Source organism: Natator depressus, chromosome 1 (genome assembly GCF_965152275.1).
Source record: "Natator depressus isolate rNatDep1 chromosome 1, rNatDep2.hap1, whole genome shotgun sequence".
NCBI lineage: Eukaryota > Metazoa > Chordata > Testudines > Cheloniidae > Natator > Natator depressus.
This window is the reverse complement of record NC_134234.1, coordinates 248,221,024-248,365,202: the sequence shown is the minus strand read 5'-3', so window position 1 is coordinate 248,365,202 and position 144,179 is coordinate 248,221,024. Positions and strand designations below refer to the sequence as shown.

The window sequence follows — 144,179 nt, the reverse complement described above, 5'->3', positions numbered from 1 at the left end:
ATTTGCAAAGCTAATGTTGTCAGTACTGGTTTGGATGTCACATGGGTAGGAAATAACTAATAATTACAAATATCTACATTTGGTTCATATTACAATATCCCTCTGAAGCATTTTGTTTCAGAAAATATAGAGCTATCCAGCTCTGGATTTCTATCAGATAGGACACATTGTTGCAAATGCCCATTATGTCAACAGCATAACAGAAGAAATCCATTCTGTGCTGCCAACAGATTATAAACATGGGTATTGTATAAATCATACCCTTAAATAACTCAATAGTGGATCCCAGTCTGGCCAAACAGATCTATATTGGCAAGCAGTACCTAAAAGCCTCATCAGTATAAAATGAAACATACAAAGCCAAGAATATAAGTAATGAAAAGAACCTATTACTGGCCTGCCTCAAGAGATTGTTCAGACCTCCAGCAAGACCAACTTGATACACTGATGGCTGAACTACAGCTTATTGTACAGGTTATGCTGATAAATGCGATGAGAGCAAAGCTGCAGACAATGACGCAGAGTGATCCACAGAGACGCTTTCATTTAATTGCTTCAACAAGTTGCTCCACGAAACACTTCGGAAAGGATGCTGTGGAGATCATTTTTAAGTCAAGTCAGTGCTTTGTGAAAGGTGTCAGTTTGACAGCCCTGGAAAGCAAAGGTGAAATCCTGGCCCAACTGAAGTTTGTGGCAAAATTCACATTGACTTTAATTGGGCCAGGATTTCAGCCTTGAAGTTCTGTCTCCACAGAACAGATACAATAGGAGCAATGGAAATGCATGCTTCATTGCACCATCCCCCATCAACGTGCCTCAGCGCTGCACAGAAGGGACTATTTTAGGGAAGAGAAGGTCATTCAGTTTCCATGGCCTTGACCTCTCTGCTGTAATTGCTAATTAATGCTAATTGTAGAACTGTAGTACTTTTTATTATAAGGACACAAGTTCACCAAAAACTGGACTGAGACCACTAGTTCATTTCACATAGACCACTAAACGCCTCCAGTTAATAATGTCTTTTGGTTGCTACTACAGTAGGCTGGTGTTGAACCGATAACTTACAGCTGAAAGTATCCAATAAGAAAACCTCTGAGTTGACTCTAAGAAGCTGTCATACCCAGCTTTTACATCTCTAAGGAGTGAAAAACTAAATCCAGATTTGAAGCTTCGGTCTGTATTCTGCTTTGCCACATGGCAACTGAGCCACAGACTAGCCCAGAGTACTCTAATTATAAAAACATTTAATATCTAAAATATGTGAACTGATTTTTAATGTAAAATTCACCTGACAGCATCATTTGTAATACTTTACTAAAAGTTACTGTTGTTTAGAAAGAGCTACTGCAATACTGTGACATGTTTTACTGATCCATGAAACTAATGTATTCCACACATTCACTTTATTCTCATTTGCAAATACAAGAGGGGGAAAGACCATGCTTTAAAGCTTCTGAGACAGAGTTAAATTCTGCAGAATTTGCCAAGATGTTCTGCAGATTTTTGCTGGTGTTGCATTTGAACAGTTGAAGCAAAAAATTTTCAACAGTTTAGTGGAAAATCAATTATAAATTATATGAGGTACCTCTACAGTTTTCCACAGAAATGGGATCTTATCCATTCATTTTCTGTAAAACAAAATGGCACCGTTCCCTAAAAGTTTTTTTAATTTTTTCCCTCAATTTTTTCCCTGGACTCGATCATATCCTTGTTTCATTTGGGTTTGGGACACCCTTTTATGAGACACTTTTATTTGTTTTTCATGTGATGAAGTATTTTCCCCAATTTATTTCTGTGGTAATGCCGTAAGTAAGGTCCATTCAATCATTTTACTCTGGTCTTTTTGAGACTGGGTTAACCTCTACAGTGAACATCACGTGGAGATTCTTCATGTCTTGAGAGCTCAACTTATTTGAATATTCATTCACAAAGGAAAACAAATCAGAATCCATTCAGTTTCTTTATCACAGTGAATGCCAGAATACCTGCAATGGAAGCCAGTGCCTTCAAAACAAGTAAATGATAACTTATTCTTATTTGGAATGTACCACTAAAATAGGACCCAAGTCACCAAAGAGACAAGAAAAATAGCACTAACACAAATTATTCTGATGCTCCTTCTCTGCCAGAAAAGAATGCATCAAACCAAGTAATCTGGGTATCAGGTAGATATAAATATTCACCTTTTAATTAATGTTGACTTACTTTTAAGTGAAGCCTTCTGAAATTCAATATAAAATAAGATGCAATTATACATTCAAGGCTCGTACAGAGGGGACTAATGATCCACAAATGGAATACTCTGGTTCCTCCAGTCTATAATTACTTGTGCTTATCTTCATGGAGCCAATCCTGGAGTCATTACTCAGGCAACATTCCATTTGACTTCAGTGAGACTTTTGCCTCACAAAGGACTGTAGTACTCCTGCCAGGAAAAGAAAATAATCACCCACCAAAACTCATGAGCCCAATAAACTTCCAGAAGACCTTATGGAAGAATGCTACCCAATCACAGGATCAAGTTTCCAAAGAGTATTGTCTGCTAAAATATATATATTTAGATTTTGGTCATACAAATTTCATACATACAAAAAGATGACCACACAAAGCTCTAGGTACAGTTAACATACAACAACATAGGACAACTTTAAAAAAAAAACAAAAAAACAAAGCAGTATTACTTCCTCGCACCCTACCAGACAAAAGTTGGAGCCCAATTCAGCAAAGGGCTTAAGTAAATATTTAACTTTAAGGACACACTTACATGCTTTGCTGAATTGGGACCTTTATCAGTCATGTGACCAACACAGCTTAAAACCACCCGCAGACAAATTCCCTTCAATTCCCTCGACCCCCGCATCAATGCCCACTCAAATAGATGGGCTATACAGAAGGTCAACAAATTGACACATTGGCTCCTAAAGGCTACCTAACAAACTATGGCTCAAGGTACACTTGTATCCTGTGCCATAGGTATGAAAGAATCGGCAAAGAACCTCCTCTTTCACAGTAGCAGATGCAAAATTTTCCCTCAAGGAACTATCTGTGATAGTGAACTGTCTGCCTTCACTCATTCTCAGATGCTAGCACCAACTGATGCAAGGAATTCTCAATATACTTTGCAGAAAAGATTGACCAGATCCAGAAGGAGTTCTCCAGATCCTAGGAAAATAAGACTTCACACAAGGCAATGGATGCAACAGTCTGTTCACAGAATGTGGCCTCGTCACACAACTGGAAGTCTTTGAAGCACGGAAGGCAGTATGAGAGCCTCCACACTCAACTCATACCCACGCATTCACAATACCAAACAACTCGGGTTGCATATGACTCTGAGGATTCATTCACTGCACTTGTTCCCTGCCAATATAAGATCCTAGTCAAGATTCTGGCCTTAAGCTTCAAAGCTGCCAGTGGCTTGGACACTGGCACTCTGCGTCTGCCTCTCTCCAACAATGCTCCAAGACTCCTGACTTCATCCAGGGTTATGAAGTTGATTGTACCCAGGGGAAAGCTTCCACAGGCTGGGAGCTGGGAAATCCCAGAAGCAGACACACAAGCTGGGGAAAGCCTGTTCCAGAAAACAGGTTAACAATGGATCTTACCGCCTCAGAATAAAGGAGAAAACAAAGCTTTTGATGTAGACTTCTCACAATAACCCACAAGACTGCCCAGGAAAACATTTCCCTCATGATAAGAAATAACCCCAACATTAAAGCCCTTCAACAGAAACTTCCTTATACAGCCCAATCACTTATTACAGGGGGAGGAGGCTATGTATGTGTTTAGAGTACAATACTTATGACTGATTGTCGCTTATTGTAATTTTGTTGGCACCCAGAAAGCACGGGTGATGAATATAGTAGAAATAGGTAGAACAAATAGATTATGCAGACTGGGTCACAGTAAAGAAACTCCTGAAATTAGGAGCAGCAGCAAACGGATTTGCCCTTATCTTGCTAAGGAAAAAGCAGAGAAAGAACAATAACAGCCCTTCCATTACGTGGAGGGAGGATTGAAGCAGAACTGTGCTTTGAATTGTATTAATCGGCGAAGAGGGAAAAGAGAGCGTTGGCATTGCATGTCTTTTATTTCAAATCCAGAACGCAAATTTAAATGCAAAACAAAGCAAGGCAAATGAAACCAACCTACTTTTGCCTGGCTCCATCCAATTGATCCGTTCTCTCCCCCACCCCTAAATTGGTCCAGATTCCCTTGAAATTTGGCCTATGTTCAGCTAAATAGTCCTGAAACTCAGCTTAATCTAAATGTTATATGGATTTTATTATAAAAATGTCTTAACCATTCTAATTCCAGATTTTAAGTTTGTTCATTTCAAAGCATTAGGAGGGTTCTCTAAGATTCTGTTGTGTTCATGAGTTTGTTACTTTTTCATACTGGGATGAAAATTAATAGATACATTTACAAAATAAGATTATAAACAGGTCCCAGTTGAAGTATGTACACAGCACGCTGCACGTGTAGCTATAGCTGTAGGAAGAGTTATAGCATAACCTCTCTGTGGCCTCAATTCATCAAGGCATTCCGGTATAAGCTTGACTTTAAGCACAGGAGCAATCCCATTGGCTTCCACTGACTTCAGTAGGACTACTCAATCATGTATTTAAAGTTAAGCATTTTGCTGAAAAATGGATTCAAAGCTCAAATGCTTCATTATATTATTTTCATAAAAATCTTTGAAATTCTGTTAGGATATTATTAATTATTACTATTATTATTATATATAGTACTATTAATAACCAATACCCACAGTTACTCTTTCCCAGTTTCCATGTCTGTCCAATGCACAAGCATTTTTAAAACCTGGAAAATATGTTCATTACGCTTGCTGGAAAAATGCTCTGGTTCTATGCTAGGCAACAGCCTATGTGGTTTCCTTTGGTATCTTTATTTAATCATTGCCATTGGCAGATCACTAGTTCCCTACCATCCAAACTGGGTCATTAATTTATGAAAGGTCAACTGCAAAGTAAAAATCTTCAACTGAGTCAAGCACCATTCAGTGATCACATTTCATAAAATTTGTGAGACGTATTCAGCAAAGAAATAAGTTCTAATTAATCTTTGTTACATTTTTTTTTCCCTGAATTAAGTCCTCTTCCTATTTCCGGTTAACTAAGGATATCTCCGAATGCTTCACTCAATATGCCAAAGACCATGCACTGCATGGGGGCGATGACTGGTACTGGTGATGTCACATTCAAGATAATCTTCAGTGAAACTGTAAGTTCCCCAAAAAAATGCTATGGGAGAAAAATAGAATTTTAATAATTTTAGACAAATGGGAGTTTCCCTGCAGTATACTCATCAACTTTAATCTGCAGAGTTTACAATGTTTCAGAGAGTGCAGGGAACATACAGAGCCAGATCTGTGTGAGTTAAGTCTTTATTTTTGACTTGCCCAAACCCAGACGTGTATATACCAAGAACATGCTAGTCTCTGGTTGGAAAACAAGGCTTACCACAAACAAATTGTAGAAATTTTGAAACAACATCCTTAGATGAGTTAGAACATTCTTCAGTGTAATATCTAGCTACCATTTGCTACCACTGTAAATCTTCAAACTATCTTCGCTCAATTTTGGAATACACTGAAGACCACGAAATTTTTGTACAAAGGCTAGAGGATCTGGCCCTGCAATTTTTATTTTCAAAACTTATAAACCAGTTGGGTTTTTAAAAGATTAATGAACAAAAGACATGGTATTTGTCTAGTGTTGCATTAGGTTAACAAGGCTTAAATTTATTGATGTGTGAAAGACATCTTTTTTCCATTTGTATGCCACTGATAGTTGACTGATTGATTGATTGTCCAAAGCTTACAAAAAAAGTATTTTCCCTCTACATTCAAAAGGACAGGATTCCAGGACATCTCTGTGTTAGATCAGATACTTGGCACAATGCAAGTAACCTCAAGTGATACTCTATAAACTGTTTTTATAAGTACTTTCCTCACTTATGTGGAAGTGAACAGTACATAATATCAATTCTCCAAAATACCCCATCTTTCCAAGAACAAATCAAGCAGAGATAAAATGTAAGGATTGGCTTCTAGTGTTTACTTATACAACAGGACCAAATTCTACTCTCAAGCTGGTGCAACCACTTTCTCTTCAGTGGGGTTTTATTGGTGAAATTGGGAGAAGAATTTGGCCCACATTATGTTCTATAACCAGTGTGGGAGGATCATAAAATGAATATTTTAATAACTTTAAAAATCACGAAAGTCCCAAAGCAAACATTATTTGCATTTAATCAGTTTTTTAACAGCGTTGTAAAACTTTTCACTCATCTGCCAGGTATCTATTCCCAAATACCAAGACCTGCTGTCCTAACAAATCCTAATAAAATGTGAAATAAGCCCTCTCCATAAAATATTTAATAAATCTATAAAAGTAGAATAGCACATAATGAGCAACCCTATAAAATCTATGGACAGGCTTTAGTCATTAGATTTCATTAGTTCCTGGCTTAACCAAACCAAACAGATAATAAAGCCATTCTTCTAACAGTATCTATTGCATGTGATTTTTAAAAAATCAAGTTTCAAAGATGGGGAGGGGGATATCCTGTCAGGATAATACACCAATGGAATTTTGTTGGCATTTTTATTATATTGAAAAAAAATAAATCACCCCTGTCACTCTGGCAAAGTTACCCTGATATGAACATATGTCAGTCCTAACTGGAACCTCTTAAATGTCACTGTTTGATTAAAGAGAGTAGTAGAACTGCTTGGTATTGTGGTTATTAGGAGAAGTGCACTATTAAAACTATTAACAATTGTAAGGAAGACCATTCATACGGAGATAAGGATCACTAACAATGTGTCACATGATAGGACTTTTCTTGAAAGAATAATCTGGGAATATTTGTTTTTCAGGTCAAATCATATTTGCCTTAGTCACAGCAAAGGCAGTAAAAGGATCAATGTTCCATTATCCTCCGTGATACTACATGCATAAGTCAGACAAGATTTGGTCCTGTAAATCTAAATGATGTACTTCCCAAAGAAAGCCAAAGTACAGAAAATATACATCAAACAATAGTGAAGACTGTTCTCCATTTCAGAAGTCTAAGTTGGGAAGTGTGGACATTAGTGTGCCTCTCCACACAAACTTATGTTTTAATACAGTACAATCTGTGAGTTTCATATAAATACTTGTGTAACATACAAGAAAGGGCTGAGGGGGAAAAAATGAAATTCCTATGACTTGAAACTTAATAGATTGCAGTTGGTTGCTCCAAATTGTTTGTGGTTAAGAGCATTTATAAGTTTTAAAAGCACAGTATTAGACTATGAATAAGTCAGGATTTTGGGGTTTGGGGGTTTTGTTTTGTTTTGTTTTTTTTCCTGCAGTATAACTTTTCCAGGAAATGTCACCTTGAGCAAAAACTGTACATAAACCCAAATACCAGATGCTACATTTTTAAGTCCCTTTTGAGCGATTAGTTTTAATTCAAAGTGTCTTGAAGGTTAAGGGCCCAATTTTCAGAGGTACTGAGCACCCACAATTCCATTCAAAGTCAGTGGGGTCTGTGGATATTCAGCAGCTTTGAAAAATTAAGCATTAAAGTAATACTGTGGACATGTAGGAGCAAGCCCTGAAAGCTTTTTGCATGAAGATCACCCACTGATTCAAATGGTATTTCCACACGTGAAGAGTTTACAGGATTGGGCAATTGCTTTCTGCCACTTTTCTGCACCCAACTCCTAAGAGGAAGCTGGAACCTGGTTCAGCATCATGGCTGAGCCTTTAACAGAGCCTGTCTGTCAAACAGGCATAGACATTTCAAAAGAAGGGTTCCCCACCCCCCTCACCCCCAAGGGTTTATTTTCAGATAGTCAGCATAACAAACTCCAAGTCCAAGTCTTCAGCTCTTGGCTGTTTAGTTAGAACTCACAGCCCAAAAAGAATGAAAAACGAAAAGGAACTTATATTCTTGAAAGACCCGTATTAGTAGTGAAGAGTTGATCTCCTGAGAGGAGCAGCAGCAACCGTCGTTACCATGCTTTCTGCCTTATATAAACACTATCCATTTGGTGCAGCCTTTGAGCACCTGAGCACGTTCCTCCAGATTCAAGTGTCCCCCCTCTCAGTTGGCCATCACTTCTTTTTACTAGCAACCAGTGTCAGGGAGAAACCAAACCAAGCCAGATGCTTCCTTGGCACAAGGTAAAGCACTCTCAAGGCTATTCTAGCTTTCACCAATATCAGTGTTTCGCCAGAGACTATTTTGCCAGCCAGGATTGCCAGAGCCCAGCATGCTGTCTGGCCACACCCCTATATGGGGAAAGAGGGGGAGTTGAGAAAGCGGGCCAGGTGACAACCAGCCAGCTATGCTAGTTTTATACCACTTAAAGATTCCCCTATACAACCTACACAAGCTTTCCATCCCCTTTGCACTGACTGGGCAGCACAAAGAGGACATAGAAAGGCCCAGGCCCAGCACCTTAGCATATGTAAAAGAAACAAGTATGTGGTGAAATATAAGAGATAAAGGTTAACCCTTTGTCTGCCAAATGCCCAGTATTCTCATTCACAACTAAAAACTTTAAGGGAAACAAGGCAATGTTAAAATTGCCTCCTCACAGATGACCTGAAAAGTAAAAGCAAGAAAGTGTGTGTCCCTTTTATTTCTTTATAAAGTCCTGGGAGGTTTCTTAGAGTGCTCTCTCCAGCCTTTCTTAATTGAAGAGGGAGTGAGGAATTGATTTTAAAAAAAAAAGTATTTTCTTCCAACTGTTTGTTAGACATTTGAGTTAAAAAGGCATTCATGAAAACAAAGAGTAAAAGATGTAAACAGCCTGAATAAAAGTCACTTCCCTTTCTCAGTTAAAGCAAGTTCCTTGGTGGTTCTGCTGTGCCATAGTGCACCTCTGAGTCCCCCTGGTCATCCAGAGTCTGCCAAGAAAACAGGGTGGACAAGAACTGAACTTCTAATGTGAAAAACCAAAATCTCCCACCCACTTTTTTTTTTTTAAAGTTAACATCATTCCTCAGGCCTTTTTGTATAACACAAAGAAGAAGGTGAAAAAAGGGTACAACAACATTTTTGTTCCTTTGCTGGTTACTTTAACATTTAGCCGGCTGAAAGGCCAACAAGTGGAGTGTGGTATTGACGTAAGAGGTATCATTCTAATTAACATGCCACATAGAACTTTTATGGGAGAACAGCAGCAGTGCAAACCAAATCAGTGCAGAATGGTTGCTGTCTGTTTAAAATATTTGGACAACAGGCTCACACTGTGAGCCTGCTTCCAGTTTCCAGTGGTATTAGGGCTTAAGCCAGTGTAAATCCAGTTGTCACAAAATAACAAGTTATGGTATATATTAAACCACAAAGAAATACTTTCAAATAACATTAAGGGTATGATGTAAGCCCATAAAAGCTAGGAAATTCAGAGTTAGGACTGAAACTCTGTCCTTAACTCACCCCATTGTGTTGAGGTATTGTAGCATATACGAGCAGGGCTGTGTGAAACATGGTGGTTTTGGTTTACAAGGATTTGTGCAAAACTTGGGCCTTGTCTACACTAGAAAAGGTTTGCTGCTATAGCTATAGTGGAGCCTCTATTGGAGAAACAGGTTACACTTGTAAAAAAGTTCCCTTCCCTTATACCAGTTCCCTGAATGAAATAAGTTACACCAGCAAAAGAATATTTGTGCCAGTACAGCTGCGTCTACAGTAGGGCTTTTGCCAGCATAGCTATGTTAGCTAAGGATGTGATGTTTTTCAACTCCTGCCCAATACAGCTATTCTGGCAAAACTTTTAAGTGTAGGCCTTGCTCCGTTCTCAATCCTACTCCCACTAAAGTCAATGGAAGAACCCATTGGGTTGGTTTGGGCCCCTTATCTTTGGTTTTGATTCACAAGCATTTGCATTCCCTAAGTTTAGATTTTGCTATCATTTACACTAGTGACTTTAACTGAAAGAAAAGGAGGACTTGTGGCACCTTAGAGACTAACCAATTTATTTGAGCATGAGCTTTCGTGAGCTACAGCTCACTTCATCGGATGCATACTGTAGCTGTAGCTCACGAAAGCTTATGCTCAAATAAATTGGTTAGTCTCTAAGGTGCCACAAGTCCTCCTTTTCTTTTTGCGAATACAGACTAACACGACTGTTACTCTGAAACCTGACTTTAACTGAGTTATTCTAGAATTACATTAGTGTAACAGAGTAGAATCTGACCCAATAAAGGGAATGAACCCCAGAGCTTAGTTGGAACCACAATTTCCCTTGGTTTAGATGCAGAATCATTAATTGGTGCATGCTCTCTCAAAACCGAGTCTATGATTCACTTAAGATTTCTGAACCTTTCAGAAAAACTGGCCTGGATTTTGAGGTTCCAATGAAACAGTGGATTTTTGAATGATTCCAGGTTTCTTTTCAAAAGTGTTGCACAGCTTTCCATAAGACAGAGTAGAAAGTCACTCATGGCTCTGTGACTCCTTACAACAACTAAGTATAAGGAGTTGGATTAAAGATGGAGCAATAGCTGTCCACTTCTTGGGTTGAATTCAGAATTTTATTTTCAAAGGAAAAGCACAGAGATTTAGCAATATGACACTGTTTGATGTTAATAGGATTCACATGTTTTAAATCCCTCTGTACTGCTTTGGAAGTGTAGCGATTAGTATTATTTGAAAATACATTTGTAGGGCTTAATTTTCCTGCTTCTAAGGGAAACAGAGGACTTGTAAACACATATTCCCTTTAAAAACAAACTTATCTGACAGATTTAAAATGCACTTTATATCTATATCATCCGTGATTAAGGTGAGGATCAGGAGGTAACTTAAATCTACCACAGCCCTGTCAACCTCAGAGGCACTGCACTGAATCTCACCCTTAGGGCTGGTCAACACTAAAGCTGTAAGTCAACCTAAGTTGTGCTACTTCAGTTACATAAATTACATAACTGAAGTTGACATAACTTAGGTTGACTTACAGCGGTGTCTACACGGCGCTATGTCGACTGGAGATGCTTTCCCGCTGACTTACCTTATGCTTCTCAGGGAGGTGGAGTACAGAAGCCAACAGGAAAATGTTCTCCCATCGACTTAGCGTGTCTTCACTAAATCGACACCACTGCATTGATCGCTGCAGTGCCAGTTTAGCTGTAAGTGTAGACATGCCCTTAATATGAAGTCCAGTCTTATTTGGACTGTAGAGCTGGGTCTAGTTTGCAAGGCTGCCAAAGCTGCCTTTTTCTCATTTTCATTTTGCATAAAGGATTGCATCAAGTTTAAAAAAAAAACCCTAAATTGAAACAGCCAGGTTTTACTGTTTTCAGTTCAAAACAAAAATTGACCCAGACTTGCTTTTCACAGCTCTGATATATGGATAAAACAGGGCAGTTGCAATATAATATGGGTCTGTGATGTGGCTGGGAAAATTTGGCAGAAATCCCATGCTAAGGGAATCACCTGCATTTATGTCTGTCTAAGCCAGAACATTTTGAATCTGGTCAGAAAACACCGTGTTGTGTGACAATTGTCATCACATTGTGTTGCCTTTTCAGAAGACTGCTAACTCAAGGATGCAAACATATTCCCAGTATGCTAGCAGGAACCAGACATGCCAAACCCGTGAAAACAATACAGAAATTGGGCTTGTTTTTGGCTTAATTGGCTTGTGAGTTGCTTGTTGGTTAGTTTTTGGCTTGTAGGTTGTTTCTTGTTTGGCTTGTAGCTTGTTGCTTTTTTTTTTTAAATCGGCTCCTGGCAAGCAGGGTAGAGAGAGTCAGGGGTGCACAGCAGGGGGATCTAGTCACAGAGTGTTGGGGTTCTTAGGGATTGGCTTGTTTTGGCCTTGTTTTGAAATGGGATTAACTTGATTTTTGGCTTATTGTGAAAGTTGGGGTGCTTATTTACCGCATGAAAGTTGGCAACTGAGGCAGGAACATGGGTTCATTTTCACGTTCATCAAACTCTATTGTTAATACCCAGACTTGAATGGACTGCATTTGCCCCTCACTCCTATTCTATGTACTAAACACATTAGAAGAAAAACAAATTAGTTAAGCACCCATTGGCTTCAATAGGGCTACTTACCTGTGAAGGCAAGTAGGAGTTGGCCACTGGTAATCAATTTTCAAATATTAAAAGCTCAGCCATTTTAACTATAGTGAAGAAAAATGTTCACAAGTGAGTTCTGTAAGTCAGCTGATTTAAGACTTCCTTACAATCTCTAAATGCAATTGATGTTCCTTGAAATGATTGCAAATATTTTGAGAAAGCCATGACCCAATCTCGAGAAAAGTAAGTCCAAATGATTTTAGTCTTCAATGAAATGCACATTTTTCATCACTTCAAAATAAGGGTGAGGGTGGGGGAAAGGTTTGGGATGAGTTTCACTTTGTTTCTTGGAATACTCAAAACTTACAGCAAAATGAACAGGGCAAGTTAACATAACCACATGACCCAAAACCAAAAGAAAGGTTTGAATGGAATGCTATTACAGATATTATGTATATCTGTCTAGCTAGGTACTTATATGGTCCCTATCACAACAGTATTTGAGCAATGTATTTAGTAAGATATTTTAGGCTTCATTCTCAGTAGTGAGACCATTACTGGAAGACTGTGTTCAGTTGTGTTTTAAAAGGATAGTAAAATATTGGAAAGTGTTCAGAGAAGGGCTGCAAGAATGAGCCAAGGTCTGAAAAAAGTGAGAGATTAGAGATACTAAATGTGTGTAGTTTATCCAAGAGAAGGTAAGGAGGTGACTTCATCACCTACATGGGGAGAAGAGTTTTGATAGTAGATGGCTTAATAACCTAGCAGCCAAAGGCATGACAAGATCCAATGGCTAGAAGTTGAAACTATACGAATTCAGACTGAAAATAAGGTGAGGGTAATTACCAACAGAGGTGGTTGATTCTCCATCACTTGAAGTATTTTAATCAAGAGGAGATATCTTCCAAAAGATATGGTCTCTGACTAGGGCTCGTAGGTGCTATGGTAATAATAATAATTATTATTATTATTACCACCATAGTACTGTTCTAGCTCACACAGAAGCTAAGAGCTTGATGTAAAAAGTTACTACTTTAAAATCAAGGTGTGGTCACCGTAGTCACAATGAGTAGTATCTTACTCTTTATTTCAGTGAGGCTTCTTGTGGTGTAAAGTACTATCCAAAGTGAGTAAAAGTATCAGTCTGGCAACAAGGCCCTCATGCTATTCCTGTTGAAGTCTGTGGCAAAGCTCCCATTAACTTAAATGGAAAATCAGGGCTCAAACATAGACTTAGGCCAACAATAAGCACTTCTGAAAATCTGAACCGAACTCTGTTCCCACCGAAGTCAAAAGTTTTAGCATGTGCTTAAGTGATTTACAGCATAGGGATGGACAGCTGAATTGGGGTTCATGTGGTCTTAAATATCCACGTATTAAAAAAAAATCATTTTATGATGTTTACATCATCTACTAATTGGGCCAACGTGTAAGGCCCTGATCCTTCAAACAAGGATATGCATAGCTTTACTTATGTAAGTAGTTGCATAAGCCAGCTAACTCCGAATATAAAATATATGCACACTACTGTATCCTGCAAGTTATTTGAATTTGTCAACAAACAGAAACACAATTTCATGACCATTATTAAAAAATTTGAAGTTGTTTCTGTTTTACAGCGTTTGAAATGGAAAAAAAATGATGTTCCATTTTACCTGCATTCTGCCGTAGATTTCATGTTATAGCAATCTCAAATGATGACCTAGCACATGTTGTTCGTTTTAAGAACACTTTCACTGCAGATTTGACAAAACACAAAGAAGGTACCAATGTGAGATTTCTAAAGGTAGCTACAGCACTTGACCCAAGGTTTAAGAATCTGAAGTGCCTTCCAAAATCTGAGAGGAACAAGATGTGGAACATGCTTTCAGAAACTCTGATGCAGAAACTACAGAATCTGAACCTCCAGAAAAGAAAATCAGTCCTCTGCTGGTGGCATCTGACTCTGATGATGATGAACATGCAGCGGTCCATACTGATTTGGATCATTATCAAGCAGAACCTATCATCAGCGTGGACACATGTCCCCTGGAATGGTGGTTGAAGCAAGAAGGGACATATGAATCTTTAGCGCATCTGGCACATGAATATCTTGTGACGACGGCTACAACAGTGCCAAGCGAATGCCTGTTCTGACTTTAAGGTGACACTGTAAACAAGAAGTGGGCAGCATTATCTCCCGCAAATGTGAAGACACTTGTTTGTCTGAGCAATTGGCTGAACAAGAAGTAGGACGGAGTGGACTTGTAGGCTCTACAGTTTTATATTGTTTTTAATGCAGTTATTTTTGTACATAAGTCTACATTTGTAAGTTCAACTTTCATGATAAAGAGGTTGCACTACAGTACTTGTAATGGGGGAATGGAAAAATACTATTTTTATAGTGCAAATACTTTTAATCAAAAATAAATATAAAGTGAGCACTGTACACTTTGTAGTCTGTGTTGTAATTGAAATCAATGTTTGAAAATGTAGAAAACATCCAAAAATATTTAAATAAATGGTATTCTATTATTGCTTAACAGTGTGATTAATTGCATGATTAATTGCAATGAATATTTTTAATCGCTTGACAGCCCTACTTACAATTAATACTGTTTTCAATATACCACAGTTCACAACTGTACAAAGAGTATGTGCACTAAGGATCAGGTTAAAGTGTAGTGGCTCCAGGTCTAGGGAACCACAAAGATGGCTCAAAGCCAGCTTGGTCATTCTGCCATCCTCCAGATTTGTGCTGTGTGCTTCTTGGCCAGCCTGGAGAAGTTTAGCCCGCTTTGCACAGATTTAAATGATTACACAAGGTGCAAGATGAGAGCAAATCAAGCCCACAAAGTGTTATATAAGTACTATCATTAATGCTTCATTTGTGTGGAGTCACCCAACTAGAATGATCCTTGTCCACATAAATTGTCTTTCAAAATTAGTAGTGTATGCCTAGCTGGTGACTCTACTGAGTTTGTAGGGTACCGATTCAATAATGTATGCCAAGGTCTCCATCCTCAAGATCCCTCATTGACTCTCCCTTATCCACTACATCCTGTTTCAATTTAATTTCCCTCACTTTACATACCCTGAGCAACTCTGCCACAGTCTACATCTCAGACATGGTCTCTTATTGCATCTGCAAACCTACTCGATTGTGAAAATGAACCTGAGCCAAAACCTAGCCTAAATACCCACTTTGTTTCCTTCTCCCATTCCTTTTGCCATGCTGTCCCTTATGCTTGGAGCAACATCCCTATCTTCATTCAACAGACCACTATTCTCTCCTCTTCCCTTCCTCTCTAACAGCTCAGAACTGCACTGCCCACAAAAAGGGAGCTTAAGAGAGTAATGAAATCATCATGTCAGTGCCCGCCCTTGCTTCTCTACTTTTGTCATTTCTTTCCTATGCCTATCTATTACATTGTAAGCTCTTCAGGGCAGGGACTGTCCTTTGCTTTATTTTGTACCACACCATGTATACTGTCAAGGCTTTATAATAACATGAGCCTGAAAATGATGTTGCAGTATTAATTGATGTGTTTAGCATTACAGCAGGCATGCAGTCATTTGAATGGTAAAGGAAAAATATTGTCTTTCAAATTAACCAAGCTGTCTTGTTTTCTGCACAAGATACACCATGAATTATACCAATGCAACATCCTATTCCTTTTATTGGGTATGTTCACTATAGGCCCTATTCTGAACCTGGTAATGCAAGTGCACAAGAATCAAAAGTTGGATCATTGCTGATAATGCACAACTAGGGGAACCAGTAGGAAAAAACATACATGTAAAATACAGGTTACTAAAACTACGTTTATGTCACAAAAAGAAAAGGAGGACTTGTGGCACCTTAGAAACTAACCAATTTATTGGAGCCTAAGCTTTCGTGAGCTACAGCTCACTTCATGGGTGCATCGGAGGTCACAGAAGTCAGGGAATCCACAACTTCCAGAGACCAGACTGACATTCTCTGCTGTAGGGCCCTGACAGGGTTCTAGCGACAGGCGACAAGGGGCCCCCTGCAAGGTTCCAGCAACAGGTGCCAGACTCCTGAGGGGGCCCTCCTCAGGGTTCCAGCGACAGGCGACAGCCTCATGCCGAGGGGAGGGGGGGACGCCTCAGATGAGTGGCTGGAGGTGTCCCATTTTCTTTTTGGGAAATATGGTCACTCTGCAGCTCCCAGCTGCCCTGGGCAGAGGGCCCCTCCCCGCATCTTCCAGCTGCCACGGGCAGAGGGGGATCCACACAGCTCCCAGCTACCATGGTGCTGGGCGAAACCATGGAGCTGCAGCAGCAAAAGTCACAGACAGGTCATGGCTTCTGTGAATTTTTGTTTATTGCCCATGACCTGGCCATGACTTTTAGTAAAAATAATCATGACAAAATCTTAGCTTTGCTGATTACCATGCACACTGCAAACTGGGAGTGAGCTTCACTGGAGTGCAAGGATCCATGGAAGAGGTAAATGGGGTGTTGCTTCACAAACTAAGGACCATGGTCAGGACCTCTGCCTCGGCATAAATCCTGAGGACCTTCTTGTGACCATTCCGCTAGCCATGTTCTTTACACCAGGCCAGCCAAAGAAGGAAGTGGCTATGAGATTGATTGCACAGATTTGTGAAGACACTGTGTCTGTACTGAGTTTCTTTCCTCCCCATTGCTTTAACAGTTTGCAGTGCAGTTTCCAGGACATTTTTCTTAGCTTCCTTACTTAGGTGGAGATTGATGCTTTGTCCCTAGGGGCTAGATTTTTACATTCCTTACTGGGCCACATAGGGGAGTAAGGCCTCCGCTCAGACTGTAACTCCATCTGGGGAAGGAGGAGAGAGCAATGGTTACTCACTTGATACTCCCACAGGTAAGCAAGTTGTGGGCGGGGGGGGAAGACAGAAGGGAGTGGGAGGAGCATTCCCACTAGACAGAGAGATAAAATGGCTGGGCACACAAGGCAGGAAGTAAGCTGCTCCACAAAAAGGGGTATTGTAATTTATTCTTTCCCCAGAGCTGGGGGAAGGAGGTAGGCAATTGTGAGTCAGAGCTGTGTCTCAGAGTCACAGTGCCTGCCAGGGCTACTCATGGCTACACCTAAAGTCATAATCTCACCCTATGTGAATATGTAAATGTCTTGATATGAAAATATTAAGAAGGAAAAGGAATACATAATACTAATCAAAATTCTATAATGTTAATTGCTGTTCTACAAGAGATCAGGTTTAAATATTTTTCTTCTATATTAGACTTACATAATGTGTGACAATAACAGGCTGCCATCTTAAACTAGTTAGTAACAGCATAATATTATGATGAAAATTATATATTATTATTTTTATTTATAGCAACTACTGCTGGAGTTGTTAGGTTAAAGAGGTAGCCCAACTACAGAGGAATAGTTGGTTAACCGATTATCGCATTTTCTTAGAAATGAATGCATAAACCTCAAGACACACCACAGCTAAAAGCTATTTCCGTCACTGGCAAACAATTGAAAGACATCTAGAAACCTTTAGAAATCAATTTAAAAAAAAATCTTTGATGCAAGTCACAAGAAAGTTATTATCCCTGTTAGGTCACTGACAAGAGATGTCATTAATGATCCCATCTAAATTATTAAAGCATTTACCAATCACATTTGCAAACTTTAATAGTGTATCCTGGGAGAATACTGAATCATGCTGGTTACTTGGCTAAAGATCAAATAAGCTAAGGATGAAAAGAGCAGACTCTGAGAAGGTCTATAATACTTTATGATTAATAACCATTAAATGCTATCCCATGGGATAGCATTGTTAGATCCCATGGGAAGCAAGTCTAAGGGGAAAAACAGTTCAAGAGAGATGGCAGTTTTTCAAAGCGACATTATTAAGGGCACAAGAGCAAACTATCCCACTGCGTAGGAAAGATTGGAAGTATGGCAAGAGACCACCCTGGCTTAACCAGGAGATCCTCAATGATCTGAAACTCAAAAAAAGAGGCCTACAAAAAATGGAAACTAGGTGAAATTGCAAAGGATGAATATAAACAAACAACACAAGTATGTAGGCACAGAATTAGAAGGGCCAAGGCACAAAATAAGATTAAACTAGCTAGAGACATAAAGGGTAAAATGAAAAAAGAACTAGATAAGTTCATGGAGGACAGGTCAATCAATGGCTATTAGCCAGGACTGGCAGGGATGGTGTCTCTAGCCTCTGTTTGCCAGAAGCTGAAGGGATGGATCACTTGATGATTACTTCTTCTGTTCATTCCCTCTGGGGCACCTGGCATTGGCCACTGTCAGAAGACAGGATACTGGGCTAGATGGACCTTTGATTTGACTCAATATGGCTGTGCTTATGTTCTTAAAACATTCTAAAAATACATTAGAAGCAAGAGGAAGACCAAGGACAAAGTAGACCTATTACTCAATGGGGGGGGGGGGGAGGACAATAACAGAAAATGTCAAAATGGCAGAAGTGCTAAATGACTTTTTTCAGTTTTCACCATCTAATACAGTGAATGCCTGTGAAAATGAGGTAGGATCTAGAAAACATGGCCAATGAGGGAAGATTGAAAAAATTGGGTTTGTTTAGTCTGGAGAAGAGAAGACTGAGGGGGGACATAATAATAGTTTTCAAGTATACAAAAGGCTGTTACAAGGAGGTAGAAAGATTGTTGCTGTTAACTTCTGAGGATAGGTCAAGAACAGATGGATTTAAATTGCAGCAAAGGCAGTTTAGGTTGGACATTAAGATTAAGCTGCCTTGTCCCCCAAGGGCCCGCGCGTGTGGACCTGCATGCTGGAGAGCAGGTGGCCCACAGGAGAACCAGCCCAAGAGCGAACCGGGTGGGGAACAAGGGGCTTTCTGCACAATCACACTCCTAGGTCCTGCTCGCATTGCGCTCCTTAGGACCCCCCGCCACCTGCCACCGTTCAGCTCCCCTATTCTCCGAGGTCAACTCTAATTCCCTCTCCAACTACGCTTAGGGGTGGTCAGTTTGCTTGCAGAGAGGGATGTTTGCTGCAATACATTCTGCCTTCATGGATTTCACAAAACTAGGCCCCTTCCAGCAACATTTCCGCTCCGATGACTCGTTCCCTCTTAGCGAAGGCTGAATTATGCAGTGTGTGATTCTGCAATCAACTACATTTAGTTGTTCCAACGGAGGGGACAGTCACACCGGGTGCTTTCTACTGTAAATTGCGCACCTTACACAACAGACTTGACCAATAAGAAGCAAGTGGTTACCATGATGGCACTCAAAAGCTAACGTTCCGAACCACATGTATGTCTTCCACCTGACAAGAAGTAAAATCTGAAAACTGAAGAGGAGCATTTTGTTTCTAGAGAATGTAAAATATATTTAATTCAAGCTATAAATCTGATTTTTGTTATTACTACAGTTAAACCTAGCCTATTTTACTCATTTGTACTGGTACGCCATACCGGCCTGTACCAGCTTACTTTCACCACTGCCTATAAGGGGAGATAAGCAGTGGAAAAATTACTTAGGGAGGTTGTAGAATCTGCACCTTTGGAGGCTTCTATGAACAGGTTAGACAAACGCCTGTTGGGGTGGGTTAGATAATACTTAGTCCTGCCTCAGTGCAGGGGGCTGGACTAGATGACCTATCAAGGTCCCTTCCAATTCTACATTTCTATGATTCTGTGAAAACTAGAGCTGCTCTGCCAATGAACTCAGAGTCATGATATCAACCCAGAAAGTTAGAGATGCATGGTCTCTGAACAAGAGACCATACAGTAATCTGTGCAAGGAAAAGGGCACAGAAAGTTTAAGGTGCTGATCTTGTAACCACACAGCAGCCCTTTTCTTGACATCAAACCAGAGTTGCTGGGTCAGTGACCGCACCGAGGCCTGCCCCTTGACATCACACCAACATGATAAAAGATGCTCAGTTAGTGACTTGTGGATTGTCCTCTTACAACAATGCAGAAGTTCTCATCCATAGATGTCATAGACATCTAAACCTTCATACACAGCCAGCAAGCATGGGAGGTTTTTCCTTGGTTTTTGCTCAGGTTGCAATTTGACATAAGCCCAGGAAAAAAAGGATTCGCTAGCTTGACATCTTTGGCATCTGTCCAGCAAGCTAGAGATTCTGGGCTGGGTCTTAAAGAAAGAGGAGTATTTGGGAACTTAGCTCCACTTCTTCTGCTAAGTGAAGAGGCAGGGTTCTTCTTCCTATCCTCTCCTGAGCTTGAGGAAGGTCAGCCCACCTCTTTCTGTCTGTTCGCTGGCTGGTGAAACAAGGACACATCAGGCAGGAGAAACTGAACTGGGAGCAGCAGGAGAAACTGACCCATGACTGAGGAGTTTATAAAGTTCCAAGCTTTTCCTGCCTGTCAATGTTTAGGCACTGGCACTTGAGAGGAGAAGAAGAATCGCTCAAGCTGGGAATCCCCTACCTGCTTCCTTTCTCCAACATGCAGCTCTGTCTCTTTAGCTCTGCGCCACTGGAGAGGGATAGGAACCACCATGAGGGACCAGATGCTCAGAACACAGCTGTCAAATTTCTCTCCCTCCTGCCACTCCAAATGGGGCTGTGTGGGTGAGGTAGGGATTGGGAGAGAGCCTGGGAGCACAAGGGTTATTCCCCAATCTAGCTCCATACTCTTCACATGTACACACCTTTTGGTGGTGGTAGGTCTTCAGGAGTTGGATAGATTCTGTCCAGACACCTTCATTCCACTGCCTCCATTTTCTCCTCCAAGCCAGTTCCCAGGATACCAAACGATACAACATGACCTCAACCTGCATAATGACATGCAACCACTTTCAGATTGTAAGCATTTGGGGGATATCCTAGACAGCACCAAGAACATCACAGCCCACCCTGGTTGGCCTCGCAGTGATACCACGATATAAATATTAAGCAATAATAATTAAGCTGATCGCCATATTTGGGGTCGGGAAGGAATTTTCCTCCAGGGCAGATTGGAAGAGGCCCTGGAGGTTTTTCGCCTTCCTCTGTAGCATGGGGCACGGGTTACTTGCTGGAGGATTCTCTGCTCCCTGAAGTCTTTAAACTACGATTTGAGGACTTCAATAGCTCAGATATAGGTGTGAGGTTTTTTGCAGGAGTGGTGGGTGAAATTCTGTGGCCTGCGTTGTGCAGGAGGTCAGACTAGATGATCATAATGGTCCTTTCTGACCTAAATATCTATGAATCTATGAATAATCATTACCACCATGGAAATTGGTGAGTTCCCTCCCCTGTTTGGATATACTGTAACTAAAGCTCATGATAATGGTGTTCCATTCATTTCTAGGTCACTGGTTCAAACCCATTCTAGCTCAGTGATGAGGAAAATTATTACTAACCTGATTTACGCAGTATTGTTGTAGCTGTGTCAGTTCCAGGATATTAGAGAGGTGGGTGAGGTAATATTAGGGTGACCAGATGTCCCGATTTTATAGGGAGAGTCCCGATTTTTGGTCTTTTTCTTATATAAGCTCCTATTACCCTCCACCCCCTGTCCCGATTTTTCACACTTGCTGTCTGGTCACCTGAGGTAATATCTTTTATTGGACCAATTTTTGTAGGTGAGAGAGAGAAGCTTTCAAGCTTACACAGAGCTCTAGATATTACCTCAGCCACCTTGTCTTATTAACCTGATAGCAGTTTGGTTCCCTCTGTGAAATGAGGCTGGCGGTCTCTGTCCGGTTCCACAATTGATACTCTTGTTGACACTCTCAACAGGAATTCTGGTGACTGACTAGGCCATGGAGACTTAACTGTCCTCTTCCTCCTAGAGGCTGTCCTTCCAGTAAGGGCTTAAGGTACATTGGCAGGGAAGAGGGAGAGAATCTTGCACTGCTGTTGCCTGTGCTGTACCTATTTTGTGGCTAAATAGATTATTTCAGTCTCCTGAAATAAGAGGATTGCATAAGGAATGGTGTCCCTACCCTCTGTTTGTCAGAGGGTGGTGATGTATGGCAGGAGAGAGATCACTAGATCATTACCTGTTAGGTTCACTCCCTCTGGGGCATCTGGCATTGGCCATTGTCGGTAAACAGGATACTGGGCTGGATGGACCTTTGGTTTGACCCAGTATGGCCATTCTTATGTTCTTATCCTACTATCTTCATATGTAGAGGTTCTCTATCATTATATGGATATGATAATTATCCATGATAATTCATTCATTATAATTTAAGAACTGATAATGAGTAGGCAGAAAAAGTTGATATTTATGAAATGCTAGTTTATTTTTGAAACTTCTGCCTGGAAATTCAATTCCCATCGCTGGAACTTTTCATTGCAACTCTGAAGTAGATGAATTACGAACAGAATTTCTAGCTGGTCATTAAAATTTGAAAAATGAATTTCCTTCGATTAATCCAACTCCATGCCTCGATCAGCTACTGTGTAGAGTGCTCTGTATTTTCATTTATTTTTTCTGTCTCCTATTTCAGTCAGAGAAATTAAAACTGGGAAGCCAGGATTTGGATGCAAAACAAAATGAAACAGGGATGGGGGAATGGGTGTGTGAAATGTTAGGGAGATTGAATAGCAAAAGAGTCAGATTACAGCGCATGAAGAGGCCAGGGGAATATTAAAAAAATATGAAGTTTATAATACTGGACAGAGGATTAAAAAAACTAGAAATACAACACAAGAATAGATGGATGACAGCTGTGGGACAGTGACGAGAGAAAGAATAGGAAGGGGCTGATTTTGTTCCCACGGAAGTCAATAGCAAAACCCCTTTGACTCCAGTGGGAGTTGGATCAGGCCTATAGTAAATGAAAACTCACCACTGGGGGGGGTGGGCGGCGAATCTAGAATGAATGGAAAGGGAATAAAATGAACAGGGTTAAGAAAAATAATAGAATACAATAATCAAAGCCTGAGGTGACACAGTCAGAGTAGTATACATGGCCAAGATAATTAGGGATTTGAGGGTCTTCAGTGTATCACAGGACTGAGCCCTGACTGAGGGTCCAGTCCTGGAGATCTAACTCTCGGTGTGCTGTGAATGAAGCAGGGGATTGCAGGAAGAGAAAGGACAGTCTTGTGGCTACAGCAGTTGAATGCTTCCATGGAGAGCTGGTGTCTATCCCTTCCTCTTCCATAGAGTTCCTATGTGATGCCAGGCAAGCCACTTAAACCAATCTTTTCACAAGTGGTCACTAATTGTGTATTCCTTATTTTCTGGGTGCACAACTTGAGACATCTGATGTGCAGAAGTGCTGAGCAATCACAACGGCAACTGAGGTCAATGGAAGCTCAGTAGGAGCTGTGTACGTACAAGGTCTAGATAATGCTAAGTACTCTGAAAAATCAGACCCTAAGCGTGTCAAACTATGCACCTAAAAGGACTTGACACTTGTGGCACGTTTGGCTTTAATCTCTGTGCCTCAGTTCCCCATGTGTAAAATACTGCCTCACCTCACCGGGGTGATGCAAAGAAAATTTCATTATTGTTTGTAAAAAAGCTAAGACACTAAAATGAGAGCCATAGAAACACTTAGGAGGAAATAATAATTCTGTATTTGGGGCAGGGTTTGGATGGTATGCAGTAAATGATGCATGGGGCCTTACACTGAATGATGAGGATAAATAGAATGATTGAATAGCTACCATTCCTCCTGTGGACTTCAGAAGGCAGGGGTCCTGTGGAAAAAAAGTATATGATCATGTAATTAAAAACTATCAAAATGTACACACATGAGGGGGCCAAATTAAGGTTGCACAGACAACCTTAATTCTGGCAATTTCTGAATGCTTGACTTTGCCACCTTAATTTTCTTTTAAAATACTTTTGTTTTGAAATAATTAGAGATAAAGACAGAGAAAGAGTTTAATACAGCTATGTGTGTGTGTGTGTGAGAGAGAGAGTCTACTGCCTGAGACAGAGAACATAATGTACTGTTTGTAGGTCTTTTGGGGCTGACTTGGCTTCACTCCCCCCCCCTTCAAAATTACACACAGATGACCCATTAATTACAAGTATCCTATCTGGAAAAGGACATCAACAATATTCCCAATCTCACAGGGCTGTTGTAAGGCTTAATTAATTTATTGGGCCAATCCTACTTTCCTTACACCCTCAAAATGTATATTAGTTCAAGTGGGACTTGTGGAAGGTGCAAGGAAAATAGGCTCTAGGCCAACATATGTAATCAGATTTGAGATCCTCAGATGAAAGGGCCTGTGGAAGTGCAAAACACAAGACTGTATATACTGTACTTCTAACAAAAACCTCATATTCTCCTCATCCTTGTTATTTGGCATTGCTTGTGCTGTCACTCTCCAATCTGTCATGTTAAAATCAAATGTCAGTGAACCCTGATGGTCTTTATTCACTCTTTTTTGTTGAAAGACCAAAGATTAAAGCTAAGCCCATCGGGTATTATCACATGGTAAATATTAATTTAGTCCAGCATCTGAACATTTGGAGTAAATTTGAAAACAGAACCATCTGTTATATAAACTAATCCAATAGACGCCACACTTTGTATGACCAGCCGCTGTCAAGTAACAGATTATGAAACCAAGTCATAAATCTTAATTCAAAAAATGTTTCCCCATCTGAAAGTTTTGAGAATTCATTTCTCCTTTCCTTGTTTTAATGTAAACTTGATGCAAGTTGGCAGAGCTCTCTGACCTAAAGGGGGTCTGGTATTCACTCAGATCCCTATGGGAGGCTGTGGATGAAGTCTCATTGAGGTCAGTTGCAAGGCAAGCCTTGTGATACCGGCCCTCTTTTTGTGCATCAACCATTTGCTCTGATACACAGAAGGTGCTTATAAGTCATTGTTGAAACAGAATTCAAAGAGGCCAACGGTTTTCTCTTTTCCCAAAGAAGGACCCGGCGCCTCGTGCCAGCCACCTAACTTTCCCTCGCAGCATGCTGGGGAATTACTCAGTTCATGACAGCTGGCCCAACCCTGCTATCCTGACAATCCCTGACAATTGCATATAGCTGTGCTCTTTCCTCTACTCAGGGAGAGAGAGAAACCACATCCAAAGACAAGCAGGGAGAAGGGGTATCCCTTCTGCCCACATCACACCAGTTTACAAAAACCTGTCTGAACATATTTTTGCTGCCTCTGTTTATATTAGTCTGACATTCGTGTGTCAATGCGACACACAGAGAAGAAAACATTTTTTAGGGGCTATAACAAGAAAACATACAAATGAAGCTGAGGAAGGATCCAAAACTGTAGCTTATTTTCAGTGCAAAAGGAATTTTAATTTTTGTTTTTTCAGATCCCAATCCCAAGTCATCATGGCACTAGGTTTTATCACATCCCAGCAAGAATCACATTTGTGGGAGATGCCATGAGAAATGTAATGAGTTTTGCTACCACATAGCTACAAGTTTGGATACAGTTAATCCTTGACAAGCCACTGGAAAAATTCTTAAGAACACTAAGCATATGGAAAACTGCAAAGATTAGCCACCTTTAGTTTGGGTTTGCTCCCAGTTACGTATGGTGGTGAAAGCAGAAGAACAGGATGTGTCTGGAATAAAATCTTTGGAAGCAGGATGATATTATGCTGGGACTTCGTTTGCCTGCCATGGGGAAATAAAGAAAGGATGAAGGAGTAGCTTTAATATCTTACTCAATAAGGGTCAGATTCTCTCAACCTTATGATGAGTAATATGTTATTTCTCAAGCAGTCCCACCATTTCAATGGGACTAGTAGAGAAGTAAAGCACTAATCTGCATGAGTAAGGGTGGAAGAATCTAGTCCTAACAGTTGTATCTCATTATAAATATACAGTTGGCTAAAATCTTCCAAACTCTTTAATGGAAGCTCTGTGCCGCTGGAGCACATGTGACCCAATTTATATCTTCCATTTCCTTCTCTACCACCACTACCCTCAACCCTCCACCCATGGTTGATTAATCCATTTAGTACAAACTATATCTATTAATCATGCAGCCTATTTAAATTCACCATCAGAGGTGCTCATTTGGGAACTACAATGGGCAATCCTTATTCACATGAGTGAGCACTTCATAAGTAGCACCACTAGTACCCAACTGGACTGCTCTGGTGAGTAAGGCCTGAATCCACAAAGGGACATAGGCATTGTGATGCTCAGCATCACAAAGCCTAACTTTTAGGTGCCTAGAAAAATCACACGAACAACACTGAGATCCACAAAGCCTCATTTAGGTGCCTAGGGTCCCTGTATGGATAGGCAGCCTTAAAATGTGATTCATAAAGCCATCAAGCTAGGCAGAGAGCTATCTAAACTAGCCAATGGGATATGCTGATGAGAGGGATGTGTCCTAAGCCCTGCCCCTCTTGCAGAGATCAGAACGTAAGTCCAGGCTGCAGGGAGGCACCTATCTCTGCTAGTGATCCACAAACCAGGCCAAGATAGGTGTTCCTCTGCTGAACTCACATGCAGGGCCCAGTCCAATAGGTGTGCACAGAGGCCACCTAGATCTACACAAAGCAGCTGGGGTGGAGGGAAGACCTGTAAAACCTTCAGCTCAGTGGTTACAGTATTCACCTGGAATAAGGAGACCTCCAGCTCAAGTCCCCTCCCCCTTATGAAGAGAAGGGATTTGAATAGGGATCTGCTGCCATTCAGGGGAGTGCCATAACCACTGGACTATAGAGTCAGTCACACTCTTGCTGGCCCAATTAATATTTAATTATTTAATTAAAGTGGAAGAACCTCAATAGAAGAGACTGAGGGAAATCCACATCACACTATTCTATAGCGTAGTGGTTTGAGCACTCTCCTGAGCGGTGGTATAGCCCTGTTCAAATCCTTTAGACAGATGGAAGAAACTGAACAGGGGTCTCCACCATCCTGGGTGAGTACCCTAACTACTGAGCTAAAGGTTAGAAGAGAGTTTGTCATCATCATCATCCTCCCCCAACCCCTACGTGTTTTGGGTAGATCTGGCAGCCTATGAGCACACCTACTGGATCGTGGCCCACACACAAATTAAGTGGAGGAGCACTTATTTCCCCCAATTTGTGGATTGTTCTGGGGCTTAGGTGGGATGTTGGTGTTCAGTTAAGCAGCAGTGCATGTGCCCAGAGCCAGAAACATAGGTGCCTGGGGAACTTTTACTGCAAAAATGTAAGTACCGAGTGAGTTAAGGTGCCTATAGGGAAGGCAGTAGCTGCATGCAAGTTTTGTGGATTGCAGTAGTACCTAAAATTGGGGCTTAAGCACCTAAGTAACTTTCTGGATCCAAGCCTAAAAGCTCAACAAAGTGATTACGAGTTACACAGTCTAGTCCTTCACCTGTGAGATACATTCCAACTTTTGGGTACTTGCACTGCATAAATTATCTGTATTCTCTCTGGACTTTTCCAGTTCTAAAAATGGTAAGTCGGTGAAAAACTACTCAGAGACATCTGTTCTCCCACCGATTTGCTAAACTATTTCCCATTAGCATGTACACAGAAAGGAGAATAGGCTCTGCAGAATGCAATAAAAATATGTTTCCCTAACTAAATAAATTCCTTTATATATTATGGCAAGAAAAAATAAACAAACCCTGAGATTTACAGACAGCCACCTTGGCTGACATTTCACAGAGTTGGATCCTTCAGCAAAACTCTTTGCTTAACTCTGTCCTTTCAAAGCCCTTCTACTGCTCCCAAAATCTCATTTTTCCATCTCTCCCCCACATCTTTCTTTCAGCCCTATTTCCTGGTCTCTCTGTTTCCCTCTCCCTCTGTCCAATGTGTGATTCCTCTCTCTCTCTCTGGTCCCCAAATCCTCTTTCATTGTTTTGTTCTGCTCTAAGAGTCCAAGACTTCTCTCTACTCCAAAAATTAATTTGCCCTTTTTATTATTTCCAGGCCCATCTTTCTCCTCCAAACGTTCTTCCTTTTTCTGTTTTGTCTGTTCTTTCAGACTCTTTCCTTCAACTCTATTTCCCCTCTGCCTTTCTCGTCTCTCTTTATCCCTTTTGTAGCCAAGTCTTTCTGCAGTTAGAGCACCAATAATATAAATTCCATAGTACCAAAAATGCCACTATTCTTTGTTTTGAACAGTGACAGCTGAAAATGCAGAGAGCTCAGGTTCACAGAAGCAGTAAAATAGAAAACATTTGGACAGTTTTCATCATGAGAATCTACACATAGGAACAGGAAAGATGGAGGTACATGTTCATTTCTGAAGGTACTTGAAAGCTGAGTTCTGCAAACCAGCCCAAAAGCCTAAAAACCAGTGGAGACTTTCAGAACCATCTGTGGTCCTCCTATCCTTTGTCTGAATTTCCCATGTAAAAAGACACCATTTGAATTCGAACTGACAATCTCTGTTCCAAAGATGAACACTCAAGACCAATTTAAGACCTGATGTGATGTAATTGCGCCCACCTACACCAGGTTGGATTTTTCGGCTCTGTATCTTCACTTACCAGGACTAAAAGGAACAAACATTACCCAAGTGAAGTTACCAAAATCTCATGCTGCGTACTTATTATGCATTTTGTTTTCATGTATATTGTGACATGCAATATAAAATAAATGCAGATAAATCTAACACTGCCTCTCAAATGAATTGCTTTCTCCTGTTTGGTCTTTTATTGGCACAACCATAGGGGATGGTAAAATTCATTACTGAAATGACATACATGGAAGCTTTTTATACTGCGGGGGCCTTAAAATTAATATTAGACTGATTATTTGCAATTTATCTAAGGTTTCACTTTGGCACCAACAAAATACTTTATTTTTATCTAGGTGTTTACTCCTGTTCCCATTAATGTTAATGAACATTTTCCCATGTACTTCATCCAGAGTGGGATCAGAAGGCGAGCCAATGCAATTCACTCTTCTTATTTAACTTCAGAAATTTGATGGTGCTCTGTGCTGCATTTCTTATACAAGCAAAACTCCCACTGACTTCCTGTACAGTATTTGGAATGCAGGATCAGGTGCATCACTATTATATAGCAGATTGACAGAACCCAAGTGGTACCATCTTTTAGTACTGGCACACAACATTTGAATTCATCTTCCCCTTATTCACAGGATGACTCATGCTGTCTTGTACATACTTCACTTTTGATTTATGTAAGTTGTACATCTCAACATCCTTTTTGAGATTCGCAATTATTCCATCTATTTTTGTCATTCTATTCATTGGCTTTTGCAAATCATTCTGACTCATTATTTAGTATTTGGTGATATAATGGAGTATGTACCAATTAATCAGACTTCTGGACGGGTGACACATTTCTGCTACAAGTTAAAACATAAAACTTCAGGCAGCAAAAAGGCAACATATTTCTAAAACTACTGTCTGGTTCGGAAGATCATGAGAGTGACCTGAGACAAGTAAGTAACAATAGTGCTCTCTTCCCAGCTTTCCAAGGGTTGACATGGGAGGGAGGCAACTATGAAACATCCCTTAGGGAAGGATTTATTAAAGGGGACACTCTATATCATCATGGAATCTTAGAATCGTAGGACTGGAAGGAACCTCAAGAGATTATCTAGTCCAGTCCCCTGCACTCATGGCAGGGCTAAGTATTATCTAGCCCATCTATGACAGGTGTTTGTCTAACCTGCTCTTAAAAATCTCCAGTGATGGAGATTCCACAACTTCCCTAGGCAATTTATTCCAGTGCTTAACTACCCTGATAGTTAGGAAGTTTTTCCTAATGTCCAACCTAAACTGCCCTTGCTGCAATTTAAGACCATTGCTTCTTGTCCGATTCTCAGAGGTTAAGGAGAACAATTTTTCCCTCCTCCTGGTAATAACCTTTTATGTACTTCAAAACCGTTATATTCCCCCCCTCAGTCTTCTTTTCTCCAGACTAAACAAACCCAATTTTTTCAATCTTCCGTCATAGGTCATGTTTTCTAGACCTTTAATAATTTTTGTTGCTCTTCTCTCAACTGTCTTCAATTTGTCCACATCCTTCCTGAAATGTGGCACCCAGAACTGTACACAATACTCCAGTTAAGGTCTAATCAGCGCGGAGTAGAGCCAAAGAATTATTTCTTGTGTCTTGCTTACAACACTCCTGCTAATGCATCTCAGAATGTTGTTTGCTTTTTTCACAACAGTGTTACACTGTTGACTCATATTTAGCTTGTGATCCACTATGACCCCCAGATCCCTTTTTCCTAGGCAGTCATTTCCAATTTTATATGTATGCAACTGATTGTTTCTTCCTAAGTGGAGTACTTTGCATTTGTCCTTATTGAATTTCATCCTATTTACTTCAGACCATTTCTCCAGTTGTAGTAAAGAGGAGAGAATAGAAATGTATAAAGTACAAGTAGGAACTGAAGAGAAACAGTCAAACAAAAAAACTGTCCCATTCAATTACTTCACATGAAGGCAGACAACTAAATATTGACAAATTTTATAAGTGCGTATATAAGAATGCTAGAAGTCTTAATATTAAGATGGATGAACTTGAGTGCCTGGTATCAAATGAGGATATTGACATAATAGGCATCACAGAAACTTGATTGAATTATGATCATCAATGGGACATGTTAATAGCAAGGTGCAAAATATATAGGAATGACAGAGTAGTTCTTGCTGGTGGGGGCATGGCACTATATGTGAAAGAAAGCATACAGTCAAATGCAGTAAAAATCTTAAATGAATCACACTATACCATATATAGCAGTAGGAATATACTACCAACCGCCTGACTGGGGGGGTAACTGTGATTGTGAAATGCTCAGGAAGTTTAGAGAGGCTACAAAAACAGAAAACCCAGTAATAATGAGGGATTTGAACTATCTCCATATTGACTTGGCATATGCCACCTCAGGGTGGGCTGCAGCAATAAAATTTCTAGACACTATTAATGACGGCTCCTTGGAGCACCTACTCCCAATCCACAAGGGGAGAGGCAATTCTTGATTTAGACCTAAGTGGAGCAAAAGATCTGGTCCAAGAGGTTAATATAGCTGAACTGCTCAGTAATAGCAACCATAACATAATTAAATTTAACATCCTTGTAGAAGGGGAAAATACCAAAGAAACCCACAACAATATCATTTAGCTTCAGAGGTGAAATACACAAAAGTGAGGAAGCTAGATAAATGGAAATTAAAAGGAAAAGTCACAAGAGTGATATGCCTGCAAGCTGCATGGAAATTATTTAAAAATACCATAATTGAGCCTCAAACTAAATGTATATGCCAAATTAAAAAAAACAGTAAGAGGACCAAAAAATGCCACCATGGCTAATCAACAGAGTAAAAGAGGCAATTAGAGGAGAAAAGGCTTCCATTCAAAATTGGAAGTCAAATCCTGCTGAGGAAGGTAAAAAGGAGCATAAAATCTAGCAAGTATTGGAAATCTAGTTTTTCCTGTGTTTTGCACACACCTAATCACATCATATTGAAAAGTTATTTGAATAGAGGCTTTATTTATGGAAAGATTTATAAATAAATGCAAGAAAATTGATGTTCATCATGTCATTTATTTGTTTAATCTACATGCTTGACATACTGAGTCTGTGGGCAGAATGACCAGCCAGGGAAAATGAATAATGTTCTCACCAGCAGCTGAGTTTCAGTGCCTTACCTCAGGGTCTTCTTTTATTGAGTCATAAATGAAGGATCCAAGACCAAAACAAGTCACTCAGAACAGTGAGTGCCAGCTGCAAGAGACCTTTCCAGTTTCTCAACAGCTAGGAGAGGAAACAACACATCCTTCCCTCGAATTAACCATCACCACGACCGCTTCCCCTCCAACTTTATATGTACAACCCTGATCACCCAGGGGATAGGCAGGGTTAACTCTCCATGCACTGGGGCTTGTGGAACACCTTTCTACCTTGTCATAAGTCAAATTTTCATGACCTTTTGCAAAGACATATGATTGACCTTGGTGTGAACTAGGGAACTGGATTTGTGTGAAATTTGTAGTTCTAAGATACAATTTCCCCACTATACTGTAATCTTCATTATTCAGGAAACACTATCAGAGAACTCCTGTAGCTAGCACATGGACATGGATAACATAGCCTGAGTAGCATGATGGATGTAGCATCTGGTTTATATCACACAGGTAGTGAATTCAAATTTAGCTGTACATATTCTTTTAATAATTTTTATTATCAATGCCATTAATTAGTTATTCTTACTATTTTCCCAAAGAATAAGAGTGAAAACAGATATAATAGTTCAGACAAAATATATCATCTCTGAAAGAAGTCAAGATAGGAGAAAGTTCAGCCCTATAAAGATGTGTCATCTATTTTAAAATGACCAAGCCAGACAAGGACTAGACATTTAAATGGTTGAGGTAAACAAGATACAAGTAGGACTAAATTGGCACCTATAAGTCAAATGTTAAGTAGTCAGATATAGATTATTGAGCAGCATGTTAGCAAATCTTCAGCTTTTCATCCAGATCCTAATGAGTTGTGGTTGGAAAGAATCACTACCCACAGTTCTGCACTCCTCATTATAGCAATGTTCACCAAGACTGGAGGATGACATATGGCATCAGTAAGACAATTCTCCCATAAAATATCTATCACAAGGTGTCAGTTACCCCTAAATAAAACAATACCATTCTTCTTTGGCACAAACCCTTACCAATTAGCTACTGATAAGAGGTTGATCAAATCTTCATCATCTGGCTAACCATAGACATCTCAAAGATATATATGCTGTGAGAAGAGCCAGGATATTTTGCTAAGATATTAACAGTAATATTTCTAGCATCACTGACTTCCACATCCTGCATATTCAGACCATGTCACTGTTTCCTATACCTCTACATCTGTTCATTCTCTGGCTCCTTCCACAACTGGAATTCAGAAACGATCAATCACTCTCATGGCACAGGTTGAACCAACAGCAATACATGATATTTTCTTCACTTAATTGCTGGTGTTATGAAGAGAGAGAGAGAACTCTAGGACTGTCCGGATGTGATATAGCTCAGTGATCACATACTGAAGGCCCCACCAGAACACAGAAAGACTAACTCCAGCTCACAGTCTCTTCTCTCAGCCTGTGTACAAACTCTATACGCTGGATGGTAATGACATACAGAGTTGCATGTAACTCCACAATAGCATTTCCAAATGATAGGACGTGATTCAGCACTAGCTATAGAATTTTCTTTCCACCCCTGAACAGAACTTGTCAGCCACAAGGCCAGCCTCCAAACCTGCCCGAGATAGATCAACTGAACAAAGCTGAAACTTAGAATGCTGGACCTACAGTAGCTTTTCTTTTATTTCCTTTGGTTCTCTGTTTTTTCATTCTTTCTTGGGGAGAAAGCAATGTCACTCTTACAGATAAAGCGGGGATTTGTTGTTGCTGTTTAGGGACAGAATGTGATATAGGTATAGAACAAGAGACTAGGTGTCTGGCTTCTAGGCCTTCTGTCACTGACTCTTTATGCAGCCTTCTTGGGCAACTTGATAAATCTACATAAATAAAACAGCATATGCTTTCCCCTCTGCAAAATGTGGATTATAATTAGAGATGTATAAGAAATTCAAAATGAAATTTTGCTCTAACAAATACTTAAAAGGGAGTGGTGAAGCTGTATTAATCAAGGTTTGTAAAACACTTTGAGATCTTTCATGAAAAGTCCTATAGAAGTATAAATTACATTTTTCTGTCACTCCCTTCACAAAGGTACTTCCTTATCAACACAATAGAACATTTACTTGTGCATTTTAGATTAACAGATTATAAAGCCAGAAGAGTCCATTGTAATCTGACCTCCTGCAGAACACAAGCCACAGGATTTCCCTAAATTAATTCCCATTTGACCTAGAGCATATATTTTAGAACAAAACACAACCTTGATTTTAAAATTTCCAGTGATGGAGAATTCACCAAAGCCCTTCGTAAATTGTTCCATATATACCTATGTATTACCTGAAAGGACAGCCAATATTGGTGTTTATGTATGTTTCATCACGAAGTATGTAATAAGACTGTATTATTGTTAACTGTATTATTGTTAACCTATCCAACAATACTCTTAGCCCAACAGAAGCAGCTGTCCTATCTCGGGGCCTCTCCTTCTGCCCCTCCACCCCCACGAACATGATACAGTTCTGTGGTGACCTAGAATCCTATTTTCGACGTCTCCGACTCAAGGAATATTTCCAACATACCTCTGAACAACATACTAATCCACAGAGACCTCCCTACCAACACTACAAAAAGAAGGATTCTCGGTGGACTCCTCCTGAAGGTCGAGACAGCAGACTGGACTTCTACATAGAGTGCTTCCGCCGACATGCACGGGAAGAAATTGTGGAAAAGCAGCATCACTTGCCCCATAACCTCAGCCATGCGGAACACAATGCCATCCACAGCCTCAGAAACAACTCTGACATCATAATCAAAAAGGCTGACAAAGGAGATGCTGTTGTCATCACGAATATGTCGGAATATGAACAAGAGGCTGCTCGGCAGCTCTCCAACACCACTTTCTACAAGCCATTACCCTCTGATCCCACTGAGAGTTACCAAAAGAAACTACAGCATTTGCTCAAGAAACTCCCTGAAAAAGCACAAGATCAAATCCGCACAGACGCACCCCTGGAACCTCGACCTGGGGTATTCTATCTACTACCCAAGATCCATAAACCTGGAAATCCTGGGCACCCTATCATCTCAGGCATTGGCACCCTGACAGCAGGATTGTCTGGCTATGTAGACTCCCTCCTCAGGCCCTACACTACCAGCACTCCCAGCTACCTTCGAGACACCACTGACTTCCTGAGGAAACTACAATCCATCGGTGATCTTCCTGATAACACCATCCTGGCCACTATGGATGTAGAAGCCCTCTACACCAACATTCCACACAAAGATGGACTACAAGCCGTCAAGAACACTATCCCCGATAATGTCACGGCTAACCTGGTGGCTGAACTTTGTGACTGTGTCCTTACCCATAACTATTTTACATTTGGGGACAATGTATACCTTCAAATCAGCGGCACTGCTATGGGTACCCGCATGGCCCCACAGTATGCAAAAATTTTTATGGCTGACTTAGAACAACGCTTCCTCAGCTCTCGTCCCCTAACGCCCCTACTCTACTTGCGCTATATTGATGACATCTTCATCATCTGGACCCATGGAAAAGAAGCCCTTGAGGAATTCCACCATGATTTCAACAATTTCCATCCCACCATCAACCTCAGCCTGGTCCAGTCGACACAAGAGATCCACTTCCTGGACACTACAGTGCTAATAAACGATGGTCACATAAACACCACCCTATACTGGAAACCTACTGACCGCTATTCCTACCTACATGCCTCCAGCTTTCACCCTGACCACACCACACAATCCATTGTCTACAGCCAAGCTCTGCGATACAACCGCATTTGCTCCAACCCCTCAGACAGAGGCAAACACCTACAAGATCTCTATCAAGCATTCTTACAACTACAATACCCCTGCGGAAGTGAAGAAACAGATTGATAGAGCCAGAAGAGTTCCCAGAAGTCACCTACTACAGGACAGGCCTAACTAAGAAAATAACAGAACGCCACTAGCCGTCACCTTCAGCCCCCAACTAAAACCCCTCCAACGCATTATTAAGGATCTACAACCTATCCTGAAGGATGACCCAACACTCTCACAAATCTTGAGAGACAGGCCAGTCCTTGCCTTCAGACAGCCCGCCAACCTGAAGCAAATACTCACCAGCAACCACATACCACCCAACAGAACCACTAACCCAGGAACCTATCCTTGCAACAAAGCCCGTTGCCAACTGTGCCCACATATCTATTCAGGGGACACCATCACAGGGCCTAATAACATCAGCCACACTATCAGAGGCTCGTTCACCTGCACATCCACCAATGTGATATATGCCATCATGTGCCAGCAATGCCCCTCTGCCATGTAAATTGGTCAAACTGGACAGTCTCTACGTAAAAGAATAAATGGACACAAATCAGATGTCAAGAATTATAACATTCATAAACCAGTCGGAGAACACCTCAATCTCTCTGGTCACGCGATTACAGACATGAAAGTTGCGATATTACAACAAAAAAACTTCAAATCCAGACTCCAGCGAGAAACTGCTGAATTGGAATTGATTTGCAAATTGGATACAATTAACTTAGGTTACCTTGCATAATGACTTAGCCACTCCCAGTCTCTATTCAAGCCTATTTCCCCTTGTTTTTTCCTACCCCCTCCCCACCCTCAGACATTCTTGTTAAACCCTGGATTTGTGCTGGAAATGGCCCACCTTGATGATCATACACATTGTAAGGAGAGTGATCACTTTAGATAAGCTATTACCAGCAGGAGAGTGGGGTGGGGGGAGGTATTTTTTCATGCTTTGTGTGTATAAAAAGATCTTCTACACTTTCCACAGTATTCATCCGATGAAGTGAGCTGTAGCTCACGAAAGCTTATGCTCAAATAAATTGGTTAGTCTCTAAGGTGCCACAAGTACTCCTTTTCTTTTTGTATTCACAATGTGTCATGAATGGAAAAGTTGGATGACAATTTCATTGATCATTCCTCTTTTTGACACTGAAGTTATAAACACCCTTTATCTGGATAGTCTACTTCTCTCCCTCAGCTTACCACAACAGTCCAGTTGTAAATAAGAAAAAATGAGAACTTTCTCCTTTATTTCATTCCTTCAGGAAGCTATCAATCCACTTGCGTGCTCTCTCTCTTTATAATTCAGCAGTCCTAGTGACCTAACAAAATGCTTTGTCATTCATGGTGACTATACTGTTTTGTGAATGAGTGTATCTGCATAGAAATTAACTTTAATGATAGGTTGTATTAGTCCCAATGCTGTCAAAAGTGTAGAGGGCATCTTCAGCTAAGTAACCAGTGAATGGTGGGGTAGCACTAATGGTACTGGAGCTGAAGGTGAGCCAAAGGCGTACAGATTTTTTTTCCTGTTATATTCCCCTTTATTTTTTAATTACATTTTTTCTGTCACTCCAGAAGACTAATTATATAAGAACAAGTAACTGAGCACAACGGCATTGATTGGTCATTCTGTCAGAGCACAGAGCTGCAGCTGCAGGGAGTCAGTTTGGATGTAATTGATGTGTAATCATCTCAGGAAGAGTATTTGTGTGCAACTTTTACAGAACATCTGTACCATGCACTAATCGGGATCATGGAGCCCTGGGTTCTCCACCTACCCCAACTCTCCTACACATTCCCTCTCTCCTCCTCACATCTTCTTTTCTTTAACACCCTCACAAAGTCTTAATCTTGAGGTCCTGCTTTACTGACAGATATCACTATGCTGTTTCCTGACAACAGTGCAAGTCCATAGGTCACTGCTCTATAGCTACATTTCACCATGAGGATACTGCACACTAATATGCTCCAAGCACTGCCACTAGCTGGATGATGCTAGTATAACATAAACTAGCAAAAATTTAGAATTGTAACATTCACCAAGTCAGATCTTTTCAAAATGGCTTAAGACCATGGATACATTTTTGACTCAATGCATCTTGCATCATTCTCCCATCCCTGGCTTTAACCTAAAATTTCTTATCCCAAAGAAATCTTTTTAATTCAGATAATTTTGAATGCCCCTTTACGGATCTGAGGGATACTAAAGGCACTATGATCCTCAGCTCTGGTTTGGCTAAAATTTTATACACTTGTGGGTTAATCTTTTCTAATAGGCTAAGGACTAACCCTAGCTATAAGTGCTCATACAGGGAAAAATTATATTATTCTTTCCTCTCCAATCTTATTTTCTTTAGGATTAAGAGTTAATGCATCTGGAACAACAGTCGTTCATCCAGGTTTGTGGTTTATCTGAAAGTCCAAATTCCTGCAATCTCAAATGACATCTGGCTAAACATGCACTTGGATCAAGTTTAGACATCAACCACTATAAAGGACTGTGGTTAGATATCACACTAAACTTGACACCCCCAAAATAGGAGGACATGGTCTTCACACACCAGATGAAAAAGTTTCTTTTTCCTGTGGCTCAACATTTTCTTTCAGCAGCCTGCAAGATTTATTGGCAAAAACATTTGTAGTATTTATATGGTAACTTTCATGAAAACCTGTGTTGAACAAATGCCCAAACCCACAGTTGATGCCGTTCAAATAGAGATACAGTTATGCTGTTCAGATTACAAATCAAAATTCAGAAGTTTTATCCCTTAGTGTCAGAAGACAGCCTTTTTGCACAGTTTGGACTAGCATTCACATTGAGATTTATGGACAAATCAAGTTGGGGACTGGATGTGATGACCCAAGAGGTCCCTTCCAAGCCTATGTTCAAGTTCAAAGAAGTTCAATAGGATTGAACACATTTTAACATGGTACTTTAGACTGTTTATAAACCCAAAACTAATCAGAAGTTCAGTCAAGCTTCATTGAAACTCAGGAGTTAGTCTTGACCTGGTTCAGACTGTGTGCCAACAGATCCAGCCAAGAACCTCTTGTGACAGGCCCCAATCTCTTTCTTATCTTAAGCCATCTTCTGGTTTGGATGATCAATGGCCTTCTCTTGTCCCTCTCATCTTTAGAGGATGGCTGGTAGACCCACTTTCCACACACAGATCTTGAGGGAGCAGCTAATTGGCCTGCTCCCCCTTCTGTTTTTAAGGGATAACACCAGAAACCCATTTTTTTTCTACAGGAGGAGCAAGATTGGAAAGGATCTTCTTGCACTCACTACTGCCCTTTCACTAGTTCTTTACATCATTTTGGGGTTGAGACACTATGAACTATGAGGTTCAGTGAAGCAGCAGAAGCATGAAGTTTTCAGCATTTTCAGTTCCACAGTCATACCACCTTGAGCTGAGATTGCAAGAGATGTAAAGAGGGTCAGGTCTAGTCACTATTTGGATATTAGACTTCTGGTGAACACCCAAGATGCTGTTGGATGTGGTGTGATTGTAACAAGGGGCCCCGTTGTCTGGCTGAGCCGCCCCCATTGGCCCAGTGTGGGGTTGGTACACCCCGTCATCCAGTTGTTGGGATTCCCTGTTAGATCAGGTAATTGCAATATCTCTGGACACCTGGTGGGGCTGAGCAAGCAAACAGCCAGTAGCCCCTGAGACTCCGGGCTGGGGCCAACAACAACAGTTGGAGTTCTGGCCCTCTGGGTGGGGTGGAACAAAGGTCAGCCTATAGCCCCGAAGCAGGGCTGGGCAAACAAAAAGTCTATGGTCCCCAAGCCTCCTGTCTGAGGCAGGAAGTAGTAACTGGGGTTCTTGCCATCAGGGTGAGACCAAACAGTTATCATTCTATAGCCCCCGGCCAGGGCAGGGCAAACAAATAGTTTATAGCCCCTGAGCCTCCTGGCTGGAGCAGACAGTTGCAATTGGGGAATCAGCCTCTGGGGTGGGGCAGAACAAACAAACAGTCTATTGTCCCTGAGCCTCCAGGCTGGGACCGAGAGCAAACGGCAGCCATGCCTACTGGTCTGTGGGGTGTGGTAGGGGAACCTGGCTCCTCCGACTCCACCAGGTTCGACCCAGGGCCCTATGAAGCCGGGGACTTCCCCACTAAGGTTTGAGGCATCGTCTTCTACTACATCCCCTGGGTCACTTCATTATGCTGTTGGAAACGCAATCTTTTGAATTAGACATAAAAATATGGTCCTTACTTCTTGTGTTCATTAAAGATCCCTTGGATCTTTCTCCAAGAGTAGGGGAATTTTCCTGATCTTACCATTTTGACTATACTCTGACTTAGGTAGTATTACAACTGCACTGCAGTTTCAAATGGATACGGAGGTCTGCATCTGGGGCCTGATTCTTATTTCCATGAAGGCCCCTTTATAGTGCTCTGTAAATTATAACTACGTTCGCATAAAGAGCCCTCTACAGTGCCAGGGTGGTATACAGAGACATTAATGTAAGGGAAAATCAGGCTCTTCAGTCCTAAACTACTATCTGGTATTGCTGCAGGCTGCTAAACAGCTGGTGCCTTTCAGTGGTTCCTGAATATACAGTTACAGTTATATGGAATAATGTCTAATACCTTGTGGAATAAAAAAATAGTGTATTACATATTGTACATGTCAGATGTCATGATCATGATCTTGAAGTTTACGGGAATATTTTATTCTGAAATGGAAATGGGGAGGGGGGGACCATTGTTTATTTTGTTTTGCTTCCTTTTGGTTTAAAAGCAGTAGGTGGCACAGAGTTAAATCCCAGGGGCCCAACATTAAGGCTATAAGCACATTCTTCAGCTCGAATACATTCTCGATCTTTTCTTGTCAGTTTGATTAAAGGCTCATGTTCAATATAACTGATGTCCAAGAGCGTTAATTTTCCTTTGATAAACTGACAAAGAAGACATTTCTTTAATGTTAATCCAAAGGGCATAATGTTTCAATGGACTCTTTGTAATGCACTAAAACATATTTTAACCTGTTCTTATCTCCAGAACCCCTTGATAGCAGCCAATACAATATCCTGCCAGTCTGATGTGCACATTCAGTGGATTAGTCTGGAGCAATTAGTTATCAACCTTAGGTAGTTGTTCCTTTAGTGGGGACAGGGGTATATTTAATCTCCCCTGGGACCTGGAAGGGCAGTAACTGGCTCCAAATCAATCCAGCTGAAATACAGACTGCACTAGTCAAAGGAAACAATGGTGACCCAACTCAATGAGGACACATGCCCCTCACAGGGGTCAGTGTTTTGTCTAGTCTCTGGATCCTACCAGAGTCATCACCCCCACCGGAGGCCAACAAATGGCTTCTTTCATATTCACCTGTGTATGCAGACTAGACACGCCCATAAACTAGAGTAGAGAAGTGTTATTGTAACCAGTTTTACAGACTGAACTGAAACACAGCAGGATTAAGAGACACAAAGTCTATGGAAGAAGTGTGAAGATAAAGCTTCTATTCCCAGTCTAGTCCAGCGCTTTAGCCATAGGGCCATCTTTCTACCTAATTGGCATATGTACTAGAAAGAGGATGACTAACACACTGTCCTGTTGTGCACATGGCACAGTTAACATTTGTCTGTTTTAAATAAAGTACCATCTGTTGTCTTACCCTGAAACTGTGTGTCTTGCTTCATTCAAGTAGAACCTTGACATGACAGGAGTTCAGCTCAAAGGAATTCATCATGTCAGCATCATCACGGGAATGAAATTTTTCCCCCTCTCTGTTTCCATTTTCATTCAAATGGAAGGAAGGAAGCAGCCCTAGCAGAATCAGTTTGTCAGCTGTATTGCTGGTAAAAATCTGTTTAGAAACCAGATTCCTCCACATGAAAATCAGTGTGTTAATTAGCCCCTTTTGTGTCAGGCTGTTTCTGAGCCAAGTCTGGAGAGTGATCTGAGGGCACTGAATGTCTGTTCCAAAGAGAGGCTTATATGACTGAGAGTGTCATGACCACTTGAAAAACTTTCTTCAAGGATGAGAACTTTTCTGTTGGCAACATATTATCAAGAACATCTAGTCCAATAACAGCAAGGGTTTTTCTGTTTATTTTAAAAACATCCAGCCACTACAACTTCTTTTGGTTGCAGTGATACAAGGAAATGAGAGCAACAGAAAAAAGTTTCAGGAAGATTTAATTAATGAATGATGCAGACTTTGCCATTAATACAAGCCTGTATATCGAGGCTACAAGTTGCAGTATTATCTAATGCTTTATCGGTAACTCCTGTAGGACAGGCCCAAACCAGGAAATGTAAATATTGATTTTGAACCTCAATTTCAGTTACAATGCATGGGGATGCTTGGCTTCAAGGCTTTGACTTATTATCAGGATAGGGCCCAACGTTCAGGAAAGCTGGGATCCACATGAGCCTATCTTTGCTACCATATAGGATTGCCATATCTGCTACTTTTGGTTTATCCTGTTTGGGCCAACAAAAACTGTCCAGTTTGACTTGTCTAAGTTATAGGCAACACTTCGTCCTCCAACCCATCTCTTCTCCCCAGGGATGATTGAATCCCAAATCCTTTGGATGAAACTGGTACAAACAGAGCAAGTCACCAACTTTCTAATGAAATCTGCATGTTTCTTTTTCCTTTTTCCCACTAATAGGCCCCTGTACTCACTATGTCCCTCCATCAGATACCTTTCCACCCCCTCCCAGAACAAGCCTGAGGAGCCTCCTTCCCTTTTCCATTTAGCCATTCCCACTGTCCTAAGAGCATCTCTATCACTCATTTTCAGGCATCTTCTGGGAAGGCCAGTGTTCCCCCAAAAGAAGTTTTTATAGGCAGCCAGCTATTAATAAAAGAATATGTACAGCTAGATTTGAATTCACTACCTGTGTGATGTAAACCTGACACTGCATCCATCACACGACTCAGGCTTTGTTAACAATGTACGTTTGCTAGCTATAGGAGCTCTCTGGTAGTATTTCCTGAATAATGAGGATTACAAGTATAGTGGGGAAATTGTATTTTAGAACTACACATTTCACACACATTCAGTTCCCCAATTCACACCAGGGTCAATCATATGTCTTTGCAAAATGTCATAAACCTTCACATAAATCATTGGGAAACACAACAAGTAGTTTAAGTGCTAACTCTAAGTGAACAATGAGACAATACTGATCAGCACAAAACACTGGGGTCCCCGCATATCAACAGCTTAACTACTGTCAAGTTTTTTCTAGGCATGCTAGTGAGACTCTGGCAGGCCAGGTGCCAGTTCTTGCCCAGGCTGCAGGAATTAACTAAGAACAGCTGGGGACCAGACCAGGTCACCTGTGTTAGTTTTGTTCAAAAAGGTATTACTCTTATAAGTATGTATTTAGTGTTTAGACTCTATGAAATGCTTGTATGTTGCTCCATGCATTAATCTCACTTATAATATCTATAGCCCATGGTCTAAGTCAGTGGTTTTCAACCTGTCGGCTGCGGACCTTTGAGGCTCCACAGACTACGTCAAAGGGGTCCGAGAATGGTTGTTGTAACCACAGAACAGTGGTATTCAACCCATGGTCCACAGACCCCTGGGGGTTCCGCAAACTATGTCTAAGATTTCTAAAGGGTTCCACACTTCCAATCAAAAATTTTTAGGGGTCCGCAAATGAGAAAAGATTGAAAACCATTGTTATAAGGTAATATTTGTGTGTTTGCTCTGTAACTATAAAAGTGTTTGCTCTGAAACTGTAACGCCCCACCCCCATACAGACTAACACGGCTGCTACTCTGAAATCTGTCATTACCAAGTGTGAAATACTAGTTTTCCACAGAAAGTGTTCTCTCTTGAACAACAAAAGAAGGCCCATAGACACCAGACAAACCATTGTGGAATATCATAGGACAAAACACTTTGTTGATTTCCCCTCCACACACACACACAAACATGAAGAGGAGACCTGCACGTGAACTAAACCCATCATTTTGAACTCTGGGGGAAGGGAATAAAAATCCCTGACAGGAAGAAACTGCATCTTTTTGGCTGTTTGAACTCTGAAGGGCCAGATTCTCGAGACTGAAGCCAGATCCTCCTGGGTCTGTCCTAAAAGACACTTTGATTAGACAAAAAGAAAAGGAGTACTTGTGGCACTTTAGAGACTAACAAATTTATTTGAGCATAAGCTTTCGTGAGCTACAGCTCACTGCCACAAGTACTCCTTTTCCTTTTGCGAATACAGACTAACACGGCTGCTACTCTGAAACCTTTGATTAGACAGAGCACTACAATTCTGTCACTCTTAGGATTTAGATAATAACTCATTTGTGTGTATATGTTTGCTTGCTTTAACCTGTAAATAACTCTCTTATTTCTTTTTCCTAGTTAATAATCCTTTAGATAGTTTATTTCAGGATTAGCTACAGGCATTGTCTTTGATGTAAGATCTAGGGAACCAGCTGACCAAAGGGTAAGTGACTGGTCTCTTGGGACTGGAAGGAATCTGAATGTGGTGTGATTTTTGGTGTAAGTGACCATTTATCACAAAGTCCAGTTTGTCTGGATCGCAAGATAGACTGGAGTGCCCAAGGGGAGTGTCTGTGACTCCATGGTAAGACAGTTATAGCAATCCAGGAGTTCACATTTGTTATTGGCTTGGTGAAATCTAATTCTAGAACACACCACCATCTGGGAGTGTCTGACCTGTCTTTGACAGTCTGCCCTCAGGTAGGCACTCACAGTCGTGAGCCACTCCAGAGAGCGTAACATTCAGCAAAGGAGAGTTTTGAGGAGAGAGTTGAAGGTGGATAATAAGGATTTGAAGGTGAATAATGATATATGGATTACTTGAAATTGACTATACAACTGGACAAATCTTTCTGCCCTTAGCAAAGAAAGGAGACATAACAGAATGCAGTAATAATAGTATTATCTCCATGATATCATACACAAGAAAGTTCTGCTCTACATAATCTAGAATCAGATGAAGAAAATAATGGAAGCAGAACTACGACCCCAACAAGCTGGTTTCAGAGAGGGATGAAGTATATGTGATCAAAGGGTGAACATCCTTCACATCATTGAAAAATTCAGGGAGCACAGTCACACATTGATCATATGTTTCACTGACTACTCAGTACCATCCAACATGACCATCTTTGGAGGATATTGGCAGACATGGGGATTCCAAAGTACCTCATTTAACTCATCATGAGTCTCTATTGTCAACAAGAGACCATGGTGCAAACAGCAGCAGGCAACAGCAACTGGTTTTGTACTGGGCAGGGTGTGACCCACGGCTGTATTCTGTCCCCAGACCTTTCCAACATGCACACAGAATTTATTATGAGACACCCTAGAAAGTTTTGACAAAGTGGAAGGAACTGGGACTTCAATTGGTGGACACCTCTTAACTGACCTAAGATTGATGAGGATATGATTCTCTTGACTATAACCACTCTTGTAGGGCAATGTAAGTCTGTAAAAACAGTTAGTGAGGAATATGGATTGTTCCTGAATATGGCAAAAATGAAATGCCTGCATATTGACATGATTAACAAAAATAAGATGCAATCAAACAACACAATTAATAGTCAAGTTGTAAAAGTAGTATATGAATTAAATTATCTCGGATTATATATATTATATAACCAAGAAGGCAGTTCAAAAGAAATCAGAAAAAGACTAGGATTGTCTCGCTCAGCCATGGCCTCATTTACAAAAGTTTGGAAAAAATGTGGCAGCTGGAAATGTATGAAGGTTCAACTGGTTAAAAGCTTAACTTTTTTCCTTAGTGACTTTTGGATGTGAATCATGGGAAATTAATGCTGCTAACAAGACAAAAACTGAAGTCTTCAAGATGTGGTGCTGGCAAAGACTCTTGCATATCTCCTGGACAGAAAAGAAGACAAATGGTTATGTTAGAAATAATATTGGAGAGAAGCATACCATACTGTTAGAAATCAACAGGCGCAAATTTATGTACTTTGGTTGCATCAGGTGTAGAGATGGAAATAACCTCAAGAAATTTATCATGGAAGGAATGTTGGCAGGTCATCTCAGTTGGAGCCAACTAGCGAATAGATGGATAGAAGGTGCTTGCAGATCACTTTGATGTTAGCTGCTGAATCTTCAGAGATGGATCAAGAAGGCTTCCAAAAATTTTGCTCTGGTGTCACCAATATTCAGAGTCAATGGATTTTACTTTCTTAATGAGGTAGCTTTATGGACGTTTATGCCTCAGATTTTCCTGGATGTGATAGCTGACAGATTTCTTCACCAAATAGTTGCTGAACCAACAAGAGGTGATGCCATTTTAGATTTGGCATTGGAGAGTAGTGAGGACCTCGTAGAAAAACTGGCTGTAGAGGACAACCTTGGTTCAAGTGATCATGAGCTAATTCAGTTTAAACTAAATGGAAGGATAAACAAATCTGCAACAAGGGTCCTTGATTTCAAAAGAGCTAACTTTAAAAAATAAAGGGAATTAGTTAGGGAAGTGGACTGGACTGAAGAACTCAAGGATGTGAATGTGGAGGAGGCTTGGAATTACTTTAAGTCAAAGTTGCAGAAGCTATCTGAAGCCTGCATCCCAAGCAAGGGAAAAAATGTGTAGGAAGGATTGCAGACAAAGTTGGATGAGCAAGTATCTCAAACAGGTTAAGAGAAAGCAGACAGCCTACATGGAATGGAAGATGGGAAAGATCAGTAAGGAAAATTACCTCTTGGAGGTCAGAAAGTGTAGGGACAAAAGCCAGGCAGAGCTGGACCTTGCAAAGGGAATTGAAACCAGTAGTAAAAGGTTCTATAGCTATATAAACAAAAAGAAAACAAGGAAAGAAAAAAGGGGGACCGCTAAGCACTGAGGATGGGGTGGAGATTAAAGATTATCTAGGCATGGCCCAACGCCTAAACAAATACTTTGCCTCAGTTTTTAATGAGGCTAATGAAAAGCTTAGAGGTCGTGACAGGGTGGCTAATGGCAACGAAGATATGGAGGTAAAAATTACCACATCCGAGGTGGAAAAAACATCTTAATAGGACTAAATCGCGGGGGAGGGGGACAGCTAGATAATCTCCATCCAAGAATATTAAAGGAACTGGCACATGAAATTGCAAGTCCAATAACAAGGATTTTCAATGAATCTGTAAACTCAGGGGTCATACCCTATGACTGGAGAATTACTATTATAGTTCCTATTTTAAAGAAAGGGGGGAAAATTGATCCAGGAAACTACAGGCCTGTTAGTTTTACCTCAATTGTATGCAAGGTCTTGTAACAAATTTTGAAAGAGAAAGTAGTTAAGGACACAGAGGTGAACGGTAATTGGGATAAAATGCAACATGGTTTTACAAAAGGTAGATCATGCTAGACCAACTTGATCTCCTTCATTGAGAAGATAACTGATTTTTTTTAGACAAAGGAAATGCAGTTGATCCAATCTACCTGGATTTCAGTAAGGCATTTGATATGGTTCCACATGGGGAATTATTAGCCAAATTGGTAAAGATGGGGATCAATATGAAAATTGAAAGGTGGATAAGGAACTGGTTAAAGGGGAGACTACAGCGAGTCACACTGAAAGGTGAACTGTCAGACTGTGGGGAGGTTACTAGTGGAGTTCCTCAGGGATTGGTCTTGGGACCAATCTTACTTAACATCGGCACAAGAAGTGAGTGTGCGCTAATAAAATTTGCAGCTGACACAAAGTTGGGAGGGATTGCCAATACTGTGGAGGATTGGAATATCATACAAGACTATCTAGATGATTTTGCAAACTGGAGTAATAGAAATGGGATGAAATGTAATTGTGCAAACTGCAAGGTCATGCATTTAGGACTAACAACAAGATTTTTTTCTATAAGCCGGGGACTTATCAGTTGGCAGTGACAGAGGAAGAGAAAGACCTGGGTGTATTGGTTGATCACAAGATGATGCTGAGCCACCAATGTGAAGCAGCTGTGAAAAAAAGGCTAGTGCAGTCCTAGGATGCCTCAGGCGAGGTATTTCCAGTAGAGACAGGAAAGTGTTAGTACTATTATACAAAGGACGGGTGAGAACTCATCCAGAATACTGTGTGCACTTCTGGTCTCCCATGTTTAAGAAAGATTAATTCAAACTGGAACAGGTGCAGAGAAGGGGTACAAGGATGATCCAGAAAACCTACCTTATGAGAGGAGATTCAAAGGGCTTGGCTTGTTTAGCCTAACCACAAGAAGGCTGAGGGGAGATATGATTGCTGTCTATAAATACATCACAGGGATAAATACCAGGGAGGGAGAGGAGTTATTTAAATTAAGCACCAATGTAAACACAAGAACAAATGGATATAAACTGGCCATCAACAAGTTTAGGCTTGAAATGAGGTGAAGGTTTCTAACCATCAGAGGAGTGAAGTTCTGGAACAGTCTTCCAAGGGGAACAGTGGGGGCAAAAAACCTAACTGGCTTCAAGACTGAGCTTGATAAGTTTATGGAGGGGATGGTATGATGAGACTGCCTTCAATGGCATGTGGCCCATCGGTGACTGCCAGTAGCAAAAATTTTCAAGGGCCAGAGACGGGACACTAGATGGGGAGGACTCTGTGTTACTACAGAGAATTCTTTCCCAGGTATCTGCCTGGCGGGTCTTGCCCAGATGCTCAGGGTCTAAGTGATCGCCATATTTGGGGTAGGGAAGGAATTTTCTCCCCAGGTCAGATTGGCAGAGATCCTGGTCATTTTTACCTTCCTCTGTGGCATGGGGAACAGGTCACTTGCAGGTTTAAACTAGTGTAAATGGTGAATTCTCTGTAACTTATAGTCTTTAAACCATGATTTGAGGATTTCAGTAACTCAGCCAGAGGTTACAGGAGTGGGTGGGTGAGGTTTTGTGGCCTGGAATGTGCAGGAGATCAGACTTGATGATCACAATGGTCCCTTCTGACCTTAAAGTCTATGAGAGCAGAGGTTAAGGAGAAGAGTAAGGGAAGGGATAAGAGTGTGCATGAGAGAGATCAGGGGATGGGATGGGGTAACTGGGGAAAGTGGATTTAAAACAGTCATGCCAAGGCTGTGGTCAGAGCCAGTGCAGCTTGAGAATCAAGGAGCCATAATTAGTTCCCTGACTGCACCCTTCCCTATTTCCCTTGAGCAGATCTAGGTGCAGAAGAGCATTTGGGCCATACTAATTCCTCCTAATTCATGTAGGATAGAGAGAGGCAAAAAGGTAGGCCTAGAAATAGAAATTTATTCTAACCTATTCCCACAACTGGAGACATTTGACAGCTACTACTGTGGAATGGATATACAGAAAATGTTCCACCACCTCCCAGAGCCCTAGTTTATTTATTTTTTTAAGTTATAACCTTAAATAGAATGTTTATTTAACATTTTGAACAAGTTTAGACATATCTGTCTACTGTACGTCTAATAAGACACATCTATCTTGTTGATTAGATATTGAATGTCAAATTTTCCTTGGAAGAGTTTTTGAAATTTAAACAACAAATAAGTAAATGCCATGTTTTCTGTTAATATAGGTCATCTAATTTCATGGTTTACTCAAAATCAGTTATTTAATGGTATGTTTGAATCTGCGTGTGGCTCGCTTTCTTTTCTCTACTTTTTGGTGTTAGCTAAATTTTCATAGTTCTTATAAATTTACCTTAAAGGGCTAGTTTGACAATGAGAGCCGAGTCTGCCAGTCATTCTAATTGTAGTGGTTTTGTGGGCCTGGACTATAGTCTGCTGGGGACTAAAGGTCCCAAACCAAAAGAAGAAAATGCTTTTCTAGATCTCTCTCTTTCTTTCACTATTATTTTCACACACACAATTCAAACTCTGGCTTATTAGTATAGTCTATAAAGAAACATAACAACTTTACTCATGCACAGGTTCCAGTCACTGAAAGTGAACATGGACATGGCAGAAACACCTCTTTTTGCCAGTGAAAAAGATTACATACTCAACATCTGGAACATATGGAGTTTTCTTTAAATGATTACCATTAAACACAATTTTGTTCTGTTCTCACAGAGCTATAAAAAAGTGTTAACATGGTTACATCATGAACTTCAGCTGTTTTTTATAACACATGAATTTACCCAGAGATGAGATGTTCACCTCACATTTGTTTGAAAAAATGTATTGCAAGATATAATGCATTTCAGTGGATTTCTTGCAAGTTTCCTCTACTTAACTTGGGTCCAGATTTTGCCACCCTTTACATGCACACTGAATAATACTTAAAAACGCATGTAGTCTCATTGATTGGGAATACTAATGTAATAAGGTACAACTGAGTTTGAGTCAAGGTGGCAGAACCTGGTCCGTAAGTAACTGACCCTTTGTTATTGAACCTCTCTCTCCAGTCTATAGCTCAAACATTACCTTAATTATGATGTTGTGCACAAAGTGCTAGGTGATCGTGTTTTAAATATAGATTGCATTGGCCATGAAACACAATAAATTAGTATATAATAGTGTGTATCTTGAAGAATCTTAAAGTGCGTTGCAAAAAAAGTCGCACTTCATGCAGCAGTAGGGTGGCACACTGCACCAATTTTCATGGCAAAGGACTGCACACCAGAACATCCAGAATACCATAGCCAACTGAAATTGCAGGGGAATGTAGGAAGTCTATACAGAACCATATTGGGATCTGTCTGGATGCCCCTCATTCCTGCAATAAAGTTAAAAAGAAATAAAAGGCAGCTTTTCCAGCAGCACAGTGCCCACTCGTACCATGCTGGCGATGTGTAAGGGCCCAGGAACATAGGGCAACTGATATTCCCACAGTGCCACCAGGAGGCCAAGAGGAGGCACAGCCAGGAAGCAGTGTGGAGCACAGGTGCCACAGGAAATACAGCCCAAGAGACCTAGAGTGAAAGTACCCCACAGCCCTGTGGTTGGCCAAATGCCACTACTTAAACCCAGGGGTTGCCCCAGGAAGGAAGTTGTCTGGGCAATCACACAGACTTTGGCCTGCTGCAATGCCAGACTTTGCCTCATCTCCTGATCTCTGACTCCGGCCTGACATGGACTCTGACTCCTGCCTCTTAATTCTAACCTGGTACTACCACTGGTCTCTGACTCTGGCTCTTGTTTATGGGACCCAGCCTTGCAATTCCTTCAATTCCTGCCTGGCAACTCCTGTCCCTAGTAGGCAGACCTCAGGCTAGCTGTGACTGCTAGGCCAGACAGTCTACACACCTTACTGGAAGAGGGCCACTTGACAAAACAATTTTTGCAGTGGATAGCGTTTTTCTCTGAGGCAGGTTTTCATTCAAATACTTACCTTATTAAACCTTTATTAGAGTGTGAGACATGACAAGATCACAACACAAGATTGTATGGTTGCTGACAAACTAAGGCCCTGATCCTGCAAACCTGTACAGATGTGCTTAACATGTATGAGTCGTCTCACTGAAACCAATGAGACTAGTCACGTGTATGTTTGCAGAAATGGAAAATGGATTAGGAAATGCCAAATGTATCATTATCCATGCAACCTGGATTCAGCCCCCTTATTATGATCTTTAATTATGTTATCACAACTGCCTCATTCAGTGCACAGGCTAGATACATAAGGAGGCTGAATTAAGGTTGCAGAGGCAGCCGTAAATCTGACATTTCCTAATTTTTGAGTGCTTCGCTTTGCAACCTAAATAACATTTTTAACTTTGTACATAGACATATAAAAACTATGTCATAGGTACCATAAATGAGGTGCCATAAATGCTCAACCGGCAAAGCAGCTGGGTATGAAGAAATGTCCCAGATCACCTGGAAAAGGACTGAACAAAAGGATTTGCACAGACATGTTGTAGCGGGGCGGTCACCCCGCTCTGGCTCAAAAGGGTTAAAGCCAGCCTTTGGAGAGGGCTGGGACGGAGGGAAAAGCCTAGGCTGATTGGGAAGGCAGCCACAGCTGGGGCCATGCCCCAATCAGGCCACAGCTGGCCTTATAAAAGACTGTGAGCCAGGTACTCAGGCAGTCTCTCTCTAGCTGTAGAGAGAGACTGGTCTGGTTGCCTAGGAGCTCACCAGGGTGCCTAGAATGAAGCAGAGCTGGGGCAAGACCAGCGGAGCTGGGGCGCTCCAGGCTGGAAAACCCCCAGCCTGCAGGCCTTGTTGAAGGCCTAAAGCAGGTACTGGGGTTGCAGAGGGGCAGCCCAAGGTTAGACAAAGGCAGCAGATCCAAACCCTCCTTGACGATGATGAGTGGTACAGACTGCAGTCTGCTCCAGTGTGCAGGGGCTAGATGAGGACTGGTGGTAGCTGTTGAGTCAAGGTGGAGATAGAGGGTGGGGATTCCTGCAGGCGGGGAGACCCAGAGACTGTAGGGAGTAGTACAGGTGGCAGAACCCTGATGTAGAGGGGCATCAGGGTCCAGGAGGGACACGGTGGGCCTTAAGCAAGCTGGACACCGGCCTGCAGAGGGCGCTCCAGAGGCTGGAGAGCTAATTCCCAAGACAACCAGCAGGAGGTGCCACGCCGGTGAGTCATCGCCTTGCTATGCATGTATTTTGGCATGGTTAGAACTGAATACATAAATGATGACAAAATCTTGACAGCACATTTTTGTAACATAATAAAATAAAAAAATAACGACAGCAGTAAACAACAGGTAAGACAACCTTACAATTTTTTTCAGAAGGCAATAATTTACAGTAATGTAGATACAATTTTAAAAAACTGTTCATGGAAGTGGCTCTAGAACTTTCTAATGAAGCCAGAGTATGTTTTGTGTCTTGGTAATGAGATCATCATATCCAGAGAGGGAGAATTATTAACAGTATTAGAAATCAGATATTGCTCTAGATTCTCAGCTGCCATAAAGTGGCATATCCTCTCATGGCCTTGACTTCACTGGAGCCATGCCCATTTATATCAGCTGAGTATCTGGTTTATTGTGTTTTGCAGCAGGTTGAATCATTCTGCCAAAGATGTAAAAGTAAAAATATGCTACTAGAAAATGGGGAGAAAAACATTGGATTGTTGCACAAATACCTGCTTAAGCCATAGATCTTGTGCATGTGCTTTCCCTTGTGTTAAATGCCATATAAATAGAAGTAGAAATACTCATTTCTGTAAATAAAGAGAACCCCTTTTTAATCCATTCACAAGGAGAGATTTTTGACCCATTCATAAAACCCAATGCATTTACAGTCTAATCAGAATTGTTGTTCGGATGAACACCCCCTCCACCCCCCCCCGCACACACACAAATTGCAGAAGTGTTCAGTTCTCTTACGATCATGATGCCCTTTTTCACAAAAGAAAAGATCACAAACTGTCAGAGTTTAAAGGCAGCACTTCTCTAAAGAAGCAGCAGTATTACCTGATCCAGAAAATTTCCTGTGCATTGAAGCCAAGCTTTTTTTAAAAAAAAAATTTCAGCAAAATAAATGTGCTAGCTATGAAAACAGCCCCATCAGAAAGGAGTGTATTGTTTCAGGCACAATTTGCATAAGCTGTCTCCTCCCTCCCTCAATCAAAACTTCTGTGTATAGGTTTAAAAACCCTAAGCAAAGACCAATTTAGCCCTAAATGTACCTTGTTTCACCTCACCATTTTAACAGCTAACCCTTTAATAAAATATTTTTATAAATCTCTTTTTACAGCTGAATTGTCCTTTTTCTTACTTGTCATAAAACTTTTCGGCTCAGTTATTTATTTTGAAAGCAGTGGCAAAAATTCGTCTCCAATCTCATGGAAGGAGAAAGGGCAATAGAATCACTAAGGATGACAAACAACTGTCAAATAGGGCCTGACACTCAGAAGGGTGGAGCACCCACAACTTCAAATGCTTAGCACCTCTCAAAAATAGGCCCATGGTTCTGTTTGCCAACGGATCTCAATTTGTTCAAATGTAGACCCTGACAATCCCCTGGGGCAAACGCATGTGTGGAGCCAGCAACTTGCAATGGGACTTTGCACAAGCAAGGGATTCCATGCTAGTGGATCCTATTGTAGGATCACAGTCTTATTCTCTAATCAGAATTTTTGATGGACAAATCATTTATGGGAACAAATTTCAGTCTATGGGTTATTTGTAACTGTTCACTTCACCTATACATCACAAATGATGAACAGCAAGCAGCTGGTCCCCTAAGTCTCATGGGCCCTGATTCTCCTATCGCGCTGGTTTATGCTCATGTAATTCCACTGACTTCAGCTGAGCAACTCTGGCTTTACTTTCTCTTATGAGAGAGAAGAATCGGGCCATGATATTGTGTGGGTTTTTTCTGCCTGATTGAACAACTGGAGCTTCTTAACCAGGAGAATAATGAACCATGCATATTTATTATGCACTAATATTAGCATTGGAACAAAGAACAGCCATCCTCCCAAACAACTGGGTGACAAACTTGTTCACAAGAATTTTTGTGAATAGTGTATAAAAAGGGGGATGTGAATAGTCAAAGCAAACAGCTGTTGGAGATTCATCCAGCTATGATCAACACCTGGGAAAAATGATTGACAGTTACCACTAGGGTTACATCTACACTATGAGCTAGGCATGTGATTCTCCTACTCGCGCACAGCTACTTGCACTAGCTCTCATCGAGCTAGCTCTGGTAGCATAGGTCACAGCAGCAGAGGCATGGCTGAGCTGTGCCGAGTTCGTACCCCCAGGTTTCAAGTGGGTTTGTATTCAGCATGGCTCAGCCATGCCTCTCTGCTGACACTACCAGTGCTGCTGCAGCTACACTGCTATTTATAGCCTCACTAGCTCAATGAGGGCTACAGCAAAAATGTGTACATGAGCAGGGGAATCGCACTCCTAGCTTGTAGTGTAGATGTAACCTAGGTTACGTGGTAACTTCTTACCTATGAGAATGCAGAGATGTCACTTTGGCCACCAGGGTGCTCCCATGTTTTCCAATAAATAGGGTGACCAAATGTCCCGATTGTATAGGGACTGTCCCGATATTCAGGGCTTTTTCTTATATGGGCACCTATTATCTCCCCCCCCACACACACACACACTCTGTCCCAATTTTTTCATACATGCTGTCTGGTCACCCTACCAATAAATAATTTATGCTTTTCATCCATAGATCTGAGTGCTTTACAAAGGAGAGCAAGTGGCATTTTCCCCATCTGGAAAGAAGGGGTAATGAAGCACAGAGAGAAGAATTGATTTGCCCGAGGTCACCCAGCAATTCAGAGGGAGAGGTGGGACTAGGAGCCACTTTCAACAGAAACATATTTGAGAAAAATTACAAATGTCTAAAGATGTGCTTTTATTTTATTATTTCTGTAGCACCCACATGCTCTGAAATGTGAAACTGTGGGTTAACACAACTAGTTTCCATGAACCAGGCAGCCAGCACCATTTAGGAAACCTAACATTATGGACAAAGAAATAATCCCAAAAAGAAGAGCTGCTGGGGATAAAAGAGATTGATGGTGAATAATAAACTGGCTTGACAGGCAAGCTCTTGCTCAGCGATGTGAAGAGAGCCACCAAAGGATTTAGGCAAACACATTCAGGGAAAACGGTTCCATACTGGTAGATACTGTCCCTAATGCAAGAAGTACCTACCAGCCCAATCTAGTTTGTACCTCAGGGTGAAAAGCAAATATAATTTGGCCAGTCAAAACTGTTTGGGGTGGAGGGAAATGGGGAGAGATGGTTGCTAGATCATTAAGTATCCAATATCTACTGAAGTCAATGGAAAGCCTCCCCACTGATTTCAATGGGCTTTGGGTAGACCCTTATATCATATGTTGAAGTGCTTACAATATTAATAATAGATTATTACAAATAAGTTGTATTATTAATCTTTTATCATCGCATAGGCCTTGCATGGGATGTGGCTGGAGGGTGAGTACAAGAAAATGGACTGTTTGGCTTGCCTTTTTCCATTTGGAACCATCTCCCTCAACCCCATTAACGTTTGTTTCTAGGAAATTTATAGAACTGCAGACATTGGTAAATAAATTCCTTATCAAACCTCACACAAGATCACTTCTGTCTATGATAAGATAAAAACAGGTTTTCCTGCCATGTCCTCACACTGTCTGATTTGTGTGGAAATGTGTAACCTGGCTATAATATACTTTCTAATTTTTGTTCCTTTGTAAGTCAGCAAAATAAACAACCAATGAACCTGCTGAATAGAAATCCTACATTTCCACAAAAATAAGTTATAACTTCATGGAAAAAACCCTAAGTCAGGAGCCCCTGCAGGAACCACTTTTTAAAGCAGCCCTTTTAGTTGCTACCACTTCTGCTAGGCAAATAAATAAGATGACTTCTCTCATTATTACTCCCCACTACTTGCAGCATGATGATCATGGTCTTTCATTGTCCACCTGACTTCATCCCTTACTGGAACACAGAATTTCATAAAACTGTTGTTCTCCCCCCATCATCTCTCCAAGCCCAGTTTCCTCCCAGGATTTAAAAACTACATTTGTCCAGGGTTAATGTGACATTTTACACCTCATTCACAAGAGTTTAGAAAAGCCAAACCATCATGGTGTACTTCAGGAGATAGTACCTGTAATTTTACAGCATCTAAAAGCGTGCAAGGTGACTGACAGAATGTATGAAAAGAGATGGTCCCCACTTTACAAAGCTGAGGCTGGGATTTTCAAAGGCAATTAGGCATTGATTTTCAATGGGAGTTGGGTGCCTCTCATCCCTTTGGAAATCTCAGCATTAACATCTAATTTAGCAAATAAGGATACAAAGGAAAAGCTGCCACAAAAATGACAATTGCCAGATAGGCCAAAGACTTTAATTTAGTAGCAAGCTAGTCAATCATATTTATTTGGGCATCACTCCGGAGGGGTCTCTACTTCTTGGGGAACGAGAGCTGAAGGAATCTTACCACAGATATTCAAGACAACATGATATCGCCTCACATTCCTAAGGCACTACCATCTTGATCTCACTGCTTCTCTGAATGTTTCTTTCAGTATCATTGTCTTTCAAGCAACACAATAAGATGACTGCCCTGTCTCTGTGATAGAGTGGGAGAAGAGAAATGTACAATGAGGCAAAATTACTCACTACTATTTCTGTTTATGGTTTTCTGCCGTCCTACATCCCACCTTCTTCCCTGCTCAAGAATGGTGACACTGTATTTCTCATCGTCCCTCACACCATCTTGGTCTCTGCCCCCAAAGACTTTACAATCTATGTATAAGACCAGAGATAACCAACAGATGATGGAACACAAAGTAACAGTGATATGGTTATGATTTGTGTATTAAGCAGAAGTCACAGCACCTCAATTGCCTACCCATTGTCAAGTGTTTTGCAGGCATCACACCATTAGTGGTTTTAAGGAGAGATTTAAATAAGGCTATTGTAATAGCCTTGCAGATTTTTACCAAGAGCTCCTCCCATGTATAAGTAGGGATGAAGAGAGAAGGTGTAATTGTGCCTGTTGGAAAATTTGACAAACAGCCATTACAGCACGTAATTGATATAATTCAGGTCTTAAAAGTGCAAAAGGTGACACTGATAATATATAAATCTCCAAAAGTCCAATTATCTCATATGTTTTCAGTTATCTGTATGGGTATTATATAATTTCAGGATCTAGTTAAGATGAACTGTCACAAACAAATCACCACCCATGCAATCATTCTGTAATTTTAGATTGATTACATACATTCAAATTAAATCCTTGTTTGTGACCTAAACATTTCTTGGTGATCATTTTTATGACTACAATGTAATCTGTAGTTTATAGATGTGCTTAATTTTATGGGGCACAAGTAACCGTGTAAGCACTCAGTCATTAAATAGTAATCATATGGCACATTCTTCCCTGTGGTTTATATAGTCAAGGCTATTAGAATTAGCAAGGAAAGAATGGATACTTTTCTAGTAGTTAGCAGTGACAGTTAATAGACAGTCCTGCATGATAATAAAAAACATTCCCCAAATTGAAATCTATATACCTTCAAGTCAGTAGTACAGCTATGGGTACCTGCATGGCCGCACAGTATGCCAACATTTTTATGGCTGACTCAGAACAACGCTTCCTTAGCTCTTGTCCTACTCTACTTGCACTACACTGATGACATCTTCATCATCTGGACCCATGGAAGAGAAGCCCTTGAGGAATTCCACCATGTTTCAACAATTTCCATCCCACTGTCAACCTCAGCCTAGACCAATCCACACAAGCGGTACATTTCCTGGACACTACTGTGTTAATAAGCGATGGTCACATAGACACCACCCTATACTGGAAACCTACTGACTGCTATACTTTCCTACATGCCTCCAGCTTCCATCCAGGACACACCACACGATCCATTGTCTACAGCCAAGCTCTAAGATACAACTGCATTTGCTCCAATCCCTCAGACAGAGACAAACACCTACAAAATCTCTATCAAGGATTCTTAAAACTACAATATCCACCTGCTGAAGTAAAAAAACAGATTGACAGAGCCAGAAGAGTACCCAGAAGTCACCTACTACAGGACAGGCCCAACAAAGAAAATAACAGAATGCCACTAGCTGTCACCTTCAGCCCCCAACTAAAACCTCTCCAGCACATCATCAAAGATCTACAACCTATCCTGAAAAATGATCCCTCACCCTCACAGATCTTGGGAGACAGAACAGTCCTTTCTTACAGACAGCCCCCCAGTCTGAAGCAAATACTCTCCAGAAACCACACAATAAAAACACTAACCCAGGAACCTATCCTTGCAACAAAGTCCGATGCCAACTCTGTCCACATATCTATTCAAGGGACACCATCATAGGACCTAATAACATCAGCCACACCATCAGGGGCTTGTTCACCTGCACATCTACCAATGTGATATATGCCATCATGTGCCAGCAATGCCCCTCTGCCATTGACATTGGCCAAACCGGACAGTCTCTATGCAAAAGAATAAATGGACACAAATCTGACATCAGGAATCATAACATTCAAAAACAGATAGGAGACCACTTCAACCTCTCTGGCCACTCAGTAACAGACTTAAAGGTAGCAATTTTGCAACAGAAAAGCTTCAAAAACAGACTCCAGTGAGAAACTGCTGAGCTTGAACTAATATGCAAACTAGATACCATTAACTTGGGTTTGAATAGAGACTGGGAGTGGCTGTTTCATTACAGATATTGAATCTATTTCCCCATGTTAAGTATCCTCACACCTTCTGGTCAACTGTCTAAACGGGCCATCTTGATTATCACTACAAAACTTTTTTTCTCCTGCTGATAATAGCTCGTCTTAATTAATTAGCCTCTTACTCCACTTTTTCACATTCTCTGTATGTGTGTGTGTATATATATATATATATATATATATATATCTTCTTACTATATGTTCCATTCTATGCATCCAATGAAGTGGGCTGTAGCCCAAGAAAGCTTATGCTCAAATAAATTTGTTAGTCTCTAAGGTGCCACAAGTACTCCTGTTCTTTTTGCGGATACAGACTAACACAGCTGCTACTCTGAAACCTGTCATTTAAAGTTAGAATGTTTCCAAATGGGCAGCTGATGAGGATGATTACAACTCACCAAAAAATCAGTTTTATTTGTTTTATGCCCAATAGCTAGGCCACACATTTAAACAAATACTGTCTTCAAGATAGGGCTAGAAAGAGGTTACTGGAATGTGGCCACCAGAAAAAGGAGCTGTGACTCTGTACCTTACATCTTCAGGAACTAGCAAAACCAAAGGTAGATGTCACCTATGGAATGGTTAATTTTCTAGAGGAAGTAAGTGGGAGTCTGATAAGGGGTTTTGTAAGAGGGATGGTTTGTGGATGATGGGAAGAGAGATCAGGTTAAGAGTCTTACTAGCAGTAAGTGTAAATGGGCCACTGTCAGGAACATCACCTTAACATGGTCTGCTCTCTCTCTGAGGCTCCCCCTGGTTGCCTGTTCAAGACCTTACTCTTAGGCCAAGAACTGGAAGAAAGAAGTGAAGTGCATCAGAAAGTTAGGCTGGGTGAGGAATGTGGAGTTGTAGTGGGTTTAGCGGTCATCTTTCCCTCTCTGGGTAGAGAGAGGCCACTTCACCTCACTGTGTCACTGTGGGTCAGCCCAGTTGCAGGGGGAATTAGAGACTCAAGGGTATGATCTTTGAAGCCCTGTCCCTCAAGCAGCGCAGAGCCGCAAACGGTTAGGGGGCTCTGGCCCTCAAGTAGGGCAGGGCAGCAAACAGTCCAGTGAGCTCTGGCCCTCAGGCAGGGAAGAGCAGCAAACAAACTGTTTGGCCTAAGGTGGGGAGGCTGCCACCCCAGAAGTGGGATTGGCAGCAGGGGGTAAGGGGACCAGGGCCCACCCTACTCCACTGGGTCCCAGCCCAGGACCTGACATTGGTGGAGGACTCTGCCACTGGGTCAGTGGAGATCCTACCGAAACATGCCAGTTCCAGCACTGACAGCAAAATGGACTAAAGTCTGGTTTCCCTGGTCCACTTCCTAGCACAATCTGGGGACGGTCTCCGAGCTCCACAGGTCCTCCATCTCCTCGCAGTATTAGGCCACCAGCAATCCCAGATGCTCCTCTTTGGGCTTGGTCTTCTCTGGGAGCAGGCTGCAGCCCAGTTTGGCTACAAGGCTGGAGGCCTGCAGCAAACAAGAGGCATCTGTCTCCTTCCCTGGCTCCTCTTCCACTGAGCTGTGGTCCCCGCTTCTTATACTTCCTGTTCTACCTCTCAGCTTCCAGTGGGAGGACGGAGCTCAGCCTGACTTCACCCACCCAGGCACAGAGAGAAGCCCCTCACCCTCTGGCTCGGAGGGAAGCCACTCCGCCTCACTACAGGAGTTCAGAGTGGATCCATGTATGGAGGGAGAATTAGCAGTGATGTGAAGTGACCAGAGACCACAAATCTTTCCAACCACCATAGGAGCTATATTAGTGCCATCTTCCAATATAATTGTATCCACCTTGCTAGGAGTACAACCAAGGAAGATCTAGTGAGGTGGGAGGGAGGAAGGAAGGACTGAGGGAGGGAGTAAGAGAGGGCTTGTGTTTGGAGTTTCTACTGGTTAGGGGAGAGTGTGGAGGAAGGATCAAGCATACTCATCTTCGTTGCTATAAGGGTTACTTCTATAGGAGATCAGTGCTTTGATCACCTCTTTTCCAAAACAATCCTATTAAATTGATGAAGTAAGGTGATACATGCATTCTTAGTTACAGCAGGACATGTCTGACTCTCTGCATGACCATGTGATTATTCAATGGACTCTCTGAAATATATTGACAAGGTTAAAATACATTGAAGCCGCTCTGGAGAGTAAAAATAATAAAATACAGTACCTGTACCACACATGAATATGAGGATCCCTTTAATATTGGGTGTTATCTGAGCAGCCAATATTTAATTTAGCTCAGAAGTACAAATGATTCAGCCTTACTACCCATGATTAGGAGAGAGAAGTCCCTACCAAGGAGTATTCAGTTTGGTCAGTTGTATGCCACCTAGAACGGTATACAGAGAATATAATCAAAGGGGTATTAACCAGTGACAGAGTGTTGGAATAACCAAATGTTGTTTGATTAATCATTGTCATGTATCTTTTCTGCCTGACTGATATGATGTACTCCAAGGTGGACCTGAAAACTGGACTTGAACCATTACACATGTAATGATATGAACTAACGTGATTTTTAATAACATCCAACTAGCTCCTCATTATATGGAGGAGTGGAAAGAGATAACGACAAAATGCAATGTAAATAAACAGTTTTTATAGAAATAATGCACTGCCTATGGCATGTGTTTGGTCCCTGGCCATGCAATGTTGTTTAATAATCTTCTTGTATAGGCCACCTCTCAAACCCAAAGGATAACAAGCAAAAATTGCATCTATGAAATATCATCACATCTTTATTCTCAATGGCAAAAATTGAAATGCAATATACATTATAAACAGAAAAACAGCTGGCTTGGATTGTGTTGCAAGCCACTAACAGTTGAGGGATTTGAATGACATCATAACCCGTGAGAGCATGTTGCTGGCCAGCTGGTGTTATTTGTAATATACACATAACTGAGGAAAAATAAAAAGGCAAAAGTTATGTATTATAAAACTAACAAAGTAAAATTATCTCCTGCCTCTTGGCATTTAACTTGTTACCAAGACTAATTATGAAGAATACTAGTGAAAGGGTAAATTTCACTTTATTTTTACTGCACAAAAAAAGAGCAAAGTCATGAGACAGTGACCCATACTAGGCCAATAGCACTGCTATATTCTGACTCCAGGAGGTTCTAGGAAATGCTATCACTTCTCCCATGAGGTTGTTAAAGGTATTTTGTCTTATTTAGCACAAGTAAGTAAGTGCTCACCGAGCCTCATATTTATATCAAATTGCTAACTGCTATTTTAGGGTTAATATCACTACAAGCTGGAGGTTTCAATTATTACTCACTGTATAGGCTACCAAATTTCCAACCCTAACAATGCAAAGGTGTATAAGCTGTTAGATAGATACCCAGCTGAAAGTTAACCATAATACACTTTCTTGTTTTCCATGGCAGCATAAGTTTTTTCATGTGCTAACACTTTTGTCACTAATGCACATTCTTTTAAGGGGAAAAAAATATGCTTCTGTGCTCTAGTTTTAAAATACAAAGGTATGATGTTATTTGTCACCATGCCCAAAAAAGTCCTTACTCGGTAACTTTGCCAGAAGAGGGAGAGAGAGAGAAGGCAAATGCTCCCCCAGCTGTTTCCTGTCTACAGTGTCTGTGTAATGTAGATAAATGTGAGGATTTTCTCTAAATCCCTCTTCTGTTTGCTAAATCTCACTGTCACTGCTAAAATCAGAGCAAATAGAGCCTGTGCAATGGAATAAAGTCCTCAAAATTGAAATGTGACATTGCTCTCAACATCCACATCTCTCTGGATTTCTTTTTTCTCATTATTTCTGCTAACAAATTCATTTCCAGACTTTGCACTTTTAAGAAGCAATGGAAAAAATCAAGAGTCTTTCAACACAATTATTAAAGTGCTGCTTTTGTGATTTCTTGAAGGTAAATCTTTATTACTATTTGAAATCATTTTGGAGTTTTATTTTATTGTGTATTATCTGCTTCTGGCTAAGAGAGTGTTATGCACTTTTTAGTAACATTATTTCTGAACTGGAAATTATTTATAAATTGCTGAATATGCAGTTTTATATGATCTGAAAAATGGCTGTATGTGATAGTTGCAATTACATACCGATAACAACTGTAAAGGTAGAACTATTGCAGGTAATTATTTTAAATTCTGCTTCTGTTAGGAAAACTTTACAATATTTCTGTTATGTCAATATTAAAGCTTCCAGTTACATTATTATCTATAGTTAATTAATGTTGTTCAACATAGAATAAGAACTTTTAGATATTTTCTGCAGGTGCAGAGGTTTATATTGATATATGCATTATACACATTGTAAATGTTAAAGTACTGTACTATTATTCTATGCACACAACATATAAAACGTTCATACTTTATGGTGTTCAAACTTATAGGTGATGGTAGCACTGCAGCAATGTTTTGCCACTATATTACATTTACTTATTTTTGTGCTTTCATATATTAAAAGTAAAAATGAAGTTCGGTTTGCCTTTTATATTAGAAACCAGTTACAACTCTTGCTGACCTTGCATATTCATATAGTTTAAACAATTGTACATAAGGAAAGTGGAAATATTCCCCCATCATCTTGTCCAACTTTTCCCTTTGTAGGGAGGGTTTTTTCAGGCAAAGTTTCATGTGATAATACTATCATTTCTATTCAGGAGTGTCAATTCTCTTTAGGTAAATTGGACTGCAATAGATGCACCGACCTCCATTTCTATCAACTGGCCCACATTCAAGTTTCCATTCTCAGCAAAATCATATCTTTCAAGAATTATGTTGGGATTTTTTTTTCCAATTTGCAAGCACAGTTTTAAGAAGCTGACACAGACTCCACAGCTATAATTACCCGAGGGCCCAATTCATTAAAAAAAAGTGCCTGTCACAAGCAGAATTCATCCACTTTCCTTACTATAATTCATAATAGCTTTTCTAAGTAAAATATGTGAATTGCAATTGAACAATTTTTTGGTGTCCAGATAGGCACCTCATTCCAACATACCTGAAAGATGAACAAATAAAAAAAGAGCTGAGCAATGCTAAAAGTTAAGAGACCTAAAAGTAATGGGCTAGTTCTTCAGTCAGTATAAATTGGCATAGCTCCATTGAAGTCAATGGAACGACACTGATTTACACCAGCTGAGGATCTGGTCCAAATGTATACTTTACTTACATGATAATTACTAGTGAATACTATGTTATTACATTGTAATTACATGTTTCTTCAGATATTCTGGTTTGGTAATTCGGTCCAGCAGTTTCATATGCAACCTGTCCTTCAGAAGATACATATAATTCTATTTTCTATATATATATAAATATATACATATAATTCCTATATTCTATTTTACGCTGTAATACATGCTACTTATGTCATTACTGGTATTTATACATAGTATTTATTATAACTGCAAATGTAATTAAATGGACAACTGTTTTCATGAATGTAAAGATTATTTACATACAATTTGTGCCAACTGATTTAAAGTTTTTGCAATGGGTGGAGATTAGAAAACATGAAAGGTGTAAAAGAGTTCTGGAGTGTTCAGCCTCTGTCAGTTCATTTATGTGCCACTATTTTGCACTGTTGGAACAGAACTGCAGTCATAGCTGGTTATGTTACTGAAGAAAGATCCATGGAAATTCCAGCTGTGAAAATATGATCAATCATTTGATGCAATTAACAGAAGTGTTTACCCAGGCTCATCCTGTACCTGTATTTGGTGTCCAAATGTAATTAAATGCTTCAGTAAACCCCACCCACCAACCAGTGCATTTTTTTAAATACCTCGGTTTTCTATTCAGATTGGACTCACAATAAACATCCTAACCTGTTGTAAAAAACCTGTGACCAATTGTGGTGTTACATTTCTGTAAGTATTTTTCTTATATTCCCCTGAGATGTAAATGGGAACTTTAATCTTATCACAAACATCTTGAATCAACTAATGGCACCTTTAATTAAAATGATAAAGAAAATAAATCCTGTTCTGGAATAAGTTTGGAGGGAACAGTACTTAACTTTTTTTTTTTTTAAATCCATCAATTGAGCCCTATGAACAAGTGAATCCATTTCTTTTTTCAACATTTTAACTTGTCTGCAAGTTCTTGATTGTTTTATATTTTGGGATAAACTGCAGAAATTCTCTGTGGTTGGACTGTGCAGCTTTCTTGGCCTGCACTAAAGGAAAAACACCGGAGAATCTGTCTTGTCCTAGCTACATGCTGATATTTATCTTACCATGTAACCCAGCTGAAAACTCTTGAAAAGCATAAAATTGTTAAATTCTTAGGATTTATGTTTATTGCAGTCCCAAATGTTATTCAAGAACAAACTGTTAAATACATAATGTTCTTATATATACAAAGCCTTTCAGTCTACTGAGGCTATGTGTTTAACAGCTTTCTGATTTATCTCCTCTGAAGTAAGAGCTATGTTAAATTGCAGGTGTATCCCTGTCTTATTTGAAATTCAAGAGTATGGAAGGGGAAAGAAGAAACTGGTGGTGTTAAAATATGGAATCCTTACAAGAAATAATGCCCGATATTGTCAGTCATTTATAATCTGATCTTCTTGCATCTACCATTGAAGTCATTTTAATGCAATAACATTTTGTTGGTTTTTCCATGGCAAAATTGGCTAAAGACTCTTGTAAATGGGAATATAATTATTCTCATACTTTGTATGACATACTAAGGGATTTGGATTTGTTGGTTATTTTCACAGCAGAAATGCCATCTAGAAAAAAGGGAAACCATTCCAAATTATTTATATATTTTCTTCTTTTGAACTCTGCAACATGGTAAGCATGGGGCATGAATTTGGCTCATTGTTTGTCTCACTCACTGCCCCTACTACTAAACATAAATGGGATTTCCTACTATTTTAACAATGGTATTTTCTAAAACTGCTATGTCATTTCTACAGCATAAGGGTTCTGTAGCACTACACACAATGGATTAGATCCTTGGCTGCTGTAAATCAATACAGAAATGGAGACAAATGTGGCTCTGTCAATTTACATCAGCTGAGAATTTGGACCTTTAATATTTTTTCTAGGAAAGAAAAAACTGAGTCTGTACCAGAACTACAAGAGAGAGAAAGTAATTATAATCTCTTCTGAATATGGTCAAATTCAGATCTGAGCTAAATGGGTATAACTCTAACTTCAATGAAGATACACCTGCTGGCACTAAACTGAATTTGGCCCATAAACCATGACTAATTTTCATCTTAATTTCTTGAACATTTCCTGTTTCCTGCTTTTTCTCTCCCACCCTAGTTATTTTGGCCTCTCTCAGTTCCCTTGCCTTCCTTCTACCGCTTCCACATGCAGCTGCAACAAGTCAAAGTCCATTCTTAGAAGGTTCTTTACCTCTGTGTAAACATGAACCATGAATGTTCACCAGGAAGAAAAAAACAGGTTATAAAATGCATACAATGGAAAATGTAAAGACTTACAGTATTATCATGAGAGCTTTCTTAATATGTGGTTACTTTTATTTAACAAATTACACTGCGTATGCATTCCCAACTCACTGGGGTGCAGTATTTCATTCTCTTTAGGACTCTACTGGGAAACTCTGACGCAGTGCTTTTGCTTCTTTGGCAGGTGAAGATGCACACTGTGTCCTACATTCATCTCTTCTACCTTGGCCTGTGTTTGCTTACCTTAACCAATTCTGCCACCGCTGGCCCAGAGACACTCTGTGGTGCTGAGCTGGTTGATGCTCTTCAGTTCGTATGTGGAGACAGAGGCTTTTATTTCAGTAAGTCAACCCCTTCTATCATTCAGCTTCAAAAATTTTCCACATAATCCTTTGGGTTTTGCAACCACTACAAGCATGCACAAGAATAATCAAACCAGACTGTGAAGTATGGCTACTATCCTAAATCTTGGAGTTATCCAAATCTGAAGTGAACATGAAGTTTCAATAAAGCATAGAGCACAGTCTGAGTTCAGCTTATCTGAGGTTTTAATGGGTTTTCTTTTTCAACTATGTTATTCCTTTTAACCACTTCCCAGCTGCTTCTATTCCACCTGCTGTTCTGCTACCTTCTGCTGGCCTTCCATTGAAATCAATGGAATGACAGGACATGCTAGACCTGATAGGTTCATGTGGCAGCATAGTAGGTGCAGTGATACTTGAATGTACCAATTTGTATATTATTGGATGTTCTATGTACTAAGATATCAAGCAATAGAAAACAAGTTAAGTACATACCACATCATGTTAAAAACACACTACGCTCCAAGATCTGGTTTGAGAGAGGAAATCTGGAAGGCAGAAAGTTACAACATTTGAATATCCATACACTACATCAATTCAGTTCAAGCGAAGACAAAATTAATTTGCATTGGGATAATAAAAAACAATAATCACAAATGCAGCCAACATTTCAAATGAATGAACTATAAGGCTGAACATAAGTTAACGCATGAATTCCTGATCTGAGCAATATCCCAAAAATTGGCCTTGATAGACCACTACAATATTTCACTGACTTAGCTTCTTTTGTATGAAACCGGAATAATGCAGTGGTAATTCAAACCCATTATACCTTCCTAAACAATTACAAAAACAACGAGGAGTTCAGTGGCACCTTAAAGATTAACAGATTTATTTGGGCACAAGCTTTCTGTTAGTCTTTAAGGTGCCACCAGACTCCTCATTGTTTTTGTGGATACAGACTAACACAGCTACCCCTCTGATACTAAACAATTATAAGTGGTCTGCAATTCAAAAAGAGTAAAGCTATGAAACAGAGGGAATTTCAGTGTCACTTCCTACCTGAAAGGTGGCTTATTCTAAGATTCCAGTGCATCGATATCAAGCATATTCTGGCTGTACCACTGATACGCTTCAAAATATCAAAGTTTGCACATTTACTCATGTTGAGTGCATCTCAGTCTGGTAACTACTCAGATTGCAGCTTTTGAGTCCACGGAAAGGCATGTGGCCTCTAATGAAACTTTCAGTGATTTGCTAAAGAAAAGCCATTCAGTGTCTGGTGAGGTTACTCTAGTTGGTATGAGGCTCACTCTGTGCCTCTACTAGCCCTCATTTTGGGAAAACCACAAAAGATTCAGATCAAGTGCCTCAATTCTGGGCACTTACCTGAAGCTTATCCAAATCTTTGGACGCTTTCTCCATCCTTTCAGTCTATTCAGATCCTTCCTTTTCTTTCCAGCCATCCCCAACCTCACTTCAGTAATGAAGTCACTTCCTCTTTTTCTTCCCAATTCCCACAAGCACAATCAGTTTTCTGACACGGTTATCTCTATCTCCTTCACGCTTTTACTGTGAACTCCAACACCAAATATCCTCCTCCCTGGTCTCCTACAGGCTTTTCATTGCTTTGGCGATATCACACCAAGTACGTTAGGTCTCTACTTATGTACAACCACTGTCCTCAAAATTCATACGTTCTAGAGCTGCACAGGTCATAAGAACAACTCCCAGATGTATAGATATTATATATTACCATAATAGAAGGTGTACTGGACAAAGATACGTTACATGTATTAAATATGCAACATTCTTCTTTGCACAATGTCTGCATAGTTTAATAATTATAAAATATCGATATTCTGATAGAAAGTTTGTGTTCAATAGACCTTGGAATGTGTTGTTTCTGTATTTTGGTGCAAGGGATTATAGTTACTGTAGATCTGTTAGTGCTTTATCTTTGAACACTGTTATTTAAATCTTTATAACTATCTTTCTATAATTAAAAAATTGAAGTGCTATGTTTTTTTAAAGCTATGTCCTGGGGTCAGAGTTGAGGCTGTAATTGTAAAGTTTAATGTTAATTTTTACATGTTTACATTTTTGTGGAAGTATCATGGAATCATAGAAATATAGGGCTCAAAGGGACCTCGAGAGGTCATGTAGACCAGCCCCCTGCACTGAAGCAGGATTAACTATACCTAGACCATCCCTGTCAGGTGTTTGTCTAACCTGTTCTTAAAAACCTTCAATGACAGGAATTCCACAACCTCCCTTTGTAACCTTTCCAGTACTTAATATCCTTATAGTTAGAAAGTTTTTCCTACTATCTAACCTAAATCTCCCTTGCTGTAGATTAATCCCATTACTTCTTGTCCAACCTTCAGTGGACATGGAGAACAATTAATCAGTCTTCTTTATAACAGTCCTTAACATATTTGAAGACTGTTATCAGGTTCCTACTCAGTCATCTTTTCTCAAGACTAAACATGCCCAGTTTTTTAATCTTTCCAGACAAGTTTTGTAAATCTTTTACCATTTTTGTTGCTCTCCTCTGTACTCTCTCCAATTTGTCCACATCTTTCTTAATGCCCAAAATCAGACACAGTGCTCCAGCTGAGGTCTCATCACTGCTGAGTACAGTGGAACAATTACCTTCTGTGTCTTACATATGACATTCCTAATAATACATCCCAGAATGATATCAGCCTTTTTTGCAACTGCATCACATTGTTGTCTTATATTCAATTTGTGATCCACTATAACCCCAGATCATTTTCAGCAGTTCTACTGCCTACCCAGTTATTCCCCATATTGTTTTGTGCATTTGATTTTTCCTCACTAAGAGTAAACTTTGCACTTGTTGTTATGGCATTTTATCTTGTTGATTTCAGTCCAATTTTCCAGTTAATTCCAATCCTGTCCTCCAAAATGCTTGTAACCTCTCCCATCTTGGTGCCATCTGTAATTTTTATACATACACTCTCCACTCCCTTATCCAAGACATTAATGAAAACATTGAATAGTACTGGACACAGGACAGACCTCTGCAAGACCCCAGGAGATGCATCTTCCCAGTTGGACAGTGAACCATTGATAACTATACTCTTGAAGTAGTTCAAATGCTTGAATTATATGAGTAATTAAATCTATATATAAAACTTTCCCTATTATTTCTATTTTTTAAGTGTAACATTCTTGATATTTATTGTTCTGATGTTTATTACTTACTTTAACAATGAAGATTTGTCTGGGATTTTTCCCCCTAAGGAATATTAAGAATATACTATATACTATACCTTGGGCTCCTATGAGATCTTCAAGAGCTCCTGAAAATGTTGACCCTCAGTACTTAAAACTCTGTGGGTTGACACCTCCCAGCTTGCCTTTTGCTCCAAGTTACCATGCCTCCAGAGCTTGTAAGATTATTATTTTCTCCTGTGGAAAAATAAAACAAAAGTTTTTGGTTTTCCTGTTTTTGGTTTTTCAACAAAAAGTTGAAATTTCCCACAGGAAGCAGGCACTTCCCATGAAAATGTTCTATTGAAAAACAGTTTAGATCAATTTTTTTTTCAACCAGCCCAACACTGCTCTCCCCAGACTAAAATAAGTAAGGTGTCTCTTATACACACACTATCCCTCAACACTTCCCTGCCTCTTCCACTCAGCAAACCTGTTGGGGCTGGTCACAGGGGACTGCTGCTGCCACAGAGGACCACAGCCATGATTCAAAGCCAACTGAAGTCAATAGAAGAATTTACATTGATTTCAATGGGCTTTGGGTCAGGTCCCAAAGGAAGACCTCAGTAGGTGCAAGGAAGGAGTAGCTTGAGGGAAGAGCAAAGAGGTCATTCCCCCTTTTCCTGCGAATCTTCATAGGTCTGTACAAGTGCAAAATCCCATGAGCCTGAGGAGGCTCAAAGCCCATAATGCACCATTTTGGAAAAAATTATCTTTTATTTCACCAAGCCTCATTTGGGAATAGGTTACATGTTTAGGTCTATGTATGCAATAAAAGGGGCTAGATGCTTACTAAGAGCTGTACTAAGTTCACCAAAGCCAACGTTCCAGAGCAACATCTCAACTGAAAAGTTGGCAACTTCTCAAATTGACTTTCATCATATGAATTCTGATGCTGTGCACTAGCGGTCCAATGAAATACACGCTGAAGTCAGTGAAAAGACTCCCAGCTATTTTAATTTATGTTGGACTAGGCCCCAAATATCAGCTAGGAAATCAAATAAATTAAGTTTCATTTCTTTTCTGCTTTCTTTTTGTTTATTTGGTGCCAAAAAAACCCCATCCTCGGAAGACTTCTGGAATTCTGGTGAACGCTTCTATATTTAGGGTGTCATAGTTCAATAACACATTGTTCAAGTCATTTCAAATTTTGTAGAAAAATCATATGTCAACCCTAGATCTAAGCCACAAATTTTGAGGCCAGTACATGGCTGTTGTGGGTTTTTTTGTTTTTGTTTTGTTTTGTCTCTTAAGAGGTAGGGGCTAGGTTCAAAATCAGGCTTATGTAATTGAAACTCAGTTGCAACTGCTGTCATTCAATAATACTCAGTATTTTTAATATAGATATTAAATTATATATTATACTGGTTATAGACAATAGTGTGTGGGGTGGGAATCTTGGCCCCATTGAAGTCAATAGGAGTTTTACAAAATAGTATCGATGAGACTGGTACATTGCCTATTATTAAGGTTGCTTGACACTTCCCATTATAATGTATTGTCTCCAAGAAGGAGACAAGGGGAAAAATACATTATTTTGCCCATTTTTAAATTTTCTGGTGATCTTGTCTTTGAGAAGCTGTAGCACCCCATACTTTGCAGCAAGATCTTGGAATTTAGTCTTTGTCCTGGGATGTGCTTTTTCCCATCCCCATGAAAATGCATCCAATTTGGCCAATCTCTGAGTCTTTGAAAAAAATCATAGTTTGCACATATTCAGTAAAGACTTGAGAGAGCCTCTCAGCTAAATTTCCCAGAGATCCCATCCACACTGGGCATTCGCAAGCCCAGGGCTGAGCGGGATTTTCCCTGCAATTGCTGCTCTCGTATGCTGCAGGCCATGATGAGGCTAGGCATCAGACCCAAAATCTCTTGCACTCTCAATGAACCCCCACTGGGCCCAGGCAGTAAATGAAACTGCCCAAATTGAATGCAGAAGGGACAAAAGCCAGACCCTTGATGGGACAGAGGAAGTAGATTTGGACAAGAAGCTTGAGAGTGGGATCCTGGGATTGGAGGCAGGGGGAGGCAGAGAGGAAAAGTGAAACTGAGAGTTCATTGGGAAGCCTGGGACTGAGAGCTGAGGTAAGCGAGACTTGGATTGGCTAGACAAGGAGACTGAGATTGAGATGAGAACCAGTGTGGCAGAAGAGTGAGGTGAGAGGAAAGTACACAAATCTAACTATGAGCCAGGGTTTGGGGGGAGAACTGGGAATAGTTGGGCAAAGAGAATGAGACAAGGAGCTTGAGGGCACTAGGGGGGAGACACTGAGCTTGGACAAGGAGCCTGGGAAGGAAGACTGGTGGGCGTGGGTTGGGGGAGAGAGACAGATTGGACAAAGAACTGGAAGGGGGAACTGGGACAGGGATACTGGAGAGGTCAGGTTAGTGTATGCTAGGCAATGTGACTGGGACTGGGATGAGAAGCCTGAGGCGTTGAGACTGGGACTAGCTAGGTGAGGAGAATGGGACTGGGATGAGGAGCCAGGGTGGGGAAGAGACAGGACTGGGATAGGGACAGGGCAGAAGCATTCAAGCTTGGGCGGAAATAGGCAGAACAGTCTGAACCCACTAGAGTACAGGGTTTCTCACAGTGAGCACTGTCCATCCTATTCATTGAAAGAGGCAGGAGTCCTGTGGCAAAAACAGTATGTGACTATGTAATTAAAAACTGTCTCATAATGCATATGCAAAGGGCATAGGTAACTTAATGCTGGCACTTTTGAGTGCTCGATTTTGCAACCTTCATAATGTTCTTTTAATGTGGGGTGGAGGGTTGTGTGTGTAATTATATGTACAGTTAAATTTCCATTTACTAGCACAGCCAAGTATTTAGTTACAGCACATGCTATCTTCATTACCACTGAGGAGAAGCAAACTTAACTAATGCTTAAGTATTAAACACCATGGAATTTTAGGTGAATGCAGTGCTCCTAATAGGCTTTGTACTGATAGCTTGGCAGACTGAAGTCTTCTGCTTATTCACAGAACAAACACAAAATGGGCAGCCGCAGTGCAAGTTTCCCCACACTATTCTGCCAGTGTGCCTCAACCCTGATCCGGAGGGACCATCTCTAGGGCTGAGAGGGTAGTTCATTCTACACACTGCTTTTATATTCGGAGTTCTCTCCTGAGAATGCTGTCAAGAGTGCTAAATAGTACTTACTATGATGGCAGTTTTATGATGTGAGCACCTGTCTATTAGCTACAAGACTGAATCCCTCAATTCAACCACATCTCTTTCTGTTGCTACCTTGTTAGAACTAGTGTACTAATTGGGGTTGGGCCTGGTTGGTATTTGGAAGGGAGAGCCCCAAGGAAAACAACAAGCTGCTGCAGGAGATGCATATTCAGTAAGTGGTATTCTTCCCTGGGAGTCAGTATTGAGCCAGTGACAAAGTATTCTATTAGGAAGGTGCCATCCTTTGGATGAGACTAAGAGAAGTCCTAACCACGGAAAAGATCCTAGCTCATGTTTTACAAGGGAAGAAAAATTAGCCCCAGTGGGCTAGTTTGGGAAGTCAGTCTACCTCCCTGCATGCATGTAATTGAATCCTTCTTTATTGTGTTTCACATCTGCCTATCACTATCTATTTATCAGAATTTCTAAAATGCCTATCAACATGGCATCCAGCTGCTGCACATGCAAAACACTGGGCTCTGCCCTGAAGGGACAGTCAATTCTCCATCCTATGACACATGATGCTTTAAACACTGAATCCAGTAATGTTCAACAGCTGGTACATTCCATGAAGTGGTAGATTAATAAAAGCCCATATTCTGGCTTCTCTTGCATGGTTTCTGACATGGGCAGAGGAAGTATAGGGAGATTTGCATGTCCTTCTGTTCCTGCACTAATAGACAACCTGAATCCCACACCCCGAGTTCACTAAGTAGGAATTTGAGGACGGCCATAATGCCACTGCAGGTTATGACCATGTACCATTCCCCGTCCATACTGGTTGGCAGCTGAGGACAATACCGTGAGAAGCATGTGCTGGCCCCTATGATGGTGTGAGAGTCCTGTGCGTACTCCCTAGCAGTCTTTTCTCCACATGCAGAATTTCTGTTGCTTGTGCAAAGGACCACTGCATCTGTTTACTGCAACTGTGGCAACTAATGCCACACAATGTGACCCAGTGTACGTAGAGCTCTTTAGGTTTCTTAGGGGTAAACATAAAAGTAAGATATTAGTCAGCAGTGATCACACATTTCACTTTCAGCCCTAGTGATCTTGAGTTTAAGGATTCTGTTTCAAATTATTATACTCCCTGAACCACCCTCCCTTTCATTTAAGATATTACCATAAGTAAGCAGAAAGTTAAAAGGATAAATATTGCTACACTGAGGTGGAATTCTGCAGTTTTGGTTTGCCATCAGTGTGCACCTTTCCCCTTGTTTCCCTAAATATGGGGTCAGATATCTATGATTCACTCAGAGTTTCAGGTTAGAATGAACACAAACAACTCAACTGACACCTTCAAGGGTCACCTGCTTTGGACTGAAACCAAACTAGTTAAGTGACTGCCTGAGGAAACTCAGGAAGTCTGTAACGAAGCCAGGTATAGAACACAGATCTCGTCCTGACGGAGTGGGGTGGGAGGAGGTATTGTTTCATGGTCTCTGTGTATATAATGTCTTCTGCAGTTTCCACAGTATGCATCCGATGAAGTGAGCTGTAGCTCACGAAAGCTCATGCTCAAATAAATTGGTTAGTCTCTAAGGTGCCACAAGTACTCCTTTTCTTTTTGCGAATACAGACTAACACGGCTGTTACTCTGAAACCAGTCTTGTGTGTGAAACTCAAGATCATCCTTCCTTGTCATAGCTTTCTAGGCAATGTAGACATTGTATTCTCACATCCTGTTATTTCAGGTTCATACATTGTAGACCCCGTGCTTATTTCGCCTGGCAAACTGATAAATCTGTGTGTAACTTGCTCAGGAAAATAGTGTTATAAGAAGATTATTCTTCCATCATTCACATTTCACTAGACACTTCAGAGGTAAAGAATAGAAGCAGAACATCCTCCGGAGAGCTACAGCACAGATCAGAGGGGTAGAATTTTGCTGTAAGTGTTCTACTCTTCCTGTAATAGTTATTCTGTCGATTTCTCTAAAAGGATATTATTTCTTTGTTTCTTTATATAATTCAAAGAGAATAACAGAATACAGTTTACTCTAGCTCACACTTCTATGTTATGAATAAATTGAACTAGCTTGGGAGAGGAGACCATGTGCATTTTGCTCTAGGAAACAAGTCATATTGTTTTCAATTCAGTTCCTTCTTCTTTAAGAAATATGCATTGCCACATTCCCAAACAGGGATGGTTAATTTAGTTAAAGATGCATATAAGTGTTAAAAAATAAATGGCCTTTCAGATGCTCACATAATTTAATGAGTCATTCTAATTTCTCAGGCCCAAAGGCTTAGATGTAATATGTATCTGGGGCCATGTATAAAAATGGAAGCTAAAGTTAGGGACCTAGCATTATGAAGCTCTTCCAACATTCTTCAAAGAATGATCTGACACATGCTTCCTTACAGAGAAGAAAGAATTTCTGAACAGGAATGTATTCAGTGTTGTAGCTGTGACAGCCCCAGGATATTAGGGAGACAAGGGGGTTGAGATAATATTTTTTATTGGACCAACTTCTGTTGGTGAGAGAGACAAGCTTTTGAGCTACACGGACCTGAAGAAGAGCTTGAAAGCTTGTCTCTCTCACTAATCGAAATTGGTCAAATATTACCTCAAAGATATTACCTCACCCACCTTGTCTCTCTAATAACTGGGATGGGCAAATTTAGGTTTTCCCAGTATCCAGCCTTCCCATTGCTTTTGACAACTACTGTGTGGACTATTATGGCATATTTTTACTATTGATTTTCTTCCACTGAGACCACAAAACCAATACAGTGTCCCTGGGAATGCTCAGAGATATTCCCCCTCCCTTGTACATGTCATGAGAATACTGGATTATTCTTCCAAACTCCCAGTTCACCAGGAAGTCAGGAAGAGTTAATGGGCAGGAATCCCTAAAATGAGACCTGTCATCACACCTCCCATGCTGTGTAGGAAGGAGGTATAAATGAAGGAGTCAGTATCCTGCAGAGAAGGAAATCAGTGGCCCAGTAATAGGTAGTTATGTGACCAGCACCGTGCTTCTGCTAAGTACCAGGACAATGATTCCCCTCCCTATTAATCAATAGCTGCTCAAAGTCTGCTTTTAAAATGGCTTTAGGATTTTTAGGCCTGACAGCAGAATTCATCAATGTAATTACAACAGATGGAATTGCATTGCATTGCATTCCATACCTCTCCCATACCTGGGGGGGGGGCCATGACAACCATATAGATGCTCACTCCTCTAAATGTCCCAAGCTGAAAGCAATGATCTATTCCAAGTCCTGAAAAGAAACGTTGAAAAGTTGCAATTACTGTACTATGTTCAACTGTATTAGGGAAATTTTTAATAGACATTTCAAAAATATATCCTGGTGAAATAGATGAGCCCGTGTAGTAACAATATGGAAACCATGCAGTTTTGGATTGAAACAACTGTGGAATCAAATCGGATCTGACACGTACCTCTTTTGTGTCTATATAACCCACTACTGAGTGTGCGCTATGGATCCCTGCTCCGTGCCAATCCACAGAGGGTATGAGTTGTTCCAACCTCCACCTATAGAGTCTTGGCTGTTTAGCTCAAGATGCAGCAGCTCCTGCTTTTTATCTCTGCAGTTCCCAATTCAATCCCTGGTGTTATGACCTACATTTTACTGCCATTCATAAGAAACATGGAGGAGTGCCTTAAAAAGAAGCAGGGCCTATGAGAGAGAGTCTGCAATTTTTGCCACATTGGAAAGGGTTGTGGGGCTCATGCCACTGTGTTCTCCTAGAGAGTGTCCCAACCACAATACAAATAAATTTGCTTTTCATTCAATGGCACTACACTGAGCACAGTGATCAGCTGACTGGCTGCTCTGAAGCCGAAGCAGTGGGCAAACTTTCACACATGTACTCTTTGTGAAATGTCCCTATACTATTAAATCCAAATGAGAGTGCAGTAGGTTTCCTAAAAATTCAAATTATGTGTGCCCTCATCAGTGGTTAGACAAAAGAGATGACAAAGCTTGTCATGATGTCTGTCTTTATCAATGTGCTAGCTCAACTTTAACATTTAGCAAAAGCTGCTACTTGACGTTTGATTCCTTAACTGCAGTTAGTTGTATGTGTATTTAATGCATTGTTTAGTCTCATATTGGCTAAAGTCACTTAAAGAAGCAATTGGCAAGCTCAGTGTTAATTCTTGGCATTGCTGCCCCTCTTACTTTTTCACTGAACCTTAAATACCAAGAAAAACCCTTGACTCATTTTACTTCTGGCATATTCCTTTATGCAATTGGCCAAAACCTTTGCACATGGTCCTCTGCATTTGTCCTGATATTATTAATGGCTTTGCAATATTTGATCACAGCTGTTAGAGTCAAAAAGACAAATCATACAATTTTGACCAAGCCCACACAGTTTCTTAATTCAAACCTTTTGCATTAAATGCTTGAGCGTCTGAGGCAATCCATATTGTAAGTGTTTCAGGACAGGGAATTCATACGGCAGCCTCTCTAGTGACTCAATTCAGCAGTCTATGTCTATTCAGCAAAGCATGTGCTTAAGTCCCACTGATTTCAATGGAATGTAAGCGTGTGCTTAGATGTAAGCATGGGCTTAAGTGCTTGGCAGAATAAGGATGGATTTAAGCATATGTTCTAATGCTTTGCAAAACATCTGGGATAAGTTTCTCATTTAACCAAACCTAATATCAACATTCATACTTAAAATGAGCCCATTTGTTCAAAACTATGACTACAAATGAAAGTAATTATGCGCAGCTAAGTTATATTTCAATGTAACTAATAAAAAACAAATTAAAAAGTGATATCAAATTCTTTCATGCTACTCCTACCAAAGATATTGGGCCAAATTAATGCCTGGAGTAACTCTAGGGCCCCTTATGTCAAATGGAAAAAATATTAGAAATTCATAACTATTTTACAATTTGGTTTAGTGCAAATATGACAGTCACCATCTAAACTGCTGCATCAGAGATTAAAGAGCTAAAAACCAGAGCTCAAAACATATATCTCCACAGTTTTGAGCTAAGGAGCCAGGTTCTCAAAGGGAGAGCATGAACAGATCCATATCTTCTGTGCATCAGGCACAGAAGGGAACATGTGACATACACTGATGAGTGGGCTGCACACAACAATCTAGAGTTTAACAGTGTCATTATAAGCACAAGTTTAGACAAGTGGATCTAGTTAAAATGTCTCTCACTGCCTTCCTGATCCAAAACAGCTCATCATAGTCACTTGTTAACCAATAGTTCTTAGCATAGGGTGACAAATTGCTTTACTTCTATCAAGGGCAGTAAAATTAAATGATATCCCTTCCCAAAACTTCACCGCTGATTTGAAACAATTCTAGAGATGGGTTTATTTTGTCAGTGTTATGGCAGCAATCTAATTTAAAATTCTGGTTTTTAAATCTCTATCATGTAAACCTTTTTTTATGAAAAGTGAAGAATGGAAGTGACTCATTCCAATCACCCTGGCCAAGTAGTTTTATTACTGAAGATAAATAAAGGGTGAACACCTGTTGACCAGTTCTACCTCCAAATGAGGTAAGCAACAAAATAGCACAACCAGAAATATTGCAAACTAACCAAAATGATAAACACTACAGCAAATTATTTAATCTTAAACAATTCTCTCCAACAGTCATCCAACACTAGTTACTGAATCATGAGATAAAAATCTAAACCCTACACACTTGCCATCTCTTTCAAAGCAACACCAATTCTACATTCCAAACAACTGACAAAACATCCATTTTTAACGACTCTACATGGTCAGATTTAAATGCTGTGTGTTTTATGTGGTTGTGGAGGGAGAAGGTGTGTATGTTGTGGATGGGGGATGTGGATGAGAATGTGTGGAGAAGGTGAAATGATGGATGCAGGTTGAAAAAGATGAGGAAATCCTAATTTGGAATTCCCTGGTGCTTTTGATGGATGTGTTGGTGTTGTATACACTTCAGCAACCTTGACTGGTTTATAACAGAGTTTTTGTTTGGGATGCATATACACACACAACATACTGATGTTTTCTATTATGTCAGTCAGCTCTGTCAATTAACAGACAAGTGCTTGTACTATTACTGAGAGCTTTTTTAAAACATCTTTTTGTAACTTTTCATCAGCCACAATAGCTTTTGGGGAGTTAATCTGGACATCTATTTTAGTTTAATATGCATGTTCACATTCAGCAACACTTCAAAACTCCTGTAGATTAGAAGGTTGTAATGTCGCGCCTCTGCATCCCCTAAATTCCTGAATTACTAGCCAATAGGTCATCCAAGAAGCTTAAATTTTCCTACGTATTTTAAGTTTTATGTTTCTTTCCATTAAAGTTTCCAGCCTTTCAGAGACATATTTAGTTTGGCAGAGTGACTCTGGTGACTCATGGAATGAAGAGATTTTAGAGCAAGCTACTGAAAATGTATCCAATTTCTCCTTGTGTAATTTGGGAGCAAGCTACTAATAATACATGTAATTTTTCTTGGTTTAAACAGATGCATTATTGCCAAATATTTATCCTGTATAGAAGTCTTGTTATTCCTGAAATATATAACAAAGATCAAATGCAAATATACCTGTGCATTGCTTTATAAGATATTCCTGGCTCCTTTTCTAATTGTTTTTGGCACTGTCCCCTAAATCAATGGGCACTGAACAAAAACACGGATCCTAGGGAAACCTTTTCCAGTTTGATCCTAACTATACGTTGGAATTCAGCAAACAAACATTCCTTATTAGAGTAATTATTTTCTTTCTACCAGGTTCTGATCAATTACATTGATGTTACTTTCCCATCATTTTTGCATGAAGAGGTGTGTTGTTAGAATAATTCCATCTTCCATGCTATATTGAATATTCCATTGATTCTTTTGTCAAATTAAGATAAGATGTTTTTCTCTTCACTCAGTCCTTTCTCAGACTGATGATCAGTGACAAGCTTGTGTCATTTTTCATTTATATGAGTACATGCACCTGAAAGATATAAGGCTAGAAATATTGCATAATGTAATAGTGCTAGCGGTTCCTCTCTGTAGTTTCCTTTTATGACAATTTACTTCTAATTTTACAAACCTCATTAAGGCCTGGATCCTCCTATCTGATCCAAACAAGCTGTCTCCTGTGCCTTTCAGACTCGCACTTGACTCCAGTAGACTCCACCGTGGGCATAGCTCACACAGATCACTACAAAAGGTTCCCCCTCTCCCCCCACTCTCCTGCTGGTAATAGCTCACCTTAAGTGATCACTCTCTTGTTACAGTGTGTATGGTAACACCCATTGTTTCATGTTCTCTATGTATATAAATCTTCCCACTATATTTTCCACAGTATGCATCCGATGAAGTGAGCTGTAGCTCACGAAAGCTTATGCTCAAATAAATTGGTTAGTCTCTAAGGTGCCACAAGTACTCCTTTTCTTTTTGAGAATACAGACTAACACGGCTGCTACTCTGAAACAGATCAGATTGCAGACCTACATTTGCAAACTCGAGCTTGTGTTAGTTGGGTCTGACTTCAGTGGAACTCTGCATGGACACAGGGATCTGCTCATGTGGATCATGGTAGCTGAGCCTCCTCCTGCTCTTTTACTCAAGCAGAACATCTGATGACTTCAGTGGGAGTTTCGTAAGAGTGCGAACTCAACACTGGTACAGCAAAAGTGGAAAGAGAAGGCAATCACTGTATATACAGATTAGACCAGGTACAAAGGAAAATGAACAGCTTCTTAAAATACAATACATGGTGTGTATTGCTGGGTATCATGAGAAGTCAGTTGTTGTATTTGAATGCCAGTGAAAATGAGGGAGGCTCGGAAGAGGCTAAAATAGGGAAAGAACCAGTTAAAAATTACTCAGACAAGTTAGATGCCTTCAAGTCACCAGGGCCTGATGAAATGCATCCTGGAATACTCCAGGAGCTGACTAAGGAGATATCTGAGCCATTAACAATTATCTTTGAAAAGTCATGTAAGATGGGAGAGATTCCAGAAGACTGGAAAAAGGCAATTATAGTGCCAATCTATAAAAAAGGGAAATAAGGACAACCCAGGGAATTACAGAGCGGTCAACTTAACTTCTGTACCTGGAAAGATACTGGAGCAAATAATTAAGCAATCAATTTGGAAACATCTAGAAGATAATACAGGTGATAAGTAACAGTCAGCATGGATTTGTCAAGAACAAATCATGTCAAATCAACCTGATAGCTTTCTTTGACAGGGTAACAAACCTTGTGGATGGGGGAAGCAATAGATGTGGTTATTTCATTACTTCAGTAAAGCTTTTGATATTGTCTCGCATGACCTTCTCATAAACAAACTAGGGAAATGCAACCTAGATGGAGCTACTATAAGGTGGGTACAAAACTAGTTGGAAAACTGTTCCCAGAAAGTAGTTATTAGTGGTTCACAGTCATGCTGGAAGGGCATAACAAGTGGGGTCCCGCAGGGATTAGTTCTGGGTCTGGTTCTGTTCAATATCTTCATCAATGATTTTGGTAATGGCTTAGAGAGTACACTTATAAAATTTGTGGAGGATACCAAGCTGGGAGGGGTTGCAAGTGCTTTGGAGGGTAGGATTAAACTTCAAACTTATGTGGACAAACTGGAGAAATGGTCTGAAGTAAATAGGATGAAATTCAATAAGGACAAATGCAAAATACTCCATTTAGGAAGGAACAATCAGTTGCAAACATACAAAATGGGAAATGACTGCCTAGGAAGGAGTACTGCAGAAAGGGATCTGGGGGTCATAGTGGACCACAAGCTAAATATGAGTCAACAAGGTAACACTGTTGCAAAAAAAGCGAACATCATTCTGGGATGTATTAGCAGGAGCGTTGTAAGCAAGACACAAGAAGTAATTCTTCTGCTCTACTCCATGCTGATACAGCCTCAACTGGAGTATTGTGTCCAGTTCTGGGCACCACATTTCAGGAAGGATGTGGACAAATTGGAGAGAGTCCAGAGAAGAGCAACAAAAATGATTAAAGGTCTAGAAAACATAACCTCTAAGGGAAGATTGAAAAAATTGGGTTTGTTTAGTCTGGAAAAGAGAAGACTGAGAGGGGACATGATAACAGTTTTCAAGTATGTAAAAGGTTGTTACAAGGAGGAGTGAGAAAAATTGTTCTTCATAACCTCTGAGGATAGGACAAGACGCAATGGGCTTAAATTGCAGAAAGGGAGGTTTAGGTTGGACATTAGGAAAAACTGCCTCTCAGGGTGGTTAAGCACTGGAATAAATTGCCTAGGGAGGTTGTGGAATCTCCATCATTGGAGATTTTTAAGAGCAGGTTAGACAAACAGCTGTCAGGAATCGTCTAGATAATACTTAGTCCTGCCATGAGTGCAGGGGACTAGACTAGATGACCTCTCGAGGTCCCTTCCAGTTCTATGATTCATCCATGTGCAAATACAGGGACAGGTTTGATACCTTTTCTCATATTTAGTGTCTTGCTCCGTGAGTATACATAGAAGAAATTGACTCAATGAAATTTTTTTTAGAGACGGAGGAGACAATTTTACCAGAAGCCAAGATTGAGCTCTGAATCTGGAAAGCGTTTTTGTTGTTTTTGTAAAAGGATTATCTCTGAACCCATTGGACAGTTCAATTTGACAATGAAAGAAACAGCATCTGTACTATAATGCTGTGCCCCAAAGTACATGGGGAAAGGGACCATATTTCAAAAAGCAAGTGAACACTGAATGACACTAAGCTGAACTGTTTGGAGGACCCATAGGTTCTATATGCATTTGGGGGGATTGAATAAAGTAACAGATAGTGTAGCTCTACTTAGCTCAGCAGTGGATATGTATGTGGTAGAACAATTGATTGAAGAAAACAAGACAAAACTCTGCTTGAGGACATTACCAATTCATGCGCTGACTCAACAATGCAAAATCCCTTTAACTCCATCCCTTCAGTTTTTCTTTTCCTCCAAGGTAATATAACTGCTCCAAAGATAACCCCATTGCCTGACCTTCTGTGAACTGGAAATTGGAAATGCTAATTGCTGTGGTTGCAATTTCCAAACCAATTGCTGAGGCCAGGACTGTACTTCAGTTATTTGGATCTTGCCAATTTTTTTCAATAGTTACGTTCTTCAAGGAGAGCCAGAGAATAGCACTAAAAAAAACAAAGAGGATGATTTATATTTGCTATGAATAGATAAATGTGTAGTTTACTTGAATCGTGTTGTTTTCTTTGTCATTTTCAACCCTATCTTAATATTTTGGCTTGTACCAATTTGACTTGGTTTGGAAAAAAAATTAGTCTGTCTCATAGTGTGAGCGGAAAATTAGGTTTGAGAAGCTGTAATAATGTGTTGGGGTCAGCAATTTAAAACCTGAAGGGTGTGCTCTAGAAATACATGCTCACAACACTGATTCTTTAGAAACACTGCTAAATAGCCCCTCTGGTCAAGTAATAGATGTATTAAATACAATGTTAGCTTCACAAGCTGTGGTCAAAATAATTTAGTCTCCTCAAAAGAAATAATAGCACGTTATCAGATTATGTGACTGCACGTAACTCTTAATCACTGCACTAGGTCAATTCCTTTAATTTGATATTTATTGTCCACACCACGGAATGTTTTTTAGGTTTTTTTTAAGAAAATATTTTGTGGATCATGAATTACTCTTTCAGGAACTACAAAATGCAACATTTACAGAGACAACAGAATTTGACCCTTAGCCTTTTCGTTTTTCCAAACACTGTAGTTTACTTCTGTTATTGTAGCTCTGTTTTAAGTTGAGCATATCTGTTGCAAAAGCATCTTATATTATTTTTCAAAACCTACAGGGGTTGATGCTGTAGCCCTAATTATTATCACAAAGAGTAAGACTCATAAAGAGAAGACAATTGATGGTGGTGGTGGTATCCTATTTTTCTATGACTCTTTTCAAATGTGAGTTCTAGTCTGGATCACCTGATTTCAAACAGATCAACCTGAACTGAGTGGAAATAGATTGAAACTTTTTTAATAAATCAGATTTGATACCACCAAAAAGAATCAACTAATAGATAACAGATTCTGAATTTAAAGTGATTATTTTTGAATTATTAAACAAGTAGGACTCCACCCAGCTTTAATAAATACTTAGCACCCTAACGGGAAAAAATATGCACAGAGCAGAAGTGAGGCAGAAATTACAGAGCTAAGACTAGTGCAGACTATCCTAAAGGAGGGAGAACCAGATTGGATAACAGAAGAACCTACTCAGTTCTTTGTCCAAAATTCTAATTGTGCCAAATCTCAGCCATTTTTAGGTTCAGAAAAATTTGATCTAAACAAACAAAAACAAACTTAAAGAACCAATCAGCTGAATTCTTTCAGGTAATGAATAGTCCAACCAACCCAGACCACCATGCCCCATCAGATCAGGCCTGATCACAAGTCCATAGAAGTCAATGAAAAGACTCCCGTTCATCTCTGTGGCTGGTTTCTTTGGGCCTTTTGACTGCAGGTGCCATGAGCTTCAGATAGATTGTTTCTCTTGGTTGGGTTCAATCTGGTTTCTGAGTACCTCACCCACCTTGTCTCTCTGTATGTCCACTGTCATTTGGGTTCCCTAAGAACCACTGCCTGCACGACTGATACTTGTGCATCCTGGTTGTTTAAAAGCAGGGTGGCTGTGGGACTATTGACAGATACTATCAACACTTGGCTTGGATAGGGCAAATGAGCTTCAGACAAACACTCATTTGGGGGGCTTATATAAGCAACCTGTGTACTGCTTGAGGTTCACCTATCACTTGCTCATAGAGAGTGAATTTTCAAAATCTCCTAGAGTGACTTAGAAGCCTCAGTCATATTGGCCAAAGTTATTTAGGCCATGTCTACATTAGCACTTCTGCAAGCAAAACTTTTGTCGCTCAGCAGTGTGAAAAAATACACAGCCCAAGCAACATGAGTTTTGCCGAGATAAGCACTTGGCATGCACAGCACTATGTCATTGGGAGAAGCTTTCCTGCTAACACAGCTTCCACTGCTCATTGAGCTGGTTTTAATATTTCAACAGGAGAGCTCTCTCCCATCAGCATAACACGGCTACATGAGCGCTTTTACAGTGGCACAGCTGTATCAGTACAGCTGTGCCGCTGTAAGCTTGTAAATGTAGACATGGTCTAAGATTAGGAGCTTAAGGCTATGTCTACATAGCCCTGCAGTCCTGAACTGTAACAGGCATTAGTGTGCTGTGCTGTAAATCCCCTGTGTGGAAGCTGCAGGTATGAACTAAAAGGTATCTTGTCTGCATTAAGGTAATCCTTGTTCAAAAGGACTACGTTAACACAAACTGGGTACCTTTTAGTTTGAGCCCGCAGTGTCCACACAGGGGAGTTTCAGTGCAAAATACTAGGGCATGTGCAATTCACATCAGGGACGGCTCTACCAATTTTGCCGCCCCAAGCAGTCGCCGCCGAAATACCGCCAGTGCAATAGCGGCGGAGCTGCCGCAGCATTTGCCACCATGCCCGGAAGATCGGTGGAGCTGCCGCCAAATTGCCACCGTGGGACATGAACTGCCGCCTCATTCTGAATGCCGCCCCAAGCACCTGCTTGCAAAGCTGGTGCCTGGAGCCAGCCCTGATTCACACACACACATACCTCCGTGGTCCAAATTACAAGGCTGTGTAGACAAGCCCTAAGTCTTATTGAAAACCAGTGGAACGTAGGAGCTCCTAAGTGCCTAACTTCTCTTGAAATCAGTGGGAGTTAGGTGCTCATGCACTTTTGAAAATCCCACTAGGTACTTATCTGCATCTTTAGGAGCATAAGCATCTTTAAAAGTCTGGCCCTAAGTCAATTTTGAAAATAGAAGATAGACTGCTAAGTCACTTGGGCATTTTTGAAAGTTTTACTCACAGACTTTAATGACTGGTTGTGTGGCCATGCTCTCCCACGTGCCCCTGTACTGCATGGTACAGTATGGCCATGGCTCTGCCTCGGTCTCCCTCCTGGTCTTCCACTGATCCGCCCAGCCTCCAACACCTTCTGGGCTGAGGTGAATTAGCCTTCTGGCTAGGTCACATAGAAGTTTCACCCCATCCAGGGTGCCCAAAGTCCAAAATAAACAAAGAAATACAAACTCCTCCACTCCTCCTGGGCTTAGCAGCATACCAAGAAACAAATGCTTCTGCCCCGCATGGGCTTGTGCAAGTCTAAGTTGGTCACTGGCAACCAAACAAAGCAAACAGGCCAGGCCAAGTCTACGTTCCCTCAGGGAGGTCCTCAGTTCCTCACCCCAGGCAGCCTTCACTCCCACAGTAAAAGCTGAAGGCCTGCTCTTCCTCCCAGTCAGTCACCAACTGAGCTGAGCTCTCCCTTTTTACCTTCTTCCTCAAAGCCTACCTACTTCAGATGTTACAGGTGGGTGGGGCTGATTGGACCCCCAGCAGCTGTTTAACCCTTTGCAGACTTGTGTAGTGTTTGTAAACGCTGTCACCGCTTGTGAAAAAACATGATCATTTTTAAAAAGAGAGAGACATTAAAAAGTCTCAAATAAAAATTGGCATAATGATTCCTCTCGGATGTGAAACATTCTAATATGCTTAGTATAAAATCTTCTAGCATAAGTATGTAAAACATGAAATGAAAGATGGTAATTTCTAGAGCGAGCTAAAAATAATGAAAGCTGAATATGAACAAATATTCTATATCAGGAAGTAGTCTGAAACAGATGGTGGTCAATCAAGACTGCAAAACCCCAAGTTTGCAAGTTATTGCTTGCAAGACCCTACAACATGCCAAAGCCCAAATGTGGGACAAAAACAATAGAGGATAAAAATTCAGTATGAGAAAACCAATAATTGATGCAGGAAGCATGAGACAATGCATGTTTTCTAATGTCTTCAATGTCTCATATGTAGAACAGTATAAATAAAAATACCTCATAACCTCTTAAGGAGTTTTGCCCATATTATTAAAGGATTTTATTTCTGTGGGTTCTGAATAATCTGACCATAGTTTTGGTCTCCATAACAATGAGGTGCAACTAACTGTATTTAAATAATTTTAAATTCCTTGCAATTTGAAGAATATAAGGAATTGTTGGTGATCTGCAAAAGTCTCTGTTGCTATAAGATACCCGTATTGCTCCTTTATCTTCTCTAAGTACTCACTAAGAATGCAGGAATGTATGGGTATGAATACAGACCACAGAAAAATGGGGGGGGGGGCTGGCCCATGCCAGCTGACTCACGCTCTCAGGGCTCGGCCTGTGGGGTTGTTTCATTACTATGTAGACTTCTGGGCTTGGGACAGAGCCTGGGCTCTAGGATCCTGCGAAGAGGGAGGGTCCCAGAGCTTGAGCTGCAGCCTGAGCCCAAAAGTTTATACAGCAATTGAACAGCCTCACAGCCCCAGCCCGAGTCTGCTGGCATGGGCCAGCCAAAGGTTGTTCTTTGTTGTGTGGACATACAGACAGGGTGTGATATCACCCCAATCTTTGGCCAGTGTCTCAATATGTAAACAGGCACAAAGGCTTGGTTATTTTGGGAAGGGTATGTGGGAAGCCCATAGTAATGTAAATCAGAAATACTTTATTTGATGTCTGATATACCGATTCATCTTACAATCCTTCAACAGAAGACACTTCACACACACACACAATTGTATTACATACTAAAAGATATGTTAAAAGAATGGTCTCAAAGTTATGTGGCTAAGTAGTCAAAAGCTAGGAAGTATCAGCATTAAGACTGATTTTTAAGTTTGCAGAAGCAATTTGTCTGTCTTTTCAGACAGAAGGTTAGAACTACCACTGGGTGGAAAATGATTTTCCCATCCCATGAAAACTTTTGAGATTTCTAAAAAAATTTCCTGTCCGAATCTGCATAAAAAGTCGAAATTGTAAAAAATTTCATGAATTGATCATCTGAAAAAAAAATCAGATTGGGTAAATTGAACATTTCATTTCAATTATTCAAACTGTTTCATACTGATTTCCACCTTTTAACATTTTTAACCTTTTTTTAGTATAAATCCACTAACATATAAAAACAAAAAGTTATTTTGAACCAAAAAACAAAACTTTTCATTTTGAATACAGTATGTTAGAACATTTTGAAAGTTTCAAAACCTTTTTTTCCCAACCTTTTTTAAACCAGGAGATTTGTCAAAACCAATCCCTTGCAGCGTACAATTTCAGTTTTGATGAATCAACATTTTCAGACAAAAAAAAACAGTTTAGTCTGAAAATTCCCAACCAGGTCTAGTTAGGAGATGACTAGATCACGGTCTATAAATACCTACGTGGGGAGAAAATTTCTAATAGTAGAGGGCTTTTTAATCAAACAGACAAAAGCATAACAAGAGCCAATGACTTGCATCGAATCAAATGTAGACTTCAAATATGGGGCAAACTTAACAGTGAGAGTAATTATCCATTGCAATAATTTATTTAGGAATGTGATGGATTCTCCATCACTTGAAATCTTTAAATCAAAGGCTGGCTGTCTTTCTAAAATCTATTTTATCGCTCAAACAGAAGTTATGGGCTAAATGAAGGAATTTCTGGGAGGGTTCTATGGGCTATGCTATGCAGAAAGTCAGACCAGATTATCATAATGTTCCCTTCTGGGCTGGAAATCTATTAACCTTAAATGTGCTCCTTTGTGCAGCTTTGGGCAAATCAGATTCTATATTATGATAGTCTTTAATTACACAGTGACACCTATTTTTACAGGACCAGCTGTTCAATATTCATCTTTTCCTCATTATTCAATGTATGGCCCTATCAATGGCACACAATCAAAACACTGCATTGAATAAAGAATTATTAATTTTCTTACACGCTTTCCTATGCTGCTCATCACTAACATATCTGAGCACCTCACAAAGACTAATGCGTCTAACTTCACAACTTCCCTGTGATTATTTTTATTTTACAGAACTGAGACAGAGAGAGATTAAGGCCAAAATTTGCAGGATGTTTTCTAAATGTAGATATGTTACTGATTGGGCATCCAACTCAATACATTGAGGGACCAGGCCTGATTTTGCAGAGTATTTAACATTTTTAATAGAGCTTTAGATGTTTAAAATAGTGTACACACATCAACTAATTAATCCTAATAGTGCCCCTCAGATCTAAGTATTATTATCCCCATTGTGCAGATGGTGAAATTGAGACAAGGCAAAAACAAATTCTATAATATGCAGCTGTAACTGTCCCGTCCACTACTCCAGTGCCTTGTCAATGGGGTTTAAAACCTGGCACTGTAGCATAGACCTTTACCACTTGAGCTAAAAGACTAACTAGAACAGAAGGCAACAGGAATACAGAGTTATACCGTGTGAACCAGCCATTAGTGGGCTGATTTACAACTCACCAAATCTGAACAGATAGAGATCCACAGGGACAGTAAAGGGCTTTTCTTGACCCAGAAGTATTCACTGTGCCAAATATCGAAATCCTGCTGCAAAGTAGGGACGCTTTAGAACGCTCCAAAAAAATAGTCAGAAAAACTGCACAAAGGGAAGCGTTAGGCAATTGTATTATAGGTAGGCTTGGAAGGATTAGATTTTTATTAGTAAATGTCAGTGAACGTCAATTTCGCTGTACACCTACAAATCTACGAAAAAATATTTCCATCAATGATAATTGAAATTTACAGATAGGCAAAGTATGAAAAATACTGTTTGAGAACTTATTAGAGTTTAATTTAAGGATATTTATTTTGTATATTTTGCCATATGATGTGTTTTAACAGTTATAAAGCTTTAACTTTTTGAATCTCAATGTCTGCTGGCATTAAATAATTATTGACACCCCCACACACACACACCCACCCATCCATAATTTTCCAAAATTGTGAAAATTTAAATCTATAAAAATACAGGAAAATATCTAAAATAAACATTGATATTATTCGTTGAAATTATTTTAAAAAGTCAAAATTGAATTCTTCCAAGTCTAACTATAAATTGTTGCCGCTCCCCCTATAACCTATATACACAAAGAGTAGAATAGCCCTGTGGTAAACTCTGGTATAATGAAGCCAGGCTTACTAGGTGAAATTCACCTTTGTGGAAGGCGCATAGAAGACTGTTCTACTGCGGAACCCTCAGCAGAGTAGCCCTGTACAGCAGGGTCACAAGTGCAGCAGTAAGTGCATCTCCATGCATAAAGGAAGCAATTCTAATTTACCTGAGAAATCTGAGATACTACAGGTTTCAGAGTAGCAGCCGTGTTAGTCTGTATCCCTAAAAAGAAAAGGAGTACTTGTGGCACCTTAGAGACTAACAAATTTATTTGAGCATAAGCTTTCATGAGCTACAGCTCACTTCATCGAATGCATCTGATGAAGTGAGCTGTAGCTGACGAAAGCTTATGCTCTAATAAATTTGTTAGTCTCTAAGGTGCCACAAGTCGTCCTTTTCTGAGATACTACAGTGATTCTGATTAACAATAATGCCTTAACCCTCTTTCAGCTTGAGGGGAGGGTGGCTACAGTGTATGTGTGTAGTCACTAAAAATGTTCTCTCATGTTTCCTCCTCTCCTTTTGATTTTTCCTTCCTAGCTCCTTAAAAGTTGTATCCAGCAATTAACTGGATATTCACTGATTTCCTCTATATTCACTGATTTCCTCTAAAGATGGTTTGTATTTTGCCGACCTCAGCACTATGTTTAGAACAATTTCTAGTTTTGTTTCTAAGAAGAAATTTATATTGTTTTCAGTTCATTGTTCACTGCATTCAACATCTTTTTCAAGCCACCAAAGAAACAAAACCTTTGCTTGTTCCCTAACTTTTATATTCTACAGAAAACTCAGTGTATCTTTCAATACAATGTACAATATTCCAATTTTACTTACAGAAAACCCTGTAATAGCAAACCCTCTTAAGAGAATATCAATAACGTCTTAAACTCCCCACACCTCAACATCTCTTCTCTATATATTTCTCTGAGCATAGTTTAGATCAGTAAAGCCTCCAGCATAAAAGTTGTCAGTGAACCTCAAAAGGTTCAGAAATTCGTTTAGCTTTCTTATCCAATGTAAACCAATTTGGTCTGGAAATCTCATGAAATCTGACTCTTTCCTATGATTTCCTCTATTTCCTGGTTTTAGCTAGCTGAAAGAAAAAGAAAAGAAAAGAAACTACGACAACCTTCTTTTCGCTGTCTTTTTTTTAAAAGTTAATGTAGGAGCTAGTGAAAGGTAACACTGAGAAACATAGAGACAGAAACTCTTTATTAGTCCACAAGTGCAGAACTTGCAGCAGTTGTGTAAGCATCCCTCACAGTAAGGTGTAATGTGTTTCAGCCCTGAGCTGGATTGACTATCTCCAGACTAGTAGGGGTGAAAGTATAATTCAGGCTTTCTGCTCACTTGGCCATTGCCAGTCTACTGAAACTACTAACAAGAGTGCCAGCTAGTGCCAATGGTTTTGTGATGTGAATTATTGCCCCTTAGGAACTATAACAGAGACGACTAACTCTTTTCCCAACCGTTTACAGATTGTAACGCATTTCACTTATTGAGTCTGGTTGGAATTGATCTGATGAGCCACAAAAACCCCACTAATACCTTGAACCATCCCAGTCCTCTCTATGCATCAAAGTGCCATTATACATTGCTTTCTCCCTTTGTGGCTTTTCTTCTCTCACCATTGTGTGCAACTCTCAAAAACTGATGTCTACTTTGAACAATTTGAACTGACAAATCAGGCTTTTCCCAATGAGTCCATCTTAACTGGCTTTGACCTGAATTTTTCAGAAGAATAGAGAAACTGATAGCTGTTTGTTTCTATGTTTTCAAAGCAAGAGGAGTATACATTGAGTAAAGATTTCATTTTGCTAGTTGCTTTTAAACGCAAGATATGGCGAGGTATCCAGGCAAAGCAAGGGCATGTGCAGGAATAAAAATGTGGCCACTTTTGGAGGGGCACTTCCTGTGCCTCCCGCAGCTGGAGAAGCTCGCTCTCCCTTCCCCCCCACAAGGCCAGAAGAGCTGGATCTCCCCACCGCAGCCCTGGGGCCAGTAGAGCTGACTCTACACCACTCCCCCCATGGCCCATGGAGCTCGCTATCCACTGGCAGCCGGAGGAGCTGGATCTCCCCCCACGGCCCCAGGACCAGAGGAGCTGTAATCTCCTGCCCTGGCCCGGGATGGAGGAGCTCGCTCTCCCCACCCCGGCCCCAGAGGAGTTTGATTGCACACATCCCTGAGGCAAACTCAGATCTATTTGTATACCAGTGGAAGACTATTTCCTTGCTGAAAGGCCTACAATCACAAAGAAACTGGAATAAATAGACTGTGCCTGAAGTTGACAAAAGTTAGGAATTTTGAAGTCGAGCATCACAATCTCACAGCAGCGTGACCCCAGGGCAGAGTAACAAACTACACTTTGAATCACCTACCTTTTCTTCAGTCTCTGACTCCTCCTTTATACTATTTTAAAGGTACAGCCGAAATGCTATTTTAAAGCACTGCTTTGTGGTCCATTTTAGATGCATTTAAAATTACAGTAAGTGCACTGACGGCTGCTCAGTCTCAGTCCAGCCAGTAAGAAAGCAATCCAATGACCCCAAGTTCACTGAGATTTGTGGAGAACAATAACACATGCCGCAATACATAAAGAAATATACTGAATACTTTCAATACAAAATTCTTAGAACTGTTGGACAGGCTTCAGTATGTGAACTCGCTCGTCCAAATGGTATTGCTAAATAGCGTGATTCCAGTCAGAAGACTGACACTGTGTCGTTGCGTAACTCATAACCAGAGCAATGTGACTTCTGTAAATGCACTATGCATTCATTCAGCAACTTAAAATCTCAACAGTCACATATGGTGAATAAAAGCATCTTTCAAGATATTTTTTTGAAATATGAGAGCTCTTTTTTAAGTAAGAAAAAGAGAATGTAGAGGTTGTGAAGCCAGAACGCTAGCAGTAAAAATTGGAACCCTTTATTTATTCACAGAATTGAGGTAGCAGGGGCAGGTTTCACCACCAATAAAATACAAGCATCATGACCATTGTTCTGGCAGCATGCCTGAACGCTGACTTAGAGTGACCATCTCTAGGAATGAGAGAAGTAGTTCATCATCTTCGGTGCCTATTTAAGCCATCACTTGGGCTGCCCAAAGTGACTAACTATGATAACAGATTTTGTAATGGGGATGTATAGCAACCAAGAACTAGACTGAAATGCCAGTTTTGTTTCACATAGGTCAGTAAGCGGCCAGTAGATGGTAATGACTTTACCAAACTGGCATGGTCTCAAAGTGGTGACCAAGAGATTAAATATTCCTTTTTGAAATTTTTTATTAGCAGCTTCAATAGCACTTAGCTATTGAAATGGTCAAGTTCAGTAAGACACCATTAAGGCTAACTTGGCCCCTATCCATACAGTCCATGAACCCACAAGTGGGAGCTGCAAATTGGGAAGGAAGAACCTAGTTATCCACCTATTCAGTGTTTTTGAGATCCACTGATTAAAAGAACAATATAAATATTATTCATATTAGAGTGTAATGAAACTGTTTTACTAGACACAATAAGGTTCAATTGTTCTTTTTCTACCTTATCTTTTTTGTATGTTTTCAAAAATGTTTTCCACCTTTTATAAATTCTTTTTTTTCTTTTGCTTTAGAAATTCATTGATCTATATTGCATTGTTGGAATGAAACTAATCCAAATTTTAAGCAAAATGCAATACGAACATGCTGGGAAATTATAGGTTATAATCAGCTACCGGAATAAGCCCAAGCAAATGCAATAAACACATTCCAATTGATAAATAAATAAAAATTAGCTACAGCTTTCCAAAAAAACTGTTACTGTATATCATGTGATTGCACAGAATTCTTCAAAGCTTTTAGTAAATCTCTGTACCATTATACAAAATTTCATGGAAATTAAATGTAGAGCACACTAGCAAGAACATTGCCAATATAAAGAGCATGGGACTGGGTCCATGATTTGTATTAAGATTTGTTCTCCAAACAAAAGGAATTATTTTAACATTGGTTTAAAAGCAGAATATGAGCCCAATTCCATCCCCATTGAAATCAACAACAAAACTCCCATGTGTTCAAACATCTCACCTTTGGCTTCAGCAGAATTAGATTTGAGCCTTCCCACGTGCTTGGATGAAAAATGTGTTGATAATTTAATGAGCCATTTCATAGATAGCTAAAACATAAGTTTGCTTTGTGAGTTTGCTACAGTTAACTCTTCCTTTGCCACCTTGGGATTACCTCTATAATATTGCTGTCTACACAGGGCTATACGTGAAGATCACTGGGAAATGTCAGCTAGTGCTGAATCCAGTGGCTCATTTGTTTATAAATGTCTTATAGGGCAGCTTGCTAAATATGCTCTACAACCTGCTCTGCTTCCAATTTGTTTTCAGGTTAGTTTTGACCTATAAAGCCCAGCTATCTAAGAAGCCACCTTTCTCCTTTCATGGTACCTCAGCAGTTGTGATCAATGGAGATGTCAGAGCGAACAAGCCCTTAGTTTAAACAGGAGGAGACTAGTGCAAGGACTATACTGGTTTTCTATAAGCTTGCTCCACCATGCTACTCAGCTTGCCATTTACCTATCGATGACAACGGGAGGATATTGTCAGGACTACACCGGCCTTGTATGAATTGGTGTAGCTCTGTGCACCAGGCTGCTCAGCTTGCCACATAAAAAGAGAGGACAAGGGAGGTAGAGTACTATACTATTTGCATCTGACATAAAATGCAAGAAAACCCCTTCTGGAAACAGACTCTTTCAAATGTGCTCACCATGTGAGTCAATCCCAGATCAAATCCAATATGGGAACTCTAATGGAGAGCAAATCAGCCCACAAGTACTAAAGAATTCATGGAAATGACTTCCAAACCTACTCATAATGCCCAACAAGGACTGAACTGGATTTTTGTCCTAAAGGGAGAGATCAGGGGTGTTGTAATAGTGCCTATAATCTGATCTGACCACCACTGCATCCAAGCAAAGCTAAGGAGGACTTCTCTCCTTATCCTGTAGGGGGAGGAAGAGGAGCAACCATAAGGAGGCTGAAACTCCTGCCGCTGGTGCACCATGCCTTCAATACGTGACAGGCTAAAGAGCAAAAAAAAAAAAAAATCAGTGCTCTGCACTTTACAAAGGCTCCCATCTAATTTTGGCATGAGTTCAAGGTGTTGATCCTGAATCTCAAAAGCCCTCAGTGGGATAGGCCCATGTTATCTCAGAGCCCACTTCTCCCTTCATGCTTCATGTATCAGCTACGGTCAAACACAATACTGCAATTAGCAATCCCTAGAATGAAACTCTCAAGGGCAAGGTATTCTAGATGCAAGGCCTTAGGCTGTGAAGCTCTCTAACACCAGAGGACTAGGATGAGCCTAAGTCTTGGTATTTATAGAGCATGATCTGCTTGAGCAGGCTTTCCCACAATAATAATGATCTCCTGTGATGGTCTCATGAAAAACAGCCATAATTAGATCAAATAAAGGTGAGAAAGAATGTTTTAGATCTATTTTGGACAGAACGATAGTTAGGTACCTTATTTATGTAAAAGGCACCTCGACATTATTGTGCTGGATACATTCGAAATGTTAAGGGAAGGATAAAAACTGTTTTTCCAATTCTGATACCGGGCTCTGAGACTCTTGGAGGATATTAATAAATAATAAATACAACTAATAATATTGTGGGTCACCATCTATAGCATTAATCTTCAACCATAATTCATATCTCTTTACACACTGGTTTGTTTCTCTTACCACATTAGCTTTTAGATTGCTGTGCTGAGCAAACTGGTGCAGTTAGGTTTTAAGTACCAAGTTCCAGTCTTCAGTTTACTTTTAGGTATGTTCTGACTCCTCATCCTTTAACTTTCTCTGAGCCTCCAGCTCATGTTTTCCCCCTTTCTCCCTAGGTGTGTCACAGCAACTACTGCTGCTTCGCTCCACTTCAGTGGTGCAGCCTGGCAAGCAGCTTCTCTTCATTCTCCAGAGTACTCAGCCAATGCCACATCAGGGATGAGCCAAAAGGCTCCTAGTGACAGGGCAGCATCGCCACTCCTTTCCCTATAAATGTTTCTGTAAATCAATCCCGAAAGAGTAACAGACTCAATTCAGAGATTTCCCTGGAGCTTCAGTTGCCACTCAGCATGTTTCACACTTACATTCATGCGTGTCTGAAGTGTGTTCAGGACCAGGCTGAAAGCAGCGTTTGTAAGGATTTCTGAGCAACTGCGGGAAACCAGTTGAGGCTTCAAAAGTCTCAGTCTAGTTATTCCTGCTCCATTTTAGCTGCTGCATTTCCTAAGGCCAAAAAAACCCCTCTATTGTGAACTTTTAGGATGTTCCTTCTTAATTAAAGCAGTTAATTTTCTATCCTATTTTCAAAAAGATAGTAATTGTGAATTAGCATTGGACTGGAAAGAAAGGCGGGAGAGCTGGTGGGAAGTGAAGAGGATAGTCAGGGATGACTGAAGACTTTGTTTGGTCTGGAAGGCAGCAAGGATGAGACTCGGGAGGGTGCCAGAGAGGAGAGAGTTGCCTTCAAAAGGTTTGGCTACGTATCTATTTAGGGGATGGAACTTATCTTACCTGAATTGAAATTCTGAATCTTTTGAGACTGAACTGCTTTTTAACATGGTTTTCAAAGACAGCTCCACTGTCTCTGCAGACTCGTGCTCTCTTAGTCCCATAGGTTCATTCATTCAGATTTTTGTGCCAGTCATAGCTTAGGCACAGATTGGGCCTTTGTGACCCTTTCAGTGCCACTGCACTCTACAAGTGATATTACATAGAAACAAAACAAACGTCTATGTGGTCAAGGTTGAAAATTCACGCACTCAAGAGTTAGGAAATGCCTAATGTTGCCTGTACAACAGGTGCCCTTGTGCATATGCATCCTTCTGTTCCTGTCCCCTCCCCCCTCCCTCCCCCCCGCCCCAGCTCCTGCTGCCATTGCTCTCCCGTTGCTCCTTCCCCTCTGACTGTCCGCCACTCTCTGGGGACAGCGCATGCACAGTCTGGACAGCATGTAGGAGATATGTTCGGCCTGAACCAAAGCTCAATACAGATGCAGTTTTCAGAGATTATAGCTGCCAAACTGTAACAACTCTCTATTCAGCATGTGCAAACTGAGATATTTCAGAGGCTTATAACTTGGCCAAATGTGGGAAAATTTTCACACGCATGGCAAATTGCACATTCCAGACACCCAGGCAACCCTACTTGCCAAATTTCAAGTCTCTGCTCTGCAGCATGAAAGTGCTACAGCTTCTCAACAAAACAGTTGAACAATTTTTTTTTTAATATGGGCAAAACAATGTATTTTGCCCTAATCTCATTCTTAGAAATGGCAAAACTGTTTTAGCTGAAACGTCCCCAAAAAATTAAGCCTGGGGCAGCCATCTTGCATAAAAATTTCAACCCAAAAGGTTCTAGTTTTCTAGGCTATAAGTAACCGAAAACAGGGTCTTATAATGGAAATTGTCATGCAAACTTAATTATAGTTTATTTGTTTGGTAATAGTCTATGCCAGAAATCTCAATTTATATTTCATGATTATTATAACCTCAGTTCTTCCACTAGATTGATGATCATTGTACTAGGATTTTTTTGTTCATTTTAGCAGAGATATTTTGCTATCAAATTATTACATGTACCATTTGCACAATAAGAGTGTATAACTTGTTCCTGGTACCCAGTGGTCCCCACCCTGAGCTGTGCCAGTGCCACAGGGCCAGTCCTGAGCACCTAACCCTTTTAACTTTCTTCTTCCATATCTAATAGAAGAGGCTTTAGGTGTCTGTGCAACAGGACAGAGGTAGTAATTAATACATGGCCCATGGCAAACATGGAGAGGCTTTAGCAATTTCTGAAGGAAATTAGTCAAAATGAATCTCAAGAAGATATGGACGATGGCACAAGTATGTGTGTATGAAAAAGCAAGTGCCCTATCACTGATACGACATCTTCAGCCAGTGCAGTGTCTGACATGAAAGTTTGCAATGTGAAATCATACATTAGAAACTTCAGCTCTATTAGAGCAGTGGTTTTCAACCTGTGATCTGCAGACTATGTCTAAGATTTCCAAGAGGTCCACCTCCATTTGAAATTTTTCAGGGTCCACAAATGAAAAAAGGTTGAAAACAACTGTCTTAGAGAACAAATATACTCAATAATTATTGCCAGCTTCACCACTAAAATGTTAACAATATGTTTGAACTCCTAAATATTGAATTTACTTAGTCATTTTTCAGCATATCAGTTTGGAAGATATTCTAGATATTTGCCAGATGTGGTTGAGGAACACAACAACACAAAGTTTATTTATCCTTAGATCACCCCATTCTCTCTCTCTCTCTCTCTCTCTCTCTCTCTCTCTCTCTCTCTCCCCCCCCCCCTTCCCCCAAACTGGAGATAAATGATTACAGAATTTTCTAATGATCTTGCAAGATAAATATTAAGAGTTAGCAGAGCTAAAATTATTCTATTGAAATGAGTATTATATTTTTAAATGCTAGTGCTAAGAACATAAACCTTTTCTAAGTCCTGCTTATCAGCACAAGAGACCTAATGCAGTGACGTCACCTTGGAGAGGAAGCAAGGATTATCTCCTCATTGCTGCATTATTGAGGAATGGCTGCATTATTGAGGAATGGTGGTGAAACACACCTACACATATATATTTAATTAGAACCAACACGGAGTTCTCTGATACAGTCGGAAACAATAGGTCACGGATTTTATAAGCAGCACATCTTGTTTTCAGCAGTTACAGTGTCTTGTCTTTCTGCTTTATGGCAATACTTTCCAAGCATATTTTTGACGCTAAACAGGACTGGGCTGTTCATCTCCACACCACCAGCTGTCAGCCCTGTGACATTCCACAGCACAAAGCTGACAAGGAGTGGCATAAAGCTAAAAACTAAGTCTGCAGAGATCAGTAGCAATAAAAAAAAAAATTATCATCAGGTTTTAGGGACAGATTCTGATATACTTATTTACATGGAATAGTACCTCTACTCCACAAGCAGTCCCTTTGAAATCACTGGGACCCGCTATTTCTGGAGTAAAGCACTACTAAAGTAGACTATCAGAATCTTGCCCTAAATTTGTATCGCCAGATTTTTTACCATAAGTTTCCATTTAATCTGGAAAGGAAGGAAGATTAGCTGGATTGACAGTAAAATAATTCTGTATATAGCAGAAAACCACTTAAATCAGTTCTGTTCTTCAGCATCTGTTTTTTATTATTATTATTTAATCCACTATCAATAAATGCTGTAACATTTAAACAATTACCTGTAGTTATGTGAATACATAGCTGATAGCCATGAAAACAGGAAATTATTCATAACACAAGACTGGATGTTCACAAAGCAAGGGGAAAGTGATCAACAGGAATTTTACCTCCTGAAAGTCACATACTTATCACCAATTTTTATTTAGTATTATTGATTGGTCAAATCTCTTTCAATTCCAACATAAACAAGACCAGAGGACTTTATCAAAAGGGGGAGCCTTTCTGCTACAGTTAAGACTTATCCTGCCTTTGTAATCTACTGTTTTCCTGGTGTTTGAGCTACTGTATCTGTGATGTCTGGGTACACATAAAGCACCTATTACAGTTTGTAGAGCTGGTCTAAGCATTCTGAGGTGAACTAGCACAATAATTTCTCTTCCACCAAAATATAATTAACTCCTTCAGTCCACAAAGTGATCTGGATCCTCCTAACAATTGATCGACAAGTGGTCATGATTTTCAAAAGACCGCAAAGTCCATCCATGGGTGGCTATAAGAAGGACCTTAAATAACCTGTGGGGGGGGGTTTAGGAAAAATTTGGAATAAACTCAATCCTACTAACCAATTTACAATGTTTTACCTTTTCAAAGTTATCTTTACCAAGAAAAGAACCTGAAACATATTTATTCTTAAATCAAAGATAAAATAAGCCCCTGACATTTCTAGGTATCCCAAACTGTGAAGGAGGAGGGGAACCGGTCACAGGCTCCAAAGCTCAGCTCTGACAGTTTGCCACTGAACTTGAGGTCAGCCACACCAGGTTTATGCAGAAGCAACTTTAGGAAATGGAGTCACAGGGTGCTGGCTAAAGCAAGACATCTAAACCGGTACTATTAGGACAGGGAAAATAAATAACCCTTTACCTCTCCCATTTTCTCTTCTTTGTTGTCTCCAGCTCAGCTGCTTACAGCTTACGTAGTGCCATTCCATGACGCTCCCTCAAAATTTTATGTCCTGGCTCCGACAGTATCTCATTTAACCAACCACCTGGAGAAAGGGAAACTCTTTCACAGATGGAATCATGACAGATAAAGAACCAGATGAGTCATTGAGCTGAATGGGAAGAAATGGGATGGGGAGACCAAATTCTTTCAACACTGAAGCAACTCATCTATATTTCTACAGTTGTTCCTACGGCTGTTGTGTCAAGATGCAAAAATGCGTAAAAAATAAATAGAGAACAAATACTTGAAGATGTAGGGTAAAATTTTCAAAAGTGCCCAAGTAAATTAGTCCCATTTTCAAAATTTCCTTAAGTTCCTAAAAGCCTCGGCCATAAGTGAAAGGGGATAAGCTATACCAGTATGTGGTACCTTTATACCACTATAACTGCATACATACCAGGATCTACACATCTATTGATGTAACTATACACACACACACACAAAACTGTAATATGTAATTGTATAATGGATCAAAACTTTTGGTTCACCCTTTGTTTTGGGATTGTTATATTAATATGGTCCTAATAGCTTCAGTTTTGATAACAAAAATATTACCATAAACCATTCTTATGGTGACTGTTCATTACTCGCAAACAACAAATTATATATATTTTAAAATGTGAATAGCCTCCAGATTACATAACTCTTGTGTTGTATAAATGAGGCTTCATTCAATAGTTTATTTGTCATCATCTTTTAATCTCTAAGAATTTTGAATGACCATGGCTTATTGCAGAACATTTTTATTATAACAAATAGAACATGAAAAATATAACTGTGAGGCTTTTAAAGAAATTGCATTTTATTTTTTAATGACTGCCGTCTAACTGCTAGAGGGATAAAGAAAAAGGCATCTTGAATGCTACTATCCAAGATCTGGGCAATTCATTAGCAGAAAGTTAATGACTAACATCAGAGAAACCAAAGAAGAGCAGCAGCAACGACCAAGAGGCATGAGAGGCTGACATATGAGGAAAGATCAGAAGTAGCAAAGGCAAATTGCAAAAGATTTAATTTGAGTAAGCCTCCAAAAGCTCAGTAGTGAAATCCTGGCCCCACTGAAGTCAATGGGAGCTTTGCCATTGATTTCAGCGTAGGCAGAATTTCACCCCAGATGCTGACCTGAAGCTTTTCTGAGCTCTACAAATTTTGGCGATCTGCAAAATTAAGGTCTGGTCTGCATGGTGCTGAGCAGCCAATATTGAGCGTCCTCTCCTTAATGGGAGTTGAAGGCACAAAGCATCTCACATGATGAAGACATTAATTTGGAAATTTTACATGAATTGACTCTCTTATCAGACTTCCAGTACTTCCTTCTTCCAGCCAGCCTGAACAACCTCATTGGGTTGTTCTGGCACTTCCCATTGAAATGAAAAAATAACGAGAGGAAAAAAGCTAATCCAACTTTCCCAAACCACAAAAAAGGCTCATTTGGTACAAATTTTGACCAAAGGTGCTGTGAGAGGAGCAGTCGTATTTTTCCAAAAATCACTCTGTATGGAAAGAACTAACTATGTATAGCTTTGGTACAGGAGGACTAAAGGAGGGGTGCAATAGACATCTACATAAACATTTGAACAGTGTAAATACATCAAGAATGTGGCAGAACTACTTAGACTTTCCCAAGAGCGTATTAGTAAGAGTAGTGGAATTTAAGTAAGTCAAGGAAATGTTAATCCAAATAAGGTGTAAGGAAGCTCTTCCTAACACTGACATCTATGGTATTAGGCCATGGAATATTCTCCATAAGGGAACATTGTTGCACATTACCTGAGTCATTTCAAGTTAGACTGGAGAAGCTACTCTAGAATATACTGTATGGACTATCCTTCAATGGCAAGAGGTAAACAAAATAACCTCATGTCTTTTGCACCTTCATATTTCATCATCCCATATTATTTAAATTAAACCTATTTCAAATGGATTACTTACCATTTTAATTGAGCTGTTACTAATCATTAATATTGATACCATGGAAAAAAGTAAACACAGTGCATGTCTCACTATAGAAATGTTTAGGAATGTAATACTGCATTCAAGAGTTTCCTCCCCATTTTCATGGTAATGAAACATTCTCTTTCAAGGTGTCAAAAACTATTAAAAGAGTTAATGAGATTTTATCAAATAACTTGCCGGTCATTTTTCTTTAGTGGTGTGGGTGGGGGGTGGATATTTTTAATTCAATGCATACAAGTGTACAATGAAACACAAACACTTTGAAGTTATTGGATCAGTTCCATCATGGGCCAGATTTTCAAAACATGGTCCCGCATTTGTACCCACAGTTAATAGAATTTCACATACAAACTGCTTCTGGTTTAACAAAACGCATTTATATATATAAAATAATTAATCATATCCTTTCCTATGATATCAGCAGAGGCCATAGCAATGCATGGTGATTTTTCTAGATCTGCAAAGGTTTATCTCCCCAAAATCACAGGGACTGATCCAAAGTCTACAGTTTTGTGGTGGGGATTTTTCTGTTTTCTATCCTATTTGCCTCAGCTCTTGTATTTCAATACCAGCTATAACTGTAAAACTCAAGGATATTAGAGAGACAAGTTGGGTGAGGTAATATATTTTATAGGACCAACTTCTGCTGGTGATAGAGACAAGCTTTTGTGCCACACAGAGCCTTTCTTCAGGTCAGGGAAAGGTGCTGCGAGCGGCACAGCAAATGCAAGGTGGAACAGATTGTTTAGCATAAGTAGTTAGCACATATTCCACTCTACCTTGAATGTTTCCTTAGAATGGAATATGTGCTTACTACTTATGGTAAAAACAATCTGTTCCATCTTGCATTTAACTGTGATGCTCGAAGTATCTTTCCCAGACCTGAAGAAGAGCTCTATGTGACTCAAAAGCTTGTCTCTCTCACCAAGAGAAGTTGGTCCAATAAAAGATATGACCTCACCCACTTTATCTCTAATATTCTGGGACTGACATGGTTACAACTATACTGCATACAAATTCAAGGATATTCAAGTCAGTCAAAAATGTCTATCATCTCATTAAATCAAACTTTGGTGCCCAGGGAGCATGTTTCACATCACTTCCTTATGTGAAACTGGAACTATTAATCTAGTTTCTTGAATAATAGATTACTAATTTTAGATACATTTAGATAGATTAAGAAACCTCTGACTGAACTGATTAAGAACCTCAGGGCACACAACAAAAAATGTTTGAAGACATCCATACAGTGGTCTATACCTTTGCAGTTGCTTCAGATGCAATTTAGAATCCATGCAGGTGATACAAAGCTTCCTCCAAATTCCTCCAGGCTTTGGAGATATTAACATTTAAAGAAATGAAAACTGAATTACAGATGTTGAAGGCTAGAAAGTTAAAAGAGACTGTGCTCTCCAATAACCTTCACAGGAGTACAAGACATTTTGTAGAAATATATTTATTTCATAAAAATTGTTCAGCCCTCCTTTACTACCACACTAATATGGCACTTGTGGCCCATAAACCTCTCAAGTATGTTACAGACAAGTATTTTTCCCTCCTGCCCCTGCTACTATTTTTGCTCCAGAACACTCCTAACTTCTGTTCGCCTGGGGAATGAGAGACCAGGCCCAAGTGTCAATGAAGCTGAACATAAATCCCACAAAATCTGCAATATTCCAAAAACCACACTGCTTGAGTCAACCACTTTTAGCCCACGTCACTATAAACCTCACTTTTAACCCAGTTTAAAAATTAGTAGCAAATAGTCTGACTGTTGCCTAACTGCATATTCAAAACATGCAACATTAGTCCTCTGAATCATCCCATCCACTGAAGAGGCTGTCACAATGTGACTAGGCAAAAACATTGTCTGGCTCTTTCTAGAAGAATAATCAAGAGGAAAACACATCCATCAACATGGACATTTAAATGGTCAATTCTAGGATTCCAAGTTAACATAGCATTAAAATAAATGAAAAAATTCACACATTTTTGAGCTATTGTTTCATCGTGTCTCTCCACATCATAAACTGAGCTAGATTATTCTGCATAAATCCTTGTATCTGGGTAATACTGTGGACTCAAAAGAAGTCTGTGAGCTTTTAATATAGCATGTGGGATTTAGGAGTTATACCAATCCCAGGAGGAGCGGGAGTGAAAACTTGATTCATTTCAGATACAGATTTCAACATAACCACACCTCTCTGAAAATTTACAATGATCCTGTTTCATCCAGAGAATGAACCTAGTGAAAGAATAAGACAGAAAGATTGCCAAATAAAAGAGAAATCTCAGAGAAACATCTTTAAATGATTCTGGGCTTTCCGTTATCATTCAAGTTTTTAAAAAAGTTGGAGTGGAAATAGTACAAGAAAGCAATTACTCTGGTTACTTATGAAACTCAATTTTAAGGGGAAATTTAACATATGTATCATTGAAACTCCACTAAAAAGACTATACCAAGTTAGTAAGAACTCAAAAATTCCCACTTTGAAAAGCATGTGGCCCTTTAAAAAAAAAAAAAAAAAAAGCAGGACTAGGAGGGCTCTGTCAGCTCTGCAAGTTCAGGAATTTTTCCTGTTTGCGCCCAAATTTCACTGCCTCTAAACAGTCTTCTGTGGTCCTACAAGCATTATACCAGAGCTGATCCCTCTAGGATCCCCTCAGCAGCAGCAGGGGGTGTTCGATCATCCAAAGAACATCTCTGGAGAAGCTTCATTTATTTCTCAAAACATGCTCTTTGTTTCTATTGACAGGTTTCAGAGTAACAGCCGTGTTAGTCTGTATTCGCAAAAAGAAAAGGAGTACTTGTGGCACCTTAGAGACTTACCAATTTATTTGAGCATAAGCTTTCGTGAGCTACAGCTCACTTCATCGGATGCATACTGTGGAAAATACAGAAAATGTTTTTATACACACAAACCATGAAAAAATGGGTGTTTATCACACCCATTTTTTGTGTGTATAAAAACATCTTCTGTATTTTCCACAGTATGCATCCGATGAAGTGAGCTGTAGCTCACGAAAGCTTATGCTCAAATAAATTGGGTAGTCTCTAAGGTGCCACAAAGTACTCCTTTTCTTTTTGTTTCTATTGCCATCGCTGAATTGACTCTCTTTTCACTGACTTCAGTGTTAAATGAGAGCAAATCCATCAAAGTGAATGGAGTTACAGTAATGTAAAAGCAGTGTGAGAGAGAGGTGAATCAGGACCACCAGTATATTTTAGCTACTTGTTTGTTTTTTTTTCCCAGACACAACTCACTGTCCCTCTCTCACCTGTGACTTTATCCTCACTCTCTAATAACCATGTGCTCCACTGGAGGGCTTCACTTTTTCCTTTAGCTCATTAAACAAGTTTAACAGGAGCATCATGACTTTGCAGGAATGTTTTTCTTTCAAGGTTACTCTTTTACAAGCCAATAGCATAAATCTAATAACTAAAAAGAGGGCTGAAGGGAAGATAGTGATGTGATTAAGGCATTATACTGGTCCTTGGGAGATCTAACTTTGCTTCCTTGCACTGTCACAGACTTCCCTTAGGCAAATCACTTCAGGCTGGATTCTGCCACCACTATTCAAGTTGAGAAGTCTCTTGCTCCGTGAGCAACCTTCTGAACTTGGAGCAAGGTGCTACTTAACATAAGAAGGGATGAACTAATACAACTATTAATCTCTTTGTGCTTTAGTTTCCCACCTGAAAAAGAGGTAAATACATCACTAGCTATCAGAGTTCCTGCATGGATATCTTCACAGATACTTGGGAGGCATTGGGAACATGGTGATGACAGGGACATACAGGTACCTCAATAGCTAGAAAGTGGCAGTAAACCAAAATTCTACTTCCTGGCAAATAAATCACTTTTAAAATTATGGGCATAAGAAATCTACAAACTGAAATTATGTAAGAAGCCATATTTAAGTCATTATCTCGTCACAGCTCTGGTAACTAATCACCCTTTAACTCCTAAAGAAAAGTACCCTAGCTGGAACGACAAAGCTCTTAGTCAGGTCTGATTCAAACAATGCTACTCAACCTGAAGCCACAGATACAGAATGAAATGTTAGTGGCTTATTTACGGTTCATTCTGTATTTCTGCATCATGTAGACTAGAGCATGAAGCTGCTGCTTTGCTGACCAAGAGCTCTGTAATGTTAACTTGAGCCTCTATCATATTGTGCACATTGCAAACCTATATAACTGTACAATATTATTACCATTATCCTCAGTCTCCCTCTTCCTGTCCCTCCTATTGCTTATTATTCTCACTTGTCTTTAATGAGATTGTAAATGTTTTGAGACAGGGAGCATTGTCTACCTATGTGTTTGTAAGAGGCTAACGCAATGGTGGCTTGATTGTGATCGGGACCTTTGGGGGTTATCATAGGATAAATAAAAATCACATAACATGGGTTATAATGGCTGTGTGCAGTCTTACATAGTCGCTGGGCTAACACATCTTTGTAAAGTATTTTGACATATCTGGAGTGTGAAAGATGCCACGGAGAAACAAATTCTATTATGTCTATATTATACTATTCTATATATTATGCAAAAGCACTTAAATCCTACTGTCCCTAACAAGATATTGATGCTGAAATGTAGGGAGAAGAACACCATAAGTGTCATTTGTTATCGTCTATCATTCCTCAGAATACAGCTAAGGAAGGACATACAAGGAGCACTACATGGTTAGAAACTTTATTATGTAGCCAGATTAGTCAACTCTTTTCCATTTTCACAAGCATTACCACAGGAAAATGATCATTCTGATATAGGGTCTCTCACTAGCTTTTTTTATTTTTGCCTACTTCAAGGTCTCCCCAAACATCCATTGACCCCATTCTCTTTACATGTTAGTGAGTTGATGTTTGTTCTCCATCAGGACAGATGGAAGGAAAAGCAGAGAATTATTCACTATGGATCTGATCCAAAGCTCACTGAAAACAATGGAAGTTTTGGATGCGCTTTCCATGCACTTTGGATCAGGGCCTACATAAGCAGCTTCTTGCAGGCAATGTTTAGGGTGAAATCCTGGCCCCACCGGAGTCAACAAGAGTTCTGAGACTGACTTCAATGGAGCCAAGATTTTACTCAAACAATGGCTTTAACATGGCTTTTCGCCCACTAATCCAACCAGAAAAAGGGAGATGCTATGTTGACCATAGGAAAAGATGGGTATAAAAGAGGCATAATAGTTCTTCTCAGGACCATATCTTTACTGAGTGTGGGCAAGGAAAGGATACATAGACTCATTGGACTTTAAGGTCAGAAAGGACCATCATGATCATCTAGTCTGACCTCCTGCACATCGCAGGCCACTGAACCTCACCTACCCACTCCTGTAATATGCCCATCACCTCTGGCTGAGTTACAGAAATCCTCAAATCTTGATGTAAAGACTTCAAGTTACAGAGAATCCACCATTTACACTAGTTCAAATCAGCAAATGACCCTAACCCATGCTGCAAAGGAAAGCAAAAAAAAAAAGCCGAAAACGCCAGGGTCTCTGCCAATCTGAGCCAAGAGAAAATTCCTCCCTAACTCCAAATATGATCATCAGTTAGATCCTGAGCGTGTGGGCAAGACCCACCAGCCAGGCACCTGGGAAAGAATTCTCTATGGTAACTAAAAGCACTTCCCATCTAGTGTCCCATCTCCAGCCATCAGAAATATTTGCTAATAGCAGTCACAAATGGACCATATGTCATTGTTGGCAATTTCATCATACTATCCCCTCCATACATGTATCAAGCTCAGTCTGATGATTAGAACCCTTCATCTAATTTCAAGCCTACACTTGTTGATGGCCAGTTTATATCCATTCATTCTTCTGCAAACATTGGCTCCTTATTTAAATAATTCCTCTCCCCCCGGTGTTTATTCCTCTGATGTATTTATTGAGCACAATTATATCTCCCCTTGTTTCTCATTTCATTAGGCTAAACAAGCCAAGCTCCTTAAGTCTCCTCTCATAAGATAGGTTTCAGAGTAGCAGCAGTGTTAGTCTGTATCCGCAAAAAGAAAAGGAGTACTTGTGGCACCTTAGAGACTAACCAATTTATTTGAGCATAAGCTTTCGTGAGCTACAGCTCACTTCATCGGATGCATCTGATGAATGCATCCGATGAAGTGAGCTGTAGCTCACGAAAGCTTATGCTCAAATAAATTGGTTAGTCTCTAAGGTGCCACAAGTCCTCCTTTTTTTATAAGATAGGTTCTCCATTCCTCTGATCATTCTAGTAGCCCTTCTCTGCACCTGTTCCAGTTTTATTTAATCTTTCTTAAACATAGGAGACAAGAACTGCAGACAATATTCCAGGTGAGGTCTCACCAGTGCCTGGTATAATGGTAATAAAACTTCTCTATCTCTACTGGAAATACCTCACCTGATGCTCTAGGATTGCATTAGCCTTTTTCATGACAGTGTTGTTAGTCCCTAAGTGCATGACCTTGCACTTTGCATTATTCAATGTCATCCCATTTCTATTATTCCAGTTTTCAAGGTTGTCTTGTATGATATTCCAGATCTCCCCTGTATTCCCAATACCTCCCAACTTTGTGTCATCCACAAATTTTATTAGCACACTCATGCTATTTGTACCAAGGCCATTAATGAAAACGTTAAATAAGACTGGTGCCAAGACCGATCCTTGCGGAATTCCACTAGTAACCTCCCTCCAGCCTGACAGTTCACCTTTCAGTATGACCCATTATAGTCTCCCCATTAACCAGTTTCTTACCCGCCTTTCAATTTTCATATTCATCCCGATCTTCTCCAATTTAACTAATAATTTCCCATGTGGAACTGTATAAACTGTTTTACTGAAATCTGGGTAGACTAGATCTACTGCATTTCCTTTGGCTAGAAAATCAGTTATCTTCTTGAAAAAGAGAGATCAGGTTGGTTTGGCACGGTCTACCTTTTGTAAAACCATGCTGTATTTTATCCTAATTACCATTTATCTCAATGACTTTAACTACTCTCTCATTTAAAATTTGTTCCAAGACTTTGCATACAATTGAGGTCAAACTAATCTGCCTGTAGTTTCCCAGGTCACCTTTTTCCCCCTTTGTTAAATATAGATACTATATTTGCAATTTTGCAGTCATAGGTTACAGCCCTTTGCTATTGGGTTTGCAATTTCATGTGCCAGTTCCTTTAATATTCTTGGATGGAAATTATCCAAGCCTCACCAATTTGGTCCCATTATTGTTTGAGTTTGGCTTCCACCTTGGAAGTGGTAACTTCTATTTCCATATCCTTGTTTCCATTAGCCATCCTGCCACTATCTCCAAGCTCCTCATTACTCTTATTAAAAACTGAGGCAAAGTATTTGTTTAGGTGTTCAGCCATACCTAAGGCTACATTTTAGTCATGGGTATTTTTAATAAGAGTCATGGAGAGGTTACGGGCCATAAACAAAAATTCACAAGCCCATGACCTGTTCGTGACTTTTACTAAAAATACCCACCATGACTAAAACTTGGGCGGAGGTGCTCTGGTGGGGGCAGGAAGTCTGGTGGCACTACGGGTGCTGGGGGAGGTGACCCAGGACCCCCGCAGGCCCTGGGGAAGTTGGCAGGGCTGGCAGGGGTTCCCTACTCAGCTCCACATCCCTGCAGCTCCTAGGCAGCAGGGGCAGGGGCTCCTCCGCTGCTCCCACCACAATTCCGGCTGCCGCAGCTCCCATTAGCTGGGAACCACAGCCAACGGGAGCTGCAGGGATGGGGCCTGCAGGTGCGGGCAGCACAGAGACACACACACACCCTTCCTTCCACTGCCTAGGAGCTTCAGGGAGGCCCCCCACCCCAGGTAAGCACCTCTCACACAACCCCCAAACCCCTGCCCTGAGCCCCCTCCCACACATCCAAATTGCTGCTCTGGGCCAGCACCAGCTGCTGCAGAAGTCACGGAGGTCTTGGAAAGTCATGGAATCCATGACTGCTGTGACCTCCGTGACAGACTCGCAGCCTTAGCCACACCTAAATTATCTTTAATCTCCACCCCATTCTCAGTGCTTAGCCATCCTACTTCTTCTTTCCTTGTTTTCTTTTTATTTATACACCTTATATTATTGGTTTTAATTTCTTTTGCAAGCCCTGCTTGGCTTTTCACTTTTTTCCTATACTTTCTGACCTCCAAGAGGTAGCTTTCCTTGCTGATCTATCCCTTCTGACATTCCTTGTAGGCTCCCTGCTTTCTCTTAATAGCCTGTTTGAGATGCTTATTCATCCAGTTTGGTCTGCAACCCTTTCCTACAAATGTTTTCCCTTGGTGTGGGATGCAGACTCCAGATAATCTCTCCAACTTTGACTTAGAGTAATTTCAAGCATCCTCCACACTCAGATCTTTGAGTTCATCGTTCCAGTGCACTTCCCTAAATAATTTCCTTAATTTTGTAAAGACTGCCATTTTGAAATCAAAGACCCTATCCTTCCATTTAGTTTAAACTGAATTAGCTCATAATCACTGAAACCAAGGCTGCCCTCTACAACCAGTTCTTCTATGAGGTCCTTGCTACTTACCAATACAAAAACCTAAAATATTATCACCTCTTGTTGGTTCATTATCTGGTGAAGAAATCTGGCAGCTATCAAATCCAGAAATATCTGGGCCGTACCATTATTAGTAGAACCTGTCCTCCAATCTATATCTGGGAAATTAAAGTCTCCCATAATCACACAATTCCCAATATTTATTTCATTAACAATATTAAAGATGCCTCTATCCCCATCTAAACTGGATTTTGGGGGTCCATGTTTTACTTGGATAGCTGAGAGCAGTGCCATCACCACTACCACAGAAAATTGTTATGCAGTACTTCATTGTGAGAACAAATACAAGAAAAAGAGGATATGGTGTAATGTTAACTTATTTTATTGTAACAAGAATAGGGAATATATTCTCATTACAGTTGGAAGAATGCAATACCAATGTCCTCCATGGAAGCTGCACCATAGTATGCAACATTCTGTGAATTCAAATGTAACAATGATCTACTGGCTTCTGATTATCTTATCCTAGACCTTGATAAACCTGGCTATTCTCTTAGAAATGAATTTCTGTCCAGCAAAGCATTTCTCTTGCCAAAGTATATTTTTTTTGGCAGCGTCTAGCACTTTCCAGTGCTGGAATCTGACCTAGGCTTGTAAATTGTGCTGTGTTGGCAAGGTTTTCACCCCCTGGAGAATTGTATTGGTCTAAAGCAATACATCACATTGTTTCCCAATTTTTTGTTCAGATTTTTTTTTGTTTTGTTTTGTTTTAAGAATTCTAAAACTATAGAATATTTGCTTCGTATCCCAGTGCAATATTACCCAAGCCTATAGGCCTTACTCTTCACATCAGCACAACTGACTTTGGAAATTACCATGTGGCAAATAATGGCCTTATTGCATGTTTAGTACACTTAATAGCTTCCAAATAGCAGCTCTGTGCAGATGGCATAGTGCAATGCAGCTATGTGTGAGGGTAAATTGTTACAAACTCTGTACTTTGAAAACAAGTTTAAGAGGGATTGTTGGGTTTTTTTGGGGGTGGAGGGAATTAAGATTAAATATCCAGTGAAGAGCAAAAAATTGTTTCTGAAAGCAGATTCCTAGGGGAAGAAAATTACCCTGTTCAATTATGTGGCCGGTTGTCTGACAAACACTGTGTTAATTTTTAATTTTAGTTAAACTGGAGACTAAATCCACATAGATGGAAGTAATAATTTCCTTCTAAGTGGGTTTAGCTACAGCCTGTTAATACAGAGCTGAAATACAATGTTTGATTTTGTTGTCTGTGTGGATTTCTCTATTCAAAACACAGTGATTTTTTTCTCATAAAACCTAATCCGTGAGTCTTTATACACTTAATCCTGCCATAGCACAGGGGGGATGAACTAGAGACCTCTTGAGGTCCCTTTCCAGCCCTAAGTCTTTATGATTATATGATTCCTCAGGCAAAACTCTCAGTAAAGTCATATGATTTCATATGTTATATGGCTATGCCATCTGAGTGCTCTTGCGTTCCCAACAAAACTCTCTTAGGATTTGCAAAGACAAAGCCCTTTACAATGATTTGAGACGATATCCCCTGTTGTTTTACATTTAGAATGCAATGGAACCAAGTATCCTGCAATCTAGTGTTCTCAATGTTAAAAAAAAATGCACAACTCTCATTCAAATGTTACTTGGTATATTTTGATAAAACTCATCCTTTAGTCTCATACATGTAAAAATTAGGCTTCAGAGCTAGTACATCCATTCATCATATATTTACAAATACAAATATATGCTCACTTTGGTGGACATAAACAAACATATTAATTTTACAACAGTCAATAAAACATAAAAGCAAAATTGCAACTAAGGATTCAGGGTTTGAAACAAGTGCACTACATTTTTATTAAAATCTGCTTGCTTTGCTTGCTAGATTTAAGTTTTAAATCATTCCTAGTGTACAGGAACTTTTACTACAGGTAGCAAGATTTCTGTAAATCTTTCATACCATCATCAAAACACAGACATTTCCTTTTGATTTAACACAGGCCTCTAGTTTTCCCAGTAGTGACTGGAAACCCTAAAGAAATGCCACAGAAGTAAACTCACGCAGAAGTTACAATGGGAACAGATTAGTCATCAACAGGGGCGTCACTGCAGAAAAATTCTGGGGGGCAAAGTTGTGTCAGCATATAGAACATTATGTGTGACAGTATCATATCCTCAAAGTCACATGGAGTGAGGCAAAAAGTGGAAGACACACAAGCATATGAAAAGTCTGGTGGGGAGGGGGAACCAAGATGGAGGCCCGGGGGGCAACTGCCCCCATTGCCAATAGCAAATGATCCCCCTCATAGTCAAGATTTTCAAATGTGATTTTGGGCACCTCATTGCTTAGGTGGCCAGTATCAGACACCCAAAAGTGGAGCACCCATAATCACTAGTCACATTTAAAAATCTTGGCTTTGTAGATCTGACGATATTTAACTTGGATTTCACGTTTTGCATTTTATGCTTAAAGTTAAGCATGTGCTTAGGTGGTTTCCTAAATTGGGATGGTTTCCTGAATCAGGGCCTAAACATCACTCTCAGCTTGTGCTCCCATAATGACAAACACGTTACTTATTACAGCACAATGTGAAGACTTGGGTAATGATTCAGATTTAGCTGATGCCACAATTCCTTCCAGAGCCCTTGTAGTAGTAAGCTAGGTCAGTGTTTCTTCTGGACTATTCTTCATGACATTTCTCATTATTAATATTACTAGTGCAGCTTCTAATCCTCAGAGGAGGTCTAGATGGCAGGATGGTTAGACCTTCTGTAGCTGTCTACAGTAGAGCTCCCAACATTGCTACTACCAGTAGAGCTGAACTGTGCTCTCAGCAGTGAGAATTTGCTGCAAAAAGAAAAGTCTAGCATAGAGAAGGCCCTACTAAATTACTTCATGGCCACGCATTGTTTAAAGGGAAGTGCTGTTATTACAGAAGCCAGCTGTTTAACCATTGGAATTCTATAACTTGGCTCATTTTCAAGAAACAGCAGAATACTTTGCTACAGTAGATTAAATGGTAGCCAAAAATTCTATTAAGTAAACTTTGACCTACATGATATGAAACCTCTTTGGAGCTAACAGCTGACAAAAAAGGAAACAAACCTCCACGAACATCAGTATACATCAGCAGAAAGGAATTCCTAGGACTGTTACATGTCCAAAGGCATCATTCTGAAGGTTGAGTAAATATAAAGAACTGTTTGATGGCAGCCAGAGAGCAGTTTTGAAGTTGAGTCAGAAAGCAAGGGAAGAATTATGTGGGTGAGTAGGACTGGATACGTCATATTGGCATATCAGGATCAATCAGTATTTTTAAAAAAAAAAAAGGAGTACTTGTGCACCTTAGAGACTAACAAATTTATTTGAGCATAAGCTTTTGTGAGCTACAGCTCACTTCATCGGATGCATTCAGTGGAAAATACAGTGGGGAGATTTATATACATGGAGAACATGAAACAACGGGTGTTACCATACACACTGTAATGAGAGTGATCAGGTAAGGTGAGCTATTACCAGCAGGAGGGGGGGGGGGAAAAACCTGTTGTAGTGATAATCAATATGGGCCATTTCCAGCAGTTGACAAGAACGTCTGAGGAACAGTGGGGAAGGGGGGGAATAAACATGGGGAACTAGTTTTACTTTGTGTAATGACCCATCCACTCCCAGTCTTTATTCAAGCCTAAGTTAATTGTATCCAGTTTGCAAATTAATTCCAATTCAGCAGTCTCTCATTGGAGTCTGTTTTTGAAGTTTTTTTGTTGAAGAATTGCAACTTTTAGGTCTGTAATCGAGTGACCAGAGAGATTGAAGTGTTCTCCGTCTGGTTTTTGAATGTTATAATTCTTGACGTCTGATTTGTGTCCATTTATTCTTTTACGTAGGGACTGTCCAGTTTGACCAATGTACATGGCAGAGCGGCATTGCTGGCACATGATGGCATATATCACATTGGTAGATGTGCAGGTGAACGAGCCTCTGATAGTGTGGCTGATGTGATTAGGCCCTATGATGGTATCCCCTGAATAGATATGTGGACACAGTTGGCAAAGGGCTTTGTTCAAAACCTTCAAAAACAGACTTCAACGAGACTGCTGAATTGGAATTAATTTGCAAACTGGATACAAGTAACTTATGCTTGAATAAAGACCAGGAGTGGATGGGTCATTACACAAAGTAAAACTAGTTCCCCATGTTTATTCCCTCCCTCCCCACCACTGTTCCTCAGATGTTCTTGTCAACTGCTGGAAATGGCCCACCTTGATTATCACTACAAAATGTTTCCTCCCCAACCCCACGCTCTCCTGCTGGTAATAGCTCACCTTATCTGATCACTCTCCTTACAGTGTGTATGGTGTAACACTGTGTAACACCCATTGTTTCATGTTCTCTATGTATATAAATCTCCCCACTGTATTTTCCACTGCATGCATCCAATGAAGTGAGCTGTAGCTCACGAAAGCTTATGCTCAAATAAATTGGTTAGTCTCTAGGGTGCCACAAGTACTCCTTTTCTTTTTGCGGATACAGACTAACACGGCTGCTACTCTGAAAGCTGTCAGTATTTTTAGGCAATCCTAGCTTTTAGGTAACAGATTACAATATGAGCAACGAAAGGTTAGGGAGCTCATTCCCTTGAATGAACTCCCCTTCAGCCCACTTCCTTTTATTATAAAATTTCTTGGGAATAGGACAACTGATGTTGCATGTGTAGGCCTACTTGTCTTTTTTAGATATTTTCTCATGCTGTCCACTCAGGTAGGGCCTGATCCAGGAAAGCATTCCAAGCACATGCTTAAGTCTATCCCCATTTAGGAAATCAATAAAGCTTGTGCTTGAAGTTCAGTGCATGTTTTAGTGCTTTGCTGAATAGGAGCCAGAGGGCCTCATCCTGTAGTCCTTTTGCAGGAAGAACTCCTTGTCAGGTCTGCAGTGAAGTAGTTATCATATCTGACTGTAATTATTATTGGGACCTTGTCTGGGATAATAAATGTTATTGTATACTGCAGCACTTGATTTAAGGGGATACAGTAAGCTTAAAAATCATGCTTCTGTCTGAAAGGTTTCATTTTTCTAATACTGACGTGTTACAGGTAACACCTGAAATTATCATAACCAAAAGAGACTAGAGAAAAAAATCTGTTTTCCTTTGTTTGCTTCCTTTGTGTATTGATAGCACTTAGGCCCAAAACTACAAAGCAACTTAGGCATTGTGATGCTCAGCATTACAACACCTAAATTTTAGGTGCCTAGACAATCAACGGAGCAACACTGCAACCCACAAAGCCTGAGTTATGCACCTAGGCTCCCTGCACAATGAATGGAAAGAGCTAAGTGCCTTAGAATGAGATCCACAAAAAACAGCACACCATGTGAGGACCTGAAATGACCTTTTAAACTCATTTTCTGAAACTGATTAGCTATCAAATTAACCTTTTCCCTTTAACTAGCAGCATAGATGGGGATGTTTTAATCTATGAAACATGGATTGTTCTTTGATCTCCAGGACAGTGATATCAGTTAGCCTTAATATGCTCTAAGTATTATTTGTTAATGAAAAATGAGAATCCAAGATGTCATGTGCCAGATGCATACACCCACACATAAATAAATACCAAGATGTATACACAGATATGTTCAGTGTGACACCAATATACCAGTGATTTCCATTCCAAATTGCCTATTTAATGTTCCTTAAAGATTCTGGGTCTCGCCTTCTAAGTTTATTATTCAGTGCTTGCAAGTAGTTCCAGTATAATAATTAATACATTAATTACTAGGACTAATAATAATTATTTGGAATTCCATAATTGCACAACATCACACAGTAACTTGGTGGTAAAGCTGAGAACAGAACCCAGAAGTCCCAACTCCAATGCTTTACTATTACACAACACTCCTTCCCAGATAGTTCTGAAATATTTGTTTTGTATTTCTACTTCCACAAATAAAAGCATGTCTAATTCCAATATTTATGTATTAGCAGATCTTGATTTCTTAAAGCCAGGGCAGAGAGTTAAGTCAGTCATGTAAAAATTGGAACAGACAGCTAGAGTCCCTTTACTGGTCACAGTAAGCGTAAGATCAAGTGGGCTTCTGGGAGATGATTAAGTATCATACTAGAAAGTAAAATGTAGTACACTATATCAGCTATAGTATGTCTAGGCTTTCCCTTATCTGTGCTTGTCACGATTAATGTATGAAAAGAAACACCAGCTCAGATGCTTGACCCTAGGAAAAAGTGATCAAATAAAAGCATATTCTATATAAATATAGAATGTCCCTGAGCACACTGGCAGGGTCTACTGATCCATAAAAGAGAGGAAACGCTTTCCAGTAGAATCATTTCAACCTACTAACTCATTTCTGATTTGTTTATTCATATCAAAATCAAATGTTAACTGTAATACACTTCAACATAGTTGGGAAGTTTTCAGGCATTTTAAACTTTCTTTGAATTTGACTACTTCCTTTATAGCCTCTTTAAGTACAAATGTCTCAGAAATGTCAGTTCAGTCAACAGTGCTTCACAGCAAATAGCAACATCAGTGAGACGAAAAAATTACCATTAAAGAAAACTGTTAGTGTAAAAAATGTTCTGATACATCTGCATAACAGCTCATTGGCTTTGTTAAAGAACCAGGGATACTGTTATCTTCTCGGGGAAATTCATAAGACACTGTCATCCACAAGACATGTAGTCAGTGAAGGGGAACTTGGTTCTATATCCAACTTGACTGATGTTTTATAGGAGTATTTGACAATGACAATCTTATTATGCCTCAATTTCCCCATCTGGAGGCTTTATTGTTTGCGATATCTTTTCATGAAAGGTGATAAAGAAGTATTAAATATTATGATTATCGCTAAAATCTCATAGCATTTAGATCGATGAAAAACAATGGTGACATTCCCAGTGACTCAGATATTATGGTGATAAGGACCGTATAAGACCGTCTACTCTTCCTGCAGCACGTGGGGTACATGTAGCTCCATGTCACAGTGAAAGGAAGTCTAAGTCCACACTGTGAAAGTCTGTGGCAAGTAGGAGGTAGCAGGGAAAGGCTCCAGCAGTGGGGAGCTCCCAGAGCCTTTCCCTACTGCCTTTTCCCAGTACCAGAGCTTATCACTGCAGCAGGGGAAGACTCCAGCAGCGGGGAGGCAGTGGCACACTACACTGATGAAAATAGCAGTGTAGATAGAGAAGGTGCTGCTTGGGCGTGTAGACAGCCATGTAGGGTATATACTGTAGGGTTCTGGTGTGTCTCTGTACTCACCTAAGCAGTGTCTCACTGTCTACACTGCTATTTATACCAGTGCTAGCTGGGTGTGCTGTGTCTGTACTCTACATACCTTAAGAAGATAAACAGAATGACTGAAAACAGACTGACTTTTTAATGATGATTCCCAGGTCCTAAGTAATTCAGTAGCACCCAGAGGAACCAGTCAGGATTAGTACTTTCTAGGTACTGTAAAAACACATGTCAAGTGAAAAATAAAGTTCTTGACCTCAACATTTTACAACCTAAATTAAAACAAGCCACAACAGATTTCTTAAAATTACAATCTGTGAACGGGCAATATGTAAAGTGAAAAAAGCTAAATTTGATAAATAAACTAGTTTCTAGGAATAGTTGGAAGATCTGTGTCAGTGAGAGTTACACAGGCACAACCAGGGACATAATTTAACCTGAAATTATTTAAATGGAAAATAACTAAGAGAATCTGAGACAGCTCCCAGTATCAAGTAAAGTAAGTGCCACTCTATTTTTGACCCCTAAACACTAAGTTCTATAAAATAAGTTATGCTGAGGAGATCAAGTTAGAAAGCTTCAGAATCAGATCTTGCACATCTCACAGGTAGTAGTGTTCCTTATTGGGTGAAAATAATCTAGATAATCCACTAAAAATGTCTTTATCTCTGCACATTTATAAGACATTTCAGTGGTACACACAAAAACCCCCAAAAAACAAACCTATGCCATAAAATATTACTATAATCTATTACTGGCTTGCTGTCCTGTTTATCCTTATGAAACAAATAATTTAGGAGAGAATGTACAGTATAGAGGTCCTCAGTGGATTACAATGTACTAAATAAGCATGTTTTTCTTTTTCTTTAATTTATAATCCCTGGGAAAGGATGTTTAAAAAAACCCTATTGTTTAAGTTTACAAAGCTCTCAGGGACAGTTAGTTCTGAGCTGACGGTATCCCTGGCTAAAAAGTTAGACATATTTTATCACTAAAGAAGTCTTTTTTTTTTTTATGGATGTACTGTGGTCTCAGGGGCTCTTGATCAGTGATTATTTGTTTTAATTACAAAGGAGTACAAACTGTACTGTCTTCCCAAACTGACAAGTCCAGGATGTCTTTATGGATGTGCCTCCAGAATTTACTGTAAAAGGGCAAGAAGCAAAATTTTCCCAATGAAAAACTAAATTTATCAACTTTGTGATAGTCTCACTCTTCATCCAGCCTGAGTCCCTTCCTAAAACTCAGTCTCCTGACAGTGCAACTGGATGTCATCACTGGATAGTAGTGAAACTACATGCCCAGCAAAGAGATGGCTGCTCCATGCCCAACTCCCTGCCCAATGTCAAAGAGTGGAGAGAAAAGCTGAAATTATCTGAGAAATCAAAAAAAGACAGTCAGAAAGAAAGAAGCCATGGATCAGAAGGAGAGAAAAATAAAAGTGGATGTTGTGGGGATTTTAATAACACGGTTGGCTAGAGCTGGATTAATACTGCAAAACATTTTCTGTGACCATTAATTTGAGTTATTAAGTGGATTCATTTCTGCTGCATTGGTTCCCCTGTTGTATTCACATCGGGTAAACAGTGTAATCAAGTTTTACTTTCGCAAACATTTAATGGGCAAACACTGCCTCGTTCACAGAGCACACACTTATCGCAACTGCTCAGTGACCATAGTGTACAATAAGCAGCAAACAGTAAGCAATACCAGGCCTGTTTCATACATTATGTCATAACTATACAGTGCTAGGCAGCAGTATTCAGCATTCCCTCACTCACCATGCACCTTAATGCTTACTGCTTTTACAGCACTTTACTGGATACTGCTAACTCAACCTTACTTTCTATTGCTTACTGTTTTCTGATTAAACATCTTACAGTCTGTAGAAATTCACTATATTTTTCCCCTTTACTCTTAATTTTAGCCTCACATGCAGGCACAAGGAAGCCCCCCTTTGTTTAAAATGTTAGGAAATAGTATCTTAACAGCACTATCCATTATCTTAAAGAAACTACTATACATTACCTATCTATAAGAAGAGGAATAAGGACAGCCCATGGAATTATAGACCAGTCAGTTTAGATAATGGAGCAAATAATAAAACAATCAAGTTTCAGAGTAACAGCCGTGTTAGTCTGTATTCGCAAAAAGAAAAGGAGTACTTGTGGCACCTTAGAGACTAACCAATTTATTTGAGCATAAGCTTTCGTGAGCTACAGCTCACTTCATCGGATGCATACTGTGGAAAATACAGAAGATGTTCTTATACATACAAACCATGAAAAAATGGGTGTTTACCACTACAAAAGGTTTTCTCTCCCCCCACCCCACTCTCCTGCTGGTAATAGCTTATCTAAAGTGATCACTCTCCTTACAATGTGTACGATAATCAAGTTGGGCCATTTCCAGCACAAATCAAGGTAAGCACCTAGAAGATAGTAAGGTGATAAGTAATAGTCAACATGAATTTGTCAAAAACAAATCCTGTCAAACCAACCTAATATTCTTCTTTGACCGGGTAGCAAGCCGGGATAGTGGGGAAGCAGTAGATGTGATATAATTCGACTTTAGTAAGGCTTTTGATACGGTCTCACCTGACCTGCTCATAAACAAACTAGAGAAATACAATCTAGATGAACCTACTATATGGTGGGTGCACAAATGGTTGGAAAATCATACTCGGAGTGTAGTTATTAATGGTTCACAATCAAGCTGGAAGGGGATATTGAGTGGGGTCCTGCAGAGATCTGTTCTGGGTCTGGTTCTATTAAGTATCTTCATAAATGATTTGGATAAATGGCATACCGAATACACTTGCAAAGTTTGTGGACGATACCAAGCTGGGAGGGTTGCAAATGCATTGGAGGACAGAATTAGAATTCAAAGTGGTCTTGACAAACTGGAGAAATGATCTGAAATAAGTAGGATGAAATTCAATAAGGACAAATTGTTCTCCTTAACCACTGAGGACAGGACAAGAAGCAAGGGGCTTAAATTGCAGAAAGGGAGATTTAGGTTAGCCATTAGGAAAACTTCCTAACTTTAAGGGTAGTTAAGCACTAGAACAAAGTACCTAGGAAGGCAGTGGAATCTCTGGGCTTGCACACAGTAGCGCTTACTTTTCTAGAACTTACGTCGCTCAGGTGTGTAGAAAAGCCACCCCTGAGCAACGTAAGTTACATCTATCCAAGCACCAGTGTGGACAGTGTTATGTGAGCAGGAGAAGCTACCGCTGCTCAGGGAGGTGGAGTAATTATGCTGACAGGAGAGCTCTCTCCCGTTGGGCCAAAGCGTCTGCTATAGCAGGGCTACAGCAGCACAGCTACATCGGTACCCCTGTGCCAATGTCGCCCTTCTAGTGTAGACTAGCCCGAAGTCACTGGAGGTTTTTAAAAGCAGGTTGGACAAACACGTGTCAGGGATGGTCTAGATAATACTTAGTCCTGCCTCAGTGCAAGGGACTAGACTAGATGACCTATCAAGGTCCCTTCCAGTCCTACTTTTCTATGATGTTTATGAACAAACTATGATCTTTAAACACCCCGAATTCCACCAATTCAAAGTCAGTTTTCACCTAAATGATGATCGGTACATTGCCAAATTTAAGCTTCCTACCCTCAACCTCTTTCGCACTAAAATAGTTCCAAAAAAGCTTTTAACAACATTTTATAAGAAAAGTTATGGTTTTGCTCAAATGTTAAAAATAATAGCCCATTTTCAGGTGAATGATTCAGAGAGTTATGAGCAATGGAAGAAAGGGTCTTAGAATGGAAACATATAGGCAGCCTTAACTAAGGCTGTCACTAGTATTCCAGCTATAATAATGCAGCCTATCATAGGAGTGCTACTGACGCTTTTGCATTTTTTCCCCAACAATAAAATTCTCCCATTTCTGTTGTGTGCAGGTAAGCCAACAGGGTATGGATCCACCAGTAGACGTTTACACCACAAGGGAATAGTGGATGAATGCTGCTTCCAGAGCTGTGACCTGAGAAGGCTGGAAATGTACTGCGCTCCTATCAAGCCACCCAAATCTGCACGCTCTGTACGTGCTCAGCGCCACACTGATATGCCAAAAGCACAAAGGGTAGGAGATTTTACTCAAGCCTGGTCATGTAGCAAGTAGTATGTGTTTTACCTAATAAGGAAAAGCATCATGATTGTGAATCTTATTTAAAATATCCCCTAGGTTTCAAATATAGGTATCAAAGATTTAGTGGCACTTTTGGAAAGTAATGTCTGTCAAGGGAATGCTGATTCCTTGAATGTGGAATATTTCACCTCTAAGTTTTCTACAGAGTAAAACAGAAAGGAGCATAAACTCAGGCAAGTCAAGGGTAAAATTATAATTAGCCAGGAGAAAAAAGAATTTGAAGAGTAACTAGCAAAAGACTCAAAAACTAACAGCAAAAAGTACATCAGAAGCAGGAAGCTTGCCAAACAATCAGTGGAGCCACTGGATGATTGAGATGCTCAAGGAGCACTCAAGGAAGATAAGGCCATTGCAGAGAAGTTAAATGAATTCTTTGCATCGGTCTTCACTGAAGAGGATGTGAGGGAGATTCCCACGCCTGAGCCATTCTTTTTAGGTGACAAATCTGAAGAAAAGTCTGAGATGGAGTTGTCAGTTGGGGAGGTTTGAGAAAAAGTTGATAAATTAAGCAGTAATAAGTCACCAGGACCAGATGGTATCCACCCAATAGTTCTGAAGGAACTCAAATGTGAAATCGGAGAACTACAAAGTATGTTATGTAACCACTTAAATCAGATTCTGTACCAGATGACTGGAGGATAGCTAATGTGACACCATTTTTTTAAAAAGACTCCAGAGACAATCCTGGCAATTACAGGCCTAACTTCATTTCCAGGCAAATTGGTTGAAACTACAGTAAAGAACAGAATTAGCAGACACACAGATGAACACAGGTTGCTGGGGAAGATTCAACAAAGCTTTTCTAAAGGGAAATCATGACTCACCAATCTATTAGAATTCTTTGAGGGGGTCAGCAAATGTGGACAAGGGTGATCCAGTGGCTATAGTCTACTTGGACTTCCAGAAAGCCTTGGACAAGGTCCCTCAGCAAAGGCTCTTAAGCAAAGTAAGCTGCCACAGGATAAGAGGGAAGGACCTCTCATGGATCAGTAACTGGTTAAAAGACAGGAAACAAAGAATAGGAATAAACAGTCAGTTTTCCAAATGGAGAGCGGTAGGGTCCCCCAGAAGCTGTACTGGGACCAGTGCTGTTCAACATATTAATAAATTATCTGGAAAAAGGGATAAACAATGAGGTGGCAAAATTTGAAGATGATACAAACTTACTCAACATAGTTAAGTCCACAGCAGACTGTGAAGAGTTACAAGGGGATCTCACAAAACTGGGTGACTGGGCAACAAAATGGCAGATGAAATTCAATGTTGATAAATGCAAAGAAATGTACAATTGAAAACATAATCCCAACTATACATACAAACTGATAGGATCTAAATTAGCAATTACCAGTCAAGAAAGAGATCTTGGAGTCATTGTGGATAGTTCTCCTAAAACATCTCCTCAATGTGCAGCAGCAGTCAAAAAAGATAACAGAATGTTAGGAACCATTAGGAAAGGAATAGATAATAAAACAGAAAATATCATAATGACACTATATAAATCCATGGTATGCCCATAGCTTGCATACTTTGTGCAGGTCTGGTCACCCCATCTCAGAAAAGATATTAGAATTGAGAAGGGCAACAAACATGATAAAGGGTATGGAACAGTTTCTATATGAGGAGAGATTAAAAAGACTGGGATATTTCATCTCGGAAAAGAGACGGATATGCTAGAGAAATATAAAATTATGAATGATGTGGAAAAAGTAAATAAGGAAGTGTTATTTACTCCTTCACATAACACAAGAATCAGGGGTCAGCCAATGAAATTAATAGGCAACGTGTTTAAAGCAAACAAAAGGACATACTTCTCTACACAACACACAGTCAACCTGTGGAACTTGTTGTCAAGAGATGTTGTGAAAGTCAAAACTGTAACAGGGTTCAAAAAAGAATTAGATAAGTTCATGGAGGATAGATACATCAATGGCCATTAGCCAAGATGGTCAGGGAAGCAATTCCACGCTCTGGGTGTCCTTAGCCTCTGACTGCCAGAAGCTGGGAGTGGACAACAGGGGATGGATCACTTCATGATGGCCTGTTCTATTCATTCCCTCTGAAGCACCTGGCATTGGCCACTGTTGAAAGACAGGATACTGAGCTAGATGAACCCAGGGTCAGACTCAATATGTCCATTCTTATGTTCTTACTTTCTTATGTTACCAATTCATCACTCTCCAAATGTAATTAGATGGCTATTGTGGATCTACTGGAAGTGAGTTTATAACCTCACTCCAGATCCCACTGGACAATTATTCACATCATAAAACCATCACTACTGTTGGCAGTAGGTGCCATTTTTAATAGAGAAGCCAAACACTAAATGATCATGAACTGATCTCCTCCGAATTCTCTCACTAGCTCAGAGCAGAGGCACAATGAGGGGACATTAGGGAAGAAACTTGCACTTCAGCTGCCCATGTGTGCTGTGTCTGCTCTGTAAATTAATAGATTATTTTAGTCTCCAAAGCTGTAGTTCTGGCATTTTTCCCCAGAACCAAATTAATTTAATATTCACCACAGCTATTATATACAGGCATAAATGTTGTCCACTGATTCCTTGTTTTGGTCTTGCTCTCCATTATTATTTCACATATACATTACACTAGCACTCTGAGTCCCGCATTATTATTATTTGTGTCGCAGTTGTCCCTAGAGACTCCATCTAGGATCGGGGCCCTATTGTGCTAAGTGCTGTACATGTACGTAGTAAAAGATCTCCCTGCCCTGAGGAGCTTACAATCTAAATGACTCTAAGTAAGCTGCCATGGCCACTGTCACATCTGGACATGTCTCCACCTTGGTCTCCTGTTTGGCCTCTGAGCATCTCCCCTTTATGTGTTACTTGCCTTTTACATTGTGCAGCACATTTTCTGGGGTTAGGCCTGTCTGCCCAGGCCATTTGACTGAGTACAGTGTGCAGTGGCCTGGTGTCACAACTCTATCCTGTAGGACCCTCTCTGGAAAGTTACACGAGGGATTTTTTCTCAAAGACGGAATCCAAATTGACAGCTGAATTCATAATCATACAAAAGGTAGTGAGAAAAGGATTTAAATTAAATCAAATTAAATAAAAATTAATGGTTGTCTCAGCATATTGAGATTTATATTTTGCAAAATGTCAAGCTGATAAAGCATTTTCAGTGAAAGTTACAGAAGAGCAAAGTAGAATTTATATAGTCCTAAAAGCAAATTCTAAGGTCTGAATGTCTTGTCAGAAATGCAACATCTTACTCTTTTTTGAGAGAACGTGAGCCCTCTCCCACCTCTTCCCCAAGGCTTTGTCAGCCCTCTGAAAAAATGGCTCTGTAATACTTGCTGAGAGTCAACCACAGAGATGTACCTCCCACTACGAATGTATGAGGAGTAGAGTCTTCTCCAGGCGGAGATCAATCATAGAGCAGCAACCTATGCGGTTTCTATATGTCCCAGCACTTCAATGCACATGGCCTTGGGAAAAAAAGAAGAGAAGAACCATGGCAACTCCTTTTTGTGCTCCACACCCTTTTGATGACCTCAGGAGATGGGGAAAAAATAGTCGCACCATGGCTGAAGGGAGAGAAGATTCCCAGCAGCTCCCTACTGGTTCCCCATGACACACCTCCTCCTGAGGGCCACAAGAACAATCAGTCCCCCTCTAGACATCTCTCCTCTCCACACGAACAAAAGATGGGGCTGCCCTCATCACATTGGAACACACTTCTCCTCACAAAGGGAAGAAGGATTAGCAGAAAGGTCCTCACATCCTCGCAAAACCTAAAGTATGATCCTAAGGGAGGTAGAGCTTGGAAGAGGATACTGGAAGAAGAAAAGAGTGAGAGAAGGGGAGGGATTATTGAGAGAACCAGGAGGGGGGAAAGAGGATGATGGGAGGCAAAAGGAAAGGGAGAATGAAGCTTGGGGGAAGGAAATCCAGAAGAGAGTGGGAGATAAGCAAGGGGAAATGGGGACAAGAGAAGAAGAAAGAGAGCACTTTGGGAGAAAAAGGAGAGATGAGGGATTGATTAAGGGACCTGAGAGGAAGAGAGAGAATACATGGAAAGATGGAAAGAGAACAGAAGAAGGAGGCTGAGAGAGAACTCAAGGAAACCAAGAGAAAGGGAATCACTTACAAGAACAACAGAAAAAGTTGGAGTTCAAAAAAGGGGAGAGAAAAAAAAATCAGCTCAAGAAAGAGAAAATAAATAAGGGGAAAATGGGAGGGGAAGAGAGTTGAAAAGAGGAGGTCAGAAAAAAGATGAGAAAAGAGAGGTGAAAGAAGAACAATCTGAGAGAAAAATGAACTGAAATGTTTGCTAAATATTAAGCATGGGGAAAATCAGACTGAGGTGAAAGAGATGGAAGGAATGGAACTCAGATCTACAGCAGATGAAGGGATAAAGTAGAGGGAAAGAGGGGAAATGCAAAAAGAAAGCAAAACAAAGACAAATGGAACATTTTTAGAAGAATGCTTTATATAAAGTTTGATGAGACAAACTTTTCTCTGCCTGATGACAGCCACCAAAATTGGTGAGCTTCTTCCTCCCTGAATCCTCTATTCATCTATGTTAACTGCTGCCATGAAATGAAAATAAGCATGAGAGAATATTTTAATAGTGGATTCTCCTACAGCACATAGGCTAGAGAGTTCAAAATGCAATTAATATACTGCAGACTTTGTAAAGGAGGATGAGTTAACCAACTCAGGAACTTGTAGAAATAATGTGCATCTAGATGTTATAACTGAAAAGCAAGTTTTAAATTTATTTAAATAAAAAGGACAGTTATACTATATAATGGCTTTTATAGGTGGTGGAGTTAGTGTTTGAGAAACACCATATTTATGAACCACTTAAATTAATGTAATATGTGTTTTTATTGTTCCTTGCATGGAATAGCTTTTCCAAAACTATGGTACCTAGGGAAAATTTAATTGGAGCATGAATTCAGGCTCTTACAAATGCAAAGCCAGAATGCCAAAATAAATAGAGATGTAGGATATTTCAAAGCTCATGCAGCTTCCGGGACTTCAGTCTCTAGGGCTGTCAATACAGGACTTTTCATGAACATAAATTCACTTTGAAATAAAAAATTAATAAATACAAGCTCACAGACCTTCACATTTTATGTAGAATACAGATGAAACAACAGAAAACATGGCAAGCAATCGATTTTTGTAATAGGTACATTTTCAAATTTAATAAATTTCACAGCTTTTGCAATCAACTTTGGAAGTGTCCATTGGGGAAGGCAAGGTTAATAGACTAATGAGGTTCAGGTCTTTTCCTCTAATGCATGCCATATATGAATATATTTAGCTGATGGCTAACCCACGGAGTAGATCTGGCACTCTCATTTTAATGTATGAAGTTAATTATGTGAAATGGGAAAAAAAATTTGGGGTTGTGCACAATTTCTTTGCCTGCTTTAGAATATCCATTGCATAGTTCCTCAACACAAGCCTGCTCCAAAGCCCACTGAAGCCAATGGGAGTCTTTCCAATGACTTCAGTGGGCTTTGAAGCAGGCCCTCTGGGTCAGATCCTGAAGTTCTTGCTTATGCCCTAATCTTGCAAGCAGATCCTGTGTCTGTACAGAGCCCCACTCTCTTCAGTGGGCCTCTGTGTGGGTACCAAGATCCTCCTGTGCAGAATAGCTTGAAAGAATGGGACCTTGGGGCTGACAATCCTTATTCAAGCATATCTCCCATTGAAGTCAAAGAGGGACTTGCCTAAACAAAAACTGAGTAGGAATTTGAGGATTTGACCCCATATTTACCCACCTACATAAAGACACTGTTGAAGATTTCTTGTGTAGCTGGTGCCAACATGCTGGCCAACATAGGAGTGTACTGACCAACGCAGGAGTGTACTATTAAGCAACAAGTACTGAGGTTAGGGGAGTAACGAGACTCTGAAGTCCAGTAAAATATCTGAACGTCATTGAAAATCAAAGCCAGCATAAGCACTTTTGGGAAGGAGACTACTTTTCTTTCTGAGGAAGGGATCAACTTCTCTATCCCTGCATGTCTGAGCAAAGTCTGGCAATTCTGGACTATGCCTAAATGTTTCAATCCTTCTGTAATAGAGCTCCACAGAATGAAATTAAGTTACTAGAAGTAGGTCATCATCATCATCATAACATGACTCTAAGCCAATACAAATATAACAGTGATTATTCTTGCCCATGAAAGCAGGTGTTCTGGAGGTCTTTAGAACCCCTATAATAGCCTGCTGATAAGGTCATTGGAAAATCTTTTAAACATTCACTGTGTTATTTCAGTGACCCTAATGTGATGAGCCAATTCACAAATATAAGTAAGATTGGAATAGCATATTTATTTATGAATAAGCTATATTTCAGTCATGGCTTCCTATGATTTGATGAGTGTCTTCTGAGAAGTTTGAGTTTTTCTGTTACAGTAAAAACCATTAATAAGTCAATGAGATAAATTTTACACCCAATTACACCCATTCAGCCCCATTGACTTCAGTGGGAATTTGACCCAGTATGTTCATCAGATAGAAGGTAACAGGCTGATACTTTACATACAGGTTTTGCATAAAAAGATGTAGCATGAGAAACAACAGAAATCAAATTCAGGAGACTACCATAGTACAGCAAAAGGCAATTTGAGTTTCATAATACAGAAATAGAATAAGTCTCAATTTGATTTCCCATTATGAGAGGTTAATGCAGATTTTGAGCTTGGGGAATCTTCTGAAAATAAATATTTTCTTCTCAGAAACAGAAGTTTCACATGTGTGCTCCTTCTTCCCTGGAGGAAAAACTATGTGAGAGCCACATCTCATAGGCCTGCAGGTCCCAGAACTAAATCAATAATTTGCACTTCTACAATGCTTTTCTCCCGGAGCTCTCAAAGCACTTCACAGCTACAGTGTCAACAAATTTAAGTCTCACAATACCTCTGTGATATAGGGAGTTCCTGTTATGGAGACACTTCTACAGTTAGAAGTGAGTTGTAAAATGGAGCATAATTTTTTGTTTTGCTCTAAAACTTGACAGCCAATGAAAGTGAAATTTCACACGTGGTTAGTTTTTATTCCCTTTGAATTTTCTATGTAGTTTTTATTTGGTTTCTTTTCATAAATTTCTGACAGGAAGACTTTGAATTTGGGTTTTGGCTCATATTTTTCTTTAGCAGTCCTACTTTTCATCAATGATGGGTATCTCTTTTAAATAAATATTGTCACAACTATAGCACACTACTGACCACACACTGCAACTCTGCCCTCCTAAGAACCTCTCATCACCCCCTTTCACTGCTCTGCTAAATGGCCCTCTCCCAGCGTAGCCAACTACTACACCAAACATGCACAATTGCTAGCATTGGGGGGAAATAATCTGATAAAGTGATCGGTGCAGAAAGGTGAACTGGTGGGGCTGCAGGCCAACAATAAACTCCATATTGAGCAAGTGCAGTCTTATATGGCATCCTTCCAGCAAGATTTCAGGATATGGGTAGTTAGGGGAGATTGCAAACTACAATGACACATAGCTTCTATCGGTCCTCAGTGTGGAAACCTTGGGAAGTAACCTGTTCGCAGGCAGCCACCTGAAAGGATGCCAAAGGAACCCCTATACTCACTCGCTAACCAGGGAGTTAGATTCAGAGCCTCAAGAGTATTTAGGCACCTAACTCCCATTCATTTCAGTGGGAGTTAAGCTCAGAAATACCTTTAAGGATCTGGGCCTTAGTGCCCTACTTAACAAGAAAGATAAGGCTGTCCCCTGTCCCAAGATACTATTTTTTGGGGGTCCCAGCATACAAGGGCAGCCAACTGGAGGTTGTTGTTTTTCCTCTGGGCAGAAAGGACTATTTGTGGACAGGAAATGCTTTTTTTTTTTTTTAAATCATGAAAAATGGTTTTCTCCAATACAAAACTACAATTGTTTCTAGCGACATATCAAAAATTTTTACTTCCAAGCTCAACTGGCAAAATTCACAGGCTTTGCCAAAGGTGAGAACACTGTTGCACTTCTAATTTAAAAATGCCCTAATTCTATAATGGAATTTTCAGTCCAGCCAGCACCAAGAGTTTAAATAGTCATAGTTGAAAAAGCCAATAGCTTGTTCTAGAGTCACAGCCTGAGATAACCATTGTGGCTAGACCGAAGTATTTTGACTAGTCAGAAACTACTCAAATCTGGGCTGAAAGTTAGGTACCATTTACACAGTCTTGTGCTGAAAAGTATTCTTCCATTGAAAGTGATCTGTGAAAGAAAATCATCAGCCTTCTGTGACATTCCTCAGGATACAATCTGGACCATGAAACAGCTGTGTCCCCTTAATTGTCTACCCTGAGGTGCCTGTTACATTGCTTTGCAGTCAGAACATCCAGTACTGGCCTGCTCACACAGCCTCCAGCATGCAAATTCATTCCCAGATAAATACATGAGCTCTCTGACCAGTCACTCATGAATTAAACTACAGAGTAACACCTTAAAATTCTTAGTCCCAGCCTTGTTCCCCCAGAAATGTGCATCTTGTACTGTCCAGCACACCTCTGAACAATGTAAGCCCATAGAAAGTCTGTCATTTCATGAAAGGAAAATGATATGTGCACCAGCCTTGTTATCCCAAATGGAGCTTTCCATACACGCTAATCCAAACACACTGGTTAAAATAAAACAATAAGATAATTTCATTAACTACAGAAAGAGAGATTTTAAACATTGATGCATAAAAGTCAGGATTGGTTACAAAAGAAAATTAAAGAGTAACACACAAGCTAATATCTAACTTAACAAACTAAGTGGCCTTAAAAGCAAAGGTTTTGTCTCATCATACACTACTGTAAATTTCACAGGCTGGGTCTCCTTCCAGCCTGGGACCACTCCCCCTTTAGCTCAGTTCTTTGAGCATTGATGATGTCATGAACAGAGAGATGAGAGGAGGAAAGGTGTAGTCAGATGTTTTCCTCCCCCTTTATAACTCAATTGCTAATGCTAGAAACATCCTTGTTGAGTCATGGTGACACACAGTCCATTGCAGATGTGAGGTTTGAATTATCCATGTGATTAAATGTAAATTTCTTGTTTACATCTCTCCTTTTCCCCGGCTGGAGGATGGCCATTTAAATAGGTGATGGCCCTCTAACACCTGTCTGGGGTGCTAGTGTGTTTTTGTCTCGGAAAAACTGGTTTCAGCCTGCCTGTCTAACTCTGGAACATGTTACAGCAACATTATACTGTAGAAATTTATAACATTACATACAATGTTGATCATATATTTTACCAGGACAATAATGTTCAACAGATTACAATTTTCAAATTATACCTCAATAAGGCATACGGTGTACAAAATTTATCATAGTCTTGTAAAAGTGGTGACCATAAGAGTATAGGCCATTACACCTTCCCATAAAATAAATAAATAACTTACATTTACCATCTACAAGCTGTCTCCATTCTCCTGTAGGGTGCTCCGATCACTCTGATCTCAGCACAGTGGAAGCTGGCCTGAGCCTGAAAGAGAAATGAAATAAAAAAAGTGAAATGGTTTTAGGTGATGTAGTTGCCTTTTTTTAATATGACTTGTGAAGATATTGGTGAAGTTACTGGAATTTAATACTTTGCCTTTTGTAGGTCACTCTAGTATTATTACAAAACAAGAGCCTTGTCATGACCTATAGGTCTCCAACCTGGGCCCACAAGGTTCATGGGAGCATCCACACTCCATCCCTCCACCTAGCAGCCTGCTGGCAATAACTTACCTGAGACCAAAGAAGCCGGCTCCATCCATGAGGTCCAACTGGCAGAGTCCCAAAGCACCTGATTGGCTCACTGGCCCTGTTTAAGCCAGCAGCAGGAACAGGAAGCTGTATGAACAACTGGCCTCCATCCTGCTCTGGACTGTGTGCCTTGTGCTTCCTGCTACCTACTACCTGCTTTTCCTTCCTTTGCTCTACTGGCATTTCAACCTGGCTTGACTCCAGGCATCTGACTTGCAGTTCCTAACCTCCAGGCCCCAATATCCTGACTTGGCCTGACTGGTCCCCAATTCGTGGTTCTGATCTTCCAGTGTCCCTACCCAGTTGACTCTTGGCTCCTGTCCTGTGACTGCAGACTCTGGCTCCGACTACTAGGTCTGGCTGACCATGACCCAGCCATGACAATCCCAATCCTGCAAACATTTCACTTCAAACATAGAATTTAATTGGACTATTTCAATGTGTAAAACTAAGCATGTGTGTAAGTGTGTACAGGGTCAGGGCCAACCAAAAAATCCTCACCAACTCTAGCTTTTCATTGAACAAGCTAATCCAGTGGTGGGCAACCTGCGGCCCACACACGGCCCATCAGGGTAATCCGCTGGTGGGCTGCGGGAGAGTTTGTTTACACTGACCGTCCACAGGCACAGCCGCCCACAGCTCCCAGTGGCAATGGTTCCCCGTTCCCGGCCAATGGGAGCTGCGGGAAGCGGCACAGGCTAATCTGTAAAATCAGTGATGTAAAATGTCCCATGTCAAAAACCATTTTCCAACCTCTCTCAAGCAAGTTAGGTGTTATTAATTTTTTTCAACATATGCTGAGTTTAATTTCAGTAACACTCAAACCCACATCTTTTCCTGGGGCCTTTATGTTGTGGTGATCAACTAAATATTTATTCTAAATAAAGCACATATAAGACTGCAAACATAAAAAACAAAAATAGTCACCAGTAATTTTCCTCTATTCTTCCTTATTTGGTTGCATGTAAATTAGCAAGAACAATTATCAGTTCTACATATGTTTTTACCAGTACCAGACAGCAGCAATTTTTCCCCTTGCTATAACAGATTAGGTTCCACAGACAACTTCATTGATTCCTTAGATGACAGTTAAACTGTTAAATGATGTATGTTTTATTGCAAAGTTTTCCAAGCCACACATGAAAAATTCCAAAGTTGGGAGTGAATTACAAAAATGCCAGTGGAGCTAAACCAGATTTACACCAATGTAACTGTGAGCAGAATTTGATCCAACTGGCTGCAACTGCAATGTAAAATACACATAGGACAATTTGATGACATACTATTGCTCAATAAATTATTTCAAGATATAAATCGTGAGCTCCCAAGTACCTTTGGGAAAAGAATACTGCAATTTCATAAGAAAAGTTATATGCTCAAATATACATTGGAATTCATAGTCTCATAGAATATTAGGGTTGGAAGAGACCTCAGGAGGTCATCTAGTCCAATCCCCAGCTCAAAACAGGATGAACACAAACTAAATCATCCCAGCCAAGGCTTTGTCAAGCTGGGGCTTAAAACCCTCTAAAAAACCTCTAAATTCAATAAATTACACAGAATCTACTTTTAAACCAGTTGTATTTAAAGCAGATGTAATTATAGTAAAAATCATATGGACTTAATGGTGTCCTCTTTTGACAGGTTGGAGATTTGATGGATGTTTCAGTATCAGCCCATTTCTAGACTATGCAGCTTTTAAACTAACATGTTTAATCCATTTTTTAAAAATCAGTTTTACTCTATGTTTTTAAGATACTAGTTTTAAATGAATTTTTAGTCTTTGAATACATATCATTATATTTTTGCAGCACATACAGTCTATTTAATATTTCAAATCTAAAGTTTTATTATGTTGCATTCTGGGAAGATTGAAAAAATATTTTCAAAACATACTTTATGTGTTTAGGATCTGCAGTAATTTCATGGGTAAAATCCCGGCTCCATTGCAGTAAATAGGAATTTTGCCATTGACATCTGTGGGGCCATGATTTCACCAAATATATACAAATTCATTAAGGATGAATTTCACCCCTGTGCAGAGGGTCAGCACACAACTTATGCACCACTTATATCCCACTTAACTCCTCAAAATAGAACTTAAAGGTGACGAACAGCCTTTGTGTTGGCACTCTGTCCAGGAGTGAATTTCAACCCGAGTCTTCGAACATTCACTGAGTTTAAGGGCAGTCCCACATATGGTCACAGTTTATTGTTAATGAGATAGACCTCTGATTCAATCTGTATGGTCCAATGGAGTTTTAGGTACTGATATCCCTAAACACTGAGTATGTATTGTGACATAGCTGTCTAATTTTAATCGTACCTAAATTTATTTGGATTTAATTATTTTACTCAACTATGCTTGTCCAAAGTAGCTAAAAGTGCTTGTTCATTTGTATGTTATTGGAATACTCTGCAGGAAGATATTACCTAGATTTCTTAGCAATACAATAGGCCAGTTAACTGAAGTCTGTTTTAAAAAAAAGTGTTTATTTATCTAGCCTGAATCATTAAACGATAAGACGTTGTCTAAAATTGAAAGTCCTTGTGTGATGAAAAGTTTTTATACCTAAATCCCAGCTAAGGTGAATGTAGTTATCCATGTAAAGAAGCAAACAAATTACTACAGAGGACATAACCTAATCATATGCTAATGTGCCTAATACCAAGAAAAGAAGACATCACTATATTTTTACAATTAGCAAAGCGATGTTTTAAGTCAAAGTACACTGTACTTTGTAACACCTTTATACCAAAGTCTGAATTACACCAATTACTAAACTGGTTTTCAGGTAGAAATCTGATTTTCGGAGAACATGTATAAAATATCTAAGATTGCAGTATAAAACTGTGGGAGCAGCTCTCCATTATTTAGGCCATGAGGTAACATTGTTGCTCTCCTCAGCTTTCCTATGGAATTTAAGTTTATAGTTCTAGATCTAGTGGGCTGTACATCCTGTGTTAAGCACGTACATTTTTATTTTTCTGATTTTTTTTCTCTTCTGCCAACAAAAACTTAGTCAATTTATCCCTAAATTGAGTTTTGGGTTTTGACAGTTATTTGGAAAAATTACAGGCCAGCACTCTCAAAGGAAATTAATTTTAGTCCAGGCAAAGAGGTAGAGAGATTACCACAACAGCCTGTACATAAATCAAGGATATAGGGAGGGCTATGGCTTTTCCTACATCGAAGTGCTGTGGTTAGCACAGTAGGCACAAAAAGGCCTGTTGACTTAAGCTTAAAAGGCACCATCACCATTGTACATGTAAGGATTAGGCAGGCGATTCATCTGGTTTTTAATATGGACAGTCCTGTTTTAAATGGTTTGTCGCCTGTCCAGTACTGAGACAAAACCGGATGCAGTTTTGTCTGGTATCAGGGACTGGGGGAGAGGGGAACGCCATTTTGAAAAGTGCACTGTTCTGCCCCAGCCAGCATGCAAGGTCACACTGGTGGGGGTAGAGTACTCCCCACAAGGGTGTTCTCTGTGTGGCATGACCTTACATGCACCATGCATTCAAGGCCACACTGGCAGGGGAAGGCCCACACTGTTCCTGGAATGTCCAGTATTCTGGGAATGCATGACTGGCCAGTCTTGTAAGGATGTCACAGCCAACCTTAAGGACAAGAAAATAAAATCTTGTTTTAGACCCCATGTACTGTGCAAATTCTGGAGTTAACGGGCCAACCTTATCTCCCTGAAAGACATCAGGGCTAGAGGGGAAGACAAAGACTCACTACCAGACGATCCGCTCACCCTCTAGCAAAAGGGCCAGAGAAGGGGACAACTCATGATCTAATTCCCCCTTTCTTTTATTTTAGGGCCTTATTTTCCCTACCCCCCCATGTAGTAACATCCAGGTACAAGTAGTATAGCTGATCTTTAACAAATTCAGATATTTGTTCATCTCAGAAAGATTGTATCTCTACTTTTGGCCCTAAGTAGACTTTTCGACAACAAAAAATTGTGGAAGTTAATATTTTTATATTAAGAAAACATCATTAGAAGAGGAAAAGTGGAGACTGATTTAGTTCTTATTTCTGAATGATTAGCAGCATCTCTGGTGATTGGCAATTAACAATTCATATATATACATTCATAGGCCAAAATATGCACAATGACATGAATCCTACCACCTCTTGGACTCATGCCACACCACTGAAGTCAATGGGAAGCAGTAGGTGTAACAGAGAACAGAATTTGGGCTGTTTTCTTTAAGACTTTTCAGTCTAGTTATTTTGTCGCTGACCACATTGCCCACAAAGCTAAAAAGCTTTTCAAAATAGACTCTAGAGGGTTCGTAACTAAGATATAGTGGCTGTAAACTACAAACATTGGACTTTTTATTATTATTACCAGTAAAGCAGAGAGGTCTTTTTATGCCAATGTTAGGTTTGAATGTCCACCGTGAAAGCTTAAGAAAACCACTGCATGCTTCCTAATCCTCTTTGCCAGTTTCAGTTAAATGACCCTTTAGATCATGGAGATAGTCATTTTCCAAAGGTTGGCTGGTCTTTCTGTGAAAGAAGTCAGAGCTGAAGAAGATAAGGTCAATTTCTGTTCTCATGCCTCCGCAGCCTGATTGTCTTCATTAGAGTTGTACAGGTGTAAAGGAAGGATTGGCGCCAATGTGCACTCTCTGCTGGTTCCGTGCAGGTAAACCAGGCATTTGGCATTTTGCCATTGAAAGCATGGCTAATTCGCTTTGTCGGTTAAAAATTGCCTGTAGTCCTTATCTCTGTCTGTTATGGCAACTAAGGAGAGGTCTATCCCAGAACCCAGCATCTGAACAAGACCATAGCTAGTGCTCTCTGTATTTAATAATTGCTAACAGATTCTCAAATACTTGAAAAAGAAAAAAGCCATTTAAAAAAATATATATTTCCAGATTTTAATGTCAGCATAAGTGACCAAGTGCCTCATTCAAAGCCTATTAAAATCATTGGAAAGGCTTCTGTTGACTTTCAAAGCACTTTGGATCAGGACTATACTAGGGTCTTTATTTTTCTTCACATTGTTCATTTTTGGATGTTTTGGGGATAATTTGTTGTATTATTTGTTCTGTTTAAGAATTTCATTCTTATACATCAGAGTGTTCCAAGATCCATAAAAAAATGATAAAGAATGGCACTCTGGGCTGGATGATCAGCCCCAGTTTATTTTATATAATGTTGTATTTCATGAGTACCGATTTCTCATCAAGAATACGGTGAATTAGATTCCATCTGTTTGTTATCTATTCAGCGAGATGCGGAAATGCAAGGGGGCTTTTTAGCTGAATTTGGGACAGAACAACCTAGGCTTTTGGAGATCAATTAAAGTGGGGGCACACATTGCATGACTCCGCATAACGTAATTGGGATAGGTCATGCACTGTTGAGAAAACCCTGCATGATCGAATTAAAACCAACATGTGTGAACCAGCAGACGCGAGCTAGACCAAGCTCCCCGCATACTTTTACTCTATTGCTGTCATTGTCTGCATGAAGAGGCCAGATGTGAGACCTTGGGAGATGATCCAAACACTAACCAGACATTCCAGTTAGTTTTGAATGGTCTCAGCTGTTCATGTTAGTAGGAAATGTGCTACTTGGGGCAGAGTCCTTTTTTTTTTTTGGCGTGCACTGCGGCTGCCACCGCCACCAGTGCCTCCTCTGTCTAGCAGCAGGGATGAAAATGCTGAGGCCATGACCAGAACAGAGGAGCAACTCCACCTTTTCTCAGATTCAAACCTAATTCCATGTGCTATGACAGGATAATAAGCAATGTCTCATTTGGCCATATCTCAGTACTGAAACATGATTTTACCCCGGCCCATCAGAATCTATGTTTTGCTTTGATGACTAAGCTACCATAAATTCAAAGTACAACAATAGTGGAGAAGATATATCTGCTCATTAGGAAACTGCATGGTTCATTATCAGTCTAATAGTTTCTGGAAGCCATTTCCTCTACCATGCAATACGGCTGTAGATCAAGAACAGTCATTTGTGCTGCTTTCTAGTTTATAGATAATATACTTGGATAATTTTTGGAATACTTGACTTAAGGAAAAAATTGTGTGAAATAACTTGTCCCTTCCCCATCTCTTAGTAAATTCTTCTTAGAGGCGGTACACATCCTGGACCAACAATGATCATGCTGGTATTTTAAGCCATTGCCATAGCAGAAGTTGTAAGGCTGAAGATGCAAATAATTTATCCTTTCCCCATTTGTTGTTGTCATCAGGGTGGATTAGGGAAGGATCCTTGGTATCTTTAAGATATGGGGCCAGCAGCATAAATGCAACATGAGTCAGTGAAAACCAAAGGGTTCATCTGGGGTAAGTGTATGTGAGGAGAAGTCATCTGGGAAAAATTAGAGACAGGTAGGGAAAGTTATTTTGCCAAGCCTGGGAGAGGCAAATCAAGTATAGCACATTGGGCCAGCTTACCTTTATTATATTCACACTTTTGCATTATATTCTTCTTTTATTATATTCAGCAGTAATGCAAGGAACCTACAGGCCTGTATCCTGAAAAACATTAGCTTCTGCAAGTTATCATAAGGCCTGAAGCCGTTGAACTTTGAACAGATAAACTTTGAACAGATATACAGCCCAACGGAAAACCTCAAGTATTGGGGAGCTGAAAATAGAATGTTTAAGAGGAATTTCCAACCACAGAAACATGAGTCCAATCAAAAGAATGTCATAGCAATGACTTGACATACATAACAGGTACATGAGCTACATCAGCAGACACCGAACCACAAGAGGGCCATGGTAATGAATTGATGTATATTATAATAAGTTGAGATAACTGATACACCACCCGATAGGAGAAGAAAACTGCATCATTAGTAAAGTGAGGATATACAAATAAGAAAAAGGGGGGAAATCCCTACTAAACAAACATCAGACATAGTGGCATCAGTACAACATATTATAAAAGGGGCATCCCAGCCTATGGACAGTAGGAGAAGAGATGTAATCTTTGGGAGTTGCCAGAATGATAGCCACTGATGATGAGGAAGAAGGTGATGGTGATGAGAAAGATGATGGCTAACATTTCAGGTTGTTCTACAAGGGATGGTGTGAGTATATGGATGTGCAGATATACATTCTGTAGCATTGCTATGTACCTTACTGAGTTGGGGTGTTTGTGACTGTGCTAAATGTATTAATAAACTATTTGTAAATATAGAGGAGTTCCTATAGTGTGAGTGTTGCAGCTGTGTACATTGGGGTTCCCAACTATATAATAATTTGAATAATACTGGGCCTGATCTTGGGACAAGAACCTATCAACCCTCAGTGTTAAATGGTCATTCTTAAGTAATCAATATAATCAATCCATAATCTATAGATCAGGCTCCACAAGGAAGCTGCAAATGAGACCTGAAGTTATAGTGGATCCAGATCATATTTAAATGTACCTACCCATGTGTTCAAGGTATATGAGGCAACTATTTATTAGTGACATTAAGAAGTAATATCTGGTAAAGGGGAGTTGGTATTTAATTGAACTAATCATTGGAGTATCCCTTGATTGCTAACACTGTTGAAAGGTACAGGAGTATTGGAGCAGGATTACAGATCAAATCAGATAAATAACTGGATGTAATTTTCTTTCTGCTGATGCCAGGAGCACTGGGAGTTCTGGGTGCAAAGGAACTGCAGGACCCAGTGCTGTATGTTTTGGTGTTAGAACTTTAATACCACCCACACTTAGGATATCTGCATCTTCATATCTGTATTGGTGGACAGAAAACATGTCTGGAAACCATCAGCCTTTGAGTATGCACTACTGCACAGGCTCTAGGGAGTTACATCTTCCAGTTGTTTTACAAACCTTCATTAATTGCCACAAACATCTACAAGGTAGATTTTGCATGATTGACTTGCCCAAGGCCGCAGACAGCATCACTGTCAGAACCAGGGATATGAATGGAGGAGTTCATGATTCCTAATCCTAATTCCACCCACCCAAGTTATTCATATAACCATATCTCAGATTAAAAACTCATTAAAATATATTTTTTTAAACTTTCAGGAAGTGCATTTGAAGAATACAAGTAGAGGGAACACAGGAAACAGGAACTACAGAATGTAAGAAAATGCCATCCACAAGAATGAAGAATGAATGTGCCATCTGCAGGACACTTCACTGTAAATAAATTATTTGTTAAACATTGGAAGACTTAAAAACTATAGTTTAATAAGCTTGATGAAATCTCAACCAGTGGGCATTCTCCCAATAAACAATGCAAGTAAACATTCCAACATCAAGTCTTTAGAGAGCAGAATGTTATAAACCAACCCAGTGCTAAAAATGTTCTGAGGTTGGTACAATGCTGCTTGAGTATTAACCTGTTATAAATGTCCTGCACGAAAACTCTTAAAATCCTGTGCCCCTCAAAAGCCTGCAAATTTATGGGCCTTTGATGGATCCAATTGCACTAAATTAACCTATGAACCCTGGCCGCTGGAGTCATTCATCAGCCTTGGCGTAGAGTTGGGGGTTTGTTTTGTTTGGTCTTTTTTTTTTTTTTTGCACTTCTATACAAGAACAGGCTGTTTGTTTTACAGTGTCTGATAACTTTGTTTGTCTACCCCTTTCATATTTGCACAGTCTGATATTCCCAGTAGCAGCAGCAGTAAAGTAACACAACTTTTAGACATCCATTTATTCCATCTGTGGCATTTTGACAGCATATGGGTTAAATACATTTAAGACAAAGCTTTATTTTTCCACATCTTGCTAACATGCAAGTAGTTGCAACTTGTGAGGCAAATGATTGTTAGAAGCAGTTAAAGCATATGTAGGCTATTAGACCATCAATGATTGTTTCAGGTAACAAATTGTTTTGCAATGGTATAAATAACTTTTTTTCCTCCATATAATGCAATATGTAAAATTTAGCATATCAATAATACACATATATCAAACAGTATGTAAAATTCTCTTTTATAGTACAATGGTGCTATTTTGTAATCTGTTATATGAAAGGGTCTGGCCAAAACTGTAAAAGGTAAAAGTAAAGATAGAAAACTAAGCCAAAGATGAAATAAAAGAAATTAGGTCAAAAACACACAAGTATATTTTTTTAAAAGACTCAGTGCTTTAGATTCTTCTTTCAAAATTGTTTCTCACCTTCAAAAGAAAATAACGATGTGAAGTTCTAGTAGTTTCCTTTTTGAGATTTGGATTCTAGTATTTATAGTAACACACGAATACAGTTACAGTAATTCTGAACACAGACATATACACATAGGCCCACTGAAGTAAATAGAAAAACTTCAACAGTCTTCAATAGGTAGGATCAGGCCCTAAATCCTTAAGAAACATTAGCATTCTGCTCTTATAACGGGGGTTAATCATACTCTTATTTCTTCCCACATCCCTATGTGACTAAATCGAGTGTTAATTACACTGCAGCATCCCTTTGTCAATCAGAAAAGCTAACCTGATCATCAGGTACAAACAACAGAAGAAACAATCTGCAAGGAGGAGTGGACAGAGCAGTTCTTTAGACTGTAACTTTGTACCGTTTATACACCCAGATACCCTGGTGATGGAGGAATAAGACTGTATGTTTCTAATCGCTGCCATTTCACAGAACCTTCACATGTTACTCTCTGATTCAAGGCTAAAACAGCTCTGAAACAAAGGGTGATGTGGAACCAACACTGTTGCAGAGGGAGCACCAGAATGACCTACTATGGGGAGGAGCACACACAACGCTACACCCCTTCAAGATGTGCAACATAGCTCTGCTCTCTGCATCTGGAAAGCTTTGCGCTCTCCACCCCTTAGTAAATTTTAAAGTGTTAAATTTAAATTACTAAATTTCAGGAAATATCCTGACCTTCTAAAATTTGATACAAAATAAGACTTAATTACTACATAGACTTTCACTGAAGTTTAAAAGAAAAGAGAGAGTTAAACCTGACTGTTGACTAACAAGCAGTGCAAAAAGGGCTCAATCTTTTACATATTGAAATCAATATGTTTTTTGCTATTTACTTCAATGGTCGCAAGATTTGAGCCCACATTCAATCGTAATTAGCACTAACCATTAACCGTTTTGAAAGGATAGCGCAAATAAATTCTCTGCACAGCTGGAAAATTGTACATATAGAGTGAAATTCACACCTGTGAGGAGGGCCTGAACAAGGCTTATTATTATTATTTACATTATGGCATAAATAGGAACCACGATCAGAGAACAGAGTCATATTGTACGGTACTAGCTCACAAATGTAATAAAAAAGATGGTCCCTGCCCAAGAGAACACGCAGCCTAGGTGTGTCTGTAAGGCTTGTGGTCCATAGGCTTTGTATGGGCCTTAGGCAGGAGTGAATTTCATCCATAAGCAGTAGCCATGTTCAGATTGCCCTTTCTGTTGATGGTTGGCATGTATGAATGCATGCATGAAGCCTCTGGTATGCCAAGTACAATGGCTCAATGACCCTTGGTTTCAACAAGCAAAAGCATTACAACTCAAGTTCAGAAAAGAACATGTAGCAATTTGCGTTACCTTTTACCGATTTGGCCAACAATGCTGAAGTGGTGCTATTGTTTTGTTTAAGAAAGTACTTGACTAAAATATAAAAGAAAGCATATAAATATTTTTTTTAAAGTATGAAAATGACAATTATATAGATAAGCTTATTGAAATAGAAATGTCTAGCCATAACTTTTCAATTTTTTAATCACAAAAAAGTCATGAAGAAATCTGCTAAATTATAGGGATTGGGCCAGGGTAAGGGCTTTCAAGCACAATACAATTATCAACATTTTATTCCAAGTGGGTATTACAGATGGAGGAAAGCATTTAAAGTCATGAGACCATGAGTCTGATTCAAAGCCCACTGAAGTCAATGGAAGGTCCCATATCATTGAAATCAGTGGTGGGTTCTGCTTATAGGCAGTGACACGATATAGTCCAGGTTCTAATTCAGGGGAATGATTAATCTGGAACTCCCTATTTCTCCTGCCTAGCCCTCCATCCCTCACTATTATCCTCAAGCCATACAACAAGGTTTTTGCTTGTACAGAAAGTAATGCAAAGTATGTCTCTGATCATGATGGGAAATGAAGAAAAAGCATGCCAATGAAAAACAGGTTATCTTCTAATACTAAGCAATTCTGAGTTGTGAGAAAGAGTTGAAAGATATGGCTAATAGTCTGTGAATTTTTTTTTAACTTTATATGGTCACTATGGACAACTTAATGTGCAAAAAAATGACAGTTCATTGTTTTATTATTTTTTGAATGAGAGTTAGTAAGTTAAACCCAAATAGAGATTCTTTGAACCTATAGGCTAGAATACTTATGTTCTGATGAAGTTATAATCCATCTATTTAAAATTATTTTAAAGTTATTTTTAGACTGAAAAGGAATTGTGATAATTTATTTGGGACTCAACCTATACAGCTGGTTACTCTTTTAGGAACACTTCTTCAATTCAAACAAATCTTAAAGATGCCAAAGTTTCATTCAAACAGACTTTTCCATTGTTATTTTTTCAAATGGCAAATCTAGCTAAAATGCCTTTGCATCACTGTTTTGTTTTTTTAAAGGATTTTTTTCACAAATTGACAAAAAGTCTAAATCTGCCTTGGCAAGACTCTTCACAAATTATCCATTTTACCAATGGAAATAGCATAAAGTAAAGCAAATGGATCAAAGTTCTGTCTTGAAAGAGAAAAAATCATAAATGCAATTTTTTGTTCATTTTAATCCTACACTACACGTTTTGCTTGTCACAGCATTGTAATATTTTACAGGATGATCAATGTCCAACCCAATACCCGATATATACACATCTTTTGTTTGATTTTTACATGAAGGAAGTTATAATATCTGAAACTTGATTACATATAGTACAGTATAGATATCAGTCTGACAGAGACAAAAACAAGGACCTCCCTAATGCTTACATTACATTAGGAAGTCTCATACTGGTTGCATAAAGGGTGTATATTGTGCTTTTTAAAAAAATCTGCAGTGAAATTTGACCTATAACATATTAAATTTTTCTTCTCTGCTTCTTTCACATTTTCTCATGAATTTCTTCCAAGTTTCTTCCAACTTCAGGACAAGATTTTAAAATATCAGTGGCTAAAGATAGATCCAACATCCATATTTAGGCCTCTAAATAGATGGCCAGATTTGCAAAAATGTTGTGAATTTACAGACTCTATTGAAAAAAAATCAGGAAAACCTATTTTGGTGCCTAAGTATGGATTTAAGACCCTAACTTTAGACACCCAATTTAAAAAATATTGGCCTAAGTATTCTTTCATTTCATCCTTCATTACATACCTTTTTTACAAAAATGGTTACGGTCTCCTTTTTGACATAGGAACAAAGGGTGTTATAAACTGGGGAGAGTTTGGATCTCGGTCATTTATTGTCATCTGAATTATGCCTATGTCAACTAAATAAGCTTTATAAATGAACTTAATAGTTCTCTAAGACTTCAGACCTTCCAGTCACACAGACAAATACTGAAAAAGTGGAAAGGACTTTTTTTTTTTTTAAAACCAATTTCTAATCTATGTCTATTCTTTAATCTGATTTTGTTTGCCAATTTGGCTCATACATTTCATGATAATCACTAATATGATATTTCCGCTGCTACCCACTCTTTCCCTGAAGCATACACTAAACATACTTGTAAAAATCTGCATCTATGTAAAACCTCTACATTGCATTTGATTGAAAGCTTTTTCTAACAAATACACAGCAACAATCCAGTTAAGAAAGAGATTCATGCGATTTCACACTTTGCTTTGGTTAAGAATAGTTGATAAAATACAATAAAACTCAGTGTCTTTTATTCTAATTCAATAATACAATCTTA

The 144,179-nt window shown here is 39.8% G+C and overlaps 1 protein-coding gene across 1 annotated transcript; it reads left to right on the top strand.

Moving 5' to 3' along the window:
* Positions 1–61,985: 61,985 nt before the first annotated feature.
* IGF1 (insulin like growth factor 1) lies at positions 61,986–139,957 on the top strand. Its single transcript, XM_074940611.1, has 4 exons — positions 61,986–62,273; positions 65,979–66,135; positions 121,342–121,523; positions 139,361–139,957. The coding sequence occupies exons 1-4, from the start codon at positions 62,211–62,213 to the stop codon at positions 139,418–139,420; spliced, it is 462 nt and encodes a 153-aa protein (XP_074796712.1). The 5' UTR covers positions 61,986–62,210; the 3' UTR covers positions 139,421–139,957.
* The last annotated feature ends 4,222 nt before the right edge of the window (positions 139,958–144,179 follow it).

Coding starts and splice junctions, on each gene's coding strand:
- IGF1 (XM_074940611.1), top strand. CDS start 62,211: ATGGAAAAAATCAAGAGTCTTTCAACACAATTATTAAAGTGCTGCTTT. Junction 62,274..65,978: donor GCTTTTGTGATTTCTTGAAG/GTAAATCTTTAT, acceptor CTTCTTTGGCAG/GTGAAGATGCACACTGTGTC. Junction 66,136..121,341: donor AGACAGAGGCTTTTATTTCA/GTAAGTCAACCC, acceptor TGTTGTGTGCAG/GTAAGCCAACAGGGTATGGA.